Source organism: Pempheris klunzingeri, chromosome 20 (genome assembly GCF_042242105.1).
Source record: "Pempheris klunzingeri isolate RE-2024b chromosome 20, fPemKlu1.hap1, whole genome shotgun sequence".
NCBI lineage: Eukaryota > Metazoa > Chordata > Actinopteri > Acropomatiformes > Pempheridae > Pempheris > Pempheris klunzingeri.
The window spans coordinates 19,842,237-19,985,109 of NC_092031.1; the positions used below are offsets into that span (position 1 = coordinate 19,842,237).

General features: G+C 44.8%; 6 protein-coding genes across 6 annotated transcripts in view; 3 read left to right on the forward strand and 3 right to left on the reverse strand.

The window, feature by feature from the left end:
- Positions 1-1,922: 1,922 nt before the first annotated feature.
- fasn (fatty acid synthase) lies at positions 1,923-33,711 on the forward strand. Its single transcript, XM_070852157.1, has 42 exons — positions 1,923-2,101; positions 5,659-5,794; positions 7,320-7,472; positions 7,644-7,817; positions 8,816-9,016; positions 9,896-10,018; positions 10,798-10,913; positions 11,059-11,193; positions 11,603-12,065; positions 12,473-12,660; positions 13,311-13,500; positions 14,611-14,705; positions 15,023-15,157; positions 15,455-15,658; positions 16,348-16,463; positions 16,585-16,760; positions 16,880-17,071; positions 17,185-17,265; positions 17,793-17,978; positions 18,317-18,496; positions 18,643-18,846; positions 19,739-20,049; positions 20,150-20,551; positions 20,753-20,917; positions 21,128-21,243; positions 21,420-21,574; positions 22,205-22,408; positions 22,546-22,696; positions 24,257-24,435; positions 24,655-24,774; positions 25,376-25,498; positions 26,023-26,246; positions 26,485-26,686; positions 26,827-26,978; positions 27,741-27,832; positions 27,922-28,316; positions 29,064-29,255; positions 29,428-29,655; positions 30,235-30,446; positions 30,688-30,786; positions 31,239-31,490; positions 31,646-33,711. The coding sequence occupies exons 2-42, from the start codon at positions 5,668-5,670 to the stop codon at positions 31,781-31,783; spliced, it is 7,551 nt and encodes a 2,516-aa protein (XP_070708258.1). The 5' UTR covers positions 1,923-2,101; positions 5,659-5,667; the 3' UTR covers positions 31,784-33,711.
- Positions 33,712-34,468: 757 nt separating this feature from the next.
- rab3gap1 (RAB3 GTPase activating protein subunit 1) lies at positions 34,469-60,184 on the reverse strand. Its single transcript, XM_070852158.1, has 24 exons — positions 60,133-60,184; positions 59,993-60,048; positions 58,663-58,741; positions 58,433-58,565; positions 57,910-57,988; positions 57,307-57,426; positions 55,718-55,883; positions 55,397-55,496; positions 53,936-54,017; positions 53,559-53,627; positions 52,565-52,638; positions 52,271-52,363; positions 51,025-51,197; positions 49,658-49,765; positions 48,978-49,150; positions 48,679-48,733; positions 47,722-48,081; positions 46,275-46,412; positions 44,877-45,104; positions 44,565-44,661; positions 43,824-43,927; positions 43,348-43,463; positions 43,064-43,166; positions 34,469-35,422 (listed from the first exon to the last, which is right to left on the reverse strand). Exons 1-24 carry the CDS (start codon positions 60,148-60,150, stop codon positions 35,189-35,191), a joined length of 2,958 nt encoding a protein of 985 aa, XP_070708259.1. The 5' UTR covers positions 60,151-60,184; the 3' UTR covers positions 34,469-35,188.
- A 1,873-nt stretch (positions 60,185-62,057) lies between these two features.
- LOC139219980 (uncharacterized) lies at positions 62,058-93,708 on the reverse strand. The gene is made up of 46 exons (XM_070852011.1): positions 92,698-93,708; positions 91,167-91,371; positions 90,696-91,063; positions 89,867-89,992; positions 89,588-89,785; positions 89,258-89,398; positions 88,175-88,432; positions 86,988-87,168; positions 84,754-84,920; positions 84,455-84,598; positions 83,759-83,937; positions 83,225-83,397; positions 82,562-82,786; positions 82,335-82,429; positions 81,481-81,696; positions 81,126-81,252; positions 80,552-80,756; positions 80,276-80,423; positions 79,350-79,527; positions 79,054-79,231; positions 78,174-78,300; positions 77,944-78,063; positions 77,284-77,434; positions 77,069-77,181; positions 76,488-76,638; positions 76,060-76,308; positions 75,399-75,611; positions 74,950-75,131; positions 74,633-74,816; positions 73,254-73,396; positions 72,084-72,265; positions 71,255-71,514; positions 70,908-71,145; positions 70,657-70,840; positions 70,044-70,170; positions 69,736-69,819; positions 68,688-68,873; positions 68,254-68,537; positions 67,663-67,811; positions 66,001-66,085; positions 64,702-64,816; positions 64,113-64,244; positions 63,800-64,021; positions 63,221-63,317; positions 62,931-63,090; positions 62,058-62,852 (listed from the first exon to the last, which is right to left on the reverse strand). Exons 1-46 carry the CDS (start codon positions 93,706-93,708, stop codon positions 62,439-62,441), a joined length of 9,075 nt encoding a protein of 3,024 aa, XP_070708112.1. The 3' UTR covers positions 62,058-62,438.
- Positions 93,709-101,646: 7,938 nt separating this feature from the next.
- Positions 101,647-107,653, forward strand: LOC139220063 (calcium homeostasis modulator protein 2-like). Its single transcript, XM_070852119.1, has 3 exons — positions 101,647-101,767; positions 101,981-102,561; positions 106,298-107,653. Exons 2-3 carry the CDS (start codon positions 102,010-102,012, stop codon positions 106,709-106,711), a joined length of 966 nt encoding a protein of 321 aa, XP_070708220.1. The 5' UTR covers positions 101,647-101,767; positions 101,981-102,009; the 3' UTR covers positions 106,712-107,653.
- A 508-nt stretch (positions 107,654-108,161) lies between these two features.
- Positions 108,162-130,711, forward strand: ncapd3 (non-SMC condensin II complex, subunit D3). The gene is made up of 35 exons (XM_070851666.1): positions 108,162-108,232; positions 110,647-110,816; positions 111,098-111,260; positions 112,329-112,495; positions 112,824-112,994; positions 113,081-113,142; positions 113,227-113,314; positions 114,290-114,423; positions 115,179-115,251; positions 115,465-115,590; positions 116,768-117,020; positions 117,214-117,252; positions 118,635-118,727; positions 118,911-118,984; positions 119,145-119,279; positions 119,424-119,644; positions 119,865-120,056; positions 120,186-120,283; positions 120,829-120,938; positions 121,689-121,796; positions 122,624-122,738; positions 123,435-123,530; positions 123,662-123,900; positions 124,332-124,411; positions 124,745-124,882; positions 125,056-125,189; positions 125,442-125,650; positions 126,103-126,213; positions 126,751-126,918; positions 127,998-128,110; positions 128,352-128,416; positions 128,893-128,940; positions 129,412-129,474; positions 129,580-129,628; positions 130,521-130,711. The coding sequence occupies exons 1-35, from the start codon at positions 108,181-108,183 to the stop codon at positions 130,588-130,590; spliced, it is 4,227 nt and encodes a 1,408-aa protein (XP_070707767.1). The 5' UTR covers positions 108,162-108,180; the 3' UTR covers positions 130,591-130,711.
- A 7,046-nt stretch (positions 130,712-137,757) lies between these two features.
- Positions 137,758-142,873, reverse strand: part of mbtd1 (mbt domain containing 1) — a 17,105-nt gene continuing 11,989 nt past the window's right edge. Inside the window, exons 15-17 of the mRNA XM_070851560.1 lie at positions 142,650-142,721; positions 140,625-140,780; positions 137,758-140,226 (exon numbers count right to left, since the gene is read on the reverse strand). Of these exons, the coding sequence (XP_070707661.1) occupies positions 140,108-140,226; positions 140,625-140,780; positions 142,650-142,721 (347 nt within the window). The 3' untranslated portion in view covers positions 137,758-140,107. The remainder of the gene's footprint in view (positions 140,227-140,624; positions 140,781-142,649; positions 142,722-142,873) is intronic.

Here is a 142,873-nt window from a genome sequence, read left to right on the forward strand (position 1 = left end):
ACTGCTTTGTAGTTAACTCATGTTCTTTATTTACTTTGCGTTCCCATAAAAACTGTTCAAAGTTTGTTAGTCAAATTATCTGTTGACTGAACTCTGTAAACTGTCACATGCAAATCTGGCAGGGCCTCCCCAGGGAAAAGGAGCCAGAGTCTGTCCAAAAAGTCAAATGAACTTGTGAATGGGGCCTTGACCTAAGTGGGGGCACCCTGTTGGTTCATGGTGTAAGCACCAACCCCGCCTATTGGTCTTGGCAGGTTTTCTGAGTGAAACGTCACTTCCTTCCATGTGAGAGCTGTGTGCTGACTCAGAGACAGGACTCCTCTTCCTGTCTCTCACACAGTGTGGGCTGCAGAACTGATTCCCATAAAACAAACTGTCTCTCTTGAAGTCACTCTGGCCCGAACACGTGCCCACTGATGTGACCGTCCACAACATCAAGAAGAGCTCATTCATTCCGGTGTGCGTCTCTGCTGATCCCAGGTCAGTGTGTGCTCTCAGGTCTGTTATCACCACAGTGGGTCAGTGGGAAAGCCTCTCCTCAGAACATCATGCTATCTGAAGGATGAACTCCAGTAACCCCCACCAGTCACACCAGCTTTCCTGCCTACGTCATCACCCGGGCACCGCCTTGTAATCACCCTATCTCCCAACGACACCCTCTCGTCTACTGTGATTGGTTGAAGCCTCACACCCCCGGCCCGTGATTGGCCAACCTACATGTCATCCACCATACTCCCATGTGTGCACCCACGTGTGCCGACGCCGGCCTGTGCGTTCACGGTCAATGTAAAGTTATGTAAACTTGAGTGTTGTGAAAGGAAACGTGCACATGATAAAGGCTGTGTTGTTTGAGGCTAGGAGAAGAATGTGTGCCAGTTTCTTCTTCATGTGTAGCTGTAGGCTGCAGTAAAGCACAGCTTCTCTCCTCTCATTAGAATAAGAAAGTAGTCGGAGCAGGGCCCCAGCCGAACATGAAAGGAAACATCAGGAAGAGGAAGTGGTGTCCAGTCTTTACTGTGTGGGTAAAGCAGAGGTCATGATGGTGACATGTTTGGACTGGTCCAGACTGCACAGCTGCACAGGATCACATGTGTTCTGATCATTCTGCTCAAACACACTTTGGCTCAGTGCTAATGATCAGACAGCATCCCACGAAGGATGATGGCCTCAGTGGAGCCCTCACACTCACACACACTCACACACACACTCACACATGGTTCATTTTGTACAGTTAACTGTGTGTGTGTGTGTCTTTGGATAACTGACACACAGGAGGATGCTGAGTGCTGTTAGAAGTACTGTCCTGTGTACAAGTACTGTGTCTTGTGTACAAGTACTGTGTCCTGTGAGTACTGTGTACAAGTACTGTGTCCTGTGTACAAGTACTGTGTCCTGTGTACAAGTACTGTGTACAAGTACTGTGTCCTGTGAGTACTGTGTCCTGTGTACGAGTACTGTGTCCTGTGAGTACTGTGTACAAGTACTGTGTCCTGTGTACAAGTACTGTGTACAAGTACTGTGTCCTGTGAGTACTGTGTCCTGTGTACAAGTACTGTGTACAAGTACTGTGTCCTGTGAGTACTGTGTCCTGTGTACAAGTACTGTGTCCTGTGAGTACTGTGTCCTGTGTACAAGTACTGTGTTGTGTACAAGTACCGTGTTGTGTACAAGTACCGTGTGCAAGTGTTCCCACAGCCCACCGGGCTCTCATCGGTACCCCGGCCGTGTGCTGCCGCCGGGCCGGGCGGGGGGGCGGAGCAGCGCTCTGAACTGCAGTAACCTCGTCTCAACATCGGGTTTTTTTCGCTCCGTGACTGCGGGGCGTTCAACGAATGACTCCATCAGTGGCTGGATCCGAGAGCCCTGCCTCCTTTCTCATTGGACTGCGCGGCCAAGCCAAGCTGTCAGCCCATGTGGCGTGGCCAGGCCGAATGTGACACATTTAAATTCATCAGAGGAAAGAGGGAGACGGTAACCGACGGACCGGGACGCCACGGACAGACAGACAGACTGACGGACGCAGTTCTACATGCCCGACAGGCGCTAACGTTTCACCAAGTGCTCCGAGTTTCGCAGGAACATCAGGCCGGTCTGCTAGCAGGTGAGTCCGCTGACACAGCGGGGGGGGGGGGACCTACGTGACTTGTCTGAGTGCCCCCCCCCCCCCCCCCGCTCTGAAACAGGCCTGACTAATGTGCCTTTGTTTTTACCGGCACAAGCTGCTCCGGTTCTCTGCTCCACATTTAGCCACTTAACGCTAACTTGTCTCCGGCACACACACTCTGAGTCCCCGCGGAGCCTGGTCCCATCGGGGAGGACTTCTTGTTCGGCTGCTTCCTCTGGTGGATCATCCTCTGCTGAGGTCGGTGTGTTTGCCGGGAGCCTGAACTAGTCCAGGACCGTCTGCCTTTATGGTGGGCTGGGGGGCTGCCGGACGGGCCGGTGTCCACTGTCCCATCCAGGCACCCTCATCCAGAGGGTGTGTCCAGGCGTCTGTTACTGATGCTGCTCTGTGCAGTACTGACCATGCCAGGCGTCTGTTACTGATGATGCTCTGTACAGTACTGACCATGCCAGGCGTCTGTTGTTACTGATGATGCTCTCTGTACAGTACTGACCATGCCAGGCGTCTGTTGTTACTGATGATGCTCTGTACAGTACTGACCATGCCAGGCGTCTGTTGTTACTGATGATGCTCTGTGCAGTACTGACCATGCCAGGCGTCTGTTGTTACTGATGATGCTCTCTGTGCAGTACTGACCATGCCAGGCGTCTGTTGTTACTGATGATGCTCTCTGTGCAGTACTGACCATGCCAGGCGTCTGCTGTTACTGATGATGCTCTCTGTGCAGTACTGACCATGCCAGGCGTCTGTTGTTACTGATGATGCTCTCTGCAGTACTGACCATGCCAGGCGTCTATTGTTACTGATGCTGCTCTCTGTACAGTACTGACCATGCCAGGCGTCTGTTGTTACTGATGCTGCTCTCTCTGCAGTACTGACCATGCCAGGCGTCTGTTGTTACTGATGCTGCTCTCTCTGCAGTACTGACCATGCCAGGCATCTGTTGTTACTGATGCTGCTCTCTCTGCAGTACTGACCATGCCAGGCGTCTGTTACTGACGCTGCTGTCAGATTCCTTCTGGTGTTTTGTCACAGGAGTGAGATCCTGATGATGATGTCATGACTAAGGCCTCTCAGGAAGGCTTGATCCCAGCCTGAGGACCAGCAGGTCACCGGGGCCACAGGTCCAGGGTGACTGGTGACACAGCCAGATTGTGGACACGCTGTGTGAGGGTGTCTTTACTCCTGTTGTTCTGTGCAACATGGCCGCTGGACGAGATCAGACCAAATGAAGGCCGTTGATATGAACTGTCTTCCTGTTTGGTGACTGGCTGGTGCAGGAGGATCTCTGGTTCCAGTCCAGTTGAGTTAAACCAGAAGTAACGATGACACAATGTTCTCACTTCAGAGACTGAAATATCTATTTAACGATCATAAAAAGGATGATAATGAGCCACGTAGACAGGGAGCCAGTTTGAACTTGTACGTGAGACATTCTTGGAGCCAGGGGGAGCCTGATTGGAGGGATGTGGTTTCACCCACTGCTGTCCTTGTTTATGGGAGACAAAGTGATCTGAAGCTGGTGTGAACAGGTTTTAAAGCTGCATTCCAGGAACGAGTTTGTCCTCCTCACTGCCTGCAGAGTAACGGTTCTGTTTGTTATTTGGTGTTTGTCGGTGTGTTTCCACCTTCAGGATCTTGCCGCAGGCTGTGTGACAGGTATCGTCTTGCTGTGGGCTGCTGCTGGATGAGCTCAGCAGTCCGGAGTGGTTGGGCTAGTGGGAGTGTGGTACGGACCGACTGTAGAAGACCATGTAGTGTACGGCGTGAGGCTGTGGCGGGGCAGGCCCACTTTCTAGAGTGCTGAGTAACTGTACAGTCCATGTGTTGACCAGCCCAGCATGCAGACAGGCCTGTCACGCTGCAGGACGGTGCAGGGTGTTAGTGTGTGATCTGGGTCAGGTAAGGCTAGATATTGTACTGAAGGTGCTACATTCGGTCTAATCCCTGGCCAGTCGATCCTGGAGCCCAAATCCCTTCAGCTACTGAGCCACAGTAAGGACCAGGACAGCCCCGTCACCCCGTGAGCGCCCTGCTCCTAGCTCCTACCGGTGTAGTCGTCATGGTTGCCATCTGACAACATTTACATGGAAGAAATGAAATAATGCAGCCATCACATCACTCACTGTACCACATGATCCTGCACTGGGTGCCATGCAGTCAGGTATTATAGGTGCTGAGCTGGATTTCCAATCGTTAGTCACCAGACGAATTGGCAACAATTCTGATAATCAATGAATGCTTAAGGGAGGTGTTAATGAAAAGGTCCCGGCTTTGTCATTGTAGACTGAACATCTTTGTGTTCTCGACTGTTGGTTGGACTCAGTTTATTGTCATTGTCATGTCTGTGGGGGGGGGGGTTGTTTGTCCACCTGTCCCCTTTCGCAGATTTGTTTCCATGATCACCTTTACCCTGCGGTTACACACCGAGTGTCCTCTTCCAGGATGATGATGCTGTTTGAGTATGAGGCTGATTTGAGTCACCTGCTTTGCACATGACCAGAACTACCAGTTTAGAGGGATATATGTTTGTGTCGAACCAGTTCACTGAAATGTGGCAGTTGGAGAGAACAAACAAAGTCTGCTCTGAGGATTTAGTTTGCCTTGTACCATCTGTAGCTCCAGCCAAGAGGCCACAGTAAGACATGGTAGTCATCTCTCTGTCTCCATGAAAATGACGATATGTGAGGAGAACCTCAGTACCAGAGGCTCCACCTGGGTCCGTTTGGGGCCGTGTGCTGAACAGCTCTGACGGACGGTGTGAGGATGGTAGCAGCCGTCCTGGCTGCTCTATATTGAGGTGGAACACGCTTTCATTGAAGCAGCTGTGTCCCCGCTGACACGAACGCGGCTGGCCTAGAAACGAGGAACAAAGACGAAGACATACATCCACAGTACAGCACTGTCCTGCTCACTCATGTACACAGAGCAGGCGATCGGCAGACTACATTGTCTGCTCTAAGTGCTCTTTCATGCGTGCTCAGAGGGACTCCTCATTTCCAAAGCTGCCAGTCAACGCCAACACAATTACATATGCCTCAATACATGCTTAGAGTGAATGAATACTATTGAATCGCTGCCACAGGGACCTTCTTCACATTTCTTGTTTTGTTGTGATGAAGATTTTCAAGGTGTTTGGCTATTCCACACATGTCCCCCCCCCCCCCCAGACTGTATTATTTGTACCAGTGAGTGACCAGCAGTAGCACGCACCTTCACTGAACCAGCTGCCCTCAACATCAGCTGACTGGGAAGACACACACGCATTCAGAAATCCAAATTCTATTTCCAAGGTTCTTTAAAATAATAAAACCCAAACCAACACATCTGAGTGCAGACCAGAATCTTAGAAACTATTGTTAAGAAATGATTTAGTGTTTCTGTACCAGCTAATGTAATGACTATAACAACATGTGCCAGCGTGGTGAGGGCTGCTGCTGCGGTTCCTGCGGCACACGACTCCTCACCATTATTGATGTGTGTAATTACGCCGTGAACCACTTTTGTTGACACGCGTCTCTCCCTGTTCACAGTAATCCAGCATGGATGAGATAGTCATAGCAGGGATATCGGGTCGTTTGCCCGAGTCCAACAACCTGGAGGAATTCTGGGAAAACCTCATCAACAGTGTGGACATGGTGACGGAAGACAACCGGCGGTGGACACCAGGTGAGCTCCCTAACGAAGCTGGATTTGATGATTGGTCCGGGGGGGGGGGGGGTCAGACATGCATTTCTGTGCTGTGTGCAACAAGGAGTGGCAGGTTTGATCGATTGATTGGTATTTAAATTTAAGATGCTCTGGGGCACAGAGGTTGTCCACCAATCCAAAGATCCACATGTCTCAGTGTTTTGGGGCGCTGAAGCCCAAGTTTCCCCTGATGCTGTGTTTCCCAAGTGTGAATGAACAGTTAGATTCCTCCTTTATGAATGATGTGTGAATGTGAAAGGCCCCAGCCAGGCTGTCTGTGTGGAGTATGAGCGTTCTCCTCATGTGTGTGTTTTCTCCGGCATCAAGGTTTAGTTAACTGATCACTCTAAACTGCGTGAGTGGTTGCCTGTCTCTCTGTCGGCCCTGTGACTGACTGGCACTGTTAATCATGTATGTAATTATACTGGTGACCAGTCTGGGGTGGCCCCCGTCCAATGACCGTAGGAGAGAGGTCAGACTGCTGGGTAATACCGAAGACACGTGGATGCAAACAACGCAGGTTTCCAAATAATCCAAACATTGGCTGTGCATTGGTTGTTTGAAGGAAACGCATTCAGCAGGTTCATTAGAGGATACAAGGATAGACTGATGAAGTGAAAATACATATACTGTTAATTCTACACATGTACATGCAGGAGATAATTCTGAAAGGCATTGTTGTGCATCGTGACACCACAAAAGGTGAACCAGGCTCAGCTGTTATGGTGTTATGGTGCTGTTACAGCCTGCGCTCAGTGTCAGCTCGGCCCCCGTCAGACTCGTCTGAGCACGGCCTCACCGGTTTCCTGAGTATCGTGCTAGTTGCTCACCCATCCTGAAGGATTCAGCATGTAGAAACTTCACTCCATAAAGCATTCCAACCTTCTCCTATATTACCTTTCTCTTTCATATCGTTGCTGATTTGATAACTTCTCTGTTCTTTCTCCTCTCTGCTGTCCCACTCTTTCCAGTCCTCCCTCTCTTGCTTGCAGTTTTTTCCTTTGTGAAAAAAATACCCACCCCTCAGTGCCTGGCAACCATCTCAAGCTCACATTCATGCGCTGAAAGGGTTGGCCCTGAACAGCTGAGGCTGCCGGGACCACACAGCAGGCATCATGGGGGAGTAGGGGGAGTAGAAAGGGTAACCTGTGAAAGCAGGAAGAGGCTCATGACCCGAGGGAGGCCTGGCACCCTCTTTATGAAGAATAAGGTGAACTGCACGTGCTCACATGATGAGGTAGTCCTGTACGTGTGTTTTCACTGTTAAGTGCCCGACACAGAGGAGGACATTGCCTCCCTCTGTGGCTCAGCTGTGTGTCTTCTCTTGCTGCCATCCAGCAAATATTCCTCCAAATGTGAGCCACTAGGCAGCCAGTAGAGGATCCCCTCTGTCCCTGCAGGAACAATGGTTCAGGATCTTTACAGTGCTTCTTCAGATGTGATACAAACCCTGCACCTCTGTACTTGTGTGTGTGTGTGTGTCACCACTTCTGCTTCTCTCCAGGTCTGTACGGTCTTCCAAAGAGGAATGGTAAACTGAAGGACATCAGCCAGTTTGATGCCTCCTTCTTCGGAGTCCATCCCAAACAGGCCAACACCATGGACCCCCAGCTCCGTCTAATGCTGGAGATTGCCTACGAGGCCATCGTAGATGGAGGTGAGGGGAGGGAGAGACCGCTCAGCCCTGCAGATCCGTAGAGGACGGTAACATGAATGAAGAGGGCTGAAGTGGTGGCAGATGAATACAGGAAATCTGATTTTCAGATCTCAGTGACTCAGTGTGATCACATACTGAGTGAATGGCTTAAAATGAAATGTTGCGATGCAGGACTCAACCCGGCCGCTCTGCGTGGCAGTAAGACGGGCGTCTACATCGGGGTGAGTGGCTCGGAGGCTGGCGAGGCGTTCAGCAGGGATCCAGAGGAGCTCCTGGGCTACAGCATGACCGGCTGCCAGCGCGCCATGCTGGCCAATAGACTCTCCTACTTCTTCGACTTCAGTGGTATGTATCCTTTCTAGTCATTTCAACCACTCAAAGCTCTTTTCCATCACATCCTCATTCACCCATTCACACATCCTTCATTCATCAATCTAAGCTGGAGGAGACTGTTCTCTCACACACAGTCACACACTGAAGGTCACGTCGACATGCTGACTCATAGGAGCCGGGATCGAACCTTCAACCTTCCGATTGAGGGGCGACCTGCTTTACCTCTGAGCCTCAGCCGCCCATTTAACACTTTTGTTTCTGTTCAAATCTGGGACATATCATGAGAACTAGATACCAAACTCCAAGATGGACTTCTGATGGATGTTTTTCACATGTGAAACTGTGTGACTACTTTCTATCTGCCCAGCATCAGCAGTGCTCACTCTGCTGTGCTGAGAACTGAGCTGTACCATAAGAATGTGTGTGCATCAGAAAAGCAGCCACCCTAACCAGTACATTAAGACTTTGGAAACATTAGCACACGTTGCAAAATGGCTGCTCATCAGCATGGGCAGCATTGTGCTGTTACTTGCTGCAGCTTTGTATTGAGTTAAGAATACATCACAAAGTTGTTCTTCTTTGTGGTTCTGCGGATGGCCTGTGGGAAAGGCTGCTGTTGACCCTGAGCCACAGGATGGGAGGGGGGGAGAGAAGGCTGCAGTGGTGCCTGCTGCTTCAGTGCACATCTGGATCCAATGCTGCCACCATGTGGCCATTTCTCCTTCAGCTCCAGCTTCCTGTGATGCAGGTCACTCCCAAGTTCTCCTGGATTCCCTGGTTTAAGACTGCCTGCCAGTCAGCACCATGTGTACTACAGAACACACACACACACACACACACACACACACACACACACACACACACACACACACACGCGCTGTGCACTTGGAACGACTGGTAGATGAATGCTTTTGATTTGTTGAACTACAGGACCTTGATCAGTTTGAACTCAGGGTGTGTCTGGGTACCTTTTTCTGCAGCTCTAACCCCCCCCCCCTGTCCTCCTCCAGGCCCCAGCACTGCCATCGACACAGCCTGCTCCTCCAGCTTGCTTGCATTAGAAAACGCCTTCCACGCCATTCGCCAGGGCCAGTGTGATGCGGCTTTGGTGGGCGGAGTCAACCTGCTGCTCAAGCCAAACACCTCGGTGCAGTTCATGAAACTGGGCATGCTCAGTCCTGAGGGGACCTGCAAGTCCTTTGACTCGTCAGGTAAAAGAAGCTGTTGAAGGCCTTTGTTACATCTCCGCCTCCCTTGTTTCCTGTCATCCCTTCGCCATCTCAATATGTTTCAGGCAGGAGTTTTGTTTTCACATTTGTTTCCTGTTTAATATGATGATCATTATCATTAAAGTGAATACATTATTATTATATACATACATTTTTTTGATAAAACTGCCAGAACAGCAGCATTTTGTGTTTTTGGCACCACAGGGACAGTTCTGCCATAGATCCCCTTTGAAATGCTGCACAGAAGTCTTAATCAAACCAAACCAGGTGTCAGGATTTAGACTTTTTACTGTCCGCAGCAGATCTTCTCACCTTTTAGCTCGTCTCTCTCACCATTAGTTCACAATCTTAGTCGTACTCATTTTACCGTGTTATGTAACTATTTCCCTGGTTTTCACTGGTGCCCAGTGGTTCTCCCTCCAGGAGCAGTGGATTGATGGGGGGCCACTGAGATGGAGCCAGCTCTGTGTAAAGATGTGGGCACTAACAGTGTCTGACTCGTTGCTCAGGCAGCCTGAAACAGCAGCCCTTAGTATTAGCCTGGTCAGCTTAGCTCTTATCCCCCCTCCCGGGGAGATCCTCCCTCCCACTGCGCCACTTGGTCCAGATGGAGCGATCAAATCAATGCTTATGCCCAATGTGTGCTTCTACCACAAACAATACATGAAACATGTTTCAGTGACAGAAAAGAAAAATTGGCCCATAATCTAAACAAGAGTGTTTGAATGAGCGACACCATCTAGTGTGTGTGTGTGTGTGTGTGTGTGTGTGTGTGTGTGTGTGTGTGTTAATTGCACTGTGTATATATATGTGTGCATTTATCAATCTAAAGTTCATGTTTGTTCTCACCCTGTCGGTCAGGAAATGGATACTGCCGTTCTGAGGCTGCAGTGGCCGTGCTGCTGACCAGGCGGTCAGCGGCTAAAAGGGTCTACGCCACCGTGCTCAACGCTGGCAACAACACCGATGGATACAAAGAGCAGGGTGAGCAAGAGGAAACTCAGGCTTTGACTCATTAGCTCCAGTAAAATGACATGGCAGGCTCAGGTGATGTTCTGGTTCATGTGCTGGACAGATTATTCAGTGCCTCACTTTAACATAATCAGATTCTTTTCTTGATTCATCAGTTAATGGTTTGGTCTATAAAATGGCAGAAAAGAGTGAAGTGTTGCTGTGACACTCTGAAAGGAGGGTTTCTGTACGGGGAGTGATTTGCCTTTTGATACTGTGACTACATTGTGCTGACACTACCGCTTGATTTGTGATTCTGTGGTTGCGAGCATTTTCAGAAGATGGTATTTCAGCTGGGTCTGAACATTTCTCCACTGTGTCGGTGTTCTATCAGTTTACTTACTGCCACTTCTATCAGTTAGAGGATTATTCATGTTGTCTTGATGGCACAATGTTTTCACTGCTGTCAAAGTTTGCAGGAGGAAGTTTTTCCACTCCTGTTCAGGTCAATGTAATTTGCGATTCAGAGAAATAGATTTCAAGGCAGTAAGAGCTCAGCCAGTGCAGGGCGTCAGGAGACATTTCCATCCTGTGTTTCATCCAGCATTTCCAGAACCATGGTTACCTGTGGGGCTCAAGTTTGTTTCCAGCCTAACTGGTCACCTGACTGTGTTTCTAGACATGTTGGAGCTGCTCTAGTGATGACCGGACCACGCTCCATGCTCCAATAAACAGTATTGTTGCATAGAGGTTGTGTGTTGTGTGTTATAGTGCGGCGTACCATGCTTCACACACTCCTCTTGGTCCCTCAGGTGTAACCTTTCCGTCAGGTGAGATGCAGCAGAGGCTGGTTCGCTCTCTGTACCAGGAGGTGAACATAACTCCTGAGGAGGTGGAGTACATCGAGGCCCACGGCACCGGAACAAAGGTCAGTGCTCAGGCTAGCTTCACACTTTTGGCATCACAACACAGAAAGTGATCAAAGACGTGGTACACACTTTTAATCACACACACACCTGCTGTCCCTCACCAGGAATGTTTGAGCTCTGTGTATCTCTGCTGTCTACATGCAGGTCGGCGACCCGCAGGAAGTGAATGGCATTGTCGGTGTGTTCTGTCAATCAAAGCGAGAGCCTCTGCTTATTGGCTCCACCAAGTCCAATATGGGCCACCCAGAACCGGCCTCTGGGCTGGCTGCCCTGTCAAAGGTGAGCGTGGCAGCACTCCAGTCGTAGCCTCCACACCACACGGCCTTTCTGGACTCTGAGTCTTCTGCACATCTAATTGTTCAATTGGGGAAAACGACGCACATTCGTGGTGTTACACTCAGTTGTTCACACTAAAAGTTACAGAGGTAGTTGTCAAGAATGAAAAACAAGCTGAAGAGGGGGGTTCAGACCCCACCCACTGCACACACCTGTCAGTCACTGCGTAACGTGGCTCAATTGTCAGATGTTTCAGAAAGCAGAGCCCTGAACACACATGGAATACTTCATCAGTCACTGCAGGTTTTCCATCTCCCATTCTCAAAAGGGAAGGCGGCGGGGGGGGGGGGTCTAGACACCAAATCAGCAAAAAGAGAAGGCCTGTGTTTTTATTGTATTGGTTGTTTTTCAGGTGTTGCTGTCTTTGGAGCGAGGAGTCTGGGCCCCCAACCTTCACTTCAACAGTCCCAACCCTGACATCCCCGCCCTCACTGATGGTCGGGTTCAAGTGGTTGACCGGCCCATCCCCATCCGAGGCGGCATCGTAGGCATCAACTCCTTTGGATTTGGAGGTTCAAACGTTCACGTGATCCTTCGTCCTGCTGAGAAATCAGCTGCTGCGACCCCAGAGCCCAGGACCATTCCCAGAGTTCTTCAGGCCTGCGGCCGAACGGAGGCCGCTGTGAATGCCATGCTCCAAAAGGGCAAGGAGCTCGCTACAGATGACGGCTTCCTGTCTTTGCTGAATGAAGTGTCGGGAGTTCCTGCTGCCAGCATGCCCTACCGAGGCTACGCCCTGATCGGCTCTCAGAGTGACGTCATGGAGGTGCAGCAGGTGCAGGCCAGTGCCAGGCCGCTCTGGTACATCTGCTCAGGTCAGTCAGCAAAGACACTCACATACTGTGCCAGTCAAAGGTCTGGACACACCCTTATAGACCAATATTGATTATTGATTAAGATTTGAAAGTTTGGAAACTGATGGACTGTTTCTCTTTACTCAGCTCAGTGGTTCATAATCTGAATCAGAACAGTAGTTGAACAGGACCGTTCTCTGTATAGAACTGTGTACCAACCCAAACAAATAGAACTAAAGAGTTATTTTATCTGCTTTTGGAAACGCTGTCATTTGACAATGTTGTGATTTTTGCATCATTGATACAAACCATTAGTTATTAGTGGAGTTTACTGCTGACTTTTGGAATGGAGGTGATGATTAATTGAGATGTCCTCAGTATGTGATGTCCTGTTGGGTGAAGGTGTGTGATGCCTATTGTATCTACAGGTATGGGAACCCAGTGGGCAGGTATGGGCCGCAGCCTCATGCAGCTGCCGGACTTCAGAGAGTCCATCCTGCGCTCGGACGAAGCTTTGAAGGACACCGGCCTGGTTGTGTCCCGCCTGCTCATGGATGCAGACGATGCCACTTTTGAAGATACTGTTCACGCCTTTGTTGGCCTTGCCGCCATACAGGTACAGTGGAGATGTCATGTCTGATGTGGGAACCCTGGCAGATTGGTGTCAGGTCACTGCTCTGGTAGTAGGACTGTCTGATGGTCCAGGAACTAACTGGGCAGAGTCTGTACAGCTTCCTTCAGACAGTCAGCACTGGGTACCACAGAGAGAGAGAGAGAGAGAGAGAGCTCTGCTATATACTCAGGGGTTCACTGACATCCAGTTGGCAGGTCAGCTAAGGCATGATCAGGTGTTAGATATTTCCTCAGCTATAGTAGAACTTCAGTGTAAGTCTGTCTTCATTTTGACACAGAGATTAGAAATCTATTTTTAAAGAGTGTCTCGGCCCAGATAGGCAGCAATAAGCACCATGAAACAGACCCAGCTTGGACAGAAATGTGCTTAGGTCGATCATACATACACACCATAGACAAGACTGCATCCTGGAAACGAGCTGGCCCAAACCATACACATCTAGAAATAACTCAGCAGCAATGCTGTGACTCAAAGTGTTCAGTTTGAACGTGTGGTAAAATTGGGTCCTGGTAAGAGAGAGCGTAGCAGGCTGATTTGGGCTGAGCCTTGTCCAATCGATGCTAGTAGACTTCCTTATTGAACTGGATCCAGCAGACCAGGCAGAAATGATCCCGTGGCTCTCCTGCTTACAGATAGCAGAGATCGACCTGCTCACTAAGCTGGGACTGCAGCCCGACGGCATCGTGGGACACTCCGTGGGAGAGCTGGCCTGTGGCTACGCTGACGGCTCTCTCAGCCACAGTGAGGCCATCCTGGCTGCATACTGGAGAGGCCGCTGCATCAAGGAGGCCAACCTTCCTCCAGGAGGCATGGCGGCAGTCGGTAAGAGACGGAGCAATGCTTCTTCATTATATTCCAACAGCTGGTTTTATCAAATGAGCACAAGGAAGTCATTGTACAATATGCTTGTTTGGAATGAAAACCTTCAGAGTCAGTCAGTCAGTCAGTCAGTCAGTCAGTCAGTCAGTCAGTCAGTCAGTCAGTCAGTCAGTCAGTCAGTGCCTTTATTTTGTCCCTTTCTGAAATGCTACAGTTTGTGAGAACTGTCTCTGGAAAGGTTCTTCTGTAGCTGGACTGATTTAATCTTACAGACAGTGAGTGTGAAGCATTAGGGGGAAGCTTTCTTCTCTCCTGTCAACTGTTGAATGTCTTTTTGCTACATAAAACACAATTCTTAAAACATAGTTCAGTTTTAATATATGTAGTAATTTCATAATTCTAATCAGTTGCAGTGATGTTGCCAGGTTGATGTTGCCAGGTTGATGTTGCCAGGTTGATGTTGCCAGGTTGATGTTGCCAGGTTGATGTCCTGCGTCTCTGATGCTTTAAGCTCACTACACACACACACACACCCTGTTTTTAGCAGAAATAATAGATTTTAATAGAAAAGAAACTCAGTCATGACATCTTGTTTGTTACTCTACCAGGTGCTTTTGTGCCTGATATCTCTGGTTTTAGGCTGTTTTTAATTCACGTCAGCCTGTATCCCTAATCCCTCATTTTATCAGACACCTACTGAGTTTCCCTGGGACCCACACACACGACCACCGCTGGGCCGTGGTGGGCCGCTGCCTTTAGCAGTGGGCAGTGATGTGTAACGTACCTCTTTCACAGCATTTGAAGTTGCCTTAAACAACAGCACCTGTAAGGTGACCACACACAGCCATCAGATCTAAAGGACACCAGGAGAGCATCGTGTCAAAGCTTGGTAACATTTAGAAGGAAACTGGACTCCTTTGGTTACTAGTTTGTGTGCTGATGTTACTGCTTGATCACTGTCACAGGGGAGTCACTTCAGGTAAGAAGAAAGACCGTGGTGGACAGTTGCCAGTCAGCCGTGTATATTTCCATTAAACAGCACAAAGAAAGCCTCAATATGCAGCATTTAGTGTTGCACATCCTTCACCTTTGTGCTCGCTGTCTGTGTTCCAGGGCTGACCTGGCAGGAGTGTCTGGCTCAGTGTCCCCAGGGGGTGGTCCCGGCCTGCCACAATGCCGAGGACACCGTCACCATCTCCGGCCCTCAGGTCAGACATGCTGTCCCACCGTGTGTTCTAGAGCCTCGTTAACACATGAATGAGCAGGCAGACTTACAAGACCTTTACTTTTAGTTTGAAATGTAAATGTGAATCAGGAAGAGAAGAAGGAAGAAGAACATAGTAGATAGCCAACAGCTACAACACAGAAGATGTCAGGATGATGATCAGTGTCAAACAGTGTCCGGTTGTGTGACAGCGTCTGTGTTATCTAATGTAAGCATGGGCACACTGGCTGTTACCCATGTAGTTTTCCCAGGTACCGGGGGGGTGCGTGCTGACAGATGTGCTTGTGTGTGTTTCATCAGGAGGCGATCACTAAATTTGTGTCGGAGCTGAAGGAGCAGGGAGTGTTTGCAAAGGAGGTGCGCAGCGCTGGTGTTGCTTTCCACTCTTACTACATGGCCGCCATCGCTCCTGCCCTGCTGGCTGCTCTGAAGAAGGTACACAGCACTGCTATGTTCCAGCAGTGTGCATGAAGCTCTGACTACTGTTGTCACTACGGACTACCTGCTGTTAATTAGTGGATACAAGTTCCACATCTTCTCACAGCTCCAACTCTGTTTTGTTTCCTACAAATTCAGCTGCTTTATGTCGAGCTTTTGTCTCCTAGGATACCAGGCTCGTCAGATTAGTAGCATCATTCTCACAACTGCAGGAACCAAGTGGCCTGATGCAGATCAGTGTTCAGCACACATTTGAATATTGATAAAGAATGAAAACTACCATCTTGTGTGTAGGTGATCAAGGAGCCACGGAAGCGCTCCTCCCGCTGGGTGAGCACCAGCATCCCTCAGCCTGAGTGGGACTCTCCTCTGGCTCTGTACAGCTCAGCTGACTACCATGTCAACAACCTGGTGAGCCCTGTGCTGTTCCAGGAGGGCCTCAGCCTGGTGCCTGAAAACGCAGTGGTGCTGGAGATAGCGCCTCATGCTCTGCTGCAGGTACACTCAGCACCAACTAATCATTTCATGCATTAAGCAACCTAGCAGCACACAAATGAGTTCAAATTCATGTTTTTAAAGCTGGAAAACATCCATGTGTACAGTGTGAGCCAGGGCCTGGATCTATCAGCCAACTCTGGAGCCTACCTAGGAGTCCCACTTAAAGTTAAACTAAGACTAAAAACACTCAGAAGAGAACCTGGGAGTTATTTATGAAGCACCCTCACCTTGGGGGAGTTTTACAACATTAATGACAATATTGTCATTGTAGTTTTTCTAGGTTGTGTTTTAAGAGTAGTAAAAGTCTAAATGCAGAATGTGTTCTGTGTGGAGGCAAATAATGTAGCTGACTAAAATATGATATCAAAATTTAGAGGAGCTGAAAGCTCACACTGATTTTTACCAACCAGCCGTTGGCAGTGGGAAACAATGAAACTGTTCATATTGTGGTTTGGCTCACTAGGCTTTTACTCCGCCTGTATTAGCGCATCTTGTATTAGACATAATGCACAAGCAGCAGCTTCTCTTTCAGCCAGACCTGCTGTCAATCTCTGTGACCATCTGTCATGTTAAACAAATGAATGAAGGAACGAAGCGATAAATAAATAACCCTCCAATATTTCTGTAGCAGCACGCAGAAAGAAAAAGCTTTGTCATGAACTGTTATGAACTTTGGTTTTTGCGTTCAGGCCATCCTGAAGCGAAGCCTGAAGCACACGTGTTCCATCCTCCCCCTGATGAAGAGAGGCCACACCAACAACCTTGAGTTCTTCCTGTCAAACATTGGCAAAATCTACATGAGCGGGTCAGTAAAGGTTGTGTAGTGGGGGGGGGGCTTTGCAGTGAAGCCTGCTGTCTGCTTCTCCTCTGTGAACAATCCTGGAGATGGTGCTGATAGTAAAATAATTGTTAATGCACCTCTGTAGCATCAGCATGGATGGTAACAGCCTGTACCCTGCGGTGAAGTACCCTGTGCCAGTGGGCACCCCTCTGATCTCCCCCTTGGTACAGTGGGACCATGCCCAGACGTGGGATGTTCCCAAGGTGGAGGACTTTTCCTCTGGCTCAGGAGGATCCAATTCTTCCACCGTCTACAACATTGGTAAGAAATGTACATCTGGACTGAAAGGCTGTTCTGCTCTGTCCTCATGTTTCCAGTTTCATCCCATAACATTTTGTTTGACCGCTCGTGTGCTTGTTGTCCAACTCCTTCAACGACAGACATAAACCCAGAGTCTTCAGACAACTACCTGATTGGACACTGCATTGATGGACGTGTCCTCTATCCGGCGACGGGGTACCTGGTGCTGGCCTGGCGCACCATGGTGAGACATCTGGGGGTTGTCATGGACAAAACCCCTGTATGTTTTGAAGACATCGCCATCCACAGGGCCACCATCCTGCCAAAGACCGGTGAGAGAGAGCTGCAGGGGTGTGAGGGGGGTGGGGGGGCTGATTGTGATGGACTGTTGAGCTGCTTCACTACCTTTTCAGTGTTCATCTGATTTTCTCTCTGCTTCTCTCAGGCTCTGTCCAGCTGGAGGTGCGTCTCATGCCCGCCACCAACAAGTTTGAAGTGTCAGAGAACGGGAACCTGGCTGTCAGTGGTAGGTGGCTATAAACAGCACTGTTTGTCTGACAGGCCAGACATCTGCTGACACCCCTCGGGTGCTGAGGAGATGTCTATCACTGCAGCTTTTCTTTTACTTTGTGCGTATTACACGACATGATCGATGATGAGAGCTGAGAACTCACCTGCTCACGTATCCGGGTGCCGTCTTATCCTGCCGTGGATCACAGTGTTTTTGCATGAGACATGAGCAGCTGGGTTGTATGAGGCAAAAGAAGCAACAGTCAGCAGCTCCAGTGAATGAATAACAGTGAGCATCAGCCCCAAGTAGAGGATCAGAAGGCTGTAGACTCCTCTTCAGGTGTACTATATAAGCTGCATGGTGAGCAGAGCACTTCTCTCTCCAACATGTTTGTTTCCACATTGTGGGAAAAAGGAAGCCGACAACAAAAACGCCATGAAAATGTCTAGAAAATTGCTGTTCCATTTTTTCACCAGTGAACATATGAACATCTCTCAGTCCCACGAATCTCTGCCTTCTCTTGTTGTGCATGTGATTTTTAGGTAAGGTGAGCATTCTGGAGGATGCAGCCTTCGATTCATTCTGCGGTCGGATAAGGCAACAGACTGCCTCTGACAGTGGTGATCCCAAAATGAAGCTCACGGCACATGATGTCTACAAAGAGCTGCGCCTGCGGGGCTATGACTATGGGAAGACTTTCCAGGGCATCTTAGAGTCTAACAATGCAGGTAACAGTGAAGAGTGTTTGCGTGTGTGTTGCTTTTGAAACCAGCTTTGTGAACAGTGTTATCCTTTACCCTTGTGTCCTTTTTTCTTGTCTTACAATGATTTAATGACATTAGTTAAAAGACACTGTGCTATGTCACTAGTTTTATCCACCAGACCCATCATACGTTTGTTTGTTCGCTTACACTTGTTTATTTCAGTGAACTTTGTAAAGCACTATGAGACACTCTGTAGTGATATTGGGCTATACAAATAAAATTGAATTGAATTGAATTGAATACGTAGGTGCTATACTTTGTCCTTGCTGATTGGCCGCTGTCATGTGATTGGCTGGTTCCAGGAGACAGCGGGAAACTGCAGTGGACAGGAAACTGGGTGACCTTTCTGGACACCATGCTGCAGATGATCGTGGTCGGGCTGTCGGGCCGTAGTCTGCGCTTGCCAACCAGGATCCGCTCGGTGTGTGTTGATCCGGCCGTCCACCTGGAGAAGGTCTGCGAGTACGCTGATGGAAAGCAAGGTATTTGTTACCAATCTAGTCCAAACCGATTTGTGCACCTGCACATGAATCTACACAGACGGACTTACTGTCGTTTTTAGAACAACTGTTGGTTGTGACTCTAAACATGTTTAATCCTGAACTCTGCATCAAACTCATTCCTGTAGCCGTGGATGTCCATGTAAACCGTTGCCTTGACAACATTGTTGCTGGCGGAGTCCAGATCTGCGGTCTGCACGCCACCGTGGCCCCCCGTCGGCAGCAGCAGCAGAGTCCCCCCACCCTGGAGGAGTTTGTGTTTGTTCCCTATATGGAGACGGAATGCCTGACAGCCGATGGGAAGCTTGCAGAGCAGCTGAGGCTCTGCAAAGGTACAACAGATAACAGCCTCTGTCACTTTAAATCACTTCAGCTTTCATTTTGGATCATTTTAACTATTTAAAATAACATGACATTTTATTGTTGAAGCTTATAAACCATTTAGGGTTCAGGGACAGGGGCAGATGTAGCACTGTCCTCAGGGTTCCACATGATCTCTCATAACTGAAAGGCTTCTGGGTTCAGGTTCCTCCTGCTCTCTAAAGAGAGTGTGAAGCACTGATGTCTCATTTTATCCTTTTGTTTTCCCCTCAAGCAGCTTATTCCACTCAGTTTGACAGTGTCCCACATTATTCATCATATTATGCTATCAAACCTCCATTCAGTGTACATAATTGTGCAGAATTTCCCAACTGGAATTTAAAATGGTTGTACTGTGTTTGACAGCACAGTTTGTACTAAGTGACCAACCACTGGGTCAGTCGAGTGGAAAATGTTCGATAGTTTGCTGATTATTCATCAACTCTTAGATTTTTGAGTGGCCTTAAATGCACCACCAGGGACAGTCCCCACAGACGCCAGGGGGCTCTGAACAACCACATAAATGACTTTGGTGTGATGTGGTTTGTTTTTTAACACTGCTGACGTTTGTGGGGGAAAAATATGACCAAAGCAGCCGTTCATGTTCTCAGCTTTACCAGCATTATTAGATATTTAGATGGGCTCTCAGAGGGAGGGGGGCTTCAACAACTAACATATAGAAGAGTCAAATGAAATGAAATTACTGATACTGAAAAGAGTAATCAACATCATTTCAGTTGGATTAAAAGGAACTAATACAGTCAGTACGATCCTAAAATCTATAAAACTGTTGACTGACATCTCTCTTTTTGGATCATCTGCTTCCATGTTCCTCTAACTCTTCGGTCCTCTCTCTCCATCCAGGTTTAATCCACAGACTGCAGCAAAAGTTGGTGCCTCACGGTGTCGAGCTCTCCATCCCTGGGTTGCAAGGGGAGTCAGACGGCCCCCTCCCCTGCCCCTCTGAGCCCGGCTTGGTGCGGCTGCTGGCCCTGCTTTGTGGCCTGGAGCTGAATGGGAACCTTCAGTCTGAGCTGGAACAGATGGTAGAGAAAGAGAGGGCGTGTCTGCTGCAGGACAGCCTGCTGCACGGCCTGCTGGACGGCCAGGCCCTCAGACACTGCCTGGACACCACCATAGAGAACAGCATGCCTGGCAAGATCAAAGTCCTGGAGGTAAGACTGAAAACCAAATAAAAATCCAATAGAGAACATCTGGCAAATGTCGTCCAGAAGCAGAATCGCTGAATTATGCTCCAACCCTCTTCATTGCCAGGCTCTCTCCAACGATGGGCAGCTCTTCTCTCGTGCTGTCGCCCTCCTGAACATCCACCCTATGCTGCGTGTGGATTACACGGCCACAGCGGCCAGCCCGGACCTTCTTGCTCCCCACCAGGCCGCTCTGGAGGAGCTGGCCGTCACCTCAGCCCAGTGGGACCCCCTGAAGGGCCCACCTCCTGGAGGCATGGTAGGAGGGGCAGACCTGGTGGTGTGTAACCACGCCTGGGGCCCTCTCACGACAGACCCTGGACTGCTGGTGACAAATCTAGCTGCTGGAGCCAAACAAGGGGGGTTTGTTCTCCTCCATGCTCTGCTGAAGGGAGAGACTCTCGGGGAAACGGTTGCCTTCCTCTCCAGCGCCACTCAGAGCAGCAGCCAGCGAGGACTGCTCACACAGGTCAGAGCGGGCAGTCTGGAGACCTTTAACACTTAACACTAAACACATTTTGTGCATCTACAGACACAACGGCCTTTCAGAATAATGATTTTGATAATAATAATGAGTTTAAGTGAGCTGACCAGTCAGATGCTAACATCACAGTGGATGTGCGATGGGACGTGGTGTTTTGCTGATATTCTCTCCTTCTCTTATCACCAGGCTGAGTGGGAGAAGGTGTTCTCTGAGGCCTCTCTCAGCCTGGTGGCTGTGAGGAAGTCTTTCTATGGCTCAGCCCTCTTTCTTTGTCGCCGTCGAGCTCCAGAAAAACAGCCCACTTTCCTACCTGTGGACAGCACCGATTACAAGTGGGTGGAAACACTCAAGGTGGGTTCTGTAACCCTCTGTGTCTGCCTTTTGAAATGTTCTGCACTGTCTTGAATTTTCAAGCCAGAATGACGGGTAGACATGACATGGCAGGTTTGTATGATAGCTCGTGCAGTAAATCCCTCAGCCAGGAGGCAGTTTACTTGGGTCATCATTTACAAACATGACATCAGTCATGAATTTGGGTTACTGTGTGGATCTGTGCTGCAGGCGCTGCTGGTGGACTCGTCAGACTGTCCAGTGTGGCTGACTGCCTCTCAGGCTCACTGTGGCATTGTGGGAATGGTCAACTGTCTACGGCAGGAGCCAGGTGGCCACCGAATACGGTAAGACATGTCATCCAGCATACGAACCCGTGCCAGTGTAACATAGAAACTAAAGGCTTGTGTAGTAAATACTAGTGCATACGATGTGTGCGAGCTTCTTCATCGTCGGCATTATCTCACTTTTGCTGTGTTCCCTTTTTAATGCCCTTTCCTGGTTTTCCCTTCCTTGTCACCAGGTGTGCGTTTGTGTCCAATCTAAACGAGTCTTCAGCAGCACCGAGCCTCCAGCCGGCTCATAAATCCATCCAGTCAGTGCTGGAGAGAGATCTGGTGATGAACGTGTTCAGAGACGGACGCTGGGGCGTCTTCAGGCACCAGCTCATCAGTCACGGTACCAACATAAAAAACGATTCTGATTCCAGGTAGACTGATACGTTTCTGGTTCTGCTTCACCAGATTACAGATGGATTGTAGGACAGTAAAACTGGACTATCTATGAGAAACCTTTTCTGGTAAATTCTAGTCACTTCGCCCACTCAGAGAGCTTTTACATCACATCCTCACTCACCCATTCACACATCATTCATATCGTCGTCGGAGGAGACTGTTCTTTCACACACTGAAGCTGCTTCAGGAGCAGGTTGTCTTGCCCAACGACACTTTGAGGTTAATTCAGAGGTTAATAGACTGATCACTGGAGGCAACCTTCAGAACTGAGGTGGCACCAGCAGGCGTATCACTGTGTGGCCTAAACTAAACCATGACGGAAACAATCTAAATGAGCCTCTCAGGTTTGATGCACTTTTTTGTGGACAGAGATGGATGAAGTGCTTTGTCAGAAGTTGCTGTTTTTGACTTCTTAAACACATAACAGTAGTGTTTAACATTATACATTCAAAAGCACCACCCACTTAGGATTTTGTGAAGATGATAGAAAGTACCAGTTTTGGTAGCCTTGTCACTTCAACCAGGGTGAATCAAGAGAAAATTGAGGCCTTTGTCTGTGTTCCCTGGTTGTCAGATGTAAATGAAGAGCTGACAGAGCACGCCTACGTTAATGTGCTGACTCGAGGTGACCTGTCGTCTCTGCGCTGGATTGCCTCCCCGCTCTGCCACTACGTGAGCAGCGACCCCAATGTGCAACTGTGTCGTGTCTACTACAGCTCGCTCAACTTCAGAGACATAATGCTGGCCACCGGCAAACTGCCACCGGACGCTATTCCAGGTAGTGTGTGTAGACGGGATCGGGCTTCATACACCTGGTTCCTCTAACAATAGCATCCCACAGTGCCATTATAGTAGACTACACAAAGATGAAAATGGTGGTCAACAACTAGACCGTGTCTCCTGTTCACTGTGTAGGTGACCTCGCTCTGCAGCAGTGCATGTTGGGTATGGAGTTTTCTGGTCATGATCCCAGCGGTCGGCGTGTGATGGGGCTGCTGCCTGCTAAAGGCCTGGCGACAAGTGTGGATGCTGACAAACGCTTTCTCTGGGATGTTCCCTCCAGCTGGTCAGTGCCACGTTTTTAAAGTCTGTGTGTGTGTGTGTGTGTGTGTGTGTGTGTGTGTGTGTGTGTGTGTGTGTGTGTGTGTGTGTGTGTGTGTGTGTGTGTGTGTGTGTGTGTGTGTGTGTGTGTGTGTGTGTGTGTGTGTGTGTGTGTGTGTGTGTGTGTGTGTGTGTGTGTGTGTGTGTGGGGGGGGGGGGTATTCAGTATTTACTATCAGGAAACAGTCGCTGAGCCTGAGTATAGTACGAGTATGAGCCTGAGATGTGACTTGTCGTTATTGCTGCCTGAGCAGAAGGCAGAGGAAAAAGGTGGCAGGTCAAGTGCTGTGGATTTAAGAGTTTCATGGCGGCTCTTCCTGGTCATGTAAAAGGCTGAACCCACATTAACCAGGGGAGCAGGAGACAGTCGCTGCATTGCTCTTTGCTTATTTTAATACGGTGGTCAAAGGCTTTTTTTGGTCACAGTGGAAGCAGCAACTACAGCCGATGTATTCAAATAATTCCCTTCAGTAGAGCAGCTCGAATTTCAACAAGACCTGTATTGTTTTCTGGGTTATTGATAATCAATCAGTGTTTTCTAAAGTTTATGGCGGTGAGATACTTCCTGTTTCCACTGTAAATAGTAAATGGTCTGTATTTGTATAGCGCCTTTCTAGTTATTTCAACTACTCAAAGCGCTTTACATGACATCCTCATTCACCCATTCACACATCATTCATACAGGAGAAATGTAATTTGGAGGAGACTATTCTTTCATACTCATTCACACACTGAAGCTGCTTCAGGAGCAAGTTGGGGTTCAGTGTCTTGCTCAAGGACACTTCGACATGTTGACCCATAGGAGCTGGGGATCGAACCCCCGACCTTCTGATTGAGGGACGACCCACTCTACCACTGAGCCACAGCCGCCCACTGTGTGCCATGTTTGTATATCACCACAGCAGCCTACACCACAAGGCTTTGTTACTGTCATCATCTGGTTTTACTAATCAGTGAACTAATATGTCATCTATCCATACACTAACCTCTGCTTGGGTCTCCTCCTCATGTCTTAGCTGTGTGACAGAGATGTGATGAAGAGAAATGAGAAGTGAGGAACTGTATTTGCCTACAGGGACACCCTGACTCACGCCAGCATCATTTTTAGGGACATTATAGTAAAGCTGCTGTCACTCACACCCACAGATCAGCTGACATTTCTGCACAAAATATTGAGCTCTGAGATCACGTTTAAGGGATTGGAACGTCCCTGATGATGGTGGACGTGATCAGTGTCTGGGCACGTGGGCTGCAAGACGAAGGGAGGAAGCAGAATTAGCAGCGTGGAAAATGTAGCACGTTGGTGTCAGCTTAAAGCAGCTCTGTGGACAGCATGAGTTTAGAAGTTAAACGATAAACCAGAGCGCAGTGCAGACGTTACGTTTCAAAGAGGATATTCAGTAGTTAACTACAATACTGCTACTTTAGTTAAGATTGTACATTGTGGTGCCCCCCCCTGTCTGCTCTTATTACTGCTTTCTATAGAATGATGAATAACGCTGCTGATGCCCCTGTGTGTATGCAGGACACTGGAGCAGGCAGCCTCAGTGCCAGTGGTCTACGCCACCGCCTACTACTCCCTGGTGGTGCGCGGCAGGCTGCGCCCCAGAGAGACTGTTCTCATCCACTCGGGTTCAGGGGGGGTCGGCCAAGCTGCCATCGCCATAGCACTGAGCAAGAAATGCAAAGTCTTCATTACAGTGGGTCAGTATTTTGCATTCCCATACACAGTCATAGTGATGACAGCTCTTCTTAGTTATTTCTTTCTTTGATACAAAAACACACTTCATTTTCAAGAGATGCTTTTTTTTTTCTCATATTTTTGATATAGTATCTAATAACTGTGAGATAATGTTGAGATGATACCTGATAAAAGCTGTTACATCTTCTGAACCCTAACCTCCTCCTGTGTGGGACCTGTAGGCTCGGCTGAGAAGCGGGCCTATCTGCAGGAGAGGTTCCCTCAGCTCTCAGCAGACTGCTTTGCTAACTCCAGAGACACCTCCTTCGAACAGCACATCCTGCTTCACACGCAAGGCAAAGGTCAGATAGCTCTCTGTAAACATGTTTGACGTAGGACGCAATACACAATACTGCACATAGCATTATCTACCTGTTATCAGTCAATGGCTGCTTTGAAACTAAGGGATTCCCAAGATAGTGAAAGTGAAATACCATCGTCACATGGTTCACCAGCTGCAGCAAAAACAAGATGGAATGATAAAATGGGTGGTGGCTCAGTGGCTGGGGGTCAACATGTTCAGAGAGTTTACCTGCAGTGTTTTGAGCTTTGAGAGTACCACTTTTTGTGACTGTGTGTGAGTGTGTGTGAGAATTCAGAATTCTTTTATTTGTCATTGAGCACGAAGCACAACGAAATTGAAATAGAAGCAGCAGCTCTCATGGACAGTGCAAAAACAACGGAAAGGTGCAAAAAGACAGAATGTGCAAAGATGAAAATTGTGTGTGTGTGTGTGTGTGTGTGTGTGTGTGTGTGTGTGTGTGTGTGTGTGTGTGTGTGTGTGTGTGTGTGTGTGTGTGTGTGTGTGTGTGTGTGTGTGTGTGTGTGTGTGTGTGTGTGTGTGTGTGTGTGTGTGTGTGTGTGTGTGTGTGTGTGTGTGTGTGTGTGTGTGTGTGTTTTCAGGTGTGGATGTGGTGCTGAACTCTCTGGCTGAGGAGAAGCTGCAGGCCAGTATTCGCTGCCTGGCCAGACATGGGCGATTCCTGGAGATCGGCAAATACGACCTGTCCAACAACTCCCCACTGGGTCAGTAGGAGCCCTCGGGCTGACAGTAACAGTGCGAGTGGAACTCCTTTCATTTCACAAATGTATACAAATATATGATCCTCTAAATATCAGAGGAAATTAGAAAATGTATAAATGTACACGTTTCCCCTGATAAGATAAGAAATCTAAAAATCCATCATTTGTGTCAAACATAATTCTTCTCAGTCATCACTCAACCTATTTGTATATCATGTCAGACTCTTACGTTAAGTCTCTTTCTATTATTCCTAAAAATCCTCATCAAGTATGATTGAGTAATGCAATGCAGTAATGATTGTACATCTATGGACGCATTAAAAGGTTAGAACCTTCCAGTGGAGATAAATGACGTAGGAACACACACCAAACACTGTGTGCTCCTGTGTCACATTCAATGTTCTCAGCATCATCTCTACAAGTCACTTTGATACTTTGCCCGTGGCTGCCGACTGATGGTGTGGATCACCTGCAGCGTGGGGGCCGCTGTAAGCAGCCTCATCATGTTGTTGTTGTCGTCTCCCCAGGCATGGCTCTCTTCCTGAAGAATGTGGCATTCCACGGCATCCTGCTGGACGCTCTCTTTGAAGAGGGCAACCGGGAGTGGGAGGACGTGTCCCAGCTGCTCAAGGAAGGCATTATGGGAGGTGTAGTTCAGCCTCTGAAGACCACAGTGTTTGAGAGGGACCGAGTGGAGGAGGCATTCAGATATATGGCTCAGGGCAAGCACATTGGCAAAGTCCTTCTGCAGGTTAGTTTCCCCCCTGACCTTCACACTAGTGGAAGAGGACTAGATTGTTCCTAGTGGACCAGCCTGTCAGAGAACACTGAAAGACTTACTAATACGCCTGAATATATATGAGTAAAAACATAGTGAAAGGAAAACGGAACGATCCTGGAACATCCGAGGTGCTTCAGTTAATACTTTGTGTGTCTGTTTAGCTCCACATAATAGTTGTGTCCTCTCACCGGCTCTTCTCCTTACACAGGTGCGTCATGAGGAGAGCGCTGCAGCAGTCCAGGCTGCTTCCCCTTTATCTTTCCCAGCTATATGTCGCACCTTCTGCCCCGCCTCCCACTCCTACGTCATCACTGGTGGCCTGGGGGGCTTCGGTTTGGAGCTTGCTCAGTGGCTGACGGAGAGAGGAGCCCGCAAACTGGTGCTGACGTCTAGATCAGGCATCAGGAACGGTAAGACACGGTGGACAGGAACACAGCCTGTACTCTCCTGAGACTTTGCTCTGGAATCATGATTGAAGCAAACATCAGCACATCAGCTTGTGGTGCCGTCGTAGCCTTTTCTCACAGTTCTGCTTTGTAACTGTTGCTAGGTTACCAGGCGAAGCGCGTGCGTGAATGGCAGAGTCGAGGTGTGGAAGTGCTGGTGTCGACCAATGACGTCAGCAGGCTCGAGGGAACGGAGCGCCTCATAGCTGAGGCCAGCGCGCTGGGCCCAGTGGGCGGTGTCTTCCACCTCGCCATGGTAACCCCACCACCAGAACCCCCCAGCTCTCTGATCTTATACCTGCCAGGAGTATAAAATCTGATTTAAATCAGAAATGCTTTTTGTTTTCAAATGTAGAAATGCTAACATGAACATGTCCCCAGTTGTTCATGATATATGTCAGCTGACTGAAGAAAGAAAAGAAACAATGGAGTAGACTGCCGTAAATCCCTTGAGGATGAAATGTAAAAACTTCTGTAATCCTTTTGCACCTAGTGTCGTCATGGTCATCAGGTTAAAGTAGTTTCTGACCTGTGAGACTAATGACACTCCCATGAGCCTCAGCTGGACTTAGTTTAGTGCTAATCGGAGCGTTCTAGCTCGCCAACATGGTGAAGTACGATGCTGAACATCTGTCAGTGTGAGCATGTTAGCATGCTGTCGCTAACACTTCACTCAAAGGCCCACCTCACCGACGTCAGTCTGCAGTTAGTGATGTCTCTCTAAACATGGTTTCTTTTCTCTTCAGTATTTAATTGGTTCTGCCCACAGTTTACTGTTCACATTTAACGTTTAAATGTCACTGTGCAGCGGTGTCAATGCGTAATGAAAAGCCTACCATTACATAGAAATAAATCACTGTAGGGCTCCGCTGTAATCATGTCCACCGCAGCACTGCTGTCGTGTCCCGTTCACAGGTAACTCTGACCTCTCTGGTCAAAAAAGTGCTTCTACATTTAAATTCACAGTGATTGCATGTTGAAGTAAACATGAGTTGCATGTTTGGGATGTCGTTATCAGGTGTTGAGAGACGGCATGTTGGAGAATCTGACTCCGCAGCTCTTCCTCGATGTTAACAGACCTAAATATGACGGCACTGTGAACCTGGACAGGTGAGACACTCACAGAAATCCCTCCATTTGGAGGGAAGTCAGCTGTTTGCTTCTCTCTGGATCTTCACTCACTTCCATTCCCTCTCCAGAGTGACCAGAGAGACGTGTCCAGACCTCAGCTACTTCGTGGCCTTCTCCTCAGTCAGCTGTGGTCGTGGCAACGCTGGCCAAAGTAACTACGGTTACGCCAACTCAGCCATGGAGCGTGTGTGTGAAAAGCGCCGCTACGATGGCCTGCCGGGAGTGGCGGTCCAGTGGGGGGCCATCGGCGACGTGGGCGTGGTGCTGGAGACCATGGGCGGGAACGACGCTGTGATTGGTGGCACCCTGCCGCAGCGCATCGCATCCTGCCTGGAGGTGCTCGACCTCTTCCTGTGCCAGCAGCAGCCGGTGATGTCCAGCTTTGTGCTGGCAGAGAGGACGGTGGTCAAGAGTGAGGCAGGAAGCCAGAGAAACTTGGTGGATGCAGTTGGCCACATTCTGGGTAAGAACCAAGCCATACGGAAGCACTCGTACCAACGACACTGTGTGTATTCACACCGGCCGTCTGCTGTCAGGGGTCATGCTGGACCTGCTGCCTTTGGATTAATGATGCTTCACAGAAAAGTCATATTTGTTAATACCTCTGACTTAGATGACGATCAGATCACATTTTATGACAAATTAATGCAGAAAACCATGAAATTCCAAAAGGTTGACATACTTTTTCTTGCCACTGTACATGTATAGTGCTGAAAGTACCGTTAGCCAGCAGCAGCTAGTGTCTGAGAGCTGCACTGTGCTCATGTGTAGTTTTTAGTAGTAATCCCAGCTGGGATCAGGGGTGACGGTATTCACAGCCCTGATTTAAGGTGTTTGTGGTTTTGGAGAGACCTTGTCTTTGAAGCAGTAAGTGGTTTAATATGGATCCCAGACATCTATGTTATTGGCCTCCTGGAAGTCTGTCTAGTTCAGGTCATAAGCAGTTGTTGATTTCTAAGCTCTGCTGCATGTTGAACTGTACTGTACAACACTGATTGGAATGAATGACCTCATTTGAACACAGTCTCTATTTCCCACAGTTACGTAGTTTCCAGGAAATCAATCGTAAATTACAGATCAACCTTGAGGCTGCGTAATAAAACAAACATAAAAAATAACATAACATAATAAAACATAATGAAAACAGCAAAACTAGTTTGCTGCCCTAAATTCTGGTCCATCAGACGTTTCACTGTGCCCCCCCCCCCAGGCGTGCGGGACGTGAACAGCCTGAATGCTGACGCCTCATTGGCCGACCTGGGCCTGGACTCCCTGATGGGGGTGGAGGTGCGGCAGACTCTGGAGCGCGACTACGACATCGTCATGACCATGAGGGAGATTCGCCAGCTCACCATCAACAAGCTGCGAGAGCTGGCCAATAGCAAGCCAGGTGGATCAAACGGTATGGTTCAGAGCTGCTCTCACACCTATTCTGAGACATGACGAGGCGTTTCTGAGAGAGTCGTTTATCTGTTTCACCGGTCTCCACTTCCTTGTAGAATGTGGCCTTTTAAACCTGCAGACGCACTCAGAACAGGAAGAGTTTTTCCTCATTGCTTCTTCCAACTATGCAGAATCTCACCACGCTGCAGCGAAGAGGGACGGCGTTCGCTCTTTGCTGGAGACCGATCTGACCCAGATATTGGTCAATCCCAGCGGCCCCACTGTGACGCCACTCAACAAGGTCCAGAGCCAGGAGAGGCCGCTGTTCCTGGTCCATCCCATCGAGGGCTCCATCGGCGCCTTCAAGACACTCGCTTCCAAGCTCAGCGTACCTTGTTACGGCCTGCAGTGCACGAAAGGTATTCTGTGTTCACAAGCACTCACTGTGGCTGATGTCAGTCCAGAGAGAAGACAGCTGATCTGTTATCATGTTAATACTGTGTGTGTGTGTGTGTGTGTGTGTGTGTGTGTGTCTGTGTGTGTGTGTGTGTGTGTGTGTGTGTGTGTGTGTGTCTGTGTGTGTGTGTGTGTGTGTGTGTGTGTGTGTATACTGTGTGTGTGTGTGTGTGTGTGTGTATACTGTGTGTGTGTGTGTGTGTGTGTGTGTGTACAGTGTGTGTGTGAGTGTGTGTGTGTGTGTGTACTGTGTGTGTGTGTGTGTGTGTGTACTGTGTGTGTGTGTGTGTGTGTGTGTACAGTGTGTGTGTGTGTGTGTGTATACAGTGTGTGTGTGTGTGTGTGTGTGTGTGTGTGTGTGTGTGTGTATACAGTGTGTGTGTGTGTGTGTATACAGTGTGTGTGTGTGTGTGTGTGTGTGTCTATACAGTGTGTGTGTGACGTAAAATACACACATTCATAAAAATACAAGTGTGAGGATTTGAAGTGGAGTGTGATAGTACGATCAGTCAAGTTGACTCGGTGTGTCCCGTGTCCCCCAGCCGCCCCCCTGGACAGCATCCAGTCCCTGGCAGCCTACTACGTGGACTGTATCAGACAGGTGCAGCCAGATGGGCCGTACCGAATCGCTGGCTACTCCTTTGGTGCCTGTGTGGCATTTGAAATGTGCTCTCAGCTTCAGACCCAGAGTCGGCCTGTGGAATACCTGTTTCTGTTTGACGGCTCACACTCCTATGTGGCAGCGTACACACAGGTTAGAGACATGAGCTGATCCTCTCACACACACACAGTGAACCCACAGGACGGTCGAGTTTAATGACGTGCAGGGGTCCATGAAGTCTTTCCTAACTTCTCTGCTGATGTCAGAAAATCTTCGGGGCACATTTTAGGCTAAAGCTGCCCAATGAATGTTTGATGCTGCACTTTGGGAACAGCTGGAGGTTAAAGTAGCTGTGGGTCTGCTCTGCTACACTAACTCACTCTCTGGTTTCCAGACGTACAGGGCCAAGCTGACCCCAGGCAAAGAGTCAGAGGCTGAGACTGAAGCCTTGTGTGCCTTCATTCAGCAGTTCACAGGCATCGAGTACAACAAGGTACAACAAGACGGACACATGAGTGTGCACACACACACACACACACACACACACACACACAATAAAGATTTTCCATAAGTCACTATCAGCTCCTCTACAGTGTAGAACATCCAATCAGAAACTTCCGACAAATGAAGCGAACCATGGTTTGATCTGGACTGGACCACCTGCTTTCATCAGACGGGGGAGGTTTCATATTTGTGATTTTGGTTTGGATTAAACTGAAGAGTCCGAATGTCCTGATCAAACCAGGTGTGAACTGTGTTTTGGGTTTGCTCTCACAACAGCATAGAAGAACACTGGCTAAATAAGCTGAAAGTGGGATACTATCAGAAGGCTGTTACATGGCACAACATGAGGTGGACAGGTCTTTGGCTCCATCACTGTATATTGCTTCACAGTCCTCTAGTGGTCTCCATCCAGCCCTCTGATTGGCCCCTCTTATCCTGCAGCTTCTCCAGATTCTTCTCCCCCTTGCGGACCTGGAGGCCCGTGTCAACACTGCAGTAGACCTAATCACCTCCAGCCACAAGAACATCAGCCGAGACTCGCTGCACTTTGCAGCCACCGCGTTCTACTACAAGCTGAAGGCCGCCGACGGCTATGTGCCTGCAACAAAGTACCGCGGCAACGTAACGCTGCTGCGCGCCAAAACCAGCAGCGAGTACGAGCAAAACCTGGGAGCTGACTACAAGCTCAGCGAGGTACGACGGATAAGTACACTCCCACTCTGAGCTGAGCTCAGCTCACTTCATGTACTGGGGGAAATACAACAAATGTCAGCGTTTCTTTTGCCAACGCCAGCTGGCGGTTGCTTGTGCTCTGCTCACATGCTGAATCAGTGCGTGTCTTTCTGCAGGTATGTGACGGCAAAGTGTCAGTCCACGTCATAGAGGGAGACCACCGCACCTTCCTGGAGGGAGAGGGGGTGGAGTCCATCAGCAGCATCATCCACAGCTCACTGGCGGAGCCTCGTGTCACAGCAAGGGAGGGCTAGTCGTGTCCTCCCCGAGCACACCATCCACCTTCACACCGATTCCCCAACATTCCCGAGATGGCTCTCTTTCTCCCGTTAGTTCAGGATGTGTCGGTTTAACTTTGTTTTATACGCTGACAGTAATCCAGTGAGTCTTTGGACACAGCAAGTTAACGTTCTGTGCCATTTTCCCTAATACCCCAAACGTACCTTATTCCTCCTTATTGCACCTTTTTAAATCTCATCGATTCAAGCCACCTGTCAGCTCTGCGTGGTGTCCTCCTGTCTGCTGAAGAGAAAGTGGGTCAGTTTGTAGTGTGAGTAGGATGTTCTAAGTTATCTCTTTGTGTTGCCATATATCACTCAGCTTTTTTTTTTTACTGTGGTTTGGTTCCAATTTTAAGCAATTTCTTTAATCAAGAGTCAGCCATATAGTGACCGATGATGTTTTATAACTTATTAAATAGAACATCTGTGTTTGTCTCAAGAAATGCTGAAGGTTTTTGTACGGTTTACATGGGCTGTTTCCATAGCGCAGTCGAAGAAAATTAGGTATTCGTCACTTTAAATTGCTGTTTGCTCCATCTGTGTGGATATCAAACTATTCAGGACTCACAGGCGTCACTGTAGGACACATTAAACTAAGTTAGAGTCATTTAGGATGAACTTCCCTGGTGCATCTGTTGGCCACAAACAACACAACATACAACAACCCCCCCCCCGATGTCCCAACAACACAGTATTAAATGATATACTGTCCAAATACACGCGCCTGCGTGGGGGTGGGCATGTTGTTAAAGAATAACTGAGACGATGAAATTCTAACAAAGTTCAATTTGAAGAATAAAGACGCCAAAACACTGTGGAACATTTTCAGTGACGTGATTTCATCCTCCGTTTTCAGTTTGATCAGTTCAGTTACGGTCTATTATCCGGTTATTAACATGTGTAGAATGTAGTGTGATGTCTTAGACATAATGTTACTGTACCTCTAACATCAGAACTACTAGAAAATAATCTCATCTCTAAAGCGTGAAAGGCCGACGTGTCTGCAAAGTGATACCAGGTCAGCTGTCCTGTCGCCTCTCTTCCTGCTCCTCCTCTGCTTTCATGCTTCCACTGTACCTGTGAGTGACGCTCTGCTTCTCTGTCGCTCAACCTGCACACAAGTCAGTTCAACTGCCAGAAAGTTACTCCTGACCTAAAAACGTTGACCACATAATATTGCTGATATGATCATTTGGGGCATTTTTATTTGTGTGTTTTCCAGTCGGACACAAAGCTAAGCGACCGCTTTGGTGGGTTTTTAGTTGTTTTTATTTTTTCACCGCATTCATCTGCATCATTATTCTTGTCAACTGAGCTAAAACGAACCAAAACTCAAATATGGAAAGCCTCTAAAAACGTATTTATTAATGTAGACAAAGACAGTATGTCAGTGAAGTGTCTTTCACAGTGTAAGAGTGAGCACACTGGATAACACACTGATCTGTAAAACATGGTTTAAACTCACAGTGTTGTTTTTTTTCATGTAATTGTAAAGAATGATCTGTATCCACGTATCCTGATGGAAGAATAATGATGAATGTTTGTCAGAAGTTTTCACCCTCAGAGGTTCCAGAGTGTTCTGATGGTGATGGGCTGAATGGGTTTGATGCACAAGTGTCAGTGGTGAAAGGCTCTACCCCCCCACCCCCACCCCCCAGAGCTGTCTCTGACTCCCAGGTTCCTCACTTGGTTTCATGACCCCCAGTAAGCAGTCCAGTCCCACTATACAGCAGCCAGCCCGATCCTGAGACCTCCCATCTGGTCTATGAAGGGTCGGGACACTGGAGGGAAATGTGGTGACTGAGTGCATTGAAAAGGAGAAGGAAGTGACCGTATATGCTCTTATTTTGAAATATTTCCAGTATGTGTTGTTACGACTAATAAAGGCCTCCCGCTAATCACCTCTTGACTCTTGTGTTTTGTCGTAGTTGAATGTCTTTGGGAACAAATGTCTGTATTTGTGTGTGTGTGGGGGGGGGGGCTACAGGGCTTAAACAGGGAAAACCTTTTCATTAAAAGTGATGGAAGCATTGAGTTCTATTTCAAGGCGATGACTCGTAAGTTTCTACCTACCTACGACAGAAATGGAGTTTAGCATGAGTTCAAGCCCCCCCCCCCCCCCCTCTCTCTCTTCTACCCTCAGCTGATTGTGGTTTCAGTCTTGCACTTCAGCATTCAATACAATCTCTCTATGAAATAAACTGAGCGCTCCTCACAAACAGACCCCAGACTCTAGTGTTTAACACCAGAACCCCCCAGAGCTGTGTGCTCACCCCCCCCCCCTGTTCACACTGGATCACTGTCTGGATCAGAAAGCTACATTCAGTTTTCACATCGACTCACTCGTCAGCAGGCTTTGGTAAAAACAGAGCCAGTGTTCCTGCTCAGTGGGAAATGGATCTTTGGGAGCGTCTTCTTGTCTGCTGGATTATGGTGACATCATCTACAGACACACCATTAAACCACCAGAGTTTACTACCAGGAACAATTCCTTCATATAAAAAGGGTGGCAGTAAGATGGGGCAGGTTTCTGTTGATCTATAAAGCCCTCATTCATTAGTAATTAATGACAGTGGTGAATGCAGACAGACCTGCCCGCCCTGTCAGCTATGTTTGATGATGCGCATGGCCAAGCCAAGAAGCACTGACTGAGGCAGAACAGTGTTTATTTGTATATTAGAGGACATTGTGGGCCAACATTGAACATTCCTGTACACATTACCTTCATACAATTCCCATTCAATCACTTGTTATACCAGTGCAACGCACATTGATGTAACACCTACAAAGCATTTCTAATTGTTTCACAACCGTTTTTCATTGAAGTTAATGCAAAATAAAATAAAAAATGCAGCCATAACTCTTCTGCTGCTATAAGAAAAGTTATGTGTCCAAAATGACTGTAGCGCAGGGTTTAGCTGATTTGTGACTATTTCTGTTATAACTTAGCATTCATGTGCAAAACACTATTGTTTTAGTGGCAAAGACATGAGCACATCATGAAGTGGGATGAGTGAACCACAACAGAACATGGTACGAAAAGTGTTTTACACTGTTATCACTGAGCAGACTAAGAACGAGATCAGAACAAGAAATAACAACACAATGATTTTACTAGGATCCACTATGTAATCATGACCAATGGAGTGAAAGAATAATAAATCTGTGTGATTCTTTCAGATAACAATGCTCCTTAGTGTGCTGAGGAGAGAAATGTGGCCTACGCAGATATTTAAGGCCTGATAGTTCAATAACCGACCGACAGAATCATTTTAATGCCCCCCCCCCGTCCTTCACTGCTTTTCATGGTGTAAAGTATCATGGTTCATGGGATTATCTATGGTTTCAGATGAAATACTGCACGACGAGCATTTGGTCTTAGAAGAAGGAAGTGTCTGATGAGAAGGCCCCTGCCAGCCTGAACTCCTCCCTCATCAGCACGCAGAAGAGCCGCTGAGGCAGGGCTTTGGAGTACGGCGCTGGCCGAGGGACACACGTGCGCAGCAGAACTTCCCGTCCTGCCGGAGAAGGAAAGTCAGGCACTTTGTTGCTCCCTCCGGTCGGCTTCCTGTCCCGCCCCACGTCCTCATCCAGCGGTGCCAACAAAGCGGCCTGAGGGTGGAGGGAAGGTCGGAGGTTACTAATCACAAAGAAAAACCTCCAGGTCTGTACATAGTCTGAAAAACTCCAGCCTGGTGCATCAGTTTACACTAAAAACATGTTTGCTACTTCAAATGTACATTTCCATAGTCAATGAACCAAAGCCAGCAGTCTGTCTGCCTGTCTCTGTGAGCCCTCACCTGTCTGCAGCAAAAAGGTTCCCACTGAAGACGGAACTCTTTGCAAAACCATAGTTTTATAACACAAACTTCCAGCGGCCGATTAATCCCCATGTGGAGATCTACTGCGGTGTAGCTCTCATATTTCTGGAGGCACCACTGAAGACAAACAGCAACAGGAAGTCGGACTTTTCAAGTACATTTGAGGACACAAGAAAAGACTGTTCCAGGAGAGCTGATGTGTGCTTTTGAACAAGATAAAGCTATCAGCTGACTTCACAAGGTATTAAAAAAAACATAGAGGAAGAAAATGTTGTGGACACAGAGAAAAGATCTCAACGGAATAACTTAGTTAAGAGACAGTCAGCCTGCTGGAGGGAGCTGAGGGCTGTCATGCTTGTTCATTTTTGGAAAACTGGATACAAGAAATACTGGATAGTGTCCAGTAGTGATGGAAGAGCACCAGAGGGGGCGCTGAGTCCTTGCACTGATAATGAAGCTCCTGATATACAAGCACAGAATTGTTGTGATCTAAGCGGCCAAGACGAAGGAGATCCTCCACAGAAGCAGACTGAATGTGCACAGTTATGGCCTTATTTCATATTCATTATTTAACATACCACAGCCCATAGACTGCTCTCTTTTCAGTGGGCTAAACCTCTAATGTGTACCATTGTTACTACAAGAGCGTATTGATATTGGATCATGCACCATGTTACACTGCTCTGTACGTACAGACAACATGTATCTGTACATGTATAAATCCTAAAGGATCAGATTTCTGTTTTGGGGACCATCGTCGGTCATACTTCAATAGAGATAGGGAGGTCAACCGTGTGTGTCAGTGGGCCGTTTAGACACCTTAATGACTAACAGGTGACCAACAGAGAAGAAATGTTTAGTGAGTGGAGCATGCAAATCTATTTCACTGTCATCACTAATACAGAAAAGTGGAAATAAAATAAAAGAACTACAATATGATGTCATGTCATGTAGTCCTCACTCATATGGATACTGATAGTTGGCTATAACAGAATTTTGAAATAAACATTAAGCTTGCATTGCTATAGCTGCATTATTGTTCCATCTAACTCTGCTGTTAACTAATAACTGGTGGTCGGTGTTTGAATGACAGACTTTGACACTGATTATTGTGATGTGTTGTCTGTCAAGAACTCCTGAAATCCTTCAACTAGCTGTGTGAGTGTATATATGTATACTATATATATGTGTGTGTGTGTGTGTGTGTGTGTGTGTGTGTACATATATATATATATATATATATATATATATATATTTTATTGTATCATATAATTATCAATTATCTTTAATAATTATTAATTATCTCCGATAGCCAGAGTAAACTCTAAATCTAACGACTGAAATCAATTAAAAGAATATTATGGAAGGACTGTTGTGTTAGACACCATTAAGTAGGTGAACGATAAACTGGCAAATGAGGGTGTATGTTCGAGCTTAACATTTCTGATCTGAATCTGAGATTGAATGCACAGAGAGGAATCTCCGGCGAACACTCCTAGTTGTCAGGCAACCAGTGAAGACATGCACAGAAGCACTGGGCAGATGGCAATCACACTGTAACTCCCTATTTTTTTCCATTTCTGTCTGTGTGCTGATAAAACACTGAGCTCAGAGGTGTTGGTACTGTATTTTCAAACTTGGACAGTTTTCAGACATTTGTGAACTTTGGCTTCTTTTGTTCAACAGTTATTAAAGTATGATACCGATTAAATAAGATGCTGTAGCAGTCCTAACTGATGCAACAGGCTGCTGAATTAGTCCATCACGGTAAAGGATGTAAAGTCTTTGAGACACAAACACAGGGTCACAGTGGGAGTATGACTACATGCAGACTAGACGTCCTGAAATGTGAGATCTGGTTATTAATCATAATTGTTTACAGACAACTGATTCATATGGATATACAGCTGCACTCAAAAGTATTCAACTCAAACAAGAACAACTGACATAATGTCACAGGTGGTTTCTCCAAATTCTAAACAAAACGCCACTTTTAATGACTACAGCAGCCTAAGAAATGATTCATCCCCCTGAATAGAACCCCTCATAACAGCACTCATTTACAAATTGTCTCAAGCACATCTGATGGAACCAATCAAGGGCCTCATTGGTTGTTTCAGATGTGCTTGAGATAGAACACATCAAAGGCAGACCCTGAAAAGAACCTCCTGCCTACAGTGAAGCATGGTGGAGGCTCAGTGATGTTCTGGAGCTGCTTTGCTTCTTCTGGCTCTGGAAACCTGCAGCGTTTGGAGGGTGAGATGGATTCAATCAAGTAGCAGGAAATCCAGGAGAAAACATCAGGCCGTCTGTGAGGAGGCTGAAGCTTGGACGTCACTGGACCTTCCAACAGGACAATGATCCCAAGCTTCCCTCAAAGTCCACCAAGGCTGGGCTTCAGAAAAAGACACACCGTCACAGTCTTGAACTTGAATCCCACAAAAAATCTGTGGTGGGATTTGAAGGAGGAGGTTGCAGCACACAAACCCAAGAACATCAGAGAGCTGGAGGCTGTTGTCCATGAGGAATGGGCTGAGGTTCCTCAGGAACGCTGTCAGAACCTGGTGTCTGGATATGAATCACGTTTGCCGCAGGTCATTGCAGCAAAGGGTGCTTTACTAAGTACTAAAGACGCTTGTTAAGAAGGGGTTGAATCATTTTGAGACTGCAGTGGTCATTAAAAGTGGTATATTGTGGTGAATTTGGAGAAACCACCTGTGACTTGAGTTTGAGTTGTTCATTGAACACAGCTGAAAGTTTGTACGTTTTGCCAGCACACCTAATTTGCAGTGGGGGTAGAATCATTTTGAGTGGAGCTGTACAGAGATTTTTCTGTATATATGGTAAGAATTCTTCCCAGGTTTCTCATCACTGTCTGCTGAGTGCATATCTTCAACTCCAACGATGATGAAAGCAGACAGTGATCAGAAACCCAGATAAGGTGTTTTCATAATATATTAAACCAGTTGCAGAGTCATTAACTAGCATCTGCTACACAAAAAAGCATCATGTTTTATTACAACTTGTGTTTTATTTTCAAAGCTCTGGCCAAGAAAGCAAAACCAAGTGTGTAATGTTCCTGTAACCACACATTTGGAACCACATTATGATGTGTTCATGCACAAACACATATGAAAAAATGTGACTATAACAAGGTAGTAGCGTGCAAGTAGAGTACTCAGACTTAGGCATCACCCTACTGTGACTAAGGAAGACATTCCTCCCCTGGTCCAGGCTTCCCAAGAGGAGGAAGGAAAAAGGGAAGCTAAACACATTAAAGGAATGGATCCTCAAATCTCTCCTAAATCTGAGGGCAGTAAAAGGAGGAGGAACAATATGTTGTGGCTATTGTGAGCGATTTGGTTCTATGTGCTTAATGAGGAGTGCAAAGACACAAAGTAGCTGAGCTGGAGCTACAGGGGATGGAAATGCAGCTTCATCTAAGTGCAACACAGGAGCAACAAGACTATCACATGAATGATATTTAGTGCAAACCTCCATGTCACCAAAAATATTCTGCTTTCAAAGAGCGTCACATCAGAGAAGTGTGGGAGGAAATGAAGATACAATAGAGACACTTGTGTTAAGATTTGTTGGAAAGGTCTATTTGTGCGTTAGAAGGCTCTTGGGAGGTTTCATTTGTTCTAAGTGCAGTCAGCTATGGAATCTATTGAAGCAATGAAGGGAGATGTGGCTGTGTGGGTGTGTCTGTATGACTGCTACACATTTCTATATATTATATGTTCAATCAACAGAAGGACCCAATACAGTGTTTGTTCATGGAATGCTTTTATGCTCTGTTCTCATGTCAACGGTTGTCTCTTTAAAGCTGCATTCATTTTTTATCCACTAGTGGCTGCAGAGCAAGCTGTAAGCACAAGATTTCTGTATCTTTATTCATAAAGCACCAATTCATAACAGCGTTACCTCAAGACTCTTTCCATAAAGAGCAGGTCTAGACCAAACTCTTTAATTAGAGAGAGACCCAACGATTCAGGAATTCAACATTAAGGATTCAACAATCCCCACATGGGCAGCATCAGATATTATATTAGGAAACAGTGGCAGGAAGAACTCCCCTTTAACAGGAAGAACCCTCGAACAGACCCACCTCTTATTATCACCTCATAAAGCTGTTATGGTAAATGTGTTAGCATTGCATTTACACATACAGCAGACACAGAGCAACAATAGCTCTCATTGGGAGTGGTGTCCTTGTCCAGCTGTTGAATCTCTCCTTCTAGCTCAAATTTGGTCTCCATCAAATCCAGAAAAGAACATGTTTGGGTCTTGCAATTTTATTTCCAGCTATCAGCTTACTTTAGCTTAAGTTTACTCAGTGAAAGCAGCTGCCTACTGAGGTAAAACAGTACGGTAACAGATTCTAAAATGCTTCTTAATTCTTAATGTTTAAATATTGGTTTTTGAAGTTTATAAATGTCTTCTCTCAATTAGACTATCTGTGTAAATAACTGGTATAACCAATGAACTAAACCTGGAAAGAGACAAGTCACAAGGCAATGCTAAAACTCTAAATACAAACTAATTACAATTTGTACATTTCCAATGGGAGGTTATAGCTGTGGAGCCTATTTATATTATATGAGCTCATTTGTGTATTTCTTTTTGTGTGCGTGTCGCTGGAACACTATGGATGGACTGTTGAGGGGTGGGGGTATACTAGAAGTTGGAAGGAAAAGTCTCATTGCTCGTGGTTACCTCGTCACTGGTGAAGTCAGCCAGCTTGACGTAAGCAGCAGGGGGAGAAACAACACAAAAACACAGTCGGATGTAGGAAATGTACAAATGAAAAGAGAAAAAGCACAGATTTGTGTCCCCTAGGAGCTGCTTGACTGCCCATTACCTCACAGGCTTCCACACATACAGGTAACTGTAACGCAGCACAGTTTCACAATAGAAGTTTTAGAGTGGAAGCTCTATGACCCATCAGCTGCATCACAATATCCCAGCTCTGCTCAGAGGAGACTTGTTTCCCTGCTGTTTGCTCTGTGTGGGACCATTTCTGCTAAAACTCGTACAAATCTCCTGAGAAACAGAGGACATTTGTTCTGGGAACATATTTGGTTTCTTTGTACTTTATTTTACTTTAACAAGGAATCCATAAGAGCTGGAATCAGTGTGCAGAAATGAAACGCTCATTAGTTCAAAGTTTTTAGAGTTCTTCTGTCGTGCTAGTTATGAGCCAAATTACCTGCATCCTTTGTTTGGTCTTTGAATGCCAGGCTAATAAACTCTCATATAGCCTCATATATAACTTTACAGCATCAGCATCTAGACAAAGGAGAAGTGGTGACCTCGCAGGCAGTCTGGCAAAAATCTCCAACTTCACTGAGTGAGTCTGTAAAGTAATACACATTCTGTTTTCAGTTATTACTACAGACAGTATGTAATATTTAGCTTTAACTAACTTGACGTGCAAAATTGCATTCACCGTGTGACTAGAGCGTTACTGCAGCAGTCAGCCACAGTGTCTCTTTACATGCTTCCACTAGGTGGCGTTACATCAGACAGAACACAGAAAAAAACTAAGGTAAAATTCTTTGGTACCAGTAATGTCACACAATCTGGAACGGTGACAAACATGAAGTCAGAGCATCGCAAATGCTTTGAGCAGAGTCAGAGGCGTGAGGAGGAATGTACTGTCTTCATCACTGCAGTATTGTGGCTGCATGTTGTGTGCCCCTGAAAAATCCTAATGCTCTATCCACTACACACTTACAGACATTTAAGTCACTTCTTCTTCCACCGTAAATGTCATCAGGACTCTCAGGTGGAGCAAAATCTGCAATCTGTTGCCCCGCTGCACTGTGGGAACCCTGTTGGTCTCTGATAACATGCACAATTGTTCTGCTTCAGTTTGGTCTTTGGTTTATTTCGAAGACAAAGGAAACAAGGGAATGATTCTTTTTCTCTGCTAACATTTGGGGGCAGCCCAGAGTTGTGGCATGTGACATGTGTTAAAGGAGAGGCATTCTGGGAACTCTTGATGACAATGTGACTATCAAAACACATTGTTTGGACAAGTAGTTGTAACTTTCTGCAGTTATAAAGTCTTTTATGTGAGTGAGGGTCTTCACAATATCCATGAAAGCAATGGCTTCACTGGTGATGTTAGGTTCTTGTATTGATTTATAATAAAATAATATAATCAATCAATCAATCAATCAATCAATCAGTCAATCAATCTCAATTTATATAGCGCCAATTCATAACAGTGTTATCTCAAGACTCTTTCCATAAAGAGCAGATCTAGACCAAACTCTTTAATTAGAGAGAGACCCAACGATTCAGGAATTCAACATTAAGGATTCAAGAATCCCCACATGAGCAGCATCAGATATTATATTAGGAAACAGTGGAGGAAGAACTCCCCTTTAACGGGAAGAAACCTGGAACAGAACCAGGCTCAATGTGGGCGGCTTCTGTCAGGGTCTGTGTTGGGATAATAGTAAGTATGTTTATTTTTATTAACTGTTACAGTCCAAGTCCTGGCTGACATTATGATTTCTCACACTTGGAGGGGCTCACAAATGAACAGGAGGTATTGTTGTAAGGGGGGAGTCCATGGACACTTGGTACACAGCCCACATAGCAGCAGCATCATTGTTGCATGTGTGTGTGTGTGTGTGTGTGTGTGTGTGTGTGTGTGTGCAGCACTAAACACAAGATGCAGCACTAGTACAGGCATTGGAAAAATGTGATCTTGTGTTAAATTTGTATTCAATTCGATGTTTGCGGTAAAAACCTCATGACCTCTTATGCAGACAGAAGAATGATGGCAGTCACTTCCACACAGTGAGATGTACTGATGTTAAACTTCACCCATGCCTTCCTACTACACGCAAGATAACATGAAGCTGTAACCACAGAGTGCTTGGAACGCAGACATAAACAGAAACAGTACGCAGGCCCGTTCAGGTTCAACTTCTACATAAATTCTCATTAACAGTCAGTATTATTTATTGGCAGCAGATATTTCGTTAACTCAGTGAGTCCAGTCATTAGTGCTGATACTGATTCAGTGCTTCACTATGGATGAGCTCGCTTCATGTAAAAGGGAAGTGAATTTGTACTTGAAGTTGTCTGTGAGACACCGGATGTTCTGGTGTGAACAAGTCTAAGTCCTACACTTCAAAAGCAAATCTCTCTCTGCAGCTGTTAGCGGTGTGATGCCACAAAGTCACTGGCTGACAGATGGTCATGAAGCGGATTCAAGGCAGATAATAACCAACTGAAGCAAACCATTTGTGTCACTAGTGTCCAATTTTTGTTTCCACTCCCAAACTTGAAATGAAACCAGCGTGTAGGAAAAGCATACCTGTTGTTCACATGGTAAGATATGCTAGGCTCACACTTGTGAACAGCGTCATAGGTAGCAGGAGAGTGAGAGAGCACGGGTGAGGCGGCTTACCCTCTGCGAATTGATGAACAGCCTGTGGATGATGCTGCCAGCCGGCCCCTGGCCAGCCCCCATCACCACCACCTCTGGTTCCTCCAGCAGGGAGCTCACAAACCTGGACAAAGACATCAGATATGATCTCGGTGCCAGTAAGTGTTTGATGTAGAGCTTCAAATGTCACCGTTCCTCCTGGCAGGTAGGTCAGTACCACTCATTTGGCCATATGGAGCTCAGTGTTACCTGACTTAATTAGCAGAACTCGACGTGTCTGAGTCAAATCAAACTGTGCGACTTACTTCTCTAACTCTTCTGAGTCTTCTCTCTTCTCACCCTCACAAACGGCAAACTTGGCCTTGAGCGAGCGAGCTCGGGTGATGACCGTCTCCATGGCCATCAGCTGGTTGATGAAATCCTGTGGATAAGGAACTTCACATCACATGTGCTTCGAGTCCAACACATTACCTAGTAGAGTGCAGTCTGTACGTGTCATTATTATTTTAGCTTGTGTTCGCTCTGTACCTCAGCATGTTGGGCACACACACACACACAAAAGGGGGGGGGCGCTGCAAAAAGGTTTGGGAACCACTGGAGTAGTTCATTCCATACGTTTCCTGCATGCCTGATGAGGTCTTTATTATGTTATTGATATATGATAGAAAAGTTGAGAGCGAACAGAAAGAGTACGATGGACTGACTGCATCCTACAGGAGAGACGCTTCAGATGTCTCATCCTAAGAAGAACAAACAGCTTCCAGTCCGGCCCGTCACTGACCTCTAACTTCTTGTAGTCCAAGTTGGAGGGCTGTAGCAGCTTGCTGGCTTGACACATAGCTTGCTGAATGTTTTTTCTGACTGATGGAATGTCCTCTACTGACTCTGTTGGGGAGAGGGTTGAGAGGAGACGGAGGGAAGGAAAACAAACAAAGGTTGTAAGAGTAATAGGAAGCAGACGTTGGGGAATATGGAATGTTGTATACCACATTCAAATATTGTTTCAGTATACTATATAATACGATGTGTGCACCAACAGCTAATGGAAGGTGTGCTGTTCAAATGTACTCCGTACTAAGCAGTGTTGCTATTTGCTTTTGTCTGCCTAAAGTAAACCCAGCAGTCAGCATTAGCCAAGCTTGTATTGTCATTGAGGATTAACTTCCCTGAATCCTCCCTTCGATGTACAAACACTTTTTTACTTTTGATAGTGAAGAGATTGTGAACATCTTTATTTCCCTTTGATTTCTAATCTGGATATCAAGGGAAAGTTACAGACGCACAAGATGATGAAGTATGTGATGCCTTTTGTTAGGCTTTGACAGAGCTATGACTATGATGTTTCATTTTTACAGACTGCATCAATCATGTTCAAGGTTCAACGTAGTCATTCACAAAAACAGGGAAATGAAGCTTCTCGTCTTGAACGTGCTCCTATGTCTTATTATGTGTTGGTCTCGGTTTGCTTGCAGTCACAACCCATGTGTTTAAGTGTTCCGTGTCAAAAACAATCTTGACTCACCTTCCTCCTTCAATTTCAGGATAGCAGCATGGAGAATGCAGGGCAGGAGATGACGGGTCACGTCTGCTGGTTTCTGTACTGCCAAATAGTGCAAGACCTGAAAGGACATTCAAGTCAGTAAATGATCATCTGCTGTTTGCTTCTTGCTGCTCTCTCTCAAATCTGTGACGTCTGCAAAGACCAAAATGGTTTTCAGCAAGGTACAGGGCACTCTTACTTAATTGCAGGGGGTAACAGTCGTATCCAACTAGATGAGGCATTTGCTAAACATACTGAAACTGTGTTTAATCAGTAACTTCAACTAAAAATTACCTTCTCTGCCTCTTTAGTGTCGTCAAAAAGTCTCCTCTGGCGACGTGCAGGTGTAACCCTGGCTGTCTCCCAAGCCTCCACCCACATGTTGCCTGGGATCTTCATCCTGGCACTAAGCTCACCTTTCACCACTGAGTTACCCCTTTCATCAAGCACCTCCTCCTCCACGTAGTCTCTGGGTGAGTACCAGCGCACAAAGTCCTCCAAAACACAGCCTGGGTTGGCTGCCTGTGGACAGACAGGAGAGCTGACTGACTTCAGCTGAAATTCATCACAACGGGATCCAAGACAATGTTGTCAAGAAGCATGGAATGAACCAAATGGTTAAACATTCATTAGGAGCTGGAAAATATCTTGTGTGAAAAACTTTCAAAATTTCACAAAGCAAAATATGTGACGCTAATGACACGCTGTTATGGAAGGACACTGCATTCTCACAAAGTAATGCCCTAGCTCGACAAGGGTGACAAGATCCCAACAAAAGAGCATGTTTGTATGGGAAACATCACCAACGCTGAGAGGCAGTCTAAAATGTTGACAGTTTAAGCATGTATTCTGCTCTTAGAGCAGTAACTAACATGTACTTAGATGAAGATCTAATGATGATGAAGACGATCTTGATACAATGCCAACAATCCAATGTTAAGGATACAAATGCTGTTACTACCAATGTGATAAAATATGATTCACCCCTACTGCTGTGCTGTTGGATTCCATATGATTTGATTCACTGTTATATGGTGTGACTCGTGTGTTGCACTGCAATTCAGTACAGTACAGGGAGGTTCTACATGAGCAAACAGCAAGTCATGAAGTAAAAAAGTGACATTTTTACTTCATATTTTGGTTTCTCGGAAATTAATACTGGGACTGGTTGCCCCAAATGAAAACATTTATTTTTAGCTGAGCACTTTAATTAGCTGCTGCACAGGATATTCTAAAATAAGTGACGTCAGAGAAATAAGCCTACGCCAGGGAGTGAAAAGTGTTCCAACCAACCCTGACCCCCCCCTATAGTCAGCATGGCAGCGAAGATAACAGAAATGGGGATTTATTCATTATGTATCACCATGTAACACCTAACATCCCACAACACTTAATCGTACCATCCCTATCGTAGACTGTTGAGGATCCAGATAGAGGGCCAGATTTATGCAAACGTATGTTATGGTTTTCATTGTGCTTTCTGCCACATGTATTCAGCACCTCATTACTAAGACAGAAGTCTGGTCTCCTTGAGTGAAGGGGAAGTAAAGGGGAACTCATGAGTGCAGTTCAGAGGTAGGATTTGTATGAGACCACTAAGCTCATCAAAGTCCTCCACTAATCCAGTGGGATACATAAGAAACACTGCACATGTACAGACTGAGTGAGCGTATGTCTGTGAGCCAGTGTCACCTTAAAGGACTCCATGTCAGAGAGCAGACAGGCACTCTGCATCCGGGCACGGAGGTGGGTCCCTTCAGCTGATGTGCCCAGTTTGGCCAGCACTTCTGACTGCTCCTCCAGCAGATCCTCCGTCATGGGAGCAGGTTCCTGGAAGTCAAACGCACAGCCAACAGCATCAGCTCGCTTTGCATTTTTGAGTTGACTTTCAAGACAACCAAACCTGGCCTGTGCTAGGCACCTGAAAAGCACCAATGGCTTCATAACGTGGTCCGATTAAACAGCTGCCATGTCTCACATAATGTCCACCTGTTATACACTTACTTAATTAGAGTCAATTGAAAGATGAACATCTGACGTTATTCTAGGACCAAAAATCATTTCACACAATACACATACAGTTCTGTGCAGACGTTTTAGGCAGGTGTGCAGAAATGGTGTCAAGTAAGAACGTTTTCAAAAGTATGAAGCTGTTTGTTTTTATCGATTTACAAAATACAGAAAAATCTGAATCAAATCAATATTTAGTGTGCCTTCAGAACAGCATCAGTTCTTTAGGTACACTTGCACACAGTCAGGGATTTTGTAGCATCATAGTCAGGTGTGTGATTAACCAGTTGTACCAAACAGGTGCTCATGATCATCAGTTTCATATGTAGGTTGAAACATGAACTGAAACAGAAACAGCTGGGGGAGGAACAGCCAAACTCTGCTACCAAGGAGAGGCTGGGGACAGTTTGATGTCTCAGGTCATCATGATCAGACTGAGCACAGCAACAAGACACAAGGTGGTTCTACTGCATCAGCAAGGTCTCTCCCAGGCACAGAGTTCAGAGCAGACTGGGGTTTCAGGATGTTCAAGCACAAAGAAGCAGAAGAAGAACAAAGAAATGCTGAGGGTCGTAGACGCAGTGGTCAGCCGAGGAAACTTAGTGCAGCAGATCAAAGACACATCATGTTTCCTTCCCTTCGAGATCGGAGAACGTCCATCAGTGCCATCAGCTCAGAACCAGCAGAAACCAGTGGGACCAGGTCCACCATCTACTGTCCACACACAAGTCTGCCCAGAAGTGTCTTCATGGGAGAAATGTGGCCAAAAAGCCAAACCTCCAACGTGGAAACATGACCAGGAGACTCAGCTATGCACCAAAACAGGAACTGGGGAGCAGAAACATGGCAGCAGGAGCTCTGGACCGATGAGTCCAACTCAGAAACATTTGGCTGCAGCAGAAGGCAGTTTGTTCTCTGAAGGGCTGCAGAGCAGAACAACACTGAGGGTCTGCAGGCAGCAGGGAAGCTGGGGGAGGCTCCTGACAAGGGTGGGGCTGCATTTCTGCAGATGGGGATTTGGTCGGAGTATATTTATATATGTAGTATTTATATATATAAACCATAATCCAGAGTATGTAAATAAATAAAGCAGAGACTTGATGAATGAGTGAGTGACAGAGGTCCTGACCTGTGTGACAGGGACGTAGAGAGGCTCTGTAGAGTTGAGTAGAGTCATGTTGCTATAGGGGTGCAGCCTTCCCTCTGCTTTACTTTTACTGCCGTCCTTCTCTCCCTCTGGATGTGGACCCTCGATCTCCCCCTGGTCACTCAGGCACTCAAAGAACTCGTCCTCACTGTCACTCCATGAGTCCCAGGATTTCCCTGGAGACACCTCCCTCGTTGGGGCGGAGGCAGTCATTGCTGTCGCAGACTCTGGGGCGGAGTTGTGGGAGCCACCGGACACCCTGCGCTCTCTCCCTTTGCTGCCCTCCTGCACCTTCCGTGCTTCATCTCTGGCCCTCTTCCTCTCGATGCAGCAGTTCAGCATCTGTGCAGAGACATGAGCCTTTTCTTAGCCATGGAATTCTTAGCATTGCAGTCTTGTTGTTAATGTTCCTTACAGCTTTATTCAGACACAACATAACCATTATGAAAAGAACAAAGGAGTGGTGCCATTGGTTCAAAGGTTCCATGATATGAAGGAGGAGGAGTGCTTCTCCAGTCCAGCAGATAATGGCCCACAAGCTGGATACCTCAGTAATGTAAACCCTCTAACACTAGTGGATGTACTGACTCTGTGACGTTTTAAGTGGCTGGAATTACTGTTCTCATAGTATTTACTGAGGGACATATTGCTCATAGGTGTGAGTGACACCTTAGGGACACATTCATCTAAATGTTCCCTGACACAAATAAATGAATAAATACACACGGCAATGAGAAACACATGATATAACATAATCGTTTTCTAAAGTAAGCGTGCACATCGTGTGCACACTAACAGGAGCCACCTCATCTGGAGACGGCACTGCGCTCTGTTCTGTCATTACCAATGTAATGCTGCCTATCCTTTATTCATGTGCTTTTACCTTTGTTACATTTACAGAATAAATCATGTCTGAGTGTGTTTCGTATAAACTGCTACCTGAAGCTTCTGATGCAAAAGACAACAGCGAAGGTCAGGAGGTCCTCCAGCCAGTCTGCAGGTGAGGAAGCATAAGATGAAGATCAAATGGTTGAGCACACACATGAACTACTAGCTGATGCACTTCAATTACCCAGCACACGGTTTGTATCTTAGATCATTTATAACTGGATTTCTGGATTTATCAGTCTGTGTTGAATAAAAATCCAAATATGTGATGATGAAGTGTGTGGCCTTGCACAGTAGGCCAAGAGGTACAACGGCTGTAAGAGTGTTAAACCACATGTAAAAGTACCCACCCGTAGATGAGATAGTTGTTTTCCCAGCGATAGCGCAACTCAAGGACAAACTCCTGCCACAGGTGAGCGACAGCTCGCAGCCCGCCGTGGTTGTAGTTGACCAGACAGACACACAGTGCTAGTCGGTAGGTCAGACTGTCACTGGGCGCTGACTTCAGCTGGAGAAATATGTTCTGGACCCAGGGGGACAGAGAGCAGGGAAAATGATGGATTAATGAATTCACAGCAGCAGCCTGACACCACATTACCAGGGGGGCCTTCGTTTTAACTGTTCAACACGAAGGATTCTGTTCTTTGTCTTTTGGTGCAGCACAGATATGACTGCAAGTTTAATGCATCCAATGGTCATTATGACAACTGGAATATTACCTGGAGGATTTGTGCACATACTGGAGGAAGGTTGACACAACCTGTTAGTATTGAAACTCAAGTGTTTTTGTGTCAAATGCAGCTGTTCATGCAGATGTGTAAAATTCTGATGTTTGCAGTTTGTAATGGTTCTGCAGTGGTTGTAATTCTATTGATGGCTCTGTGCTTGATGGTGTGTGTGACAGGCACCATTTCTTCTTCAAAACATGCATCCTTGCCTTCAGAACAACATGACTTAATTGAAACTTTAGATTTCACGCAGCAAGCGGTGACACTGTCACGGTGTGTCTGTGGTAAAAGAGCAAACATACACAGTCAGACTTCTTATCTTGCTCCGCTTTCCCACAGGCGCTTGGCTGGGCAGTTTTACTCTTGCTATTCTCTGATGACTTCTCCACAGCAGCATCTGGGAAGAGATACTGAGACATGCGAGAAGAAAAACGCTTAAATATAAGACTGTAATTCAATACTGTACATTTAAATAAAACCAGTCCATTGGTGTCCAAATGTCTCATCCATCATTACATTCGTGCGGCGACATAAAACCTGGGTACATACACATGTACACAAAACTCCTGCCACAGTGCTTCCCCAACCATTTGAAGTCCTGTATCTGGGGCCAGACGGTACACTGTGAGTGTGGACTGATTGAGAGGTGAGTGTCATTCACTACATGTGAAGGCTCTGGTCTTACGCTCTGATCACACTGAACATGAAGAGAAGGTGGAGACTACAGACTGGAACAGTGAGAGGTAGTGGTTCTAGAAGCTTCGAGAGAAGGTTGGAACTCATTCATAGCTGCTTCAGTCATGGCTGTAAGTTATTTTTTTAAGATTAGTTTTTGGCACATTTGTATTACTTGATAGCAGACAGTAGGCATGGCAGCAAGGACAGGAGAGAGAGGGGGAATGACATGCAGCAAAGGGCCCTGGCTGGATTCACATCTGGGCCGCTGCTGTAAGGACGAAGCCTCGCAGTATGTGGTCTACCAGGTGAGCTACGTGGCACCCCAGGTGTGGGTTTCTTATGGGACAGCTTGGTTCTGTTCCAGGGACAGTGACTGGTGCTTTGGCAGGGCCGTATGTGTGCACAATTCAGGATTCTATCAGCAGAGGCTGCTTTGGGGGTGGGATCTGGTTCAGTCAAAGTCGGGGCCTAACACAAAGATGGAGCCTGATTCAGTTGGTGGGATCTGTTACAGTTTGGTTCGACACCAAAACTACGTGGTTAGATTCTAGATGATAGTTTGGGTCGATATAAGAATGAAAGTACAGTTTCACTTTCAGTTTCACACCTTGAAGACCTGCCTCTATTACAAGCCTGCTTCTGCAGCTGAGGCAAATTAGAGCCTCAGTATGGCTTATTAAGAAGCTTTGGAGCGCAGCTATGCAGCATGACATTTGCTTTAATGAGCTAGAAAAGGACCATGGCCTTAAATATGCTGGCCTGAGCTTGTTTAAATACTTTGGGTTTGGCAACCAAGAGAAATAGAGGCTACACTTGTGCACTTTGAGTTTAAAACAAAAGTAATTACAGATTAAGTTCCACACGTTTTGTTTTTCAGGCCCTTCATATATTTAGTTCCGTTCTACAGGAAGTTGTTAAACCTGTCATTACATGTTTGATTTCTGTTACAATAACACCCACGTAAACAGGAATAAGCATAAATAAGACTTACCAGAAGGACAGAATTGAGTATGTCAGTGTTGAGTGGTGACTCATCAATGCGCCGGTGGCGTCGGATGTGCTTTCGGGCGCTGTGCACCATATTGGAGACGGAAAGTTTGGAGATGGGCACTGTCCCTGCTGGCTCAGTCAGCTTGGATAAAGCAGAGCTGATATCACTATTCTCTGCAGGGAAACAATATTTACAGTCACACACACATATTTTTGCTGTATAAATGAATGTTTGCATATTGTATCTCTGAGGGAACATCAACATTTAGAGTTGAGGAGATGAGTAACAGAGAGAGTTAGTAGGTGCCCTTAGAATACATATGCTTGTCGCACTTCATACACAATTGTGATTATTTGAGCGTAATCGGTACATTCCACAGTCAGGATAATTCTAGTCTAGTGTAAGAAACGTTGCATTAACATGCTTGGATGGACACATGGTGTTATAACAGGAGCATGGCTCCTTTAAGGGAAAGCTCTGTGAGGAGTACCAGACAGAGGGAGTGACAGAGGCAACACTTACTATCTTAGAGGCAATCGGAGCAGAGAAGAATTGAACTATAAAGTTGTGCAGTAGGAGTAAATGTACAGCTTAGGTTTAGTTTGTCTCTTAATAAACACTGCAGCTCCTCCCAAAAAAGGTCCTACGTCTTGCTACTCCGCTGCTGGGTAAAGTGAGGGGGTTAGTGCCGGGCTGGGCATCATCTCGGGCCCTGGAGGCAACACAAAGTCTCTTTTGTGCTGCCCAACCAGGAAGCTGAAGCTCTGGAAGCTGAAGCGGGAACAGTTAACTGGGACTTTGTGTTTCCCTTTGCACCGTTCCAACTTTGGAAAATAGAATCAAGCATCCTTCTGCATTTCTTAACTATGTGTGACCACACAGCAGTCATAGAACAACCCATTTAAAATAAGTCTATGTGCAGCAGAGCAAGAGGTGAAGCTTTGTTTCAGAAACTATGAGAAGGTTAATTGACACTCCTTTGCCAACAACTATATAATTTCAATGAACAGCCACTGAAAGCAATAACATGGATTTAGTTATCTAGTTAAAAAGCCAAACTCAACAGCACTGCTGTGTGGACAAATATGAACCACGAACGACAACACAATCATTAAACTCAATTATTTGTAGAACTATTAGTTGTCAGCTAAGAATTCAGAATTGTGAATAGGATGTGCTTGGAGACATTAGAGTGAGAAACAATGGCATCCACTCCAGTGTTTAACAGTACAGCCAGTGATCTGACCTTTGCCATCCTCCTCAGCCAATCCTCTCCCCAGAATCTCTTCTGCAGACTCCTTCCTGCAGCACAGCTTAAAGAACTCTGTCAGCAGGTCACCTGCAGGGGACGAGAGAAACATTTCGTCCACTTCATTCCACCTTTAGTTTGTTGACGTTATTGCCACCACAGACACACACATGACATGCAGCTTGCTTTCTAGGGTGATGTGCATCACATTGGGCAGTGTGATGTCAGTGCGTAATGTTGGTGTGCAAACTGTTTGAAAATGTCACGCGGACACAAGAGGATTCATCTCACCCAATAAGCACTGAGGGTTATCAGCTGTCCTGACTCGGACCGACCAGTGAGGAGCTTGGAGGGGGTCAAGGTCACTGCCGGTCACACAAACAGACCATATGTGGTTAATCACATCACCAGTCTGTTACTGGTCCACATTTCTCAACGATTCTGTCAAGCTCTTATCTGTATGTTAAATAAAGATAAACAGTGAAAACACTCTGAAAACACAAGTCGTTCCTTTTTGTCAGTTCAAATCGTGTCGCAGTGGATTTCATAGCGACTTTATTGTTGATATTTTTTCATTGTTGAAATGAACAAGCTCGGAACCAGAGCACACGGTACACAGGAGTGTGCTGTGACTGTAGCGCACAAGCTGAGGACAGCCTCGGTCTGCAGTGTGTGTCACACTGTGTTATCATAGTATCACTGTTCTTTGTTACAGAAGGTTGGATAAACTTCCTTACAGGCAAGAACAAACAGCATCTTGTACATCTCACTAGTACGTCACATTTCTCCTCACATCTAAATCTAAGAACTACAGCACACGATCAAGTAACTTCTGAACCTGCGATAACGCTGACAGAACTGGTTCCAGGTACGATACACCATCTCAATGGGATGAACCGCAGTTTGCCCCCAAACTAGAGTCACACATTTCCCCCAGGAGAAATGCACACCTTTGTATCTCATGTCTGTGATTCTTGCGGCTGTTTCATGGAACCTCGTCTTTAATTCTTGCTTAAGTGCAGTTGTGTTGTTTCTGCTTTGCTGTTTGTGTTCTTATCAATGTTGCTTTTTCTCAAATCTCTTCTGGAAAAAGAGATCTTAATCTCAGAGACACTGATTTAAATGAAGATTAAGTGAAATAATTTCATGCTTAAAGAGGGCACGGTTACAATAGATATTTTTGTAATAAGCAATATGAAATCTTTCAAAGAACAGCATGAAAGCAGGGCGTGGCACTATAGGAGTCAGACACACAGTCCAGACAGAGAATCCACGACACTCTTACCTGTAGACATCGTTATCCACAACTATGCCTTCTGTCAGGTGAGGCCAAGTGGTCGCAAGATGAAGCTCACTGCAACAGCCAGAAACAGAGACAACTTTGTTTTGCACAAAACACTTCAGTTTTTTTTACATAAATGTCACAAAGGGGATACACATCAGCATACAGAAACAGAAATATTCTGAAATAATAATTGCATGGTGACCTCCCCACACCCCACCCTCATGCCCAAACCCAGCTAGGAGTTCTCACATTAACTGCACACACTCTGGAGAACTGAAATATAATGAAATCCCAGTGAAAACACATCATTCTCAGCTTTGTTTGTAGTGTGCAGCTAGAGTCATGTGAGTGTGTCGTCAGAGTTTCAGTGCCTTTACCTGATCGGCTCCTCACAGGCTCCAAACGGAAGCTTCCCAAACTCCACCCCTCCCACCTCACCTCCAAGGAGCGTGTCAAAGTCTGACAGGAAGCCAAACAAAATACACAATTAAAAAAAAACAGCTGGAATGCGCAGCAGTAAGTCTGTTGTCATCAAAAACAGAGTCAGAGAGGTCTCCCAACGGGCGTGACACGTGTGAGGGAGCTGCAGCATTCCTCAGCTGAAACAGGAGGTACGGCCCCCGGCGGGGATCAGTGTCTGCTTCCTTGTGCAAACACTTTTGGTGGTATATAGAAAGCAGTACATCAAGCACCTCCCCCAGATGAACTGAAGGCCTATGAACTACTCCCCACCTGAGGGGGCACAAACAGGCCCAGGACCCTGCACACCAGCCACATCCAGGGCAGATCCTTCAGAGGAACTTCTTCATGCAAGACACCCGGACCTGAAAGACCTTTTTCAATCTCTCACTGCTCCAGTCTGTAGTCCACCATTGTTCCCGCCCTCAAAAGGATTAACACCCTCTGCCTGAATGACTACAGCCCAGTAGCACTCACCTCTACCTTCATGTCTCTAGTCATCATCTCCCCCTTCCCTGCCTCAATGAACCCACTTCCATCAACACTGTAGAACGTGGGGCTCCTGACTGTCTGACAGGCAGGTCCAAGGCTGTGTAGATAAGCGCCGCCACATTGTCGCCCCTGACTCTCTACACCCCAGTCCTCAGGGCTCCGTGCTCAGCCCTCTGCTGTACTTCAAACACAGGTTCACACACGACTGTGTGCCTCCCACAGTTCCAACGCCATCATGACAACATGACTTTGCTTCACAGAAAGTGAAGTCAGCAGCTTCAGCAAGGACCTGACCTGGACTCATCACACGAACGTCACAGAGACAAGACGGGTGCATAGAGCCTTTCTAGTTATTTCAACTAGTTAGGTAGTTAACTCAACTACTGACATCACATCCTCATTCACCCATTCACACATCATTCATACAGGAGGAATCTAATTTGGAGGAGATTCTTTCATTCTTTCATACTCATTCACACACTGAAGCTGCTTCAGGAGCAGGTTCAGTGTCTTGCCCAAGGACACTTCGACATGTTGACCCATAGGAGCTGGGGATCGAACCCCCGACCTTCTGATTGAGGGACGACCCACTCTACCACTGAGCCACAGCCGCCCTACATCACTGCACAAGCTGTCTACATTACTGTTCATTCATTTGATCTATTATCATTCCCGTATTTGAATGTCTCTACTGTTTTATATTTGTGTCTTTTATATTTGTGTCTTGTTCTGTGTTTTTTTTTAAATACATTCGAGCATTGCTGGGGCCTGAGATTTTAGGGTTTCATTGCCAATAACTGCCTCACTGTAATTGTAATGCAATATGTGATGAATGAGATTATTTGGTAATGTGTCAACACATCATACTGTATTGTGTGTGTGCCTACCTGGTGGCTGCTGTGGCCAAGAGTGCTGCTGCCAGTCCTGGAGAATGTAGGTGAAACGGATGGCAATGTTGATTGGAGGTAGAGGGGACAAGGTACAGCCCTGAGGAGGAAGAAAAAAAACCAGAACAAACCAGCTGAGAAAGCTGCTCAGAGGATCTTTGTCCCCTTCTGCCCTTTCAGTTGTGTGTGTGTGTGGCTGAACTGTTCTACATACTGTGCTCTCCACGGTAAGGGAACGGCAGCGTCATGAAGGTTCGAGGGCTCAATCAACGCTGTTCGCAGCTTCATTTGATCTAATGTGTCTTGCTCCATAACACTTACTATCTTAGACTTGAAGATGTCGAGAAGGCCGGACAGGTGGTTGTACTGGCTCGGCACCTTGCGGAGGTGGACCATCTCGAAGTCCGTGCGCACACCCGGTCCCTGGCACTCTCCGGCATACATCCGCCTCCACTTCTGCTGGATCTGCACAAACATGGGCACCTGGCTGTGTGCGCAGCACAAAGAGGAGCAGATGTTACTACGTGCTCACATCCAGCAGGAGCTTCTCTCAACCAGCAAGCTCCTCTGAACTGTAGACTGGATTGGTATGAAATTATGAGCAAAAACACATTTTGCCTAAACACAAAAGGCCTTTGGCCACTTCGACCTGATATCCATGGGACCTGTTGTTTATTAATCAATCGTCTTTGTAGTTTTTAGTTTTGTTTGACGTCACTCGCTTCATGTGGGCTCCACTGATGCTGACGGGTAGTCAGTTCTGGAGACCCGCCGGTGGTCATGTCAGTGGATCCTACAAATCAAATTGAGTGCCCCCCCCCCCCGACCAAAAAATGCTAGGTTAGCACCACTGGTATGTGTACTTCACTTGATTATTCTACTCCACTCCATCTCAGAGCAAATGTTGGACTTTTTTTTGTCCGACAGCTTGAGTTACTTTACAGATCACAGTTTTCCCTCCAGTGAAAACCATGCATCTCATGTGGTGGATGTTTCTGATGAAGAGTTCCTTTATGAGCTGAGGAGAAAGCTCTCCTCCTTCTAAACTTAAACATTAGTACAAAGCGCTCTTGGATGAGCGGGGAAATGCATCATCACAGAGAGTTTTTAGAGATGTGTGGTGCTCACAGGACAGCAGCACTCCCACTATATGGTGGTCTTCTAAACCATGATACACTGCTGGAGATTAAAATCAGATACTGCACCATGACAACAAGCACATTTTACTGTAACACTTCAACCTTTTATTGAAGGTTTACTATGGAGAACTTTTACTTGTAGTGAAGCATTTTCAAATTGGGTATTACAGCATTGGACCTCAATACTTCTTCACCTCTGGCCAGCTCACCTTCAGTCTGACTGCACCTGTGTGTGTGTGTGTGTGTGTGTGTGTGTGTGTGTGTGTGAGGGAGACAGTTTAGCAGGTTTGTTGTCGAAGGGAGTGTCTCGGTGTGTGAGGGAAGTAGCGGCACGTTGCTGCAGCCACAGAAGTGTTCCTGCTTAGTTCCATTCCTCAGATCAGCTGCAGTAGAAGAATTACTGGAGCTGTGGCTGTGTGTGTTTGCTGCCACAACAGCAGGTGAGTTGGAGGCTCCAACAGTGTGTGTGTGTGTGTGTTCTCTAAGGGCTCTTAGAGAGGATGCTTGTGGGCATTAGTCACTGTACTGTAGGCCTTTTAGAGCGCTATTCGTGTCACTAGATATTATAATTCACTGAAATCTGACACAAGCACAGACAGCTACAAAACACCTGTTCAAACAGACACCACAACAAGCTAACCAGCCTTCTAGTGGGATGATACATACATACAACACAGTATCAATGCCTTCAACAACTGTCTCCCGTACTGGACTGAGACAGGGAAGAGAGGGACCCTTTGTGAGGATCTCTGAATGATTGGAGAGACTCACCTGCCACTGTTGGCCAGAGAAATGGAGATGGAGCTGAGAAGCAGATTGCATTTGGACTCGCTAATGATGGCCTCGCAGTTGGCTCCAGGGCTGATGACCACAAACTCTCGGATACCGTACCTGTGACCACAGACACAGTTAGAGCACAGCAAACACCGTACCTGTGACCACAGACACAGTTAGAGCACAGCAAACACCATACCTGTGACCACAGACACAGTTAGAGCACAGCAAACACCGTACCTGTGACCACAGACACAGTTAGAGCACAGCAAACACCATACCTGTGACCACAGACACAGTTAGAGCACAGCAAACACCGTACCTGTGACCACAGACACAGTTAGAGCACCGTGGTGCTCGTCTGTATTTACTCAGAGCCGACAGCAGCTAAATACAGAGTGGAAGGATCCATTGCTAGGAGCAGTTAGCTAACAAGGCGTCCTGTTGGCTCAGTGTGCAGGACACACACATGTAGGCTCTACCCCCCTCCCTCTACTCCTGCTAGGACCTTTGAAAGATCCCGTCCAGAGAAGCAGACTACATGTTACAGAGGATCCCGGCCTCTCTTTGCATAGAAGCACGACGAACGACTGAACTCACCATCTGACCAGGCAGTGGGCTCGGGGAGGAAAGTCATTGTTCATGCACAGAAGGTCCTGCATTGCCAAGGGGAAGGCATCTGGACAGAAGATCAAGAGCGGTGTCAAACACTATCTGCTGGGGGGGGGGGATTCAGCTGTCCGCTCCTTTCTTTCTACTGTTACCATTTCCCTATAATCAGTAACAATTCAGAAATGCAGTGGGGAGGGGGACAGATAAATAATGTATGTAAAATGGAAAAAAGAGGGAAAAAAGGGTGAATGGAAGATACATTTATTTTAGTAAATAAAAAGCTTCTCTTTGACCAGCTGACTGGAGGTCGAGGGAAAACTGGGAAAGATCATTCTCCCTCAACTAGAAGTGCTCTTTCTGACTTGCCTGGTAACCTTTCACTGCCTTTTGTCTCCTCCTATTGTGATAGACTGATAGAGACCATTTCATTTGTTCACCAATCACAGTCCTCATAGTCTCTACGGGGGGGGGGGGTAAAGTTAGAATATCTAACATTCAGACAGGACTGCACCTTCTTCAGGCTTGTCCTTCCCGTCATCCTTCTCACAGTCTTGTTTCAGGAAGTAATGACTTATGTAGAACTTAAAGTCGGCAAAGTGAATATCCTGAGACTTCTCCCCCCAGGTGCCACTGGTGAACTCCCCCTGTGTTGAGGAAGCATCAAAGCAGGATGAAGAGACAGAAGCTACAGACAGTATACTGTGGATTCAGTGGGGGGGCAGAGGTGGGGGGGCAGAGTACCTTCTCTGGGGACAGCTTTCCAGCAGAGCTCCCAATCAGCTTCCAGTCGTTTAACACTTCCTCCACTCTGGACACAAACCTGGGGGAGGACAGATGAGGTGTGTGTCAGCAGCAGGGTCAGGCTGGACACACACACACACACACACACACACACACACACACACACACACACAGACACACACAGACACACACAGACACACACAGACACACACACACACACACACACAAAGACACAGACACACACACACACACACACACACACACACACAGAGAGACACACAGAGACACAGACACACACAGAGACACACACACACACACAGAGACACACACACACAGACACACACACACTTTCCTAGGAACAACGATAAGTCGACACTGTGTAGTTCAGATGTATGGAAGCCTGCTGATCCACATGGTGCTCCTCCATGACATTAGTTTGATGAGAGGCGCTACAATAGAAGCTGTTCACTCATTCTGACTTTTCTGGTGTTGTAAAACAACAACCCAGGCCATGCTGCAGTGAAGCCTGCTGGTCGCTGTCAGTGCTTCTGTACTGCTCCAGAACACTGTATCAGTATGGTCACACCAGGAAGACGGTGAAGGCCTTTTAAAGCTTCCCATCATAAAACCTGCATCTGATGAACTGTAACCATACAATCTAGAGATGTCACTCTGAGCTCAGGAACACATCATCAGACCCACTAACACCACTACAGCCACAGCAGCCAGCCAGCCAGCCAGCAGTCAGCAGTCAGTCAGTCAGTCAGCAGCCAGCCAGCCAGCCAGCAGTCAGTCAGTCAGTCAGTCAGTCAGTCAGCAGCCAGCCAGCCAGAAGTCAGTCAGTCAGTCAGTCAGTCAGCAGTCAGTCAGTCAGTCAGTCAGCCAGCAGCCAGCCAGCAGTCAGTCAGTCAGTCAGTCAGTCAGTCAGCAGCCAGCCAGCAGTCAGTCAGTCAGCAGCCAGTAGTCAGCCAGTAGTCAGTCAGTCAGCCGTCAGCAGCCAGCCAGCCAGCAGTCAGTCAGTCAGCAGCCAGCCAGCAGTCAGTCAGTCAGTCAGTCAGTCAGTCAGTCAGTCAGCAGCCAGCCAGCAGTCAGTCAGTCAGTCAGTCAGCAGACAGCCAGCAGTCAGTCAGCAGCCAGCCAGCAGTCAGTCAGTCAGTCAGTCAGCAGACAGCCAGCAGTCACAGAGTCCCACCGGCTGTGTGTGACTGGGGCAGTAAGACTAGCTGCTGCCTGCCTGTTGCTGCTTGCTGCCTGCTTGCTGCCTGCTGCGGCTTACTGAACACTAGAGTAACTGTCAGTGAGGGAGGGGGGACAGAGAGCCGCTGCCTACCGCTCCCACTCCGACGCGGTGGTGAAGTCGGTGATCTCGAACACTTCGGACTCGGGCTGGAAGAAGAGGGCAGAGTTTAGAGAGCACTGTGGGGGCTCAGACAGCTGACACACACTGTGGGGGGAGCTGGAAACACTCACATCACTGTCGGCCGCCATGTTGATGTCCTGTTTTCCTTTTCCTTCTTCTTCTCTTGCTGCTTTAGAGGGCAGCTGTGAACCAGCTAGAAGGCACATACCGCCACCTGCTGTGCAGGAGTGTGTACAGCCCTGCTCCCTCCTACAGGGACGGGCTGTGGGTGGGACCCTTTGACCCCCCCCCTGCCTGGCCTCGGTTCACCTCCACAGTCCCCTGCAGTGCCCACATATTACCTGGACAGGCACTCCCAGAACCTCCTCACAACCTTTGGTAACATGACAGAAACCACAGGGGACCAGAGTGCACACTACCCAAAATGTAAAAAATAAAACAATAACGGCTACTTTTATTTTGAAAAAAGATAGATTTAGATTTTCTTTTTCTTATAAATTTCACATTTCTTAATGAATATTAATTTTCTTTTCTTCTCCATTTAATATTAAGGAGTAAGAAAATAAAATGATGTCTAGAATTATTCCAGTGGCATGTAGTTGTGGTCGATCATCCTCCACATTTGACGATTTCTGTGTTGCTGCTGTTACTTCAGGTCATGAAACAGTGAACATAAATCAGTGAAATATCTTAAAGAGCTCATAGTACCGTACAGTACCGCTCCCAGACTGCAGGCCTACTGGTGGTTCCTAAAGTCCTCTAAAGTAGTGATGGAGCCAGAGCTTTCAGCTATCAGACTCCTCTCCTGTGGAATCTCCTTCCAGTTTGGGTTTTGGGGGCAGACACCCTCTCTACATTTAAGAGTAGACTAAAAACCTTCCTTTTTGATAAAGCCTATAGTTTAGGGCTGGCTCAGGCCTTGGACCAGCCCCTACTTATGCTGTAACAGGCTTAGACTGCTGGGGGACTCCCATGATGCACTGGGCTCCTCTCTCCTCCTCTTCCTCTCCATCCTGATGCTTCATGTCTCTTTAATGTCTGTTACTAACTTGGTATCTTCCCTGCAGCCTTTCTGTGCTTTTCTCATCCCTCAGCTTCCTGTGGATCCTGGTCCTGGTTCTCCTGCTGTGGTTCTCTGGTTCCTGTGGATCCTGGTCCTGGTTCTCCTGCTGTGGTTCTCTGGTTCCTGTGGATCCTGGTCCTGGTTCTCCTGCTGTGGTTCTCAGGTTCCTGTGGATCCTGGTCCTGGGTCTCCTGCTGTGGTTCTCTGGTTCCTGTGGATCCTGGTCCTGGTTCTCCTGCTGTGGTTCTCAGGTTCCTGTGGATCCTGGTCCTGGTTCTCCTGCTGTGGTTCTCTGGTTCCTGTGGATCCTGGTCCTGGTTCTCCTGCTGTGGTTCTCAGGTTCCTGAGGATCCTGGTCCTGGTTCTCCTGCTGTGGTTCTCAGGTTCCTGAGGATCCTGGTCCTGGTTCTCCAGCTGTGGTTGTCTGGCTTCATGATCTTAATTAAAGAGTTTGGTCTAGACCTGCTCTTTATGGAAAGAATCTTGAGATAACGCTGTTATGAATTGGCTCTCTATAAATAAAGATTGATTGATTGAACAGGCAGACGAGCTGACAGATTCTAGACTCTGACAGACTGTTGGATGTGGCAGATATCAGGAGTCAGGTGAGGAACTGGAGCACGTTCATGAGCAGAACAGCCTCAGTGTTCTGTAAAGGTTCAGGACGTCTGTCACCTGTCGAGAACTTTTGGAAACATGATGTGGCTCAAGGACACACATTCTTCACTCAAGTAAAAGTAAAACTTCTTTACTCTAGTTAATGTGAAAAAGTATGGGCCGTGAAACATACTCAACATACTATCTATCTATCTATCTATCTATCTATCTATCTATCTATCTATCTATCTATCTATCTATCTATCTATCACCTGTCATTAATAATGGATGGATTGAACCACTTGGAAGCTTCTTTCATAAGAACAGGCTGTGTGGCCATTCACATGCAGTCAAAGTCATTCAGAGTCAACTAGCTGACAGAAAAGGGTTTTATTCCAAAGGAATGCCAGAGTAAAAGTGAGGGGGTGTAGTAGGAGTAAAAAATTGTTAAAAACATTCAGTGAGTCCACTGATCACTTTTACACATACACATACCATTTAACATGTACCAGAAAACACACACCTGTATGTTGGCAATACAAATCTAAAAAGGGAAAAAAAGGAATGTGCATATTATTCTTATTAGCAGACAAAATAAGTCAGGAAACACAAAACATACATAAGATATCACGAACATATTCCAAAGAACTTAAAACAGTGGAATGTGGATTAACCTCAAAAGGCATATGAATGTTTAGGCTGTCGGAGAGGCGTGAACTGATTGGGTGCAGATGTCTCCACAAACGTCCACAGGACCTACACAAACAGGTAGAGTGCCAGGTCTTTAGTGTGGAGATGCTGGGCCAGGTTCTGAATGCGACACAGGCGGACGTTCTGGGCGTCTCCTGCACTGTACACTCTGAATATGTGGTACCGCTCCTTCTCCTTCAGTGCAAAGTCCAGCTCATTGGCAGAGAGGTGGATGAATGACTTCTCTTTCTTCAGGGTTGACTTCACTTCCACGTACACCACCCCCCGCTCTGCTGCAGCTTCAAAGGTGAGCCTAAAATCATAGGGCTGACCGCTCTCTCCGCTTTGATTGCACCACAAGACGTGTGTGGGCCGTCCGGGGTCGCCGCTATCTCTCCAGTGGCACAGGAAAGAGTTGACCAGCTGCTCCCCCCACTCGCCAATCGCTACCACGTCCATTGTGTCGTCGGATAACACCACCTACACAAGCATAGGACACTTTTACAATCTTATTAGCAGTCAACCGCTGAGAGACAATCACGTGGTGAATGTACTGACCGTGGTGGGTCTCTGGCAGGTGAGCTCCATGTCCTCCAACGTGGCCTGTGGAGGCTGGACTTTGTTCCAGAGAGGGAAGTCCAGGTTTAGAGGAGGACGCTGAGTCTCTGCTGCAGTACCCTGAAACATGCTGGAAAGCACCATGGCCTCAGGGACGACGCTGTCAGAGACAAAGGAAGAACGAGTTTAGGGAGGAGAGCGAGAAGGACAAGCAGGAGGAACTGGGATTCTGGACGTCTTTAACAGTAGGAGTCAACATTAGTGTTTCAGGTTGAGAAGAAGGAGCGTACAGGCTGCTTGCAGCGGCTTGGTCACTGGCTGTCTCAGCAGGACGTGCAGATGGAGGACTGGGAGCCGGTGGTTGGTCACACTCTCGCTCTTTCAGTGCTAGACAGATAGACAGAACCAAACGGACCAATGAACACAGGATGTATATGTGATGGGACATCTTTCAAAGTTTTCGTTTGTGTCACTGTGTCTTTATTAGAACACTGAGAGTCAATCATAATGCACAGTGCACTTTATGACTGCTGCTGTTGGTTCAGGTGTGCAAATCACATCTATTTAGGCTCTTTATCTAAATTCTTACATTTTGCCTTGTTATAACTTGCTTAGTTTGTATTGTTAGAGTTTGTTACAGTTCACAAGAAGAAGAAGAATTTCATTGTGCAGTGTAACTGTCTGGCTGTCTGTGCACGTGATAATAAACATCTTGAATCTTGAATAAATGACCAACAAACAAAAAAGATAGACCAAAGATAAAATGAAGCTAATAATACCCTCCAAATATTAGTAACAGTAAATTAGTAATTAGTAAATAAAACAGTCAAGTAGTGAATTAGGACACAGAAGCTTGTTGGGTGTGTAACCTGGAGGGCGTGGTGTGCTGGAGGTCACGGCAGCAGGAGTGACTTGGTCTGGATGGCTGAGGACTCTCTGGAGGCCAGCCTGGTCTGTGGGTCTGCTGCTGCTGACACTCTGGAGGTTTCCTTTAGGGGCCCTGTCCCTTTCTGGGTCTGTGTCTTTATGCCCAGCAGGAGGCGGCCACATCTTCATGACAGCTTCGACCGCACCGCCATCTGCATGAGCTGCTGGCACACAAGAATTATGGGAAATGAAATATCCAGTTTCCCCTTGTGAAGAAATAAACACGCTGAAACAACTGTCTCCTTCTCAGTGTACCTGTGCGACTGCCTTCTGTGTTCAGTATGGATGAACGAGGAGGCCAGCACATCAGCGTCTGGCCCCCATCCTCATGTGCAGGACGAGGTGGCTCCTCTGGGGAGCTGATGGAGGAGTAGCTCCTTGACAGCACTGTTTAAGAGTTGACACCAAAGGAGAGAAGTAAGATGACACCTGTTCCAGTCATGTTTTGCCATTCAAACAGATTTGTAATGAAAAAGTCTTTTGATCAATATTGTGGATGTAAGTGTGTGTGTGTGTGTGTGTGTGTGTGTGCGTGCTCTCTGCTGCAGTAAGGGGATCTGCTCCTCTCAGTCTGTGAGCTCTGACAACAGCTGCTCTTTTCTATCGTGACATTTCATCATCATGAGGACCTGACTGAGAGTGAGTGGAATACAGCTACAGGAGAGAAACACCTGTTTTTGCTGATGCAGTTTTAACCTTACAGCCACTGAAATGGCCATGAGGTCCATGAGGTCCATGAGTGATGCTGAGGAGTTCAGCTTGTGTTGTGAAGTAGGAAGAAAGACACTGAGAATAGACTCTATGTCCTTTGTCTGCTGTAACTCCGCCTGCACGCCCCCCGTACCTCTGTCCATGTTCATCTCTGGCTTGGGGGGCTCTGGGACCTCCCACAGCTCCTCCTCACTTGGCAGCTCTTTGATGTCCTCCTTGAGCAAGAATCTCCTCAGGGATCCTGCTTCCTACACACATCGACAGAGTTCATGACTGTGGCGACAGCATGTGGCAAAGCTGAGATCTAATCCTGGTGTTACATGTGTTTAATGTTAAAGGCTTCATTCTTTCCACAAATAGTGACAATTCATTATTCAGTCCACAAAACTTGGCTTGCTTTTCCACAGTGAAGTGAAGATTAACATGCAGCGCTGGTCCACTAAACTCAGATTCTCTTGTCAACAGAGAAAGTGGCATTTGTTCCCCACCATGTTGCTTAAGAGATGTCTTACCTTGTTAAAATGTTGATGGCCTAACTAACCTGTACTTCCAGGGACTAAGCACATATAATAGGTCACGAGGCAGATCTGTATCCGACTTGGCATACCTCCATCTGTCTGACTGCTATCCAGGTATATCAAATGGTGAATAGATTGTACTGTACAGCCCCTTTCTAGTCGTTTTGACCACTCAAAGCGCTTCAACACTACATTCACACACCATTCATACACTGATGGAAGTTGCCCAAACTGCCGTCAGGAGGAACTTAAGTGGGGAACATTCAAACCGAAGCTGTGCTTCAGGAGCAATTTGGGCTTCAGTGTCTTGGCAAAGGATACTTGGACATGTGAAGTGGAGGAGCCGGGGATCGAACCACCGATCTTCTGATTTGTGGACAACCCAGTTAAACAGTATTCACTTCAGAATCACATCCAAATCCAAAACTAGAACTTTAAAGTAAGCTGTGTGTATTCCACATTTCAATATGGACTACATATTGCAGCTGGGTTATGCTGCATGTCTCCAAGAAGCTGCTGCACAAAGAAAACCACACAAGATGAGGCACTGAACAGAGCGAATCACAGCGGAGGCCTGATGTGATCCTTGCTAAGCTTTAATCGCTCTGAGGCAGCCGCTGCTTCACCGCTCCACAGAGATGAAGTTGTAGCCACAGCTGTGGCAGGCGTGGTAAGTGTGTGTGTGGCTCAGAGGTACAGTGGGTCGTCCCTCAGTTGGAAGGATGAAGGTTCGATCCCCCACTCCTATGAGTCTGCATGTCCTTGGGCACGACACTGAACCCCAACTTGCTCCAAATACAAATACAGACCATTCATTTACCATAGAAAAGACAGGAGAACAGGATGAAGACCGTGATCCTTTACACTGCTTTGGGATCAGTGATCAATGTTTGAAGGGGTAATGTATCACTTACATTGAGAGAGGTTGTCAGGCCACTCAGGAAATGTGTCAGCTCTTTCCTGTGGCTGCTCTCTGTGCAGAACAGTTTCACCAGCTCCCTGAAAGAGACACACACACACACACACAGAGGATTAAGAGGCATCCCTTGTAAGCATGCAACACGTAACACATATAGGAGGGAATATCATATGAACTTTACAACAATTCCTTTATTTATGCTTTATAAGGCTGGACAGGACCATGTCCAAGTGAATGAATATCTCCCTCCAACAATATGTAGTCAGAAGAGACATAAAGTCATAAAATAGTTAAGAAGTTCAAATACAGGAATAAAATACAATTTACAGTATCAGTCATAAGTTTGGACACACCTTCTCATTCATTTTTCTGTATTTGTATAATTTTCTACTTTGTAGATTAATATTAAAGACATCAAAACTATGAAGGAACACATATGGAGATATGTATCAAACAAAAAAGTGTTAAAAAACTGTGTGTTTTAGTTTTTAGATTCTTTAAACTAGACAGCTCCACCATGAAGGCCTGATCCACTCAGCCTCCTCTGAACAGCTGATGCTGAGATGTGTCTGCTACTTGAGCTCTGAAGCATTTCTGTGGCTCTAATCTGAGGTTCTGTTCACTTGTGGTCTCTGAGGCTGGTAACTCTGATGAACTTGTCCTCTGCAGCAGAGCTAACTCTTGGTCTTCCTTTCCTGGGGGGTCCTCATGAGAGGAAGTTCTTGAACTGATCCAGACTGACTGACCTTCATGTCTTTAAGTAGTGATGGACTGTTTCTCTTTACTCAGCTCAGTGGTTCATAATCTGAATCCAAACAGTAGTTGAACAGGACTGTTCTCTGTATAGAACTGTGTACCAACCCGACCTCTGCACAACACTACTGAGGGTCTCAGACACGTTAAGGAAGCTGACTGAGAGAATGCAGAGAGTGTAAAGCTGTCATCAAAGCAAAAGAATCTAAAATATAAAACATTTAGAAAATAATAAAAAGAAAAGAAAACAGTTGAATGAGAAGGTGTGTCCAACCCTTTGACTGATACTGTATATAGAAAAGAACAGGATATAAAACATAATATAACACCGTTATAGGACAAGGTACCATTTAAAATGTGGAATCTTAACTCCAGGGATCTGCCAATACTCATATATTATCATTTATATTATTTATTTATTTTCTGTAAAGAGACATGGGACACGGGGGGCCCTAAGTCGGCTGCTCTAAATGACTACATGAATATAACTTTTTTTAACAATTTTATAATGATATAATTAAAAAATGATCAAATGTTACAGTTTTATAATGTATAGTCATGTGACCAACTCAGTGTGAATATTCCTCTCATATCAGATCAGCATTGCTATTAAAATGTTTTGAATGTTGGACCACATGTTTCTTGTGCTTTGAACAAAGGACTCCCTCTTTGGAAAGCATGCTTGTTTTGATACTTAGTTCCTCAGTTGTTAATCCATCGCACTCTCATGTCAGACAGCTGCCACACAGCTCATTGATCTCCCCTCTATTTTACATATAATCATACTCAATTGCTTCTTCTGAGTAATCACAGTTTTAGATAAACGTGCAACAAGAAGAAAAAAGTAGATTTACTTTAGAGTTCAGGGAAAAGGACTTCAAAAAGGATTCCACCACACACAAACCTGCAGATGTCCAGCTTGGCTGAGAGGTGATCTTTCTGGATGTAAAGCTCCTTCTCATCTTTCAGCAGACAGATGACGTCCTGCACCTCTACCACCACATCCTCACTGTCAGCAGCCCCCAGCTGGTAGCGAATGTACAGCTTACCCACCTGTTCACAATCAAACAACACGTTCACATACACATTGCTGTATTCTGCTTACACTAAGGTGTGTTACATACTAATGAAATAATAATAATAATGTATATTCCTAAGATCACTGTGTATATGGAGGAGTTCGTACAGTTACAGTACAGTACTGTCAAGGGGTTTTCTTAAATATGTGCACACACAGAAATTGAAAAGGAAAGTTCAGAAACCAAACACAAATCAGTGGAGACGAAAGATGGTCATCCAGACATCACATTATGTCCCAGAATGTAGAAGGCAGCCCTGCGCTGACTGCAGAATTAGCTCCTGCCTTTAGGTGCTAAATATACCCACCGTGCAAACTGAGTAACAGGCTGAGTGCAAAGCCAGTCTGATTAGTACTTATTAGGAACTCCCTTCAGGTTTTAACCTGCTCTAAACCAAACAGGTGTGACCTTCTGACCTGTCCAAAACAAAGTCGCTTGATTTTCTCTCCAATGTTGTTGTCTTTGAGCTCTGAATAGACTTCAGCCAGCTCATCGTGGTGGTAGAGGAACCTCTGGATGTAGGGGATCACAGAGCGCACCATGGACTGCATGAGCGGACAGGGCCTCAGGTTCTCAGTCTGAGCCTCAGTCTGGACGCACTCGGACAGCCGACGGATCCCACAGATCTCCAGAAACAAAGATCGGTCCTTCTCGTTGAAGTTGGGAACAGTGTTAGCTCGTTCTCCCAGCACTGTCTGACCTGTCAGCCAATATTACAACATTAGTCAGAATCTACATTTTAGCCTGGGTTCCATTTGTATAGTTTGTATAACTAGGTATAATCAAAATGAATCAAGTACTAATCTAACTTTTGACAACTACATGGAGGAAAAAGACAGCAGCAGCATACCTAAGTTCCCAGTCTTGCTCCTGGGAGCAGTCTTCTTCTCTGCTGGTGGCAGGTTGAGCAGACAGATGTGCTCGTGAGGTTTAAAGACCTTTTCTAGCTCTTTGTTGTCAGCGATCATGGGTTTCCGTGCCAGACTTATCCACTTGTTATCTTTAGTGGGGAAGACCCTCATATCTGACACCATACCTGAGCAGAAAGGACAGCCAGGGTCACATAGACTATAAGAACAGATAATATCAGGTCTTTCCTGTGGTTTTCGCCACTGTCGACTGCTCATTGATCACTGAAGGTGTCCTGTCTAGTTTTCCTGTAAACAGTGTGTATAACAGTAACAGTTGTGTATATCCTGGACTAAATGTATTAATTTCCTCATAAGAAAGCCAATATTTGAAATATTTTGAATCCTGCAGTGTTGACATCCATGTTTAGCAGCCTTCTCCTTCGCTGCCTTTGATAAGCAGAATGACATGAAACTCTTATCTGGACTGGCAGTCAGGTTGTACAACCAGTGTATACGCTGTGACCTACAACTCCTGCTCCACTTTTAGCCTGTAGTAGTTTATATTTTGGTAAATTAGCTGCTTTTAAAGTATGTTGATTCCTCTTTGCAATGAGCCCATGGACGTTAAAGTAAAAACAAGCATCTTTCTTTCCTGTGATTTCAATGTGGATCTGTGGACATCTAATCACAACAGATATCTGACCTGCTTGGAAAGTGTTTGTCATTCATATAAAGGTCAAAATAAAAGATTGTGGCCATCTAAGCTGCGTTAATGTCCTTCATGAGCTGTGTCACGATCACTGCTGCAGCTCCAGCTGCTGACTGTGTTGGTGAGCAACCAGCAAACTACAATAGCTAACTTTGTGTTGTGTTCCGAACATTGATATGCTAAATTCTCACTCACACACCTTCATGAGTCCCTGATTACATTAGTAGAAAAGTTGTCTGTGCTGCTGCCACACCTCTAAACCGCTGCACTGTAGATGATACAGTCAGCTGTCTGACTGCTTTCACTCTCCAATGTAAAGTCATTCCAGACTTACTCACCCTTCAAAGTAGAGCAGTAACTGGGATTGACTTTGGGCTGAGGGACGTTTTCCTGGTCACCACCTACTGGAATACACTTTTGAGCTGTTGAAAATAGAGGGACATCAGATATGTATATACGTGTGTGTGTACAAGTATACCAGATAAAACATTACATTGTGCTACATTAGATGTCAGGGCACAGAGGGAGGATGGAACAAGTCAAGCTAGTCAAGAGGGAAACAGGAAGGTGATGAGCAGAGAGATAATGGGTAGATGGGTAGATGGGACATTCAGAATGGAGTGTGTGGCTCACTAATGAAACTTACCAAGTCTGGCATAGAGCACCGACACATCCTGTAGCACTTCAGCAGTTGGTATGGGAGATGATGAGCAGATCAGTTCCAACAAACCCACATACTGCTTCATACTGGGAGTGGGATCCACATTCAGCAGCTATACAGAGGATATATCACAGACGCACACATAGTGTACATTAGTAATGGTGGCGGTCTACAGCACCACCAGCAGGACGTGAGTGTTACTTCCAGGGCCAAAGTGTACATCAGAGAGTTTCACCAGAGTCCAATTCCTTGTTTGCCTGTTCAAACTTGGCCAATAAAGTTGATTCTGATTCTGATTCTGATCAGTAACTAAATACATTAGAGGTTATGTCTCTGTCCATGACTAGCATATCTACTGAGTGCAGGCTGGTACTAGATGCTACTCTATCATATAAGTTTAGGCTGGCATTAACATTGATCGGGGAAGTTTACCCCCCAAACCCCAGAAACACATGTAAGATTGTAACATCTTTCTCTTGCAAAAGTGAAAACATGCCATTTTAAAATTATGAACAAGCTAAACCACAAAATAACAGTGTGAGCTGTCACCAAAAGTGACACAGGATATTTTCAGGAAAACAGTAAGTGAGCAGCATACTCTTGTGAAGAAGGCTTTCATGCCTTCCAGCTGGCTGTAGAAGGGAGCCAGGACTTTGGGCTCCTGGACAGAGCTGTCTGGTCCATGAGTAAGGGCTTTGTACCGCTGGAACATTCCTGTCGGGTCACTCCAGCACACCTCCTTCAGGTGGTAGAAACGTCCTGAACACCAGTCATCATTTCGCCTGGGGGGCAAAGTTTGATTAAAGTTTGACATTGAACTTAAGCGTGCTGATACAGAGGACAACGTACCTGTTGTACTCTATGAAGACAGCAGGGGTGTGCTGGAACAGCTCCTTCAGGCTGTTCTGGGGACAGTTCATATGCAGATAGTTGTAGACACTGTAGATGTGCTGAACTGTGGAAGTAAAATTTGCCCCCTCTGACTCGCCCTCAGGTGGTCTCTGCTCCTGGTTATCTGTTTCTGACTTGACGCACCACTTTTTCAGGTAGTTAATCAGATCATCCACTGAGATACTTTGTCTCATTCCTAAAAGAGGGAAAACTTTGTCTATTATGTAACTCAAAATAATCAGTAGCAACTCTAACCAATAACCACAGCTGTGGACAACAGAGACCTCCACCACGACAGATTTTACCTAGAGCTCTGCTAAACTCGCTGGGGTTGATGTCCACGTAATAGACATGAGTCCCGAGTAGGCTGGTGACATCAGAGGAGGCAAGGTAGACTGAGTTTGGACAGAGGTACTTTCTCTCTTGCTTTTCTCCTTCCAGTGGGCGATACGCTGGCACCCATTCAAGACAGCACAAGAAGTGGTAGAAGGAGGACTTGGTGCTTCTGATGGGTTGCCCATCACCGTCAAATACCTGAGCTGTGAGGAACTGAGAATAGCCGTGTCTGGAGGGATGGGAAAGGTGATAATAAATATATATGATCGTACAACTTCAGGGATCCTATGACTACAATGCATGGATGACAAGACCTAGTGACTAGCACCCATACAGCATCCAGCAGCACAGCATGTGTTTAGTGATCACAGTTAAAAGCACTGAGAAAATCATCTTTGCGATCTAATGAAAACTCTACTTGTGTTAAATTGACCAGTGTAATAGATGACATTTATGTTCCACATGTGCCTACAGAGCTATGGTTGAATTTGCTTTCTGTTTTAATACGCAGCCAACCCAGATCAGTGTTTCCCTACCTTCCCTTTAGTCTGGTGTATTATCCTGTAAGTATTAAAATTATGGATGTATAGATTTTGTTTGTTACAATATATGGTCATGTAGCCTGAACTGGCCTACCCCTACAGCCCTTAACCTAACCATTATCTCCGAGCATATGGTTTCCTAAACATAACTGACACACAGTGAATGCACCTGAAATTCTGAAGAGATTCTTCAATAGACAGAACATGATAAAGGAGAGGAAATATGTAAGAGAGTGTGTGTCCATGTGTGTGTTACCCAGTATCCCAGTTGGTCTCCAGCAGTTCCAGCAAGGCCCTTCTCTGCTGCAGGAGGAGAGAGCCGGGCAGCTGGGCTGTGGCCAAGGCGTGAAACTCCTCACAGGGGTAGTCGTCAAGCACGCAGCCCTCTTCCAAATGTTGGTACCACATTGTACTTTCCACCGCCCAGGGACTGGACGCCTGGAGAAAGAGCAGGGGAGGAAGCTTAAAACGAAACACATACTGTTGCTGAACTAGTAGGACAGGCCTTTGAGGCTTTAAGCTGCAGCCACATCATGTGGGGATAACTGTGTGATAACAACTTGACAGGTAATAGTGCTAATTTTGAAACTTTCACCTGCACCTGAAGCATCTTAGATGAAACAATTGAAGTTTTCACACACACCACTTTTTACAAACTTGAGTGGAATAATTTTCTTCTCTCTGGCACATGTAGGTCATCTAAGGCCTAACCACAAAATTGGATCACATTACACTAGGGCTGTTCACGTGGCAGCATTTAAAAGCAGACCAAAATCTGAGATGCATGAAGAAACTCATCTCTAATTGGTCAGAATTTCCATACAGGAAAACTCCCGGAAGCAAATCAGTCAGGGCCAATGTTCATATGTTGTTTTTCTGAGTGCCGGCGTCTTTTTTCAATTATTCCCAATGAGGAGAGAGAATATGCAGCCACCAAGAGAAAAACCCTGCACCTAGCATCTTCACCTTTTTTGTACAGCTGCTCACTTTCTAATCTCACACTGAGTGGATGACTATGTGGCTGATCTTGGCCCTGATGATAGTTTCTAGTATTGTGTGCTGCTTGCACACCAGACAGTTTGAAAACGAGGTGCAGCTGAAAAATAGTGAGTTGATGCTTTGGACTCGCTGAGGGCACATATCACTTCCCCCTCTTTATCAGGTCGGCTGGGTCAGTTCCACTTTTTAAAAAACTTTTAAAAAACTCACATGTAACTCTAATTAGTTAACTAATTAGTTGTATTTGTCCTGCAGCTTTGTTTCCTTTTTGTGCCCCTGTTTCTGTTGTTATATTGTATTTTAATTGCTGTTACTGCCTCTCATTTCTTTTTATTTAATTCAATACGATCAGTGAAGCACTTTGGAACAGCATGAGTTTAATGATTCCTGAGCAGCTGAGGTAACAGTTCAGGGATTTCCTCCTCACCAGATCTTTGGCAGTGAGTGTCTGTCTCTCTTTGCGGATGATGAGACCGTCTCTGACTCCCAGTCTGCTAAACAGCTCTCTCCATCCTGCTACATCATTGTCTGTCTGCACATAGCAGGGACTCAGCAAGACCCAGTCGCAACCTGATGGGGAAAAAAGTAAACCAGTAAAGTAGACCAATAAAGAAATACTGTATGAATCATGTAAGACACATAACTCTGGCTAACAGTGGAACAGTAAACAGGTAAAGAAGGGCTGAAGTCCAATGTTTAGCCTTTGATATCAGTTGATCATTCAAATCAGGTGGAACATGAGTGGAATTAGTCAAATCTCACAGGGAACATGCTCCACTGCTTCATGGCCAGAAGATATTCTGCTGCACTGCTTGTCCAATCCAAACAGAACCCCTATGGCTCATCTGTTTATGTAAGGGAACTGCCAAGGCTATCTAAAAGATTAGTATGAAAGCTGATATTTCACAGTAACCGACTTTGAGCTGAAACCTTTAGTTAAGTAACTGACTCATCGATAAACTGAAAATAACTGGCACCCATTTTGATAATCTAGTATGGATCAGTGATGAATTAATGAATGTGCACAGAACATAACATGTCATCAGCTCATCTGTAGCCTATTAGGGCTCAGTGGTAGAGTGGGTCGTCCCTCAATCAGAAGGTCGGGGGTTCGATCCCCAGCTCCTATGGGTCAGCATGTCCAAGTGTCCTTGGGCAAGACACTGAACCCCAACTTGCTCCTGAAGCAGCTTCAGCGTGTGAATGAGTATGAAAGAATCTCCTCCAAATTACATCCCTCCTGTATGAATGATGTGTGAATGGGTGAATGAGGATGTGATGTAAAGCGCTTTAAGTAGTTGAAATAACTAGAAAGGAGCTATACAAATACAGACCATTTATTAGACATTTGGTGAAATGTTGTAATTAGTGTATGAATTATTGAGTTATGGCTCACAGTGACCCTTCATCACCAAAATGTCATCAGTTTATCCTTCAGTCCAAGTGGATATTTGGGCCAAATTTGAAGAAATTCCCTCAAGACATTCCTGAGATGTTGAGTTCACAAGAGTGGGATGGATGTACAACATATGGAAGCCTGAAAACGCGTCCAGCCACAGCTGCCAGTGTGAAGGTTCACAAATGTATTTCTGATATTCCTTGTTTACATTACATCATACATGGAGAAGGAATCAACAAATATATTCAATGAAAAGGATTTATCAAAAACATGTGTGTCATGTGTGGGCCAACATGGATGCAGAAAAATAGTTGGAGAAGTACAGAGTTAATGTTCAATTGTACCCTTTAACAGAAAAGGTGCATGTGTCAGTGTGTCACTATTAAGAACGGTGGGTTTCTCCTTACCAGGCAGCTTCTTTGGCAGGTTGGTGTTGCCGTACTCTTCTGAGAAGTGCACCTTATCAGTGCAGGGGCACAGCAGCCCCATGTTGGTCAGGACGGGCACTGCTGTGTCTGAGTACTCGTGGCTGGAGGAGGAATGTAGCTTGATGAAAACCAAGTAGCTCACTACCACTTCCTCTGGCTTTGACTGGTGGTGAAATCAGAGGAGAATAATGGGGTCACAGAAAGAAAGAAAGAAAGAAAGAAAGATATTTAAGTATGATGTCAATACTTTTTTAAACATCAAACTTGAAAGTTATCAAGTATAAACAGTACGGTACCTTCCATCTGTTGCTCTTCAACAACGGATAGATGTGCTGCTCCAGTAGCTCCTGAGGCTCCAGTTCATGGACTCCGATTCGTCTCAGCAGCTCCCGGACCTGCTGACTTTCCAGAGGCTCCACGCAGCTCAGCAGAGAGGGGTGAACGACATTAACATCCTTGTACAATGCAGACAGAGGTCCTGTTGAGATGGAATGATGAGAGAAAAGCTGGATTAACATCACCATACCTAAAATAACACTTCCCTGACAAATATTTCACTTGAAATCTATCTATCTATCTATCTATCTATCTATCTATCTATCTATCTATCTATCTATCTATCTATCTATAGACATTACTGCTACCTCTAACTACAATTTACTACAATATACTGTCACTGAATAAGTTGAAGACATAAATGCAGTATTATGTAATTGGAATAAAGTACATGCTGAAGTGAAATTACCTGTCTGAGCTTTAGCTGCCTTTTTTTTGGTCTTGGTTTCCTCCATTGGAAAGAACACTCCCTCCCCGCTCAGTGCCACCACACGGCCATCAGCCAGGGGGATTATGGGTAGATCTCTGAGGGTTTGCAGGATGGAATCTGTCTCTCCGTAGCCGTGCTCCAGAGCACGGAAGTTGCAAACCAGCAGCCGGGCCAGCTGACGCAGGCCGCCATCTGGAAAAGAGTTGGTGTCAAAGATTTACAAAATTTTACATTACACAGAAAAGACTCGAGTGAATCCAGTATCCAGTGAATGCACACCTGTCTGTGCATAATATTTAAAAAATCTAATTTAAATTAGAATTTAAAAGAATGATGAAGATCTATTTTATTTTCCTGAATAATTTATCAGTAAAAGGAAGAAGTTAATGTCCGACAATAATGAAGCAAACTGCACTAGTGCATTGATTAGCAAATATTCCAATTCCAACAGTGAACACTGCTGTAACATTCACAGCCTCTTCTGGTGTCAGCATACATGGAATGATGGTACATCTCATACAGCATACACTGCATTCTGTCAGCAGTTATGATCCACTGTGCTGTGCCATCATTTGAAGTGACTTTCCATCACAATTGTCTCCACCCATCTTTCTTCCAAACACACACTAGCTGCACACACCTGAATGGATGCCTTTCACTCTCAACAGCTCCTTGGCCATGGCTGTGGTTACCGTGGTAACATCAGATCCCTGCAGGTGTCTGACTCCTAGGTGGGTGAGCAGAGAGGCGGGTGCAGCATGGCTCACACCCGGATGGAGATAGGACAAAGACAGATGCCTTTGTAGCTCGTCTCCGCCAATCACTTCACGGATCACGCTGTCCTGACAGACGGCCACTTGGGATGGCAGCTTGTACTCAACCTTAACATCTAGGAGAGAAAGCACAGGGACGAGCATTTAAAGGGTTATACACATGGTTTTCAAATTCTAGTATGCCAGTGCTGAACTCATACAGTAGCATTGGCCTACAAGAAACAGGTTTTTTGTCCTGTTCTGGTGATTTAATGGCTTGAAAGGGTCGAACTAGTTTTTTACGTGTGAGTAATACCTGAGTTTAGTGTAGGCAGGAAGGCCTTGCCCTTGAGCAGCTGAATAATCTTCCCAGCAACAGGCTTGAAGAAGTCCAACACCTCGTCAGGCAGGGGAACAAATTGTAGGAACTGGCAGAGGCCCTTCAGCCCCCTGAACTCTGGGTGATCCTGGAATAAGGAGAAAGACACTGGTTTAAAGGTAGACAACATCCAAGGACTGAGGAGTGATGTTACTTGTTATTATCACACACTGAAGCTGCTTCAGAAGCAAGGTGGGGTTCAGTATCTTGCCCAAGGACACTTGGACATGCTGACTTACAGGAGCCGGGGATCGAATCGCCGGCCTGCTCCCCCACTTACATACAGTCAATGTACCAATCTTTGAACAGTTTTAGTGAGTTCACATGAGAGCTCTGGCTAGAGACAGACTAATTATATCATTAATCTCCTCTTGTCCTTGTTAGTATCCTGTTTCATACCACCAGTTTGCTGTATTCTCTTTGTATCTTTCATTCTAGCTTTCCAGGTAGGTATCGTTTGCTCAGTTGTGGTTATAGTGAACTGTTTCTGACAGCCTTCAAATACTGTGTTGTCTTACGGTGAAGACATCCATGGCCTGGAGGAAAAGCTGTGGTATCTCAGATCGAAGCCACTGGTTCCATGAGCTGTCTCTATCAACATCCTCACGAGAGGAAGGGATGTCAAAGTCACCTGAAGAAGATTGAGTAAGTTGAGTAAGATTTCTGAGTAAGACTTCTTCTTCATTCCATCAATTGTGTGTCCATGAACAATCATTTCAAACTCCATTCTGACCTTGGATGATGAAACGAAAGCCAAAGCTTCGAAGGGGCAGGTAAGCAAACACCGGCTGTTTCTGTGGCTGGCATACAGTGTCACTTCCTGTGGTGTTGCCGTCAAGCTGGAAAGCCAGGGCAAGCTCAGTGGACTCAACATCTTCTTTGATCTGAAGGAGAAACAGATCAATGTCGGAAAAGATGATTCAGCTCAGAAACAAACGTACTTTGACTGAAATGGATCTTGTGCCTGTGGAATCGCTGGGAAACTCATTTTCTATTACTCTGCTTTATTCCTTCTCTTACATCATCTAACTGCCTCTGGAACATGGAAGAAGAAATGTAAGTGAAGAAAGAGTAGCAGGGGTATTAACGTGTCTTCACACTGGCATTAAATTGTTTGGTGCCATTTATTGTGTTTGAATCTGGTCATACATTCCTGCCTGGTGTGAGAACCGCAAGTCTGCCCAGTGAGTCAGATAAAGGGACAGACTTTTCTCGAGCAGAACAAAGAGCATTTGTATGGTAGCATGTCAGGGAAATGCAGAGCTGTTCTCAAGGAAGGACGGAACGTAGAAACTGATGTCAACTTCTTGTTCAGAAATCTAGACATCATACGTGTGCCTGAAAATGAAGAACAGAACAGAATGAGATTTTAATGCTAGTGTGTGTGCATTACCTTCTTGGACTGCACTGTAGTTTTGACCACGAGCCATCGCTCAGTGCCCTCAGTGTGCTCCACCTCTAACACATTGTGACTCAAGTCCTTACGGGTCATTGTCACAAGGCGCTTCTCGCTCTGCAGGGACAGACGCAGCAGATGGACTCGATTTAGCTTTAAAAGCTTGACATCACCTATGCGTGTTTGTGCACATGAATGTGAGCAAATGCATTTAGTGCGAGAGCTACTTGATTGTAGATGGTGATGGAGCGCAGGCGGTGCAGAAAGAGCAGCAGGGAGGGGTGCACGTCATGAAACAGATTCTTTGTCTGCTGGTTCTCGGAGCGCAGAGGCAGGCAGATCTTAGTGGTCCAACTTGATAAGAAAACACATGCATTTAGGTAGTTAAAAATTTGGTGGATCAAATGTGTAGCTTGAATGTGTCTTCTCCCATCCAGACCATCTCCACATGTGGTTAGAATCAAACTATTCACTTTAAAGCTGCAATAATCAAATCAGCTGTGTGTTATGCAGAGAATTGTCAACACATTTTTAGTTCTTCTCAGCTCTGTGAAGCATTTTAGCATCTTTCACCTCACTGTTTTGGTTTTACGGCTCACAGCTACACTGTTTCGCTTCACTCTTGTTCTCGGCGACTAGTTAACAGCCAAATAGCTCTGACAGACCCACGGTACACCACCATAGTAGTTTACAGTAGTGGAGCATTCAGCAGCTAAAGAGCCAGATATTCAGCCAGGAGTTGATGGAGACCAAAACTGAGAAGAACATGTATTCCTTCAGCCATTGGATAGATAAATGTAAGCACTCTCATAGGAGTGTGTTGTATTTGGCAGGATGCATCGGTGTCCTGCATCACCTTGTCGAGGTTTGTTCTGCAACAATGACTAGCTCACTGTAAATCATCCTTTGCTTATTTCACACATGACATCACAGAAAGAAAACCACAGGTGTCAATAATAAGATGATGGCTGAATTACATCCAGCTGTTTCAGTTTCAGGGTCCTGAAACTGTCGTCTGCCATCTTTTATATTACCAGTGATGGCTGTGCTTTTCCTACTATGCCAGGTCTGCTGGGAGAAAGGCCTGCTGTGTCTGAGTCATCCAACCTGTGCTGATTTATGTCCTTCAGCTGTGTGTCCAGAGGCTTCTCATCATCAGTCCAGTGAGGGAGGATGTATCCCATGGGGCCACAAGTCTTGTCAAAGCGCAAGTGGAAGCCATTGGAGTGAATCTCAGGAGCGTCTGTGACTCTAAACACTGACTTGAAGCCGATGCCTTTTTGTCCTGTGATGAGTGGAGCAATCAGAATCAATGATAGACCATGTTCAGAAAAGGTCACACATTCAGTACATCGTGAGGTGACAAAAGCTTGATCTCCTTAAAGGCAGCATGTGCATTTTACCTATGTATCCATATTTGTGTTTGCCCTTGGTGCTGCGACCCACGTCACAGATGGCCCTGATGTTCTTTTCCTGGAAGCCGGTCTCATTGTTGAGAACAGTGATGCTGTCTCTCTCCACCACAAAGGCCAGCGCTGGAATGACACCAGTCTCTGATGGATAACTGTTGTCATCAGCATTCTGAATAATGTAAAGAATAAGTCAGAGACACATTTCAGATTTTACTACAAGAGCCAACTTCACAGTGAATCAAAATCTCAAGGGGGTTTTTACTTTTACACAATATCAATCATAATATGACCTATCAATCATAATATGACATAATATATCAGCTTATAATGGTGCAATATTTCTGTACTTTCACTTACAATAAATGAACACCAAAGAGTCAGCACAACCTTTTTCATGCATTGTAACACCATCATCCCATTTCAGTGTCTGATAAACCTTTATGATTTTATTCAATAACATTTTGCTTGCAGTGCAAGTGCAGTGCTTAAGATTTAGTGGCATCTAGCAGTGAGGTTGCAGATCACCCTTCCCTTTTGAAGCATGTAAAGAAGCTATGGTGGCTGACAAGGATGCAGCCAGCCTCCCTTTGCATCTTCTTTTGCTAAATAATAAAAGCGATCCTCCATTTGTCACATCGCAAAATGGTCTGCCTCCACTTTTCTCTTCGTCTTCCACCTGGTCCACTTACGCACAACGCGAAAACACAAAAGGCCCTGTTTGTCTGCTCTGGGCTACTGTAGTGGCGGTGCAACATGGCAGACTCTAAAGTGCTCACTCTAAGCTGACCAAAAACATCAACTCTTAATTTGGTCATTAAATAAATCATAAGTCATAAATATTATATTCAATTTGTGCCAACAGAGTCTCTAAATCTGACACACTGCAGCTTTAAGGGTGTAGATATCATAGATACCACCTGAATGAGTTCCAGGACAAAGTGTGTGTCTTTGCTGTAGAGCTCGGTGGAGAGGCGGTCCAAGCTGCGGCCAAGCCTGTCCTGGTGGACTTGCATCAGCTTCTGGCCTTCAGCATTCAATTCCACACCAACACCAAACTCACTCTTCCTATCAGAAAAAAGGGGGCAGACAAAGAAAGTATAGATCAGCTATACTTTTTGGAAGCCACATTTGGTAAAATGAGTGTAATGGATAGAGCGTGGGTCATTGTAATGGGAGACATTATGAGAACAGACCTGATGTCCTCAATGATGGCTCTCTGGAGATCTAAAGCAGTCACTGGTTGGCAGCTGGCAGCATCCTTCCCATCAGCAACAGACATTTCAGACTGTTCCTCACCTCCTTCAGCTTCACTGCTGACACTTGATGCCTCTCCATTAGGCAGTGAGGTCAACTCATACAGCTCCTCTTCATCCTCTCCCTCCGAAACCTCACCATTGACTAGAAGAAAATATTTAGCCATTAAAAAATAAGAAAAGGAGTGCTATAGCCCTTTACTTAAATGTTGCATTCTTGTGGTATAGTAGTACAAGAGGCCGACAGGTGTAGCACCGCCATCACATCAGTGTCGCCGGCGCCACTTTGGCCCTTGAGCAAGGCCCTTAACCCCCCCCCCCCCCTAAGATCGCTCCCAGGGCGCCTTGTATGGCTGCCCTCTGTTCATATGCATGTGCATGAGTGTGGGGCATGTGTGTGTACATATGATGGGTTAAATACAGAGAACTAATTTCAATTTGTAAAGTGTGCTGTGAAGTATGCTGTACAAAAAATTGACCATTAAAAGGATTGAGATATACTACTTTCAGTCACCTTGATCTAGGTTTTGGCTTAGATGGGAGGAGGCGAAGCTGTTGTCCACACCGTTCTCCTCAAGATATTCATCTTCTCTCATATCTAGAGCTGACAGACTGCTGCTCTCAAAATCTATTAAATTAGACTGAGGTACAAAAAGAAAGAAAGGAAAAAGAGTAATTAAAAAAAGCTGATCCAACAACTAAATCACTGATTACTAAAGGAGAAAACACTGTATGTTAACACACAATACTGTCTGTTAAGAACAAGCATTTAAGCAGTAGGATTGCACTGGTGTTGATACTTGTCACTTTGACCCATTCAATCTGATCTGAGTACAGTCTTTCTGTTTTTTTCTGACTTGTCCTCTGACCTTGGCCTGCTCCATAGTAGCAGGAGGCATGGTGCAGTTTTGGTTCTGTTGTGGGTTCAGCTTTTTCTGGTAGTCTTTGACCCAGTCTGTGATGCCCAGGAGGAGGCCCAGCTGATGCAGACAGTTCATGTGTTTAGGGTCAGACTGGGCCACAGCGATCAGGACCTGTTTAGACTTGGCCTGGCCCAAGACACGGGAAAAAGGCTCCAAAAACACCTGGAAGTCACAATCACACACATTTCTTAATCAGAATACAACAGAAATGCACTTCATCCAGTAATCATACCTTTACACATTTGTAATGCAAGCTATGTTGTAGCAATGCACTGCAAAAACAAACCAGTGAAAAGGAGTTACAATGACAGCTTTAGTCCTGCGTCTACTGTAAAACACAAACTGTACTAAGTCTAAAGTGACCAACCAGCCTGCTGTATTCATCTGACTAGGCTGGCTTGCTGGAAAAGTGTAACTGTAAGAGGGATAGCGCCAGTCACCGTCATCAGTTTAGGTGAGCAGATTTAATTGACAAACTAAAGCTGCCTGATCTTTCTGTCAAGCAGACACTGAAATGCTGCTACAGGTTTGTGTTTGTTTGTTAAAAGCTGAACTGTTTCCTAATTCAACATAGATTATCAAATGCACTGATTAGTTTTCAAATAGACATGTGTGGTCCTAGGATATCAGAACTTGAATCTCTCTTTCCTGTTGGCTTCTTCAGGAGCCTTAGGATGAATTGAACAGCTTACAGTTCGCTCTCACCTTCTTTAAACTAAAATCCAAACAAAGCTCAAACATAACCTCTCTCCAGACGGCATATTATTTGATATTATTTGGGCCAATACAGTGTGACTGACCTGTTGCATCACAGCCTGGCAGGTTCTGGCAGGTATTCGTGTCAAACACGCCAAGAGGAATTTAGCAACTCTGCTCTCTTCAGCCTGGGACAGATCTAAGGAGCACAAACCTTATTTTAGTAATGATGGCACCATCGTGCAGCATTTCAAATGCAAGGCTTTATTTTCATTTGAAACTTTTCCTTGCAATGAAGCGAATTGAACAGCCATCCCTGGTGAATCACTACCTTCTTTGCCCACAGCTTCTGCCAGGGAGCTCTCCATGTGATTGGCCAGGAGGGCTGTGGGGGCATTGACAATGCCATCAGCTACCACCATGGATACAAGGTGACCAGCTGTGCCAATGGGGTCGAGGGCCGTGGCAGCACTGGAGAAATGTTTGTCTCCTGTGTGTGTGGTGATCCTGAGCAGCAGACCTGGTGTCACCTCTAATGCGGCCAGGCCTGTATTAGCTGGGTTGTAAAGTGAATAAAAAGAGTTTGTCATTCACATTTTAGCTCTACATTTTATCATTTGGCAATAACATATCACACAACTCAACTGTTGCATTAAAATGTTTATTTACTACATTTTTTAATCTAGCGGACATGTTTGAGCACCCCATGGCTACGCCTTCCAACAGGTAGAACTGTGTAAAAAACAAATAGAATCTGTTTAAATCAATCAAAGTGTATCCATGATCATGTCGTTAAAACAATATAAAGATAGTTCATTAATTCAGTACCAGTTAATATAGTCTACACTTCCACACCCTGCATAACCAACGGCATTAATCACTTTGGCAGATTAAGACCTCAAAATGCACAGAAAAACAGTGTGTAGCAGCTAAAATCCCCCCCTGCCCCGTCTACATGTTGTGTGGAATGTGTGCCCCACGCTGTTTCTCCTACCTGCATTTCTTTCAATGAAATCTTTGAGGGAACCATGAAGGGGTTTAAAGATCAGCTCCCATTGGCTCCACTCACTTAAATCCTCCAGCAGGGGGCAAGAGAGCAAGCTGGCCAGGGCCTGGGCTTTGGACATCTCCCCAAGGCGCCCCACTGCCTCACACCCAACCTCAGTACTGTCCATGGAGGGGGGGCGTAGAGAAATGAGGACAGAGATGAGGTTGGGCAGACAATGACAGTAGGTTACCTTTAGCTTATTTAGCTTTCTGGCAGATAGAACATTCATTCAGAAGTGACTAAAATGACTCAACACTTGGCTTCATTAAAGGAGCATTCCATCAATTTCACACATGAAGCTAAGTTTACTCATCATGAAAAATATTGTACAGCATGTGAAACCCATTGCATGATATCTTCTGAGGCTTTCCAAAGTTAGAAAAAATAACCCTGATGATGTCATAGTGATGTCATTAGGGTTCTCTTAGCTTGGACTTGAGAAACAGAATTCTCATCTGTCTGTGATAATATACTGCTGACCTCGATTTGACATGTTTGGTAAACAGGGCTGACTCGTAATAGACCTGGCTCAGTCCTCCTCCAACCAGCCCTCTCTGCCGTTGGACCAGGCTAGCCAGCATGCGCAGAGTGCCGTAGCCCAGGTCGCCACTGTCCCGGACCCTGTAGTGGGACCTCAGTGCGAACTCAATGTGGGAGAGCTGGGAGAGGAAGTAGATGTTAGTGTTCCTGTCACCTTGTAGTACATTTATTTTACAGAGAAAGACTATCAATCTAACACTGGACTGCCCTCGCAATTCTCCACATTATTTTTAGGAAGTGTTGATTTCCAAGCAAGAATGAATTGATGAATATTTGATTTCCAAGCAAGAATGAATTGATGAATATTTGTTTGGTATTTTGATTTCCACTTGTGAAAAAGTGCTCACAAGGCTCAGGTTATTTCCTGATCCTACCATAGTGCAGCAGTGGATTGATATAGTAAATGATACTCATGTTATGGAAAACCTAGCTGATTTTTATTTGATACTGATACTGATATACTTTTTACTGCTCCTAGGTGCACAATTTCAAAGTTCTTCAACTTAAAAAGGAGCAGGGGAAACAAGACTGCTTATTTTAATGTGTTGAGATACATTTTGCTGTCCCAAAATTAAGAATTTCAAAAAATGCATAATGTTATTGTGACAACTTTGTGTGTGCCTCTTAATGACTCACTTCATCTGGATCAGCGAAGTTGATGTCCCCACACTGTTTGATGAACTCAAACATATCTTGTCTGGTCGGTCTGAAACCACTGCCAGCAAGGTCCATGCTGCCACTGCCCAGAATCAAAGTACACCCCACTGTGTCCTGTAGCAGCTGCACACGGCCACAGACAAGAAGGGTGAAAACAGAAAACATGTTCATCTTATTGCTGGATAAGGATCCTCACAAAGGCTGTAAAACTCCTTAGATCAGTATTTCACACTTAACAGTAAGATAAAGGGTTTTAGAGATGAGAAAACAACTTGTACCTGGATGTGTTTCACCAGGAACTCCAGAAAGTTGCCTTGCTCTAAAGAGAGGAAATCTTTGACCTGGAAGTGTTTGGTCAACTTCCTCTCCAGAGAGACCAAGTGGGCCAAAGTGATGGTTGAGGTCTGAGTGGACAGGTTGTCTTTAAGGAACTGCTTTACTTTGGCTGAAAGACACAAGGGCATATAGACTGACTTAGACTGATACATCATTAGTGGACATGCTAATCTTAGCCCCTCCCAAATTGATTATCTGGTCGATAGTGCTGCAGATTCACTGTGAATGACACTAGACTCTATCGCCCCTCTAAAAAAGAAGAGAATTAAAGACAAGACACAAGCTCCCTGGTATAACTCCCAGACACGTGAGCTTAAGCAATATTCACGAAAACTAGAAAGGACATGGCGTGCCACCAAACACACCGTTTAATCTGGCAAGATAGTTTTAAAACCTATAGAAAGGCCCTCTGTAATGCCACTACTCGACAAAGAGCCAGAACTCTATTGATCCTTGCGATCCCTTAGAGCTCAGCAGTAACAACTTCATGAGCTTCTTTAATGATAAAATTCTAACTATTAGAGACAAAATTCAGCACCTCCTGCCCTCAACAGGGTCTGGTCCAACTTCAAACCTAGGAACCATAGAAACAGCTGTTACACCTGATGTGTACTTGGACTGTTTTTCTCTAATTGATCTTTCTGAATTGGCCTCAATAGTCTCCTCATCTAGACCGTCAACATGTCTCCTAGACCCCATTCCTACTGGACTACTTAAGGAGGTCCTGCCCTTAATTAACACGTCCTTACTGGATATGACAAATCAGTCTTTACTAACAGGCTACGTACCACAGTCCTTCAAAGTAGCAGTAATTAAACCTCTCCTGAAAAAGCCTACTCTAGATTCAGGTGTGTTAGCTAACTATAGACCTATATCCAACCTTCCCTTTCTCTCCAAGATCCTGGAGAAAGTCGTAGCTAATCAGCTGTGTCATTTTCTAAATTCTAATAGTCTATTTGAGGATTTTCAGTTAGGTTTTAGATGAACCATAGCACAGAGACAGCACTGGTGAAGGTTACAAACGACCTCCTTATGGCATCAGACAGAGGACTTCTCTCTGTCCTGGTCTTGTTAGACCTGAGTGCTGCTTTTGATACCATTGACCATCACATCCTGTTACAGAGACTGGAACAGTTCATTGGTGTAAAAGGAACTGCATTAAGCTGGTTTAAGTCCTATTTATTAGATCGATTTCAGTTTGTACACGTTAACAATGAATCCACTGTCCACACTGAAGTTAGACATGGAGTTCCACAAGGTTCAGTGCTTGGATCAATACTCTTTATCTTATATATGCTTCCTCTGGGTAATATTATCAGGAAGCACTCCATTCATTTCCACTGTTATGCAGATGATACACAATTATATTTATGAATAAAGTCAGATGAACCCAATCAGTTGGCTAAACTTCAAATCTGCCTTAAGGACATAAAGTCCTGGATGAGCAGCAACTTTCTGCTGCTAAACTCAGACAAAACTGAAGTTATTGTGCTTGGTCCCAGACACCTCAGAGACAACAACATACATACAACATACATACTCTGGATGGCATTAATCTGGCCTCCAGCTCCACTGTGAGGAATCTGGGAGTCTTATTTGATCAGGATTTGTCCTTTAACTCCCACATTAAGCAGATTTCTAGAACTGCCTTTTCCATCTATGTAATATTGCTAAAATCAGCCCATCCTGTCTATAGATGATGCAGAAAAATTGGTCCATGCATTTGTCACTTCTAGGTTGGACTATTGTAACTCGTTATTATCAGGCTGCCCCAATAAGTCCTTAAAGACTCTCCATCTGGTCCAGAACGCTGCTGCTCGTATTCTGACGAGAACTAAGAGAACAGACCATATTTCTCCTGTACTGGCTTCTCTTCATTGGCTTCCAGTAAAATCTAGAATAGAGTTTAAAATCCTTCTCCACACCTACAAAGCTCTTAATGGTCAGGCTCCATCATATCTTAAAGAACTCATAGTACCGTACTACCCCACTAGAGCACTGTGCTCCAAGAATGCAGGCCTACTGGTGGTTCCCAAAGTTTCCAAAAGTAGTGCAGGAGCCAGAGCTTTCAGCTATCAGGCTCCTCTCCTGTGGAACCTAACGCTAAATAAAGATTGATTGACATTATCAGGCTGGCTAATATGTGCAGCAGAGACACTATATCTGGTGTTGATACCTTCACTGGGGAGGTATGTGGTGGGCTTGTCCACTTTTTTAGTTTGTTCCGTGGTTTTGGGTGCCTTATCTTTGGGCACCAGGTCTTGTGGGACAGCCAGGGAGCCTCCACAGATGGACAGCTGAAGCAGAGCCTTTGCCAGCTGGTTATCTGACACCTGCAGCAGGAAGCTCTGGACAACCTGGACAAACAGACAATGTAATCATTGATATTGACCAATAAATCACTATCAAGTTGTGTTTCTCTGGCACTCCTCTAGTTGTCATCAAATTCAATTGTTCTGAATGTGGAAACCTTATAGAAACATTTACAAATAAAGTTTGTGTGTCACCTGAAACCTTTTCTGACACTTTGCACAGTGCTGTCTTTGTTGCTAACATCTACCTCTGTTGGCTTGGGAAGGAGTTGGGAAATGATCCTTGTTGCTGTGGTGGTGGGCAAGTGTTTTTGTTTCTTCCTCTGCATTTTTCTTCATAAACATATCCCATATCCCATATTTGTGTGTAATAACAAGTTCTTCATTTGTATGTGCAGAACAATAAAGAGTCACCAAATAATTACCCATAGGCCTATAGCCCATAACCCATAGGAAAGCCATGCAAACACAGGGAGAACATGCAAACTGCACACAGAAAGGTTCAAGGTTCAAACCACAAACGTGCTGGCCAGTGGATTCCAACCTTCTTGCTGTGATGCAACAGTGCTAATCACCGCAGCACTGTGCATCCCCATAATCTATATATATGTAAGATATGCTAGCTGCCAAGATGAGTTAAAGCTGGGGTAGGCAGATGTAATTGGGCAAAAAATCAAGCACATGCACACATGCTTTTCAGCATGTACACGTGGCTCGTCAGGCTCGAGGGGCATTGGACAGAGGGGGGAGAGCTGTAGTTTTCAAATTCAGATTTTGTTTTACCTTTTCCAGAAAACTGCATCCCCCACACCTTCATTAAAGATTAGAAGATTATAGAGAGTGACAATTTATAAATGAGTTCAGAACTGATGAGCTATTCTGTAACAACCCCCGCCCCCCCGATGGCTACAGTTTGAGCTTGGTGGAATTAACAGCCAGCAGTCTAAAGCAGCAAGTTAACGCCACATGAGGTTCCAAAAGAGCGGACACAAAATTGCCACAGTACCACTGAGCAACCTTATTTGATGCATGTGAGATAGAATGCACCCACCTTGGCCATCTTGGGACTGAACAGCCCCTCTGCATTTGAGAAGACTGTCAGCACTACCTCAGCTGCCGACATTGAAGAATACTTTTTCCTGAGGTCCAAGCTGCCTGTGGAGAAGGAACCTGCTCCTTGCAATGGCTCCAAAATGCTCCTCTTGATCTTTCTCAGCCGCTCATGGGTCTCCTCCTCCAGCTCTTTCTGGATGACCTCTCTGGCTCGCTCCATGATGCTATGCTCACAACGACTTACTTTATTTAAGGTCTGAGGACGTACACAAGTAAACTTATTATTATCTGAACTGTATCACTAAATGTCCACCAACGCCTCCCTCACTGATACGGACATAAATGGCATCTACTTCATAGACACTGTGGTTCATAATTACTGCTACATAAATGAACAATGTTTTCTACCAAAGTATGTCCAACAAGTACCAATGTCTGTCTGTCTACTAATGATGTGTTCACCTGTGATGACAGCATGCATTAGCAATTTATACTAGGTCTAGAAAGCCCAATGGCTATTCTCTAATAATGTGTTCAAAACACACATGGATCATGGATGCAACTTTGAAGATTGTGGGTATGTGGTACAGTAAAACTGGTCTCACTGCAAAGCACAACTATTCTAACAGGTGTGATGAATTTGAACATCACCAATAAAATTGTGGTTAGCTGCACTATGTTTCACTATTCAAACCAGTGAAACACAGCACAGCTATTCAAACTGATATAAAATCTTAAAAATATCTCTAAATCTGAAATATTATATATTATTAATCTGGTCATTAATCTGTTTTTCCCATAAAGCATCACACACTGACTATAAGGGGACACTGAGATCCAGGAAAGCACTACACTCTACATTTTCACATAGCAAGACTTTGCATTACTGGCCAGTTATGCAGGCAAACAGATTTGGGCCACTGTCGACCATTTCTGATGTAGTTGTCCCTGTCATTTTGTCCTCTGGTGGATAAGAGTGCTGCTCTTACTTTGTGATAGTGAAGATTAAAAAAAGTGCAGAACACAAAACATCACTCATCAGTCAACAACTTGGAGTGCTGCAGTAACGAATGTCTCTTACCGCGATGGGCAGTCCAACACTGTGTATCCTGATGCCCAGCTCATAGGGAGATTCACAGTTGTAGTGATCAGCCATATACTTCATAAACTCAGCTAGGTCTACTTTTGGCTTGCTCTGCTGCCTCCTAAAGATGAGAAGTTGCTAAACAATAGAAACAGGGAAGACACAATTAGAAAGTTAGATAGAAACTCCAGAAACCTCAATCAGTGAATGGGTACATAAACCTGACCCCACTTACGTAAAGTGTATAAAACTGTAAAGCAATAGCATCTACAATATGTTAGGACCGCTTTCATTACCCAAATCCCTCAGTTACCATGGAAGTCATACCTTTAAGATGTCTCTCGTCTCGATCTGGTGGATATCATCATCCTTGGTGTTACTGTCGATCTTGAACATGCGGTGGATGAGAGGGAGTTTACACAGGGGCCCCAGGTTCAGCTCTTCATAGTGTTTCTTGTCCTTGAGGCCAGCCAGTGACTGGCCCAGCTCATACAGAGTACAGATGGATGTCGCTGCTTCAGTAGACTGACAGAGAGAGAGAAAAGGTGTCGATCGCAGCCAAACATCTAGATTAAAACAAGTATAAGCAAATGAATGTCTGCCAACCTCTATGAACATGTTGATCTCTCTCGTGATGTATTGAAGGTTTTTGAGGGCTGGAATTGTCCAGGGTTTTATCCCTTCTGCTTTCAATGAGGGAATTTGCATTAGCCCACACACCCTGGATGTCACCTGGATAGAGTTGCAGAAGCCATTGAAGGGACAATGAGGAAATGAAATGCAGTACATCAGTTAGTGGTACAGATCTTAATAGCACAGAGTTAGTTGTCTCTGAAAACATATTTCCTTGGTTCCTCCCCCCTCACACTGGTTTCCTTGCATTTCATTATACATCCTCTGTGGGAGGAACCAAAACACAAAGATAAGATATGTGAGGGAAACGAGGAAAAAATGAATTCATTCATTACTCATGTAATGTGCTGCATAACTCGGCCCACCTTCAACCTGTACAGAGGCCTGATGAGCCAGTAAGTCACCACACCTGTGTAGATGAATTTATGCTACAGTTCAAGTGCACCTTTCTGTATTCATTTATTACTTACTAGTACTAAAACTACTGGATGTGCCACGATTCTTCTGTGGTCCAACAAAATTTTATCTGCGAATTCAAAGCATTTAAATGACTTAAATGTGTCCAGGTATGTATAAGCTAGTGTAGGAACACTTACTGGTGTGAGCAGTGAACTTTTGCTGATTACCTCACAGACATCACATATTCTATATATTTCACATGAAGCTAGAGCCAGGAGGTGATAGGCAAACAGCAGCGTGGTTTAACACGGAGTTACATGCTGGAAGTATTTGTTGGCCGGGTGCAGATCGAGTATAACGTTAAACTTGTTCTTTAAGATTCAACATGCGCAGTTCTCCTCACCTTCTCTCTGGTGACCAGTTCTCCCTCTGCAGCGATGTCTCGTATCACATCGTCCATCAGACTATTGAGCGTATCCTCATCCAGGACTCTGCTCCTTCTCCTACCTATGAGCTCCTCCTCATCCTCCTCCATAGCCTCTACTGCCCGCATATTAGCCCCATGGACCTCTCTCAGCTGGGCATGATAAGCTTCTCTGAACATAGGCACATTGCCCTCTCGCTGGGTTGCATCTCTAATTTTGCTCTTGTGCTCTTTGCTCGCGCTCACACCTGCCCCCAGCACTGGAAAGTCTGAGTCAGAGAGGAGGTTGGACACAGTGGCCTGTTGCTGCTGCTCTTTTCCAGGCCCTCTTATGAGATTCTGTGCTGCTGTGGAAGGACATGTTAACACGTATTTAGAAGCTTTATAAGTATGGTTAAGTGACTATGTTTGTTCTTTACACATGAAACGCATGTCGCCATGTTTGGCTACCTGCAGTTGCTGTTGTTTCCAGCACAACAGTTTTGGGGTCTGCTGTTGGGTCAGAGTGAGTGGATAGTTTTTTAGGGTAAGATGCTTCCCAGCTGTCATACAGAGACATGTACTGTGCGAGAGGCAGATGTTCATTGAACTGCTGAAAGTAGCAGGTTTGGAGCTGGTCCATTGATGGAGCACTCAACTGGTTCTTCTTTATCACCTGGAACAAATCAGTAAACTTCAAATGATTAAACACACAGTCCAACATCTACATGCAAACTACAACCAAATCTACATTTTAAGTTCATTATCTTTTTATACATTTTAAGGTTTGTTTGCATCACTAATGACCATAAGCTTCTGAAGTGAGAGCTGTTGACTAACACACAAAATCCCTTTAACTATGATTATCCATTACACAAGCTCTTCATTTAAATGTGTTAATATGCTTCAAAATGAATAAAAATGCACAGTGAATTGATACCACGCCCACAGATTTAGTCATTTCTGTGTCTGACATGGACAGTTTTCACTTGAGCCTTGAGCTTTTTGTATTTCAAAGCAACGGGCTGAGCACCAGATGTACTTCTCTCTGCAATGGAAAATGGTCTGTATTTGAATAGCGCCCTTCTAGTTATTTCAACTACTCAAAGCGCTTTTGAAAACCAGTTATTTCTTTAAAGTCATAGATGATCGTATTGAACAACTAAATCCCCTGCTTACATTACCCAAAGTTAATCTGCTAGATGTCACAGAGGGCAAAATATATGCCATTGGACACCCATTACCCCCCAGTCTGTTGCCTGGTGGTGAAGCATTAGTTAAAGGATAAGGTTGGTGTTAACACAAATTTTTCTCATTATCAATCAATTCACAGATTTTATTTTGATTCAGTCCCACATAGTCTACTACTGGCCCCTTTTTAAAAGTGAATCGATATTTTTGTGACCCATTCTTATAGATTTCTGTCAATAGGAGCCAATGGGCTTGAGGAAGAAAGCACATGAAACAGTTTATACCCAGTATTCAACTCTTAATTGCAGCTTAAGCCATCTGTGTAAAGGAGGGGAACCGGCATGACAAGATGCTATTAGATGCCGACGCTGTTGTGTTACACGTCACGCCTTTTTCGTATTTCCAGAAAGTTGGCATGCTTTCCAAAATGGTACACTGGGCCAGTTGGCAGGCGTTGTTTGGTCCAATGTATTAAAGCGCAGCCAGCTTAGCAATAGTGCACAATCTCTGTGTAAGAAGGGCTTTAGTTAATGACAACAGCCCATAACATTTTTACATTGTTTTTGTTTCAGACATGTTTCAATGAATTTGAGAGCAACATCAAGCTCTCAGCGCCATAGTGGACTCATAACCCCTGTGAGTAACGTCTGCACATGACGCCTGCTTTCCTTCTGTCATGGTGCGCTGGTTAATGTTCTGTGTCATGCTTGATTGAAGGATGCACTAATTCATTAAGAACAATAAGAAATGTTGCTTCACAATCAAATATAATCAGATACTCAGATGAAATAAACGCTGATACATAACTGACCTCCAGGACCCTCTGGTACAGCTGCTGCTGGGTCATTTTCTCAGCTGGCTTGGCCGCAAAAAAGACTGGGTTACCAGGAAGACCATGGGTGGAGAGTAAAGAGGCAGTGGACATCAAAGGAGGACCTAAAGGGGTCACTTTTTCCAGAGCGGGAGGCACATAGTGAGAGCTGGCATCCAGCTCTGGCATGGTAACTGGCAGGGGAGCAACAAGTGATTCAGTTCTTTTTGGTGTCACAGGCCTGCTGTCCTCTGTAACCTTTGCTGACTTTGCTACAGGCTGACCAGGAGGCTGGTGGATCTTATGGAACACCACTTCCCCCCTCACAACTAGGTCTCCTTTCAAAGATGCTACCAGGCAGGAAATAGTTTTGAAGCCCAAAGATGCTAAGGCCAGGTTGTTGTGATATGTCTGGCTGTAGACTATAGCCAGCATCTTCAGAGGAATCCCCTCTGGACGTTCTTTCATCATGGCCACAACATTTTCTAGAATCTCCTCAATCCTCTTGTTGTGTGTTGTAGCTTCAGCTCCAGCTTCAGCTCCAGCTACGGTCCCACTTTTACGCCAATGGTCCTTGTGAAACACCAGTTTCCCCTCCACAACCAGATCCCTATCCAGAGAGTCTACCAGGCTAGCCATGGAGTCGAAGCCCAGGGAGGATACAGTCAGGTTCTTGTGGTATGTCTGACTGTAGAATACGGCCAGCTTTTTCAGGGGGGTGCCGCCTGGGTGCTCCTTCACCATGGCCACTATATTTTCCAAAACCTTCTCTATATTCTTGCTGTCCTCTGTAGCTTTTGGTGATGTCCCAGCTCCAGCATTCCTAACACTGCGGTGGCTTTTGTGAAACACCAGTTCCCCCTCCACAACCAGATCCCTATCCAGAGAGTCTACCAGGCTAGCCATGGAGTCGAAGCCCAGGGAGGATAAAGTCAGGTTCTTGTGGTATGTCTGACTGTAGAATACGGCCAGCTTTTTCAGGGGGATCCCAGCTGGGTGCACCTCCACCATGGCCACTATATTCTCCAGAATCTTCTCCATCTTGAGTAATGCTAATGAGTCATGGGAAAAAGAAGCCATCATTAACAAACACTGGAGAGTAGTTTACCAACAGTGTGTGCTCTCACTAATATGGTACATTCAGTGCATGTGCTTTAAAGGATGATGCTGGTGTTAAATTAACTTTCATTACTGTCAACACATCCTATAATCATATTTTGACAAACAGTCAGAACACAAATACACAATTTCCTCCAGTTTGAGTAACATTTACTTTAAACGCATCTCCTTTAAGGTGGAATTATATATTTCTGATGAACTGAACAGAAAAACAGGCAGATAACTATAAGGTATATGGGTAGTTTCGATACAATGACATCATTACTCAATCATGCACTGACCAGAAATGATTTCCTTAGCAAAGATTTGTGTATGTTACATATTAAATGCTTGCTTTCTAATGGATATTGACCAGATGGATATTTTAAATTACCCTCAAAAATCTGTCTGGCTATAGCGTCAATATATTTATATTATATATATATATATATATATTATATTATTTCTATAATAAATATAAGCAGTATTTTTATATTAGCACTGGAGCAAATGACTGTATGCATATGAAAGGTGTCAGTTGTTAACCCACGGAGAAGGTACCATAGGCACGATACGAGATGAATCCCTGTTTCCATTGTGATTAAAGGGGAGATGACTTTTCTCTCTCTGCTGTATTTGTTTGAATATTCTAACCAGCAACAAATTAGAGGTTAAGGTTAACGTTAAAATGAGGTGACTTGTGATTGAAGACATGTTGAGCACACATTGAGCAATTGTGGCAGAAAATTGCCAATAATAGTTCCTGTTTTTACGTTTGTTGCGAATATGTGACGCCCGTAATATTGACCATAACTTTGCCATCCATCCATCCATCGTCTATAATGCTTATCCTTAAGGGATATTGAACAGCAGTGCTACATATTCTTTTGCATCATGTTGAATCACCTCATATCGTGTCGAAACTGTCTCAGTGATGGAGATGCACATCCCTATTTTAACAGCCACACTGCACAAGTGTGTAGCATGTCATACAATCCTATCCATGAGGTCACTATAGTAACATTCAAATATGGCATTTCTACAATTCTGTTGACTTTAATACAATGAAACTACAATGTGCACGACATATTTAAGCAGGCACAAAGAGCATCACTTTGTGGTGACACACGACCATACAACTTGTTAATCACTGCATCTCTTTGATGTAATATTCCATCGTGACCAAATTCAGTTCAGGACAGGCCAAAGTTGTACAATTTCACCTGTAGACTGAAAAATGCTGTAGCTAACAGATTCCAGCTCTCACATTGTCATTTTCTGCCATGACTTCAAATTGGAGTGCGCTGAAATGAGCTACAAATAAGAAACTTTGCCAATATGTGGAAGGAACAAGCATTAACTTCACAACAAATATGGGCCCAGTCGACCAGATGGTGGCGCAGTAATTAAGAGAGAAATGACTTTTCAGTGCCCAGCCTTCAGATCACGTTGAACGATGACTTAGTCTGAATCTTTGTGAATTTCTAGGCCTGATGTTTCTTGCTTTCATTGCTCCTGGGTGTAACCTTTCTCTATTTTCTTTCTGCAACCATTTTACTAATCCCCGTCCATGTAATGTGTCTCACCCTTTCCCCTCCCTGTCTGTCCCTAATAAACTCTGCACACCAATAAAACGCTGCTGTAGTCCTTACATTTGCTCTCACTCCTGTGACTGCTGCGCCATTTGTGTTCTGCTGTGTTGTTGTTGCTGCTAGAATCCTGGCTGACTGAGCTTATTTCCACTGAGCGTTAAAGAAGTTTAACCTGATTTGATTTCATTAGCCAGTTTCGATAATTGACAGCTTTGTAAACTCGATGTTTAAGAGACGCTTTGGTCTGTACTTTGGCTGTAATTACTGGTCAGTAGTGCAATATTCAATCAGAAGGCTCTAATCAACTAATCCTTCACCTTAACAGATTCAATTGTCACAAACCAAGTAACCAATAATAGCCAAATTGATAAATCAAGCACAGTAATTAATAGGGCAGACCATTCTCTCCTCCAACAGACGGACACCCATTAGGTAACTATTAATGCTTGTTAATGACTTTACTGCACACACAAAAATGACAGCAGAGATAAAGCAGAGATACCACCAAGTTGAAACGGTTTACAAAGCTCAACCTGTCTATGATAAAAATCCATAATGTTCAACCATGGCAAGAACATTACAGAAATATTCCATAACTATATCATATCATAACCAGAGTTGTTGTACCAAAACATCAAAATGCTGCTAATGAGCCTACAGGTTCCATGGTGGATAAACACAAGTCAACAGCACAAAGTTGCATGACAGCTGAGATCGCATCCACTTACCGAACTCTTCAAGTGACAAGACCTGAGGTTCATGTCCCTCTGAGTCTGAACTACTGGTTATAAACCAGAAACCCTCCTGTTTTAGCTTGTGTGCCCCCCCCTCCTGCCCTTCTCTCACTGTGTTTCATTCTTAGGAAAGCCTGAGAGAAATGAAACTGAAAGTAACCGGCAGGCTCACTCTAGTCCCCAGCTGATCGTGAAGAGCCACACTTTCATGTTCCCAGAAATGCTTCTACCTCACCACACAATGCAAAAACAGAGCCAACCAAAGCAGTCGGTTACAGAGGAGCAGCATGTTGACGTTATGACAGTAAACCTTTTTGTCTCACCAGAACCAGTAGTAAAGTGGTCTGTGAGGGGACATCAAGGACAAAACAGAAGGACAGTCTAAACAGGAGAGTCATGAGGGGTGATGTGACTGAGGAAGGGAGGGGAAAGAAACTGTGCCTTTGAGTTTCACATTCCTGACTTATCCCGGCTCATTCCGCCTTAACTACTGTGTAATTAGCCATGTGATCTCTTAATGCCCAGTCAGTGTGTCACTAGTGAAAACACCTGTGTGCCCACGGAAACGAAACACAGAACAAAAGTATAACTTTGGTGCTTTGATTTAGTGGATTAGCTTTTAATGACTACTTCTTAGTTAGCATCTCAATGCTAATTTCTTTACTGTTCATCAGACTTAGACAACTCAACTGCTTTCTTGCACTGCATGTGACTCTAGTCCTGCAGTCCCTGTAGACAGTATTTATACAATGAGGTAACCTTCTCGGCTTCAAGAACAACAGAGCAGGGTCTGCAAGGAGTCAGTGAGCGCACTGAAAACAGCTGTGTGGGGGCATACCTTCCAGTGGTGCGTTTGTGACCTTGGTCAGTGCATCATGTCTTCTCACCTCAGGATGACAGGCCACAGAGGTTATCTATCAAAGCCAATCACTTCAAATCGTAGGTGACAGGACTGTAACCTGATGAACCAGTTTGGTCCTGCGCTCGGCTGGCACTGATCCAACACACTGGTCTCCCTCCTGCAGAGAGGGCAGGAGCTGGTGTAGGTGCTGGTACAGATGTAGGTGCTGGTGTAGGTGCTGGTACAGATGTAGGTGTAGGTGCTGGTACAGATGTAGGTGCTGGTACAGATGTAGGTGTAGGTGCTGGTACAGATGTAGGTGTATGTGCTGGTACAGGTGTAGGTGCTGGTACAGATGTAGGTGTAGGTGCTGGTACAGATGTAGGTATATGTGCTGGTACAGGTGTAGGTGCTGGTACAGATGTAGGTGTAGGTGCTGGTACAGATGTAGGTGCTAGTGTAGGTGCTGGTACAGATGTAGGTGTAGGTGCTGGTACAGATGTAGGTGCTGGTGTAGGTGCTGGTACAGATGTAGGTGTAGGTGCTGGTACAGATGTAGGTGTAGGTGTATGTGCTGGTACAGATGTAGGTATATGTGCTGGTACAGGTGTAGGTGCTGGTACAGATGTAGGTGTATGTGCTGGTACAGATGTAGGTGTAGGTGTATGTGCTGGTGCTGGTGCTGGCTTGACTCCACTTGTCCTGAATGCTTGCTGACTGTCTGCTGACTGTTTTTCCAGTCTTCCATGTAAAGAACCTTGTGAGCAGACAGTCCCGCATGGTGGAGACACAGGTTGTGTTAACTCTAATATATAAGCTTGTGTGGAAAATATACATCAGTTTATATACCAACAGTTCTCCTCCATCAGTTACTAACATGTCCTCTGACATTATGCTACCGTTATTAGATTGTAAAATGAGGGCGGAAGTTAAAACAATGTGCGTTTTGGAACCAAATGTAATGTAACGTACCGTAACGGTAACTAACCAGAGGGATAACGGACACGTTACCTTTTCCAAAGTAACAAAGTAACGTCACTGTTGCACCAACTAAGTTCATCTACCGTTCAGCTCTATACAATAACCCGACAGCAAAACACGACCTACAATAGGAGCCTGAATCTCCAGATACCTGTTCTGGTGCCAGACTATCCCCTCTGGTCGCGGCTGTCTGGTGAGTGTCTCTGCCTTCACTCCACATCCTCTGAGTGGGAGCTGTGGGGAATAACCATGGCAATGCAGAGCCACGGTCAGGAGCCAGTGGGACTGTTTACCTCAGCTAGCCGACCTGCTGTGCAGGCTAACGTTAGCCTACAATGCATTAAGTTATTATGATATAACTGTAAATTAATCACATAAGTCGGTCAGTAAGACGCGTAAAAATGGCCATTGTCACAGTATTGGTACTTGGGAATCTTAACGTTGTTGCGATGAAGTGTCACGTGGTGCGGACGTATGAAGCGAAACTCCGTTGACATTGTTCGCCGCTGCTAGCCGGCTACTGAGCTAGCGCTATGCTGCGTTCACGTTTTACGATAAAGGAAATGTATTCACGGTAAGGCGTTTATGTACAAAAGATTTCGCAATAATATCACTCATTCACAAAGGAACGTCCATCCCAGCTTTCTGTCACTGTGTGCTTCTTTAGAACTACGGCTGTGTGTTGTCCTCTGCTTTTTGTGAATGTTCATCGCCACTATCATAATTGTAATTTTGTAACGTCGTTTAGGGATGTCTTTCGGTCATTCCGTGTCACCTGTTAAGAATTTATATTGTCATTGTGAAACAGCAGATTAGTTGCACACAAACAGACATTTAAACAATCGAGTTTACAAGTTACAGAGAGATGTAAATAAGTTGGAGCACCTATGTCCGTTTCCTCAGGGGTAGCCTGAAGGCAGCACCGTGTTAAGCAGTGGCATCACTGTTCGTGAGGACTGGAGGCGCTTCTTCACACTTACACTGAAGCAGCATGAAAGCATGGTAACTTTTATTTGTACAACTATAATTCGATAGCCTACACAATTAGATAACAGCCTGGAACTTGAAAAATATTCAAAAAGGGTGAATAAAAATGGATTTAAAGCTTTCTTCTTGATTTAGCACTCACCATCTGAGAGTTTCATTATGAGAAAAAGGGATCATTACTCACTGAAGCAAGTCTGTGCTTTGCATCTGCAGCCTCTAATTTTCCAGATGCACTTCACATCAATTCTGATGACTCATAAACAGCCAATGTGATTAATTATTAATTAATTATGTCTGTCAGTGATCTTGGGACATATAATTTGTAATTTGTAACAAACTTTAAGAGCTTTGTATTTGAAACACTTGAAATAGATTATTTAATGTGTCATTCTACTGTCAATTAAGTCACATTTTTATCGCCCAGGTTTAAACTGTTACAGTACAACCTAATCACAGTCTTTGGCTATATGCAAGTGAATCACTACAGAATGACAGATCTTCATTTGTGTTCCTCCTGAGCTCGTGGAAGGAAGTTGCTTTAGTGTTTGGTGCACACTTCCTCTATGATAGAGATAGAACAAACACATGACACACAAACTGCTAATATGTTTAGCAGCTAAGTCACAGACATGATCAGGCAGCCTGGAAAAGCAAATGTTCCACAATCAGTCATCAATACATACACGGTTGCTGTTGCTGTGCGATGTGTTTCTTGTTCATTGTATTAAACAGAGCATGATTACAGATGTGCAGCTCTGAGTTGTAATGGGAAACCTCTGCTTTTAGGTCTTCCACTGACAGTTATGTTGCAACCTGGGCTTATCCAGACACTTTATAGCTGAGTTAAGTAACCTGAAGCAGCAAACTCAAGGATCTAAGGTTTGTTCTCTTTGGCAGCGTCCATGGCAGTTAGCAGTGTATATAGATGTGCCTTTGGACCTCACCTCAGAGATCCAAACAGTGTCCTCATTGTTTTTTTCTTTGGATTTGCACCCTGCATCCAGGACAAAACCATCTCCTGTGGGAAGACACCAGAGGCAGAGGTGGCAGACATGTTGGCAGACCCATGCAGGGCTCTGGGAAAACAGGCAGCACAAGCGGGTCTGCAGCTCCTGGTCCAGCAGCTGTGTTTGGCCGTTGGACTGGGGGTGGTATCAGGAGGAGAGACTGACAGCAGCCCCAAGGAGAGAGCAGACAGAAAGCAGGAGATGAACTAACCATGGCCTCCTCTGACATCAAGGAAGTCCATGGAGATGAAACACGTGTGCTGAAGGTGTGGGGGCTGTGAGGGAGTGACAAGCACAGCCCGTGGGAGTGGGAGAGAAAAGGGAGTAGAGGAAATGGTCAGTTCACCAGCACTCTCTTTTCACTGATGAGCTTCCTCTTCTGGTGGTTACGCTGACATGAAGTGAGCCAACTGAGTTCTGGGTGCTGGAACCACCACTCTGGACCTCTGTCTCTCCCTTTCCTGCAGGTGAGGGGCGGTACCAGGGGGCAGGTCAATGCAGCAATTGTAGAGTCTGTGGGGAGGCACGGAAGTGGCCCAAGAATATCTTCATCATATCCACGTAATGACGATGGGACACCAGAAAGATCAGGAAAGTCAGGATCTGCGGAAGGCCGAGGTGAGTCCTAAGATGTGGGGGTGTGGGTATACTGCTTTTCACATTAGCATACAGTATGAAACTGGTATGCAGATTTCTTTTACTGTATGCTACCATGTTTTGCTGGTTTTGGAAAGCAAAGGCTCCTGCCTGTACTCAGTCACTTACGACAGGTGACACTGTCTACTGTTAAAACGTACGCTGCGTCCTGCCACGAGGCTTTTAGAGAGAGATCTGTCTTGGGGCGCCCGCTGGTTAAACGCTTTTTAGATTGCATCAGAAGACAGCGGCCCATCATGTGCTCCTTGGCACCGCTGTTGGATTTACCAGTGGTTTTAGGAGCCTTGGTTAAGCCCCCACTTGAACCAATGACACAGATCTCCCTCAAGTTACTGCCTCTAAAGACTGCACTTCTCTTAGCCCTGACTTCGGCTAAAAGAGTGAGAGACTTTTGTGTTCTCTGTCTCTCCGTCTTGTCTCACCGTCAGAGATGACGGCAGTTCAGCCATTTTGAGGCCTTTTTATGCCGAAGTTTATAACCAGCCCGTTCAGATCGGGGGGTTATTTCCTTACAGGGTTTCTTCCCTCCTCCTCACACAAATGAGAGGAACGCAGCATCACATTGCCTCTGCCCCGTGCGCACACTGTCTCATTATGTGGCATGTCCAGCGGCGCTCAGACAGACACAGCAACTGTTGTTCATTACAGACAGCGTTCTTTGGAGAAGCCTCTGGCTAAACAGCGCTCGTCTCACTGGCTGTGTGATGCCATCACACTAAAGAGAGCAGAGCAGGGACGGAGGGCAGACTCCTGTGTCGGTGATCTGGTGTGTGTCAGTGCTTATGGACTCCAGTGGTCCAGTGGGGCACTGACCACATCCAGCTTCGCCCTTATGCCAATAGCAACAGCTCTTAAAGGGTTAAAGGTTATACTCATAGAATCTGGGGTTACAAAAGGTAACTAACATTCCTGGGCTGTCCCGCCTATTGCTATATTGCTCTGTGATTTGCAACACATGTTTTCACTTACAGAGCCTTTTTTTCCAACGGAAACTGAAGGGCAGTTCCTGACTATGAGTCATCACACGCCGGCCAGGAGCAGGGAGTTTTCTTTTCTATCTCATTTTATGTTTTGAACACATTGAATAGTTTTCCTGCAATGTCATTGCACTGGATGTTTAGAATGGATTCTAAAGTCTGAATCACTTGTCCCGCCTCAGGACACTGCTGGAGCGTGAGTTAACACTATTTGTTTTTTAATCAAATGGCAGGATTTATTTAACAAGAAACTTCAATCTTAGAATGTTTTCAACTGTTTCTGGTTTCTTTTTTGAATATTGCAACAAGCATGAAGTAAGTGTAACAATCAAAACAATGTGTTTGAAACAGAAGCTTCTCTTTGACTCTTAGTTTGTTATTTATCTCTCCTTTCTTTCTCTCTCTGCAGCCAGACATAGTACTTCAGTACATTCCAACATGGCTGCTGCTGCACTCGTCACAGAGAACTTTAAGTTCGTGTCCCTTTTCTTCAAGAGTAAAGATGTGATGATTTTCAACGGTCTGATTGCTCTGGGCACTGTGGCCAGCCAGACTGCGTACAATGTTTTTGCCTTTAATTGCCCATGTTCCCCTGGGAGGAACTACCGCTATGGTCTGGTTGCCATTGGTGTTCCAGCACTGGCATTTTTCCTCGTAGGAATAATGATGAACAAGAGCACCTGGGACCTGGTGTCTGAGTGTCGGCTCAGAAACTGCCGGAAGCTGTCAGGAGCCGCAGCCTTTGCGCTGCTGGGAACCATCATCGGTCGAGCTGTGGTAGCTCCGCTGACTTGGGTGGTCATCTCTTTGCTGCAGGGCCAGGCATACACATGTGCCCTCAGTGAGTTTGTTGACCCCAGTACGCTGGAGGGCTGCCCTTCAGATCAGGGGTGCGAGGACATGGCGAAACTCCCATGTGAAGGAAGTGTTTCAATGGAGCTGCAAGGCGTCTGGGCTGGGATTGAGCGGAGGCTGAAATATGAATCTCAGGTAGTGACTTTATGTTTTGTCTCTGTCCTTGTTACAGTTCTCAGTCTGGGCAGCTGTGCTACTTTGGTTTGTGGGTCAGATTAGGTTCAGAGGGCGGTGCCGATTAACCCTTTCAACGGGTTGGGTGGGTGCAGTTATTAAACAACCCTGCATCACTTGTGGGGAGTGGGAGTCAGGACATTGTTGCCCTAGCTTAGCAAACTGGAAAGACTGGAGGCCTGTGGAAATAGCGACCCTAGTTCTGTCCAAAATGCAACACACCTACAAACACCACTAAAGCTCACAGATGAATGTGGTGTATCTTGTTTGTTTAATCTACAAACACGCAAACATGTAAAAATGACAGTTTGTGGTGTTGGCGATAACACTCCATCTGCTTAATGCTTAAATCAAATAAGACAAACATCAGTAAGTGCTGTTATCATCATGGGCTCGATCACTTGAAAATTCCCTTGATATGCATCCATTTTCTGCGTGCCTTCACTCCCTGCTTTCCTAATGTGCTGGAATAGGATAACACACTCTGGATTTATAATGTCTCTCTGTGCTAGGTGCAAACAGATGGAAGTGATAGCTCTCAATCTCACCCTTGGTAAACCACCGAAATTGTGAAGCAGTCTGTTGATATTCTTTTTTCTTTGTCAGCAAGTCCCACGTGCAGAGCCAAACCAACAGTGAATGTACGTACTAACAAGTGTTGTGTTTGTGTGTATCAAAGCCAGATATATCTTCTTAGGCAATGCCGTAGAGCTCCATTGTCCAACTGTCAAAAACACAATTGAGCCACACCGTTGCACTGGCTGACATGTTACTTCATCACCATGAACACTCACTGTAGTTTATGTGGATTCAGTCCCATATCATCAGGTGTGAACAGTCACAAAGTACATTTACTTGAGTACTGAAGTACATCAAGTACAAATATTTGTGCTTTACTTGAGCATTGATATTTTTGGAAACTTAGAACTTTTACTCCACTACATTTGAAAGAGAAACATTGGACAGCACATATTGCACAGCTGTAAACTCAGCATATCAGTTTTCCAAAATGTGATGGGCTGTACTCACAGGAGAATAACTTCTCCTCCTACGCCCTGCCCAATCAGTACTGAGCGGATGTGAGAGATGAGAAGGAAGCAGGATGGCTCAATTATATATCACTTACATACAAAGTTAAAAGGAGTCATTTTAAAGGTCCCACTGGGAATGTCTGTGGAAGAGGGGAAGAAAGAGATCCATGGTGGAAAGGTGATAGAGGCCAAATGACCCCAATCTAATAAAGATGGTATCAAAACTGATTACATTTGAAAAGATTATGCCATCTGAAGTAGGAATGAGATGGATTAAATGTCAGAGAGTGGGACACAGTACAACAGTGTAGATGGAAGCAAAAAAGCTGAAATGCTGTAATGTGGAGGTGAGCATAGTGCTGCCTATGGTGGATGTGTGGAACAGAAGCAAGCAAAAGTAGTGCAGAGATACAAGATTGTGAATAAGGTGTCATATGTTGAGGCATGAGGGAGTGTTGATGCTAATGGAAAGAAACACAGCAAGCCCATAGAATCTCATACAAATCTGAATGATGAGATGTAGAATGATGCTGAACCCCAGAGTTTAGGCCTAAAGAGTTCCAGGCCAGGAGGGTCAGATACCTCTCAGTAAGAGTTAAGGAAAGCCCCTTGATTGTAGACAAGAAGAACTTTTAGCCTTCATATGTGAAGTTGTTAATGTTGCCACACAACGAGAAAGAGGAAGTGACACAATGAAGGCGGTGGTGAAAGCTGCAGAGGAGTTTCTAGGTTTTAAAGATTGAAGCTGAAGATGCACATGGAATGTGGGCGATAAATAATGATGGAGGAGCTCAAAATGCTGTTTAGATTTATATTGGTATTTCATATTTTGCAGTGGATTGCTAGAAGTCTGATTGCAAATGGTCAAGAATTGTTGAAATGTTGTGCTGATTCAGAAGTTAAGCCTGGTATTGTGTACATTCAGGACACTTGGCTTCAGTCTCATCTTGATTTTATCTTACCTGGTATGAGTCAGTGAGGTGTGATAGAGAAGAGAGCAAAGGTGGAGGGTGTGCAACATTTATTAGCTATGGCATGGCATTTGGAAGAGCAGCAACCTCAGCAGAAGTTGAATGCAAAGTGATTGAGATATGTAAAACAAATGGGAACCTTTTCAAAGTGAATCTCTATAACCCTTGTAAACCACTGATATTAGAAACAGTAGAGAAGTTCATTAATAGACAAGCACCGTGCGGAGACTTCAATACCCACAATAGCTTTTGGGAGAGTACACATACGGACAATGACAGAGATGTAGTTGAAGAGCTGATGGATATAAGACAGTTAGTTTGTCTTAATGATGGAAATGGAACAAGAATTGATATTTGTACCAACACACTGTTCTGTATTGACCTTACCTTAAGTTTCTAATAGTGTGGCAAGTTCATGTGAGCCTTCAGCAGGGTTCAAATATTGGAGGCGATCATTTTCCAATCATATGTTGTATAAACATAGAGGTAAATACTAAAGACAGGCCTTGTCATAAGAAGTAGTGCTTTGCAAAAGCTAATTGGGAAAAAAATCAAAGAACTAAGTAGTCAATCAGCAGACTTAGTGACAATGCAGCGTTGAATAGTATAGTAATGAATACAATAGGGGGGAAAAAGAAAAATGGTCCCATGTTGGAATGCTGAATGCTCGGAAACTATTAAAGTCTCTTGCTCATATAGTAATTAAGAGTAGTAAATGAAACAGAAGGAGGAATTACTGTTCTACTATAGGAAGAGAAGGGAAAATAGGAGATGTGAGGTCAATGTTTAAGAAGATGAATGGGAAAAAGGGATCTGTTCACATACTGGTATGAGAAGATGATGGAATACTGGCAATAACAGCCAAAGTAAGGGCAAACACATTAGGATGATACCCACAGACAAAGAAAAGAAAAGATTTTAAATGAAAACAGTGGTGTATACAGAAAGAAGAGAAGGGATTACAGTACTATAGCAATAGTAATGCTGCTAACTACAGACCCTACATGGCCCTACATTCTCACCCCTCTAAATGGATAGAGAAGATATTAGTCAGAAGCACTTCAGTGCTGCCCCGTTGCTATGGTTACTCATTCAATATAACCAGTGCATTCATTCAGAAAATCTACTTAGTAATTGTCCTATATCACACTTATGGAAACCCTGCAGTCAATCAGAATCCAGTAATCAGCCAGACTCTAATGTAACGATAAAAACTGATGGCCACATGGTCTAACCCAATGTTTAAAAGATGTGCATGCAAAAAAAAAAGACCACAGCTGGGATTGGAAAAGAGATAATCTGGCAGTTAGATATGACTAAGGGGCAGGTGTATTTACTGTTAAACTCATGAGGGAGCCGGGAGCTGGTGTGCAGGTGAACGGGGAGGTCAGGTGATGCAGGTGATGGGACCATACCGGACAGGTGAGGGAATGACACAGGAAATGAGTGACAGAGGAATGAATGACTGAATGAGTTGCTATGACAGATTCATTGCTTACCGATCTGAGCTGATGGTGATGATTGAAACATCACTGCCAATGCTGATTAACAGGCACATGTAATGAAGTACATGTCCAAAAATACAACATAATAATGGCTGGTGCTTTTAAGAGCCACCACCTTCCTTTATGGCTGGATGTAAAGACAGTTGCTGTGTTGACAAGGTGCTGACTTGGTGTCTGTCTATTTTTTCAGCTGATGGGCTGGTTGCTTGTGGCAGGAATATCTCTGACCGTGTTCCTGACGCTGTGTGTGAAGCGCTGCTCCTCTCCTCTTGGCTACCAGCAGGAGGACTACTGGTCTCAGTACCGCTCTAATGAAAAGACCCTCTTCCAGCGCACGGCAGCTGTACATGCCCGCCTCCTGGCTGCAGAGAACATTAAGGGCTTCTTTGGCTTTGTGGCACTGGAAAAGGGAGAGAAGGAGCAGTTGGCTGAGTACCAGAGCGTAAGTCCTATCAGCAGCACTAACTGGAACAGAGTGACTGGTGTCTACCTCTACAGGGAGAAGAATGGACTGCCTTTGTACAGCAGGCTCAACAAATGGGCCACGTACAGCCTGGAGAATAACGTGGAGGCCCTGGACAAAGAGATGGACATGCTCAGCTGACAGTATTCATCTGGAGGGCAGTGCAGTACTATATGTATATATATATATATATATATATATATATAGTCATTCATTGTCTCTGAACTAATAATTACCAGACTTATTCACTTTTGACTTGTAATGTGATCCAAAACACAAAATAAAATAAACATTAAAATGAGAAAGCCAATGAGGTGGTGGGCCACAGCATATGCATATTTTCATTCATGAAGAACTGAAGAACTGCCCCCACCTCATTTGCATATTGAATTTGATCCAACATGAGAAGCAACAACAAGAAAGCTTAATAATATGTGGAGTGTTGGGGCAATATAAACAGGATTTGACTGAAATCAAGTCAGATCGATTCACAGATTGAAAGTTTCATATTTCATTTGAGATACTTTCCGCCAAATGCGTTACTCTAAGTTCTATTTGCAAAGTTCCTTTTAAAAGTGAACTTCCTTAAATGGTGAACTCCAAACCAAAGGTGTGGCTGGACCTCTGTGTGCTGAACCTGGCAGAGTACTCCACATGTGGACCCAGTCCAGTCCCGTCATGTCAAATCTTATGTGGTCATGATTGAGTCACATATTCACGCTGGGTTATATAAAGTTCACATGTGCTGTATTCCAAGTCCCTCTGTGTGTCTGTACTCAGACTTACTTTATTAGTTTTAGAGTATTAGAGTGTTAGTGTATATACTCCTTCTGATATTCCTTCCTCTAGTGGTTTTTTCCTTACTTATTTAAATGTACTATATTTGTTGTGGATGCTGCTGTAACAATACAGTTTCTCAGTCAGGGATCAATAAAGTACATCTATCTATCTATCTATCTATCTATCTATCTATCTATCTATCTATCTATCTATCTATCTAACTATCTATCTATCTGTGTATCTATCTATCTATCTATCTATCTATCTATCTATCTATCTATCTATCTATCTATCTAAAGGCAGTCATGTTCTCAGTAGTATTGTTATGAACTAAAATCATGTTGTACTGATCCTTCTATGAGCTTTAGTTTTTAATAAAAACATAAGAAATGAACACCTATGGGTATTTGCCGCTTGGATGGAGTTGACCAGCTAACAGGCCGCACTCTAGTGTCAGGCACAGCAAAGTGGTCAGAAGAGAGGAAATCATCACAGCGAGACTGGGATTGCATCACGCAGGTTCAAATGACAGGATGTGTGTGCTGCAGAAAAGGAACAGTGACAAGAGTAAACCTGAGATGTTAGAGACAATGTTGGACATATTTTAAAGAAAGACTGCATGATAAAGTCAGACAGGCCGCTCGGGAATGGGATCTTGAAGTAGGGTGAAATGATGGATGCTACACACTCCTGTACAGTAGAGGGCGGTCATGGGTGTGTACGTCCACACTGACGGGATGTCTCTTCAGGGAGGAAGTGACGACACTCATTTCTCTGCGCATGTGTAGAAGTCTCCAGTTACGGGCGGGCTGATTCAAAATATAAACAAGATGGATTTGATATCTGCGCTCCAGTTTCTGAGGTTAAATGAAGTCTCAGAAGGTAATATTGTTTAATTTGTGTGAACGACGTTTTCTATTATGTTGGCTGATGATAATTAAAGCACTTTTTGGGTCGCACCGGCAGTTCGTTAAGTAAAGTTGACAGCTAACACGACAAGTTAGCCGTTTCCCGGGTTTTGTGTCCTAAACTGCTGTTCAGGAAAAACAGCGCTGATAATCCCGTTCAGGTGTCTTCCAGTTATTGGAGAATACCGTTTGTAGTTCATCCAGCATAATGTGTCAACATGTGGGTCATAAACGGTCGAACTAGTCCGAGGCCGTTCGTCCGACCCCCCTCAGATTTGGTCATCTTGTAGCTTTAATGATGAAAAGTTCATCAACACGGTGTACAAAAGTCTTCAGGTTCTCCCCATGAAACAGGAAGTGGATTATAACTCGGCTGTAGATCATCGAATCTGGCTCAATCAATCAATCAATCAATCAATCAATCAATCAACCAGTAGGTCTGCATTCTGGGAGCACAGTGCTCTAGTGGGGTAGTACGGTACTATGAGCTCTTTAAGATATGATGGAGCCTGACCATTAAGAGCTTTGTAGGTGAGGAGAAGGATTTTAAACTCTATTCTGGATTTTACTGGAAGCCAATGAAGAGAAGCCAGTACAGGAGAAATATGGTCTGTTCTCTTAGTTCTTGTCAGAACAGGAGCAGCAGCGTTCTGGACCAGCTGGAGAGTCTTTAAGGACTTATTGGGGCAGCCTGATAATATTGAGTTACAATAGTCCAACCTTGAAGTGACAAATGTGAGGACTCATTTTTCTGCATCATTCACTGTTTGTCACAGATAATATAATAATTAATAATTTAATTTACATGAAACTTCAATGTAATAAGTGTGATCTTAATCTCACTTCCAACTCAGACTGACAAGTCTGATCGGGGCGGCTGTGGCTCAGTGGTAGAGTGGGTCGTCCCTCAATCAGAAGGTCAGGGGTTTGATCCCCAGCTCCTATGGGTCAACATGTCGAAGTGTCCTTGGGCAAGACACTGAATGTATGAATGATGAGTGAATGGGGGAATGAGGATGTCATGTATAAGCGCTTTGAGTAGTTGAAATAATAATAATAATAAATCTGTATGTACAAATACAGACCATTTACCATTTACAAGTCAGGTCATGTCCACTAAACTCCGGCAAGAAACCTGCAGCTGCAACAGTCCCCAACAGGACAGGCCAGCTCTGTCCTGGGTTGTCCCCTCGACCCAGTGGAGGTGTTGGGAGAGAGGTGATGGCAAAGCTGTCATCCATGAGACAGAATGACTCCCACCCCATGAAGGACACACTGACAGCACTGGAGAGCTCCTTCAGCGACACACTCCTCCACCCTCAGGTCCTTCCTTCTGGCAGCTGGCAGACTCTACAGCCTGGTCACAGCAACAGCTGCAGTCAACAGGATCTCAGTCTCATGACCTTAGACTTAGACTTAGACTTTCTTTTATTTGATCCCCCATAGGCGGAAATATTCTTGTTACAGCAGCAACAATATAAACAGGGAGAGTGAAGAAAACAAAGCAATAGAAAAGACAAAAATAGCAAAAATAAAAATAAATATAAATATAAATATATGGTTGTGATGAAATGAAATAAATATTTACACCATAGGATATTTACACTTAAGACAGGAATGGAATGACATGGATGGTAGGCAGTATGTTAACATCAGCCAGTGATGCTGGTGTTAAAGAGTCTGATGACTGATGGGAGAAATGACCTGCGGTAGCGTTCCTTCTTGCAGAGTGGGTGCCTCAGCCTGCTGCTGAAAGAGCTGCTGAGGGCCCCCACAGTCTCATGCAGGGGGTGAGAGGGGTTGTCCATGATGGACTTGAGTTTTGTTAGTGTCCTCCTCCTCACCCACCTCCTCTATGGAGTCCAGGGAGCAGTCCAGGACAGAAGCGGCCCTCCTGACCAGGCTGTTCAGTCTCTTTCTGTCCCTCTCCGTGCTCCCTCCTCCCCAGCAGACCACTGCATAGAGGACTGCAGACGCCACCACAGCGTCATAAAAAATCCTGAGCAGAGTCCTGCACACTCCAAAGGACCTCAGTCTCCTCAGCAGGTGGAGACGACTTTGGCCCTTCTTGTACAGCACGTCTGTGTTGTGAGACCAGTCCAGTTTGTTGTTGAGGTGACAAAGATCATCTGATTTATATGAAATGTTCATGTGATACATTCTCGGTCTCGGTTCCATTATGGCTCGGTGCGACAGACGTGAAAATTCAGGCCGTGTCGGGCCGTGCTTCTGAAACAGCATTTAGACAGACTGCTGATGGTGTTTGTTGAGTGTCTCAAACATTTCTTAGCTTTTAATTCCCCACAGAAAACTGAGTTTCAAGCTTGTTCAAGATGCATTGTGGTACTGTTTCACTTCAGGTAATATGGTAACTGTTGTGATTTCCAGCCTGGGTGAACGCAGTGTGGGACGTAGAGTTCACAGAGAGAAAACCACTGGATGACACCACAGAGGAAGAGCTCACAGCCAGTGGAGACGTGGCCTTCAGAACCCTGCACCAGTGTTTATTGGCCTGTGCTGTGGACCAACGCCAGTCTGCTGGCACAAATGCTCCACAGGTAAAACAAATTCAATGATTATTTAGAGGGCTATACATGCAGTTCAGCATGTTTTACTCCATTAACTACAAATCATATAGATTTTATATTTCTGTTGCATTGCTGTTGTAGGTGTAAGTGTGTTTAACTGTATCTTTAACAATCGTTACATTTTTAAGGCACAAATGAATAAAGACAACATTTTTGTAGTGTACAGAAACTACTAGTTCCCTGAAAGGTAGGAAATCGATCTAACAACTTGCTGTGCGCTTCAATGATGTTGCAAATCGCCTCTCTGCCAGAGTATCTGGATGACCCTGGGGGAGCATGGGGTGTCGGGCAAGTCTCTGGTGGCCGTGCTGTCCTTCTTTGTCCTGGCGGGAAAAGCCAAAGGGGCCAATGTCCAACAGAGAGCGAGCGCTCTGCACGCTGCTTCAATCTACCTGCTGCTGCTGGGAATCCCAGGTGAGGAGATGTGAGACATTTACACCTAAGGTCTGCACCTTACTTTCAGAGCAGCCACAAAGTCATATCTGGAAATAAGATGTCAACTGTTTCTTCTTCTTGGGACTTCTGACACAGTGAGTAGGTATTGTACAGCTTGTGTTTTTCCTAACTGTGTGTGGCCCATTGTACCATATGTTTTCAAGAAGTATCAGTAGCTCCTGTGATATATTATTAGAGAGCAGGTTGGATTTGACATTTGACAGACAACACTAGCTCATAACCAGCGAGATCTTGTCACTACATCTAACTATGACAAGTCAAGAGACACGAGACACAAGGTGATCAGAACGTTTGGGAATAAACCAACAGTTTAATCTGGATTATCTAAACCGCTTTATGAGATGGTCCAACTGAATTAGAGCTCGACTAAATGTTGGAAATATACAATAAATATAATTTGAAGCAGGAAGTGGTGTAAACTGTGAAGTTTACAATGGATTTACTATAGAATGATTAATGATTTATAATTTAGAAATAAAATAAATATAATTTTATTATTTAATAACATTTGTTTTCCCTATTACATAACATTGCTCTGCCTCCTGCCATCACCACCTGAAGTGATAATCAACACTACAATAAAGGAGCAGGTTCAAATAATGGTACATGGACTGTATTTTGTTCTAAATGGACCAGGCACTTTATTTTGTTGCCTCTCATTCACCCGTTCACACTCTGGTGAAGTTAATCGCGACCTTGGAGTTTTCTTGTAAATGAGTTATGTTTACATTCAGTATTACTCGCCAGAATTTGTGTCTGTATCGTTTAGGTCTATCAAACCAGTCATGTACCTGTACCATCTACATTCTCACACCACTCTGTTCCATGCGGTGAAATGGGACTATTCTATTAATGAAAGTTTGGGTTACTTGCAGTGTGCTGTAGCACAGTGCACTGAAATCTAAGGTGTATTTCTCTGTTTGACAGTCTCTAGATAAGCTTGACAGTCATGTACAGTGTTTTATGTGCGCAGTTTTCCTTTAGTTTTTTGGGATGACTTTCTGTATATGTGTCCATTGCTTCCAGGGAGCATTGCCAACAAGGTTTTCCATGAGGTTTTATTGGACACGTGTTTGGACTTGACCTCCCACTGCTGGCCTCACGACTCTGGAAAGAAGCGCAAGAAGGACTGTTTGAAGAGTTCTCAGGCAGACGGCAAGCGCTCCAAACCACAGCGGAAAGACACTCCAGAGGTAGAGTCCTGTGTCAGAAATCAGTGAAACCCACAGGACTGACTTCACAGCCAGTGCCACCAAGCAGGCATCAGTGAAATCCTGGTTGGGTTGACATGAGCTTTACCATGAATGCACTATCAAGGCACAGTTGGAGCTGTCTTGGAACTGTTTGAGTGGGCATTGATAAGGCATGTTGAGTGCGGGGGGGGGGTCAATCAATGTGATGGATAAGCTATCAACAGCAGCATGTCTGAAATGATGTATTTAAGATGAAATTAAGTTTGGTGGAATAGATAAGGTGTAAAGAGTGCCTGGAAATGATTGTGCCTGTCGCTGTTGTCCTCAGATGGAGGTGGATGGAGCAGAGGAAGAGGAGGAGGAGGAACAGCTCCATTTCTCTGGACAAGACTTGATGAAGATCAGAGATGCCGTGGTTCTCTTGGTTCAGAGCCTTCTCAGACTCCTGCAGACATTTCCGCTCAAGGACAGACCACAGAGTGCCAGCAACTGCACGCAGGTAACTAGTGCTTCCACCATCATGCCCACTTCATACTGCGCTGCAGTGTCTTCATGTCTTCACGTCATGTGTCTTTTTCTCCGCAGATCTTCAGTAAGCTGCTTTACTTTGAGCCGGTCATTGGAGAGCTAACCTTTGCCGCAGTACAGTGAGTTTTCTCCTTTTGTCCCCGTCTTGTGGAAGAATATATCCAGCATGTGAAAGAGCTAACAGTTATGTTATCTCTGCACAGAGATATCACCAAGTTGAGATGTATTCCTGAGATGGCTTTCTATGGCCTACAGCTGCTCTGCTCGCCGAAACACGGAGACCAGAAGGAGGTAAGATCCTGTAATCATGGTCCACAGTAGGCCAATAGTATGCAGAATTGTTGGTTTACTATGTAAACTCATCTTTATACTGCTTTCAGGTGGTATAAACAAATGGAGACTATATGTCCTTTGCACATTGTATAATGGCTTGTTATAGTGACACAGCCTGTAGCTAAAGATACACAAACAGATAATCCACTGCCACTGGGCAAACCATGCTTGCTCCTCCTGCATCTCTCAAATGTGAAATGACCAGTCTTATGATGATGATGGCAGCAGCGGAGAAACAGGTTTCAGCTGCAGCTACAGAGACCGGCTTTGAGAATACACTGGGCTTGCACTCTTGCTGGAACAGCTATTTGCATGTGCTGTGGATAAATAACACATGTGATGGCAATGGGAAAGAAGAGAGGACATCAGTAGCTCCTGTGATATATTATTAGAGAGCAGGTTGGATTTGACATTTGACAGACAACACTAGCTCATAACCAGTGAGATCTTGAGAGGACAGAGTTTAAGGATAAAGAAATCTATATTATTACAAGACAAAATATACAAAGATGTTTCTACTTGGATATTAAATAGGTACTGTACTTTCTATTTCAAAAGAGGAAAAGGCTGCTACCGTTTTCCACTGAGACTATTTCTTGATTATGGAAATTATTCTTCATGCAACAATTTAAGTCCTTTCACCTCCACAGTGCTGAGAAAATCTCAAGTACTATCCGCCTGGCTCACTAATAGTACAGCAGTGATTCCCAACATCTTGGATCACACACTTTAGAAGTAAAAACAAGGAAAACCATCATTTCTAAGTATAATTTTCTTAAATATAATCTTCTCTAATCTAAATCTTTCCCACTTGCAATATATTGTGATGGTAATCTGCTTGAACATGAGGCCTGGGTGTTACATACAATATTCTTTGTCCTTGATGTCATAGTAGAGTGATGCTTCTAATCTAAACTGCTGTCTGTGGTTCAGTCGTTGAGGAAAGTTTTCCACCGGCTTCTCTACGTGATCCTGATGATGAATAAAGGCCCCAGAGGGAAGCCCTCCCTCCTCGTGCCCAGCCAGGCTGTCCTCTCCACCCGCGACCAGGCCGTCCATTTTGTTTGGTAAGCAGCTGTGCTTTAATCAAATGTTCAACCAAACTGAAATTTGAATATGGTCGATTCTGTTGGAGTTATGGGAAGCACAGAAACCCGGAGTGGAGGCACAGAACAGAATTGTGGAGAAGAAAGGCTTCAAAGGCTTCTTTTGAAAACACGGTTAAAATAAGATTCACAGAAAAGTGGCACGTCGCCTATAATTAGATGACGAGAGATCAGCTTTTTTCTGAAGGCGATGCCGGTACAATGGACTGCAGCTTTTGCCAGAGGTAGTCCAAAGATAGGACCTGCTCGTTTGTTGTCGGAACTCTGATTTCCCACAAAAACTCAAAAGCTCACATTAGCTGTGTGAGATGATGGAATAACAATAATTTTTTTTAAAAGTTGAGTCTCCATATATGATGTCGTTTTCTGGTAGGTTGAAAAACATTTTTTACGGTTAATTTACCAGCCACTGACGGTTACGCCAACAAGGACATTTTGGACTTGTGTTATAAAAGAGACTGAACTGTCAACAGAATTGTCTTTACGGTACCTACATCTGTGTTAGTCACTTGGGACAGCTACATCAGACATTGTTACTGTCATGAGCATCATTTAAAAATGATGACATGAAGCAACTCCATCTTCTAATTATTCCTGAATTTCTGGTGATGGATAAAAACTGGGTGCTAATTTGAAGATATTTCCAGTTGTTTAATTGCACACATGATACAAACCATATGTTTTCTTTCTACATGAATATGTGTTTGTCCTTACAGTCATCTTGTGGATGAGCTGAAGGAGCTGGCGCTGCCTCTCCTGCAAATCCTCCTGCAGCATATCTGCTTCCAGGTGACTCCTCCGGCAAACACTCCGCACTGCTAAAAATATATGCTGTTAGTGGAAAGTTCAGAAATGTTAAAGTGTCTAAGTTACAAAGGGAGGCACATCGAGGGACATTTACAGATGATTGTCCCGATCAAATATTTTGCTGTGGCATTGTTATTGGATGATGCATTAGTATTAGTATAGCTGTGATAGAATGTTTGTGCTGTGGATGTGCAGATGGTGGAGAAGAGCGAGCTTCGAAGCTACGGAGCCCAGGCTGTAGGGATGTTGACGTCTCAGATGACGAGTACAGACTACGCCTGCTTCATCAAGTGGCTGTATAACTTCTCCAGACACACAAAGGTAAGAAGTGTGTGTGAAACGTAGGGGACACCTCTCGTGGGTATTGTTCATCATCAACACATCTTGCAACAGTCGTTCCTACAAAAGACGGAAGCTTAAGAGGTCTTAGATTGAAATTGGTATCTCCTTCATTCTTATAACTTATTTGAACAGATTAGTTGTCCCTCATCAATGGGGCTTCAGTAAAAAAACCATTTCATATGGAGACACCAAATCAGTTTTAGAATAAATAGAATCACCATCTCTGTAATACTCATTGTACTTGTCTAATTATTTAAACCACGGATGTGAACAATAGCTATTTGTTTGAATTATTCTCTGTAATGAGAAGAAAAATGAAGGAATTTACAAGAGTTTTACGAAAGCCACAGTTTCATAACAACTCACTGGATGTCACCTATCTCCTGACAGGTTCCATGCTAGCTACTGAAAAGTAGACTGAAAGTAAAGCTGCTACCTTCCTCTTTTTAATACACATTTGTATATGAAATGATTAATGACCACAAAGGTTCATTACAGAAACAGAGACAGGAGAAATGACCCATAGAAATACAACATTTCTCTTCACCTCAGTGTGTTGTGTGTCTTGCACAGAATGGCCAGATCGAAATGAGCATGACATCATGCCAAATATTTGATATCAACATGATGAAACAGCGCCCTCCAGTTTGACTGTAATAAGCCCTGTGACAAACGAGCACCATTCTCTTCTTTTCAAAGGCTACATTTTGGTTTATTCTGTATTTTAGATTTTTGTCATGAGTCGGATCCCAATATTGTAGGTGACGTGATCCTTAATCTAGAATGCAAACATGGGAATTTAAACGGTAATATGGCTTTAGTTGGCTGTCACAGGTGCAACTGCGGTAGTAAAAGCTGAGAATAGGCAGAATAGTGGCACACCCACGTGATCACAATCACAACTGACTTAATATGGGAGCCATTAAAAGATGGGGGGGAAATACTTATCAAGCAGGAGGCCACAGGGGGAAATAGAGCACTTTTCTTGCTCAGTGCAGCCTTTTTGTACAATTGCACAACTTTGAATGTTTAATGCCTATTGAAGGGCCACTGAATGTTAGCCATCTGTAGCTAACAGTCCAAATATCAGGCAAGATTCATTATTTCCTATCAGAGAAGTCCCCGTGTCTTCAGCCTGTTGTGCTGGCTTCTGTAGATGGTGCACCGGCTGTTCTCCGTGGACGTGGTGATGGTTTTGCTTGAGCAGCCAGAGAGGAGGCCGGAGGAGTGTCAAGACCCAGAGTTTGCCTGCTTCCTACCGCACAAGTTCCTGATCCAGAGCTTGCTGTTTGCTCGGCGGATGGACAACTCCCCCACTGTCCAAGGCCACGCCCTCGCCTGTCTGGCCCACTGTCTGGAGCTGCCTTCACTCAACGCCACACGGGCTGTTCACAACCTCTTCTCTGCCAGTGAGAAAAACATGTTCCTGTAGGAGGAATGTAGATGGCAGGAATCTGAGTTACTTTTGGCTTGTACAGATGAAGTATTAAAACACATGTGTACATAATATAATCATATATTTCTGTTTATCATAATAGCTCATGAAGAGCTGTGTTTGTATTAAATCTCCACTAAAATAACTGTTCTACTCTCTGTGTTTAGCTGGAACCCAGACAGTATTGGAGGGTGAAATCACCGAAGGTAAGAAGGTCGTGCTGTACGAGTGTTTCTCAGAACGTTTCTCCACCTACTGTTGGCAGAATGTCCTTTCTTCTGCACATGCTCTGCTGCAACGTCACAGCCAGCGTTGTTTGCTGTTAGACATCCGTGTTGGTGCCTCATCTTGTTTTGTATATTGGTTGTGAGTTTGTAAGTTTGAGTCCTCTTTCTTTAGCTTAATATCTAAAATGCTAGATCAATGCAACATCCAATAACTGCCAATAACAGCTCAGTGCTACAACTAGAGGTTCGTGGCAACAGACCTGTCAACTGTAGCCAGGAAGATCCTTTGGTCTGGAAGAGGTCTGGAAGAGGTAGGTGTACGCATCAGACTGAGGAAGCACCCCTTCCATCTTACTGGCAAATGTACATTCCCTTCACAGTAAATGGATTAACTGCACGCCAAGTGGCTGGTGGAGAGGGCCATGAAGGATGCCTGTATTATCGCACTGAACTCGCATTTAACTCGTTGGCCCAGTCCAGGTCCCCGCTGTTACCTGGTCACCAGTGTGCTTGAAGCCTGTGATGCTCCCCGTGCCACTCCACACATCCCTCCCAGTGTTCTACTGGAGTTGGTGGGCCAGCCCCCCCCCCCGTAGCTGTTTTGGCCCTGCTGGATCCTCCGCTTGAGTTCTCTCTGAATCCATTTCATCTGCTGCCTGTTGTTCCTGTTCCTGTTTGTTAGGAAAGCCACGGACAGTCTCTCTCTTGGAACAACATTGTCCCTAGAGTCAAAGCAGCCCTGCAGAGCCTCCTTGGTCTCCTGTGACCTTCTCTCAGTCTGACTGCTTACTGGTTGCCATTGGACTGGAGGGTGTTTACAGTGGATGGTGCTCTATATCTTAACATTGGCATACAGCAGGTCCAATGTCTTGTTTCCCTGGTTGACAGACCACAAACTGCTTTAATGTGGGTGATGTCCCTGGACATCATGATAAATCTGTTTGGGTGCAGAGTCTGTGCTCCTGCAGTGACTGAATGTCAGACTGCTGCATTGGCTGGGGGAGCATCAAGCAACCAGGACGATGACATGGTGATGTGAACAGGATTGCACCATTTGTTGTGGACAAGAACAGCAAGTCCCCCCATGTTTCCTCTTGCCACCGTCACTGCAATCCCTGTCCTCCAATACAGTCTGGAGGCCGCCACTGTTTATGAAACACAACACGCTGCTCTCATGATACTCCCACTGTCTCCTCGTCCATCTAGGTAGCAGTTGAAGCAGGATAACCTCACAAAACTATCCACAGCTATCTGCTATCTACAGTTACAGTACTCACAAAGTCTGGCACCTAGGCCTGGTTCACAGTAGAGTATGTTGTTTGAAGTGTTGGTGTTTCAGCAGATGTGACTGTGTATTTCAGGAAGTCTCAGTGGCCAGCAGACTCAGAAAACCTACCGCACTCTACCGTTCAGAACTGTGGAGATCAGCAGCACTGACGGCTCCAGCTGTGACGGTGAGACAAACAACCCTCAGCGACTCATTCAAATGATTTTTATGACATGCGATGGGTACTGGGCAGCGTTTTTGTACTGTTCATACATTTGTAATTTTGTATATTGTATATTTAGTATATTATATCATGGATATTTATCCACTGACTCAAAGAGATGTGAATTATTGTATATTTTTGATGCAGCAAAAGAGAACCTGGCTCTTCTCTTACGGCGTATTAAAGACCCTAAGACTAACGTGAGGAAATCTGCTCTGCAGGTAAAGTGAAAGTGAGCTTCATCAGACTCCAAAAAGTAATGAGTACTATATGATTAATCATCTGCATATGTGTATCCACTTGGCTTTCTGTGCAATCCGTTTGTGGTATACAAAGATGCCAAGATGACCTTTAGCCTCTTGCTCTGCCGTCCCTTCACAGGCCCTGGTGGGTCTCCTGAAACATGATGTGATCCCCATGAGCTGGGAGAACCTGGCTACACTGTCGGAGCGCTGCAGAGACCCGGCCGTGTCTGTGAAGAAAAAGGCCCTGCAGTGTGTGGGAGAGCTGCTTGCTGTGAGTGTCAACCAGCAGCTCTGACAGACAGAGGAACCTGATGGGGCTCTGGGTTTACTGATCAGAAATCATATCAGTAACAGGAAGCTGACCTGATCCCTGAGCAGAAAATGTGCAACACGGTTATTTCCTCTGCCCCCCCAGGCTAAACCAGAGTGCGTTGTGGTGCAGAGGGCGTGGCTGCAGGGTGTGGTGCCAGCTGTGGTGGACTCTGAGAACTCAGTGCAGGACAAAGCCCTGGAGGCTCTGGACCAGGTGCTGCTCAGCCAGGTCAAACCGTACTCTGCCAGCCGCCACCTGGATGCGGCTCAGAGACTGACCTGGGGTCTGCTGGGCCTGCTCTGTCATGAGTGCCAGGACCTCAGGTTGGGCCAACTACATTTAGTCCATTTTGTGTTTCATTCAAAATATGAAGTCGTTGTTCAGCAGAAATGTGTCATGTACTGAGTTTTTTTGTAGATTATAGAGATGGAACATGAACCCAAAACATTATGCATTAGCTGTCTGTAACTGTTTTTACTGACAAATAGCTTTATTGCTGGTCACATCACCGCCGCTGTTGCTGATACTGTCCTGGCTCTCCAGTCGATATTTCAGCCGGGCCTTCACCATGTGGTCCAAACAAAACAAGTTCACACCGACGTTCATCACCAGTTTGATCTCGCACACCGAGGCTGAGCACGCTGCTGGCGCCTGGCTGCTGCTCTCCAAGGTTGTTGCTTCGTCCCCCAGACTGCCTTACTCCAAGATCCTGGATGCCTGGGACAATATGATGAGGTGAGGGGGACAGTGTTTATGTATTTTACATTGAGAGAGAGAGAGAGAGATCTATCTACCTAGATATATTTATCATTTTTGAGCGAACACCTAGATCATTTTAGACCGTTTATTATTTGTTCCTCTCAGTTCAAAGGATGTAACCGTGACAACCTGCTTACACATCCTGTGTGTGATGGGAGACATCGCCGCACATTTGAACGAAGATACCAAGGACAGGATAGTTAGTAAGTGACTGTGGAAACTATTCTGCCATGATTTTATACAATACAGTGCTGCCAAAGCATGTTAATGCAAACTGCACAGTCATGATGATCTGATCAATCATCACAATCTGTCTCTCTGTCTGTCTGCCTTTCTCTGTCTGTCTGTCTGTCTGTCTGTCTGTCTGTCTGTCTGTCTGTCTGTCTGTCTGTCTGTCTGTCTGTCTGTCTGTCTGTCTGTCTGTCTGTCTGTCTCTCCCTGTCTGTCTGTCTCTGTCTCCGTCTCCCTGTCTGTCCATCTCTCTCTCTGTCTACCTGTCTGTCCATCTCTCTGCCTGTCCGTCCCTGTCTGTCTGTCTCTGTCTGTCTGTCTGTCTGTCTCCCTGTCTGTCTGTCTCTGTCTGTCTCTGTCTCCCTGTCTGTCCATCTCTCTCTCTCTGTCTACCTGTCTGTCCATCTCTCTGCCTGTCCGTCCCTGTCTGTCTCTCTCTCTCTCTGTCTGTCCGTCTCTCTGCCTGTCCGTCTGTCTGTCTCTCTCTCTCTCTCCCTGTCTGTCTGTCTCTGTCCAGATGATCTGATGTCCTGGCTGAAGACTTTTACTTTGTCTCTGGAGGTGATCTCTGCTGCCGTGGAAACTCTTTATCAGCTTGGCTGCAGTGAAGACGTCAGTCAGACTCAGGTTGGAGATTTTGCCTTCTTACTGTACAGCTGCTCACTTCAGAAGTTCAGAGGGCAACCTTGTTCTCTCTGTTAGTACAGAGCCTCTTTTATTCTGCCTTTTCAAGGCGGGAATGTTGTGCTGTTATTCCGCCTCGCCGTTTGTGTAAAATGTGCTCAGATGGAACTGGGGGTAATTTTTCTTCTTCCACTGAGTCGGCAGTGGAGGTAGTGGTAGAACCGAATGGAGTTTGGGTAAAAAGGGTGAGGCAGCAGAACAAGATGCCACTAGATAGACACTAACCCTAACCCTAAATTTACTGATGATGTTTGAATCAGTACTATCTACTGCATGAAGCCCAAAAGCAGGTGAGAAACACAAAATAATCTAGAAAACCTTGTAGTCTCAATTTATCAAGAATACAGAAGAACAGAGTCCTGCATGAGACAGCACAAGGCCGTCGAGGGCCGAACAGCCTTGTCTAAGTGATGAAGTTAGATGTGTACGGTTAAAATGACTGTTCACATCTTTTATAAAAAGAAGATTGTGGCAGTCTTTAAACATTCATGGTCTGGGGCTTGACCAGTGTCAATGTTATATTGATGATTATATTATTTAATATGTTGGCTCAGAGGTTTAAAGTATTTCATGGATGATTCAACAGAACGTGAACTGATTGATTTTAATTTCTGTCACAGCGTCTGTCCTCTATCATGACTTCCCACTTGTAGCTTTTCTCATGTCTTATTGTATTTCTGTTGTTTTGTTCAGGCCTTTCTGAACCGGCACTGTGGTGAGCTGGTGTCGGTCTGCGAGACTTATTTAGCCAACATCATCCTGAGTGAGAGAGGAGCCCAGAACCTAAATGAGGAATTGATGGTGAGATTTCCGGCTTTTCCTCCTCACCGTAACACTTTCCTCACTTTCAGTTTAAATCTGTCCGTCCTAACCTCTTACTGTTTTTTAACCTTGTTATGTCAGCAAGTATAAGTACAAGTAAGTTCAGTGAGCAGTTATCTGTTGACCAGCTGGGCTGTTGCTGCGTATGCATTACTTCCCTTTTAAAATGTAGAGGCCAGCTGCCGTCAGAAAGAAACTGTTGGGCCATAATCTTTCCTGCTTGTTTCAGGATTCTGGTGAAATTTAGAGACAACAGAAAGTTTTCCTTTTAACTTTCTAGTCATCTGTGACTAGATCTGCCACACACACACACACACACACACACACACACACACACACACACACACACACACACACACACACACACACACACACACACACACACACACATAGACCGTATTATACTCTACTAACCCCTGCCAAGTGCCAGTCTGTTACACCTCTGTTCAGTCTTCTTCTGCTCTTTTTGCTCGCCTAAGCTGTGCTCCAGTGCAGCTGAATCTTTCTCTTGGCAGACACCTGAACAAGTACGAAACAGTTATTTCATCACAGCTCATAAACACTAATGAGCAGTTACTCCCAAGCTGCCGCACTGCAATGATAGTTATTTTAAAATCATTACGTTGGCTGATGAAGTCAACATAAATGGACGGAGAGCTGAAACTGAGAGAGAATTTGTCAGTTTTACTAGCTCAGTGTCACATTACTCTTTTATTTCTGAAAAACACAGAGCTAGGCTGCTACACCAGTCCATGTCAGTACCTGTATAGCTGTGTTTTATGATATGAAAATGCCCTCTCTTCCAGGTAAAACACCTCCACACTCTGGGTGTGGTGTCACTCCACTGTCCTGCCAAGGTTGGTAAAAGGACGGTGCTGCTTGTGGAGTCTGTTCTCACAACTCATTCTGACAAACTGGCAGGTAGGGAGGATGGATATGTGAGAAACAGATGCTGTGTTCTACTTTTCCCTGTGCTGTGTTCTGATTAAGCATCTGGAAAACAAGTTTGGTGGTCAGAAGAAAGAGAATTATTCAGTTGTTATCAGATACAAAAGCAGATACACCCCCCCCCCCCCAGCACAGTGCACATGCTCTGCTAATGGTGAACTGTTCTAAACAAGCTAAACAAAAGCTGTCAGTAAACTATTCAGCTTTTTGCCACAAATCTTAAAACTTGGCAGATTCTTGTAAACTTTGCAGCCAACTGATACAAATTAGCCGTCCTCCCTCCTCTAGTGGTGCCTGCACCTGCAGAGGGAGGAGGACAGAGGACAGACTGATACTGACCGGGGTCTGTTCTTCATTCTTTTTAAGCTTCAGTCACATCTTATTTTCTTTTGCCCTCTTTTATTGGCACTAAAGAGCTGTGAAAATAGATGAAATAATCAAATCTAACAACATAACTCTTACAGTTACCCTTTTAAAGATTAAAGGTGACCTTTTCCTTTTTAAGCAGCCTTGGTTCTTGAAGAAAATGCACATTAGAACAAGAAAGTTACATGAGAACCAGATGTGGAAACGTATATTGCTTTGGAGGAGGGATGGAGAGTAAAACTAAACACTTTCTCTGTGACGTGTTGACATGGCTGTCTTGGTTTTTATCTTGCTTATTAACAGAGTGCCAGGAGGAGCTGCCAGCCTCACTGCCTCTGTCCCAGTTCAAAGCAAACTCTCTGCCTACCAGAGTCAGAGCACACGGAGTCATCACTTTAGGTAATCTGTCTCAGTTTGTGTGTGCCTCCTTTGTGTCTCCTCAGTAATGCCTGAGAAACATTGTTCAGAACGGGACACACAATGCTGACGATGTCTTACCGTGTTTCCTGTGCGTTGTCTGCCTGGTTCAGGTAAACTCTGTCTGCAGCACGAGGAACTCGTCCAGAAGTACCTGCCGGTGTTTGCTAGGGAGCTGGAGGTTGGTACAGAGGTTGCTGTGCGCAACAATGTGGTAGTGATTATGTGTGATTTGTGTGTTCGATACACCAACCTCGTGGATCGCTACATCCCCAACATCTCTGCCTGTCTGCGAGACGATGAAGTGGTCATCAGGGAGCAGACTCTCATCATGCTGACCAACCTGCTCCAGGTAGGAACTTTTCTACCCCGTGTAAACTCCACTGATAATTACCCCAATCCACAAGATTTGGGTAATTATTCATTATTATTCATTTTAAGTAGGTAATAAGAAAGAAATGGGCTGATATAAATATTCATAATTTTTCAGTTCAGAAATAAGACCTTCTATTTTCAATTGACTTGCAATAAAAGCTATTTTAAATATCTGGAATAGTTTGAGGTCAACAGCGAGGGCATTTGGAACTAAAGTCAGTTATATATATACAAGGCATTTTCAGCTCCCCTGCATTTGTCAGATGTCAAAATAAATGAACTGGACTTGAACTTGAATTAAAAACTACTGTGAGACACGTGTTTATGACCAGCACTAGACCGTGAGAGTTTCTTTAAAGGGTGTGTTTTCAGTGTCCATCCCTGATTTTCCTTTGGTCTTTTTTCTAGGAGGAATTTGTTAAATGGAAGGGCTCCCTCTTTTTTCGCTTCATGGTGGCGCTGGTTGACCCAGTCCCTGCCATTGCCAGGTAAGTCCCACACTGCATAGACAGAAATATGATGACTCAAGCACATAATCTTAGCATCTGATAAACACAAACTACACTGATAAGATACGTGTAAGCAACAAAGTCCTGGTAATGTTGGAAACAACATCCTGTTCTGTGTGTCTTTAGTATCACATAGCAAAGGGCTGTAATATCACCATGGCATCACAGTGACATATGATGTTTGTCTAACAGTAGTAGTACATGGTGCACACATTTAGTCCAGATGGGTGCATACTGTGATCTCCCAGAGCATCTCATACAAACTGATAAACACACACATCTAACGAGGGTGCCTCCTGTTTCCTGTCCCAGCCTGTGTGAATACTGCCTGCTCCACCTGCTGCTGAAGAAGAACCCAGAGATGTTCAGCCAGCACTTCATCGAGTGCATCTTCCACTTTAACTCGTACAGCAAACACAAGTCCTACAACAAGTTCCCTCAAAGTGAGAGGTAGGAAGCTCTGAGGATGTGTGCTCTTCATGTTTGGCTTCATTTCAAAGATGACACTTGAACCCTCTCTCTGCATTTGTGGTTCTTTCAACTGAACAGAAAATGATGTACCTTGTTCGAACAGATGCAAGGATTGTTTCTAAACACTTTTTTATTTTTTGATTTATTTGCAGAGAAAGGGTTCGCTTCTCTCTGAAAGGAGTTCAGCACCGAGAGAAGCGTTTTTGGATCTACCGCTTCCTGTTGGAGCACTTTACAGATGCCCAGCGCTTCAACATCACCAACAAGATCAACCAGAATGTCTTAGGTAAGCACAGGCGTGGACTAAGAAGTACAATCAAAGCTACAAATATAGAATCACTGATTCCCTTTCTAGCTCTGTCTTGTCTGATAAGTGATTTTCTCTCTCTGGTGATGGCTTTAATATTGAAAGGAAGCCCAGCACTACTTCATTAAAGAGGTGCTGAACATCTTGTGGCCTCTTAACACATTTCCTTTGAGTTCTGTACTGTTAATAAGCACAATTAAACTTGTAACCTTTTCCCTTTTCCTATCCCAGCATGCTTTGCAGACGAGGAGCTGGCTCTGGATGCAGATGGTGCTGAGATCTTGTCGGAGACCTTCAACATCTTGAGTCTGAAGGAGATGAAGCTGCAGGCCATATCTAGTCCAGCGGGAGGTGCTGCGGGGGAGGAAGCAGAGGAGGAGAACATGGCTACCATGGCCAAAGTTGTCCTGCAGGCTGCACAGAAAAAGGTGGTGTCACAGGTGAGCAGAGTGGGCCAAGATATTTGCACAGGGTTTACTACAGTAATGCCCAGCAGCAAAAGTAATGTTACATGAATCTTTATATCGGATTTGTTTCTCAGCTCAACTGCGTCAAAGGTGCCCACAACTGTAAATCCTCTCACCCACATGTAACTGCTGCATTTAACACATGCACAAATAGAAAACAAGACATAAGTCTTAGTAAGCAGCCCGATAAACTGCAGTCCTGCACTGGTCTGTCTACTGAGCTCATTTAATATAACACTGCAGGGAGTGGGTGGAGTCAACATCAGGCAGCTGGTACGATATGAGTTTGGTGGGTTTAACCATCGGTTAAGCAGTTGGTTTCCTACTGGAACGAACAATCAATTAAATATGGTAATAACATAATATATACAATTCTGTGGAGCTTTTTAGGTGAGCTCCTCTCAGCTCCCTGCTTTGATCCACAGGTCCAGAAGAAGGCCTTCATAGAGAACACAGTTCCCCTCATCATCAGCCTGAAGAGTCTGCTGGAGCAGAAACGCTCTCCTGTCCTCAAAGACCTCATGGCCTACCTCCAGGTGAGACCAGAGCATGGTCAATTCAAAGCATTATTACCATTAGCGGAAACGTGCTGCAGCTCCAGAGACGTTAGCAATTCAAAAACACATCGGAAAATCCCAAACACATGCAACAAAGGAACAAATGTGCCGCAGAAACCCAAACCAGCAAACACGCTGCACATACAGAAACCATGCCAAGTCAGAAGCCCACAAACGCAACAGAAATATGCTGCAGATGCAGTCCACACAAAGTGAGCACTGGAGGAACACGTTCATCCTCGACCAAGACAGACTCGACAAGAGTGTTTGTTTTTGAAGCAGGATGAAGAGTGGACATAAAAAACGTATTTCACATGTTGCCTCTTCAGTCCAGTTTCCCACTTCCCACTTAAAAACAAACACTCATCTAGGTCTGGTCCAAAGTCCATCTGTTCTTTGGAGGTTTGAGTGTTTCAAACTGAGCATTGTTTCTGAAGCTGCATTATGTTTCTTCCTATGAAAATGTTTTGCCTTGTCTGTGTGACACCGCCCAGCATGACATGCTGTTCCCATCAGGTGATGATGCAGGGCTACCGTAACGAGGTGAAGGAGTTCTTCTCTGGAGACGAGCAGCTGGCGGCCGAGCTGGAGTTTGCTCTGAAGACGGCTGAGAAGGAGAGAGAGATGGAGGAACAGATGGATAACTGCAGCCTGACGGCAGATGCCAGGACCCCCGCTGCAGAGGTCCAAAAGCACCACATACACAACAGCACTGACCGTTAAGCTACTGAGTGCAACTCAGAAATAAACTTGTACATGAAATTATAATCAGTGACGCAAATGTGTCACTAATGTCAGGTCTAGCATCGTTTCCATGGAGCCGTTAGCCAGGCACTTGTTGACGATAAAAGCATTATCGCAGTGACGTGGTCATGTGATTAAGCAGGAGTTGGATTTATTCTTGGAACTGCCACTATTTAATACCAGTGCTCAATAGCTTTTAGATGTAATAGTTTCATGTACGGAATTAGTCTTCAGTTATTTCCCAATATTTGAGTTGACTTTAGAACGATGGTGGTGATTTAATTAACAGTTTAGAACCACCAACAAATATCTTACATTGCAATTATCCACAATTAAAGTTTGCAAAGTGCTTTGCAGGTAATCATAACCATCATATACAGTATGTATGAATATGTAGAGGCTGTTGTAAACACTATGAAGTATCTTAATATGATTCTGATTACAAACTGCTGTTTGTCTTGATTACAATATTTAAATAACTGAAACAACACTGTTAGAGCTGAAGTGATCAGCTGATTAGTCACTCAGCAGGAAACTATTCAGCAACTATGCTGATCAATTAATTGTTGAAGCTAAAACACTGAACAGTTTCTGGTTCCAGCTTCTCAAATGAGAGGATTTGCTGCTTTTCTCTGCTTTGTATCACAGTCCACTCTTAGACAGTCAGGCTGACATTTGATTCATTAGGGGATCGGCTATCGGCTAGGAGTCACTTAAAGTTGGGTGTTATCAGGGTTTCTGTTGAATATTTCAGTTCAGGGCCTTTCATGGTCTTGAGGTGTGACGTTGTGTTTCACATCTTCACAGACTTTTAAAGATGCTCCTCTTCTTGCTAGAGAAGCATTCAGTCTGAAGAGCTGCTTTCATCGTCTCTTCAAATTGTGAACGAAAACATTTCTCTGTCAAATTTAAATTGATTTAAAAAGAGACTGTTGAAATTATTGTGATGTTATTTGTTTTAAATATGAATATTTTGCCACGCTGAAGAATGAATTGATTCTTTTCTGCTCTCTCCGCAGCGTTCAGTCCAGGGCTCCCCCATCAGGCCCAGGCCCTTCCTCCCGTTTAGCTTTGCTACACCGCAGCCGCCACGGCCAAACCCTCCGTCTGCCAGACTGACTCACACTGACAAGTAGGTTTCTTCTAGGCACTACTTTGATAGTTCAGAGTAGAGTTACAGACAGGAAACATCACGAAAGGGGGAGAGAGGAGAGTGACATGCAGAAAAAGAGACATGACTAGAGCTCCAGGGCCCATGAGTTACACTTTCTTCACTTTTTAGGATTCATCTCATTTCAGTATGATATGCATGCACACTTGGTGTCTGTGAGAAACAACAAAATCTGTGTGTGTGTGTGTTTGTGTTTTATCAGGCGTGTGCACAGATCCAGACAGGAGGAACCGGTCCAGTCGAAGTCGCTCGCTCTGGAAGGAACAGGTACAGCATGCCGGAGTGGAGCAGTGGAAGAAGTGTTTTCAGCTAGGGGTTCAGGGGTTAGGGCTCACAGCATCCACAAACAAGAGTAAACCACATATTCTTGTGGGCCTGAAGGACAGTCTGAGTTCTGTCTGAGTGTGTCTGCAGAGTTTTCACCTCCACAGGGAAAATAAGACTTTAGTCATGAGGATTAGTATTGAACATACCATAATCTGATTGTGGCCTGAATGAAGCTGAATTTTAATTTTCTAATGGGATAATTCAGATTGAATAAACATCTGTCTGTGTACATTTCATTTAGCATGTCAAGCCAAGACAGGCATCCATGAACTATCCTGCATATCAGTTTACACATTGTTTCTGTTATTTGTCACTTGAATCACTTGAGACCATTCCTAATGTGATTACCATACACACACATTACCAACGCTTAGTTTGCACATTGAAGTCCAATCTGATGATGTCTTTGTTTCCAGTGATGCCTAAAGGGTCTGTGAATGACAGAGCCATCAGCACACCAAAAGGTACGAGCCTCTGAACCTCTTCCTCCGCAGTCCTCCAGCACCACAAGTGTGCACTACTGCTCCCAGACGCTGCCAGTGGGAACGAACACACGACCACTGGCGACGTTAATGTCTAGTTTAAAGAATCCTCTCTGTCCACAAGCACCGGACTGCATTTCTTCCTCTGCTCGTGGTTCTATTCTAAATCTTTAAGGAAAAGTTCAACATCTCGTCACTTATTTCCAAAAGAGAGATGTTCGGATGGATATCGTTCTCATGTCTGTGTGCTGGAAGAAGGTTCTAGCTTAGCACAAGCACAAGTTAGAACATACTACCATCACCTCTAAAGCTCCCTGGTTAACATGCTGTCTTGTTTATTTCATCTGTTCACAAGCACAGAATATACAGTCCATGTGCTGGAACTATTTCTTTCATTATTTTTCTGAACTTTTATCATCCCTTTACACCCACAACTGTCCATCTGTCATTCAGGCGTCGGCGTCAACTTAAGTTTTGACGAAGGAGTCAGCGCGATCTTCAGTGACCAAGGACCAAGTAAGCCCCACTCACTACTGATGCAGTACATACAGTGAGGGCTTCCTGTCTCTTTAGAAGACTCACACTGGTTCATGTCAATCTGTGTCTCCTGTGTCCTCTCAGGTCTTGGTGGGGAGACCAGTGTTCTTCATGTGCGCTCAAATGAGCAGCAGTAAGTGCTCTACTTTTGTCCACACGTTTCATGTTTGGTTTGAAGGGATACACAGTGACAATGATGCCATCCAAGCACAAATATCTTTAGTCATCTTAGCAGGCTTGTGTGAATGAAACATTAACCAATGAATGACTGGTGATAGCACATCAGAGGTTACCAGTGCCAACAGTATGGTATATTCAGAGTTTGTAATGCCTTCCTTAAATAATGACAATCAATCGAACAAGTGTTGTGTTTGTGTGTGATGACTATAAAACTGAAATGTGTGCATTCATACACACACACAGTCATTCGGAACTGTGCAAAAGTTTTAGGCAGGAGTGAAGAAATGCTGTAACATAAGAATGCTTTCAAAATCTACATTGTTTATTGAAATGTGGCCAAAAAGCCAAACCTCCAACGTGGAAACATGACCAGGAGACTCAGCTATGCACCAAAACAGGAACTGGGGGACAGAAACATGGCAGCAGGAGCTGTTTACCTGAAGAGGTCACAGTAAACACTGGTTAGATTTAGATTGTTCTTCTGTTCGCTCACGTTGATCAAAAATAAACAACTACATTTTATATTTCTTCTCCAGATGGTGAGAGTGAGTCTTAAGGAGAGATTTAAAAGCAGATACTGAGTTTGCCTGCCTGAGATCCTCAGACAGGGGCTGTGGATTAATTGATTTATTAAATGACTTGTGTCCTCATAAAGAGCCGATGGGCCGGCCCTGTGGTGTCTCTCCATACACATCATTAATCTGTGGCGCTCACAGTCCTGGTGTGGTTCCTTCCACAGAGAACAGCCGACATCTTTAGCTTTGTTTAATGGTAGAGCTTGTCCAACATGACTCCGATGTGTTGGAAGGCTTCTGTTTAAAGCGGCGCTCTCCTCTGTGTTCCAGAGCTCCAGGCCGGAGGCAGTGGAACGTGCTGTCTCCTCTCCGCCAGAAGAAAAAGTCCTCTAAAGTTTAGTTCATTTCTTTGTTTCTCATTTGTTACATCTTCTTTCCCCCTACATGCCCCTGACTGATATACTCTCCTCTTCAGCGTTCACTGTTTGTCGCTGTCTGTGTTTTATCTTTGTGGTAATAAAGCTGACCCTGACTCAAAAACTGGTCCCTCATTATTATTATTATTATTTGTATTATTACTATTATTACTTCTGTTTCTTTTTCCAGCTCCACAACCATCAAAGTGAGCTTCAGTGTTTCCCTGTTTAATCCAAACTGCATCAGCAGTGTCTACAGTCTGTATCACCACTGTAACTGTCTGAATCATTCTTTATCACGTACACTAAAGTCATAGGTAGACGTATTAACAAAAACGATGCCCCCACACTATTTAGACAGGGTCACACGTTTTGATTGCTGGTAACTAAAACTAGTCTCCTTTTTTACTCTGCTGTGACGGGACAAGCTTTAGTGTGCTGGTCTGTGTAGAACACACACCTCAGCTGACAACGTGTGGTCTTTCTCACAGGTCCTTCATTTGTGTGCACACAAATCCTAGCAGTCTGAGCACTGTGGAACAGCTACGGTGTTCCTCCGGGCTCCTGTGGCTCCGAGGTAAAGCCGCTCTTCCATCAGTTGGAGGACTGTTTTTGTCGACCCCCGGCCCCTCTAAGTCCACCTCGGCAAGATCCTGAGCCCCAACCTGCTCCTGAAGCACAGCTTCTGTGTGAGAAAGAAGTCTCCTCCTACATGAATGATGAGTGAGTAAATAAGCCGACGAAGTCTGTTCCTCCATCAGACAGTTTCCTGCCTCAGAATGAAGAACAATCTGATGCACTGTAAACAGAGCGATGTTAGAAAGTATCAAACTGGACATTAAGGCACTATAGCACACTGTCCAGGGAGGGGCTCCTGAAGACAGACAGAGTGGGTGGGTCATGATCTACTGCCCTCAACTGAGCTGTTGTACAGCCTGATGTCTGTGGGGGCAAAGGATCCTCTGTGCCACCCAGTCCTCAGCCCCCTCCCCAATGATGTCCTGCAGCTCCGTGTGCGTCTCTCCACCACCCTCCCCAGTGAACCCAGCCTCCTACCCAGCACTGAGCAGCCTTATTAACCAGCTGGTCCTGCAGCCCCCACTGACTGGTGGAACATGTGCAACATTTCACCACAGACATCATCACTCCGTTTTCAGGGACCAGTCCAGTGTGTTGTCCAGGTGCACACAGATTATTTGAATGTTGACTTGGTGAGGTGGGGGCTTAGACCTGTCTTGGAGGTGTTCAGTAGGAGGCCTTTCTTCTCACTCCAGTCAGGCTCTCACCTGGTCCCTTCCTCCCAAACACCACGACAGCCGTGTGGTCTGAATATTTCTGAGTGTGGCCCAGTGAGGACCCAGAGTTAATCAATCAATCAATCAATCAATATTCATATAGCACCAATTCACAACAGCGTTACCTCAAGACTCTTTCCATAAAGAGCAGGTCTAGACCAAACTCTTTAATTAGAGAGAGACCCAACGATTCAGGAATTCAACATTAAGGATTCAAGAATCCCCACATGAGCAGCATCAGATATTATATTAGGAAACAGTGGCGGAAGAACTCCCCTTTAACAGGAAGAAACCTGGAACAGACCCAGGATCAATGTGGCCGGCTTCTGTAGGGGTCCGTGTTGGGTGGAGGTGGAGAGAGAGAGAGAGAGAGAGACAACACAAACAGCAACCAACGTACTAACAGTGACTATAGCACTAACAATAGGAGTGTGACTAACAGATTAGCAGTATGATATTATTGAAAAACATGACAAGTGGCTGATGATCCTCAGCAGTGATTCATGAAGCAGAGAACCACAGCAGGAGAACCAGGACCAGGATCCACAGGAACCTGAGAACCACAGCAGGAGAACCAGGACCAGGATCCACAGGAACCTGAGAACCACAGCAGGAGAACCAGGACCAGGATCCACAGGAACCTGAGAGATGAGAAAAGCACAGAAAGGCTGCAGGGAAGATACCAAGTTAGTAACAGACATTAAAGAGACATGAAGCATCAGGATGGAGAGGAAGATAGAGAATAGAGGAGCTCAGTGCACCATAGGAGTCCCCCAGCAGTCTGAGCCTATAGCAGCATAAGTAGGGGCTGGTCCAAGGCCTGATCCAGCCCTAAACTATAAACTTTATCACTAAGGAAGGTTTTTAGTCTACTCTTAAATGTAGAGAGGGTGTCTGCCCCCCAGTTAGAGTTAAAGTCCCCTGAGGAGCCCCTGTGCTGCTCACCACCATCCCAGAGACACATTTCCCCAACCTGAAGAACTGTGGTCAGGTGATCCACGATCCAGGAAGTGAATGAAAATTTCAATTCAAGAAATTTCTTTCAGTTTCATAATGTTAGTTTATATTTCTAGAATGTTCCAGTTGCACAATGTTAGAATGTTGTATTTCAAATCTAGCATGTTAAAGTTTTGAATGTTATGTTACCTTTCATGATTGTTCAGATTCTAGAATTTTATGTTGTGTTAAGTTACAATTCTAGAATGTCAAGTTACAGCTAATGAATGTTACGTAAACATTTCAATTTCAATTTCAAATTAAAATCCCAGAATGTAACCTGACAGTTTTAGAGTGGGATCTTTCAATTCTAGAATGTTCAGTTAGTCACAAATTTAGAATCTTACAATATGGTTGCAGAATTTCAAATTTCAGAACTTTCAAAGTTCTACAATGACAGAATTCTAGAATGATAATTGTAGAATGTTATTACAATTCTGGAATATTATTTGAAAATGTGAAGTTACCCTTTAGAATGCTAAAATTCTAGAATGTTCACTTACAGGCTCGATGCGTTTAACTTTGAAATTTAAACTACGGCTCTAGAATGGTACAGTATAGTATATATATATATATATAGTATAGTATGTTTGTCATAGTTATAGAATTCTAGAAGTTTAACTTAACAGTCTAGAATGTTGTGTTTCAGGTCTTGATTGTTTACAGTGAGCATGTTAAGCTACAGTCGTTCAATTTAAGTTCTAGAATGTTAAGTTACAATACTTGAATTCTGAATTATGAGCCACAGTTCTACAACGTTATGTTGAATTCTTGAATTTGAAAATGAAGTTAGTTCTGGAGTTCTGTACTGTTAGTCATCTAGATTGTTAGATTATAGTTCTGTCCCGTTCAAAGTCTAAAGTCTTATGTTATTGTTCTACAAAGTTCTAGAATGTTAAGTTCTAATTCTCAAATTTTAAATTACAATTGCAGATCGTTAACTTACGATTCAACAGTGTTGGGTTACATTTCTAGAATGTTCTGTTGTAATTGCAGAATTTTATTAAATTTAGAATTTTCTGTTTCAAATTTAGAAAGTTAGTTGCAGAATTTTATATTTCAATTCTAGAATTTTCAATCTAGAATGTTAACTTAGGATCCTTGAATTGAAATAATCTAATTAAAATGGCTCTGACAGCTGAGTCATGTTTGAGTCTTTTACCTGATTCTACAGAAGGAGCTTTAAAAGGCCGTGACAGCACCTCAGACAGAAGACATGAGGGCAAAGCGCTGAGATGAGGACTCTGACAGTTTGACTGCACAGCTGGAGCGGAAACTGAATTTGTGCTTCAACGTGATAAGGATCTCCAATTTGAGAACAAAGAGGCAAGCGAGTCTGAAACTGCAGCGATCCCCCCAGAGGAGTGGCTCCAGTTTTAGAACGTACACCTCTGTACTTAGTAACAAAGGATTTCCACTGTGTTTGAAGTCAGAAGCCTTTTTATTCAGTGTAAAAGTCAGATCTTACAAAAATCACCAGATAAACTTTCACAGCCATGCGGAAACAGTTTGCAACGCTTGTAAACAAAGAAGCCATTCAGTACAACCAATATTAGGATCCAAACATTTGGCTTTATTTACAAAGTCTATCAAAGCTTGATCACAGCACAAATTTACCATATGAAAGGAAACTGGTATACACTATAAAAAAGATGTACAAACTTTAAACTGCAATCTAATAATGTACCTCAGGGGTCAGTGTTAATATCAATAGATTTATAACTATTAACATAGATTTTTTTTTTCATTTGTATCCAAAATAAATTTTGCACCATAACCCGCTCAACTCACAATTATTTTCAGACAATAGTAATCCCAATACATTTAGTCATTTTTATCAAATATATATAGCACCACAATATAATGGTTTAATATAATTGGGGGTGGAGGGGGGACCCGTGTTAGTATCCAAGAATAAAACAATTATTCAGCTCCAGCCTGTTCCTCGTCACTGCCCCCACCTGCCAGAAGCAGTTTGGGGCGCAGGAAGAACTCTGTGACCAAACGAGCCCACCACTGCCGGGGAGACGCTCGAAAAAACCCACCAACATTCAGACAGGACGAAAACACAAACGCTCATGTTACGAAATATTAAAATTAGGCGCGCTTGGCTCGTCCCACAGGGTCCACTCAGGTCCAGCCGGGGAAGCAAGTCAAAACTGGAGTCCACTATGAGATTTGGAGCTTGGAATAATTTAATGAGACACTAAAAATCCCACTCAAAGATGATGAGATACCACATCAGACTTACTCAGCCAGATGTGTGTGTGCGCCGACAGACTTTAATCATTTCGCCTTAGTAAGTAACACCAGTATTTGTATTTCCATCCCGACTTTGACTGTTTCAATTCTATCATCTTCTTGGCAGCGATGGGCTTCCATACATTTTCTGATCACAGTGGAGGAGGAAAAACACAGACAGACTGAAGAACAACCAATGACGGTTACAACAAATATAACAAGCTCAGTACAACATTGGTACAACACGTTCTGCCCTACATGCATTCACTTGATCAGTGCACTCAGTCTCAAATCAACTCACTGCTTCCATCTCCAGCCACTGATGCCCACACAGCTTAAATACACAGCAACCTGTGGATGGACGCCAAGCTTGTTCCATTTTTTTAGATTTAGGGATCAAGGAGAAATGAGAAGCTTTAATATCTACAAGGAAAAACGGAGAAACAGAAGATCCAAAACAGTGTTGATTGTGCATTTGATTATTTAGGGTTAATCTAGAAGAGGGTAGCAGCAGTTAGTCCATAGAACAGTCTTTTTTTTCTTTTTTGTACTAAGATATTAATGCAGTTTGGTCATGAAGAACTTGAATGCTTCTTTCTGCCTTCCAACATCTGAGGAAAAGAACTCCTATAACGCACCCTAACCTGAAACCTATCTGCTCTCAATGATTGTGAGACGTTGTCTTTTATTGCTCATTTGGTCTTAGAAGTTTAGCGTTTGAGCTATCCAATCTCATCAGGAGACAAATTTAATTCATTAGAAAGCAAATCGTACATCCCATTAAGAAGTAGAACAGAACAGCTACAGAAGGCAGATCGAACCAAAGAAATCAACAAGTGTTTTCTGTGTCACCACTCAAATCTAGAAAAGCTACAAAACATGGACAAAGATACACGAACTGGTGAGTGAGATAAGACCTTTGTTGTTTGAATAGTATGGAAGCAAATAAGGACCCTGCTAACTGGAATCTTGAAAGCAACTGAAATGTAACCACTACTGAACACGTGATGTAGGAGCTGAAATACCACTAAGCTCAGAGCGTTGGTACCATTTGGATTTGAGTTCTCATATTTATCTAATTTATTTCAGGTATTTTGGTAAGTTGCTCAAATTGAGGTTCTTTTTTCTTTTGCCCACAAGTGACAAAGTGCCTTAGTAGCTGAGTGGGTTGGTTGCACATGAACACGGAGATGATGAACCTGAATTTGTGAACCCTAAAAAAAAAATAAACATAAACATAAAGGTTGCTTTAAAAAAATTGAGCAACATTTTCTGCTAATTTCCCAAAAGGTTCTAAAGCAGCAAACATTCAGTGGTGTTCCAGCATCAAGTATCCCCCAGTGGTTACAGGTACTAGTTCACTAGTTCACTTCAGTTTCCCGACGGTTTCTAGTTGTTACAGAACTTGTTTGCTTCCACAGTGAGATGCACATGATGAAGACCCCCCCGAGCTTTTCAAACCCAGCTCATTCAGAAAGTTACAAACGCTGAGGACCAAAAAAAATGAAACACAAACTTCCTGAGAATTGAACCATGAACCTTACTGGTAGAAAGAGAAATGATGGATCTTTTACCGTCACTGAGAAGTTTAAATCTGCTCTGCATTTCAATCCAAACCCTCGCTCACAAAAATCACAGTTATATAATACCATTTTGTTAAATTATCTCATCTGTTCATTATATTAATGTAGTGATCAAGACATTGGAGGGTGCTAGAAGTTTTATTAACATAGCAAAATAATATGGGATCTATTATTATTGCATCATTCAAATTAGAAGACTACCTCGTGTGCTGTGATAAAATTCTTCCATGTTTGGTGTCTAGTCTTCAAGTCGATCATTCTCAGGTAATCATTTTCATTTGCATATGCTAACACACTGCCATAGTCTATTTCACACTCTTGTTTTAGCTGAACGTGGCTAGCATCAGGAGGTAGTAGATAAACAGCTGCAAAAATCTAGCTTGAAGAAGAATGAAAGGAGTCATGGACTTCTACCTAATCAGGACTGTGTACTCCACACCATCATAGTTTATAATATATATATATATCTATGTATTTATGCCACTTCTAGATCCTGCCGTCTTATATAAATGCTGCCGTCGGAGACTAGAGAAAATGCAGTGCATTGTTCATGTTTCATTTTTAACAAGAAAACTGTTCTGTGGCTCAGGTGAATCATAAACTAGCTTGCATACATATGGCTCTGACGTGAGAACAACCGAAGCAACAGAAAACCCCTAATGCTTTGCATATCGCCCTAATAGAATCTGAAACATCGTCTTTTTTTTTGCATTTGGACAACAAAACCTCTCGACTACGACGCTGTTCACCCGAGGCGAATCTTTGTGTGTCAGGAGTCCAACCTCTTCTTTTCAATGACAGAAACCAGTGGGACACGGCTGACGCTGTCTGAAGTCGGCCGTGTCTTCAGCTTTTGATTATATTCAATTCGTACGTTCATAAATGGATTTACATTTGAATTATACATAGAAATAAAATACAAAACATTAAATCTAACAACAGTAATTGTATTTCTTGACTCCTAATGTTATATGTATCTAATGTTTGAGTGATTAATTAGTCATTTATTTTTCAAGAGGATTTTCAATTTGCCTTTCTTATTCCATTCACCTATTAGATTTCATTCCTTTAAAGATGTGTAAGCAGTGTGCTACATAATATTATATATATAGTCCATACAGAGGCCAGAGTCCTGCAGGTACATGACAGCTGGCCGCTTTAGATAGAGGCAGTACATGGGTTGGTCTTCCTTTAAAAAAAAAAATTAACTCTGACATACCTGTTTAAAGTTTACATGCCGTAAACTCTGAAGTTTTTTTAATGCTTTAACTAAATGAAACTAAGATTTGCTTTTTCAAACAGATTGACCATAATTTACCACTGAAGTCTAGCTTTACTCTGGTGGCACACTCAGTCAGGATGGTCCACCTGAAGGTACCAACACAAACAGCACAACAGGAATCGGACTCTCTGCTGCTGTGCCGCTGTGGCAGTGAGGAAGTGATGCACCCATTTTACTGTGCCGATCAGTTCAGCTGGTACACACAACCAACACTGGTCAGCTGTGTTGTCTGTCTGTCGGTCCGTCTGTCCGATAAGGTTCCTTCCTGACAACAGCTACTTCCAGACTGTAAAGGACAAAGTACACACCGTGGAGTGGGACAGTGGGGATGACACGTCAGAGTGCACCCTATCATACCAGTAAGGTTTCTCTTTCATACAACACACCCTGCTGCTCACTTAGTCACACTATGCAAATGTGTTTCTCATTTAGAATCTCTTTAAAACTCAGGTGATTTGATTTGAAATGGAAAAAGCTTCATCATTTCTGTTCAACATTACAGCACAAAGGCCCTGAAAGTGTTGGAGGGAGTGTGACGGGTCCCTAAAGCTCCACCAGCCGCCTGACGCTGTGCCCTCATTAGATACGTGCTCTCTTGGCGAAGCTCCTCCCGGATCATGTCGCCTGTTCTACTGCGACCTACCGGCTGGGCCGTGAAGGAGAGGCTGTGTGAGGGTCAGAGGTTTGGGTGGCGGTGAAGCACAGCTCAAACTGTGGGCATTAAACACACCAGCCCTCCTATGTGTATATATGCAGGAGACTAAGACGTACAGACCGCACAGTGTTAGTGAAAGCCTGAGGGAATGTGCATCACAGCTGTCTTAGACACAAGAAATGAAGGCCCCCAGTTTTAACGTGGTCATCGTACTCCTAAAACAATTAGTAGACTAATTAGTAAGTATCTTGGCAACAGTCTCAATAATCGATTAATAATCAAAAAAGATATTGGTTCCAGCCTCTCAAATGTACGGCTGCACTTCTCTGTGTCTTATTACTGCAAACCTTTACATCTCTAAGCTCTTTTCATGTCGATGACGCTGGTGGAGCCTGAGAGCTGAGGTGGAGACAAAGCCCAACATGGACGACACTACTCTTAACTCACACTTTGGTTCTGTAATGTTTGAATCAGAAATGAATGCAGCTGTGGGAATCTTCTGGCCAATACTGGAAGAAACAAACTCTTAAAAAAAAAAAGATGAGTATCAGTAATGCTGAGCAGCATTACACGAAGAAAATCTCTCTTAAATCACAATCCTTAATATCTATACTCTGTAGATCTATCTGGATAGGTCTCCGCACACTATATGAATATAATCACTTTATCAAACAATGCACATTAAGTTTCCCACACAGCCACCAAAAAATGAAGATGCAAAGTAAGAACATTAACACAAAAACAACTCCAAAATCATTACAAAATAAAAGAAAAAACAACTTCAAGTACTATTGACAAAGTAAAAGTCCACCTGGCAATATTGTTCAGAAGATAATGAAAATATACACAACTCTGCTTCTCTTACTGCCAGCCTCTCTGCTCTCCTCAGGCCGTTCAGTGGCTGACTCTGACCTGAAAAAAAAAAAAACAAACTTAAACTAAAGACCTGGCTCAATAAATGGTTCTCACAGTTTCTACAGGTCTCTGTGCACGGCCCACGTTGTGGCAGAGGCAGGGTGGGCTGATGTCGACTTGCAGGACCCCCCGTCTCTGTAGAAAAAGGGTTGGTTTTTTTTTTAATCCATCCAAATATCCCGTCTGGTCGGACGAGTCAGACTGGAGAGAGTGACGGTTCTTTCATGTGTGAAGGAGAATGCCCAAACATGTGACCCAGGCCTGACCCTGGGAGTGACTATGTGCACACTCAGCTACAAGGTTAGAAAACGGTTTCATGGGATGTTCCCTTCAGGAGTTGTCAGAAGCATGAAAACAACCCCCTTCTCCTCGTCGTCACCGCCTCCCACACCGACTCTGTGGAAGGCCCGTGGCGTTGGTCTGTGTGAGATATGAGGGTAGTGGGACTCTCCGTGCTCCTGATCCTCCTCGCTAGAGTGGTCCAGAGGTGAGTCCTGTCCCGGTTCGTCCTGCTCCGTCCTGACCCTAGTGACCTCAAGGCTCCTGTTTGATGTAGTAGCTGCCTGAGCCGTTGCTCTCCTGGTCGGAGGTGCCCTGGGAGAAGGTAAATTCGTCCACCTCGGCCGCGTCCTCTTTCATTCGCAGGAGAGATTCTAGAAACGGGGACAGGACAGATAAGGGAGAGAACAGCAGCACAGATGAGCCAGTCGTGTTCATGCACTTTGAGTGAGGTACGACAGGAGCGTCAATGCTAACTCCACATGCATTCTGTACAACATTTACAATGAAACAAACATGCGCTATATGGAGGGAAAAACCCTGGTAAAGCCAAAACTGTAACTCCTGCACATCAAATGAACAGACCTCCACTGAGGTGAGGACAATGACGATGAACATGTACAAACGAACGGCAGGACATGCAGCATCAGCACCATCCAGCTCCACAGCGAGGCCCTGTGAGCGGGACATGGAGGACCGCCTCCTGTTCTGAACGGCGCTGACGCTCGGAAGGCTCTGTGCCATGCTGGTTTTATCGTTAGTGTCACATTACCTGATTTGTGGGTTTGATGGAGGTGGGTTCGGGGTCGGGGCCGAGTGGGCCCCTGGGCAGGGTAAGGGGGCGGACTCTGCTCTTCGTCCCCCGAGAAGCTGCTCCTCCTCCTGCCTGCCTGACTGAAGGGCCGTCGACCAACAGGAATCTTCCTCTCTAAACACCAAGTCAGACTCGAGTAAGCTACCAGGGGCTTATTACACACAGGGGTTCAATTCAACTGGAAGGCGTGCTGGATGTTTAGATTATGTCTTGGGAAGGAAAGTTAAAAAGGTTAGAGCTCAGGATGAAACTGGTTTCATTCAACCTCACACTGTGGTCACTGTGGTGCCAATCTGAATAAGCCCCTGGTAAGCTGTCATCAGGCTGCCAGACTCAAGCAAGCAGATGTGCTGTTAGGTACCAAGAGTACGGCAAAGCAACTGTGCCGACTGTATGGAAGTCTGTGGCTGCCAATATTTAGATATTCAAATAATCTAATGTGACTTCTACTTTCCACTGCACGCCTGTGATGCAGGACCAAATTAAAACTCTGAATCAGAAATATTGCAGCACAGAACCTAAACATGCCATGAGAAGAATTAAATGTCTTTTATATTTTCAATTGGCAGAAAGTGTGAAATTGAAATGATCTCCACTGGCTAAAAAGGCTTTTTCCATGGTTACTTTCTATTTATGGCCAATGTGAGATCGCTGGACGTCACAAACTAATCCAAAAAAAGATCATTAAAGAGGAGCTAAACAATATTCAAATTCAAATTTCATTTTCAAGTCTAAATGAATATGAGAATGAGAAACATGGTCAAAGCCAACCATGATGAAACTGACCGTGAAAAAATGACTGGAAATGTCCACTTGGTTCTAAACAGATAAGCTCTATATCATATGAAATGATATCATTCTAATATTGGCAGTCATCGACATCCACATGCACTGCTTCTGTTCAGTGTACCAGTTTAGCATTAGCATCTGCTTTTGTGATCTGAAACTCTGGACCTAAACACGGATGCAACACCAGGCCTTCTGCTCAGGTCTCAAAATCTAACACTATTCTGTCCAAGTGAGCTGCACTCAGAATGATTCAGCCCCTCTGCAAATTAGGTGTACTGGAGAAATGTACAAACTTTCAGCTGTGTTCAGTGAACAACTCAAACAAGAAGATGGTTTCTCCAACTTCAACACAAAATGCCACTTTTAATGACTAATGACTAAGAACCCCCTAAATAGAATCCCTCATTTACAAATCAGGTGATAGAACACATCAGCAGTATGTCTAAAGGAGGAGGAAGAATGAGGCAGACCCTGAAAAGAACCCCCTGCCTACAGTGAAGCATGGTGGAGGCTCAGTGATGTTCTGGAGCTGCTTTGCTTCTTCTGGCTCTGGAAACCTGCAGCGTTTGGAGAGTAAGATGGATTCAATCAAGTAGCAGGAAATCCAGGAGAAAACATCAGGCCGTCTGTGAGGAGGCTGAAGCTTGGATGTCACTGGACCTTCCAACAGGACAATGATCCCAAGCTTCCCTCAAAGTCCACCAAGGCTGGGCTTCAGAAAAGATACTAGAGTGACTAGAGTGTCAGAACCTGGTGTCTGGATATGAATCACGTTTGCAGCTTGTTAAGAAGGGGTTGAATAAATGAGAGACTGCAGCAGTCATTAAAAGTGGCTTAGTGTGTTGAATTTGGAGAAACCACCTGTTGAGCTGTTTAAATTGTTGTTCATTGCACACAGCTGAGAGTTTGTACTTTTGCTAACACACCTAATTTGCAGTGGGGGTTGGATCATTTTGAGTGCAGCTGTAGATGTTAAGAACTGTCCCACTCAGAGCTTTCATCTTTCTACAACATCCTGTAATGTGACATGAGATCCGATGAAAATGCTCCGGACACACCGCACAGGCATCCAGTCAGAGAGCAACAGAGTTTCCACCAGAAGTGTGGCCAGAGACAGTGAGAGGAACAGGAAAAGGAGGCGGCGAAGGAGAGAGTGGAGAGAAATCAAATGACAGCGCAGTTAGGATCACTCACTTTTCTTCTGGCCTTTGTACTGCTGGGCCTTTTTCTTCTGCTTGGGTACAGACTGAGGCATCTCTCTGCTGCCTGAAGGGAGATCATAAGACAGGAAACTATGGGATGCTGGTGGCAGTGAGGTACAAACCAAGGAGACAAATGCCATCACAAATACAGCAGATGGAATGTTTACAATCTAGCACAACTTACAATTTGGGATGCATTCATCTGCCATGTTAGCT

Coding starts and splice junctions, on each gene's coding strand:
- fasn (XM_070852157.1), top strand. CDS start 5,668: ATGGATGAGATAGTCATAGCAGGGATATCGGGTCGTTTGCCCGAGTCC. Junction 12,066..12,472: donor GCTCTGGTACATCTGCTCAG/GTCAGTCAGCAA, acceptor TTGTATCTACAG/GTATGGGAACCCAGTGGGCA. Junction 26,247..26,484: donor TTGGCAAAGTCCTTCTGCAG/GTTAGTTTCCCC, acceptor CTCCTTACACAG/GTGCGTCATGAGGAGAGCGC.
- rab3gap1 (XM_070852158.1), bottom strand. Junction 52,364..52,564: donor TAACCCTCAGTGCTTATTGG/GTGAGATGAATC, acceptor CGTCCCCTGCAG/GTGACCTGCTGACAGAGTTC. Junction 48,734..48,977: donor AACAACTATCTCATCTACGG/GTGGGTACTTTT, acceptor CCTCACCTGCAG/ACTGGCTGGAGGACCTCCTG.
- LOC139220063 (XM_070852119.1), top strand. CDS start 102,010: ATGGCTGCTGCTGCACTCGTCACAGAGAACTTTAAGTTCGTGTCCCTT. Junction 102,562..106,297: donor GGCTGAAATATGAATCTCAG/GTAGTGACTTTA, acceptor CTATTTTTTCAG/CTGATGGGCTGGTTGCTTGT.
- ncapd3 (XM_070851666.1), top strand. CDS start 108,181: ATGGATTTGATATCTGCGCTCCAGTTTCTGAGGTTAAATGAAGTCTCA. Junction 129,475..129,579: donor CTTCAGTGACCAAGGACCAA/GTAAGCCCCACT, acceptor GTGTCCTCTCAG/GTCTTGGTGGGGAGACCAGT. Junction 129,629..130,520: donor GTGCGCTCAAATGAGCAGCA/GTAAGTGCTCTA, acceptor TCTGTGTTCCAG/AGCTCCAGGCCGGAGGCAGT.
- LOC139219980 (XM_070852011.1), bottom strand. CDS start 93,708: ATGGTGGAGGTGCACCCAGCTGGGATCCCCCTGAAAAAGCTGGCCGTA. Junction 81,253..81,480: donor CTACTATGGAGCAGGCCAAG/GTCAGAGGACAA, acceptor TTTGTACCTCAG/TCTAATTTAATAGATTTTGA. Junction 74,817..74,949: donor TGAAGAGCAACAGATGGAAG/GTACCGTACTGT, acceptor TTTCACCACCAG/TCAAAGCCAGAGGAAGTGGT.